General features: G+C 32.8%; 16 protein-coding genes and 4 long non-coding RNA genes across 51 annotated transcripts; 12 read left to right on the top strand and 8 right to left on the bottom strand.

The window, feature by feature from the left end:
* Positions 1-414: 414 nt before the first annotated feature.
* Positions 415-1,752, top strand: LOC117213723. The gene is made up of 2 exons (XR_004488717.1): positions 415-629; positions 1,635-1,752. It is a non-coding gene; the product is annotated as an uncharacterized LOC117213723 (long non-coding RNA).
* Positions 1,753-3,419: 1,667 nt separating this feature from the next.
* Positions 3,420-43,156, bottom strand: LOC117213711 (alpha,alpha-trehalose-phosphate synthase [UDP-forming]). Of its 3 annotated transcripts, none has more exons than XM_033459279.1 (11): positions 43,132-43,156; positions 38,777-38,882; positions 28,482-28,638; positions 12,897-13,061; positions 12,099-12,327; positions 11,535-11,851; positions 10,577-10,950; positions 9,988-10,179; positions 8,632-8,968; positions 7,718-8,011; positions 3,420-7,215 (listed from the first exon to the last, which is right to left on the bottom strand). In XM_033459279.1, the coding sequence occupies exons 1-11, from the start codon at positions 43,139-43,141 to the stop codon at positions 6,976-6,978; spliced, it is 2,421 nt and encodes an 806-aa protein (XP_033315170.1). In that variant the 5' UTR covers positions 43,142-43,156; the 3' UTR covers positions 3,420-6,975. The 3 variants fall into 3 exon arrangements, with proteins under 3 accessions (XP_033315170.1, XP_033315168.1, XP_033315169.1); XM_033459277.1 differs by lacking the exon at positions 43,132-43,156 and adding an exon at positions 40,733-41,057; XM_033459278.1 differs by lacking the exon at positions 43,132-43,156 and adding an exon at positions 40,733-40,837 and having other exon boundaries at positions 8,632-8,959.
* On the top strand, positions 27,043-27,758 carry LOC117213722. The gene is made up of 2 exons (XR_004488716.1): positions 27,043-27,372; positions 27,535-27,758. It is a non-coding gene; the product is annotated as an uncharacterized LOC117213722 (long non-coding RNA).
* Positions 28,638-30,642, top strand: LOC117213721. 2 transcript variants are annotated; one of them, XR_004488715.1, is made up of 2 exons: positions 28,638-28,966; positions 29,223-30,642. It is a non-coding gene; the product is annotated as an uncharacterized LOC117213721 (long non-coding RNA). The 2 variants fall into 2 exon arrangements; XR_004488714.1 differs by having other exon boundaries at positions 28,638-28,970.
* Positions 31,086-37,410, top strand: LOC117213720. 4 transcript variants are annotated; one of them, XR_004488711.1, is made up of 3 exons: positions 31,086-31,604; positions 32,148-36,890; positions 37,176-37,410. It is a non-coding gene; the product is annotated as an uncharacterized LOC117213720 (long non-coding RNA). The 4 variants fall into 4 exon arrangements; XR_004488712.1 differs by having other exon boundaries at positions 37,136-37,410; XR_004488713.1 differs by lacking the exon at positions 37,176-37,410 and having other exon boundaries at positions 32,148-36,345; positions 36,629-37,090.
* LOC117213713 (E3 ubiquitin-protein ligase TRAIP-like) lies at positions 38,881-47,316 on the top strand. Of its 16 annotated transcripts, none has more exons than XM_033459286.1 (9): positions 38,881-39,588; positions 40,345-40,449; positions 40,556-40,678; positions 45,229-45,380; positions 45,504-45,881; positions 45,955-46,056; positions 46,122-46,241; positions 46,319-46,562; positions 46,644-46,922. In XM_033459286.1, the coding sequence occupies exons 4-9, from the start codon at positions 45,268-45,270 to the stop codon at positions 46,920-46,922; spliced, it is 1,236 nt and encodes a 411-aa protein (XP_033315177.1). In that variant the 5' UTR covers positions 38,881-39,588; positions 40,345-40,449; positions 40,556-40,678; positions 45,229-45,267. The 16 variants fall into 16 exon arrangements, with proteins under 16 accessions (XP_033315177.1, XP_033315180.1, XP_033315179.1 ...); XM_033459289.1 differs by lacking the exons at positions 40,345-40,449; positions 40,556-40,678 and adding exons at positions 40,155-40,186; positions 42,205-42,539; XM_033459288.1 differs by lacking the exons at positions 40,345-40,449; positions 40,556-40,678 and adding exons at positions 40,130-40,186; positions 42,205-42,539.
* Positions 46,908-48,364, bottom strand: LOC117213714 (poly(U)-specific endoribonuclease homolog). Of its 3 annotated transcripts, XM_033459300.1 has the most exons (4): positions 48,128-48,362; positions 47,884-48,046; positions 47,384-47,816; positions 46,908-47,321 (listed from the first exon to the last, which is right to left on the bottom strand). In XM_033459300.1, exons 1-4 carry the CDS (start codon positions 48,216-48,218, stop codon positions 47,064-47,066), a joined length of 945 nt encoding a protein of 314 aa, XP_033315191.1. In that variant the 5' UTR covers positions 48,219-48,362; the 3' UTR covers positions 46,908-47,063. The 3 variants fall into 3 exon arrangements, with proteins under 3 accessions (XP_033315191.1, XP_033315190.1, XP_033315192.1); XM_033459299.1 differs by having other exon boundaries at positions 47,884-48,363; XM_033459301.1 differs by having other exon boundaries at positions 47,071-47,305; positions 47,884-48,364.
* Positions 48,365-48,616: 252 nt separating this feature from the next.
* On the top strand, positions 48,617-50,649 carry LOC117213712 (zinc finger MYND domain-containing protein 10). The gene is made up of 8 exons (XM_033459280.1): positions 48,617-48,873; positions 48,942-49,050; positions 49,133-49,419; positions 49,513-49,715; positions 49,777-49,946; positions 50,029-50,166; positions 50,244-50,476; positions 50,550-50,649. The coding sequence occupies exons 1-8, from the start codon at positions 48,776-48,778 to the stop codon at positions 50,629-50,631; spliced, it is 1,320 nt and encodes a 439-aa protein (XP_033315171.1). The 5' UTR covers positions 48,617-48,775; the 3' UTR covers positions 50,632-50,649.
* Positions 50,650-50,786: 137 nt separating this feature from the next.
* LOC117213715 (40S ribosomal protein S12) lies at positions 50,787-52,116 on the bottom strand. The gene is made up of 4 exons (XM_033459302.1): positions 51,956-52,116; positions 51,564-51,698; positions 51,118-51,322; positions 50,787-50,882 (listed from the first exon to the last, which is right to left on the bottom strand). The coding sequence occupies exons 1-4, from the start codon at positions 51,970-51,972 to the stop codon at positions 50,814-50,816; spliced, it is 426 nt and encodes a 141-aa protein (XP_033315193.1). The 5' UTR covers positions 51,973-52,116; the 3' UTR covers positions 50,787-50,813.
* Positions 52,117-53,105: 989 nt separating this feature from the next.
* On the bottom strand, positions 53,106-61,629 carry LOC117213719 (DNA-binding protein D-ETS-6-like). Its single transcript, XM_033459304.1, has 4 exons — positions 61,478-61,629; positions 61,019-61,264; positions 55,173-55,437; positions 53,106-53,965 (listed from the first exon to the last, which is right to left on the bottom strand). Exons 1-4 carry the CDS (start codon positions 61,626-61,628, stop codon positions 53,647-53,649), a joined length of 981 nt encoding a protein of 326 aa, XP_033315195.1. The 5' UTR covers position 61,629; the 3' UTR covers positions 53,106-53,646.
* A 5,045-nt stretch (positions 61,630-66,674) lies between these two features.
* LOC117213716 lies at positions 66,675-68,833 on the bottom strand. The gene is made up of 6 exons (XM_033459303.1): positions 68,340-68,833; positions 67,862-68,268; positions 67,688-67,787; positions 67,521-67,622; positions 67,276-67,431; positions 66,675-66,918 (listed from the first exon to the last, which is right to left on the bottom strand). Exons 1-6 carry the CDS (start codon positions 68,631-68,633, stop codon positions 66,853-66,855), a joined length of 1,125 nt encoding a protein of 374 aa, XP_033315194.1. The 5' UTR covers positions 68,634-68,833; the 3' UTR covers positions 66,675-66,852.
* A 3,642-nt stretch (positions 68,834-72,475) lies between these two features.
* LOC117213667 (male-enhanced antigen 1) lies at positions 72,476-73,602 on the top strand. Its single transcript, XM_033459208.1, has 4 exons — positions 72,476-72,604; positions 72,747-72,937; positions 73,014-73,085; positions 73,171-73,602. The coding sequence occupies exons 2-4, from the start codon at positions 72,764-72,766 to the stop codon at positions 73,384-73,386; spliced, it is 462 nt and encodes a 153-aa protein (XP_033315099.1). The 5' UTR covers positions 72,476-72,604; positions 72,747-72,763; the 3' UTR covers positions 73,387-73,602.
* An 87-nt stretch (positions 73,603-73,689) lies between these two features.
* LOC117213666 (sodium- and chloride-dependent GABA transporter 1-like) lies at positions 73,690-78,481 on the bottom strand. 4 transcript variants are annotated; one of them, XM_033459203.1, is made up of 14 exons: positions 78,138-78,325; positions 76,576-76,872; positions 76,225-76,444; positions 76,053-76,154; positions 75,804-75,972; positions 75,591-75,723; positions 75,387-75,521; positions 75,223-75,326; positions 74,976-75,100; positions 74,775-74,887; positions 74,585-74,716; positions 74,302-74,505; positions 74,043-74,210; positions 73,690-73,938 (listed from the first exon to the last, which is right to left on the bottom strand). In XM_033459203.1, the coding sequence occupies exons 2-14, from the start codon at positions 76,807-76,809 to the stop codon at positions 73,837-73,839; spliced, it is 1,941 nt and encodes a 646-aa protein (XP_033315094.1). In that variant the 5' UTR covers positions 76,810-76,872; positions 78,138-78,325; the 3' UTR covers positions 73,690-73,836. The 4 variants fall into 4 exon arrangements, with proteins under 4 accessions (XP_033315094.1, XP_033315095.1, XP_033315098.1 ...); XM_033459204.1 differs by lacking the exon at positions 78,138-78,325 and adding an exon at positions 78,363-78,481 and having other exon boundaries at positions 73,805-73,938; XM_033459207.1 differs by lacking the exon at positions 78,138-78,325 and adding an exon at positions 77,153-77,768 and having other exon boundaries at positions 73,805-73,938.
* A 1,125-nt stretch (positions 78,482-79,606) lies between these two features.
* LOC117213680 (ribonucleoside-diphosphate reductase large subunit) lies at positions 79,607-83,186 on the top strand. Its single transcript, XM_033459225.1, has 11 exons — positions 79,607-79,764; positions 79,869-79,957; positions 80,030-80,207; positions 80,301-80,664; positions 80,738-81,042; positions 81,138-81,300; positions 81,394-81,782; positions 81,869-82,056; positions 82,158-82,466; positions 82,678-82,866; positions 82,956-83,186. Exons 1-11 carry the CDS (start codon positions 79,728-79,730, stop codon positions 83,169-83,171), a joined length of 2,427 nt encoding a protein of 808 aa, XP_033315116.1. The 5' UTR covers positions 79,607-79,727; the 3' UTR covers positions 83,172-83,186.
* A 666-nt stretch (positions 83,187-83,852) lies between these two features.
* LOC117213634 (protein zer-1 homolog) lies at positions 83,853-88,197 on the top strand. The gene is made up of 9 exons (XM_033459133.1): positions 83,853-84,312; positions 84,732-84,999; positions 85,080-85,389; positions 85,484-85,689; positions 85,781-85,952; positions 86,051-86,374; positions 86,454-86,603; positions 86,682-86,934; positions 87,074-88,197. The coding sequence occupies exons 1-9, from the start codon at positions 83,853-83,855 to the stop codon at positions 87,274-87,276; spliced, it is 2,346 nt and encodes a 781-aa protein (XP_033315024.1). The 3' UTR covers positions 87,277-88,197.
* A 583-nt stretch (positions 88,198-88,780) lies between these two features.
* Positions 88,781-96,031, top strand: LOC117213742 (glutamic acid-rich protein-like). 6 transcript variants are annotated; one of them, XM_033459363.1, is made up of 12 exons: positions 88,783-88,937; positions 89,522-89,596; positions 89,913-90,115; positions 90,243-90,310; positions 90,397-90,474; positions 92,132-92,598; positions 93,271-93,427; positions 93,529-93,690; positions 93,767-94,261; positions 94,330-94,465; positions 94,551-94,776; positions 94,858-96,031. In XM_033459363.1, exons 2-12 carry the CDS (start codon positions 89,571-89,573, stop codon positions 95,408-95,410), a joined length of 2,571 nt encoding a protein of 856 aa, XP_033315254.1. In that variant the 5' UTR covers positions 88,783-88,937; positions 89,522-89,570; the 3' UTR covers positions 95,411-96,031. The 6 variants fall into 6 exon arrangements, with proteins under 6 accessions (XP_033315256.1, XP_033315254.1, XP_033315251.1 ...); XM_033459360.1 differs by having other exon boundaries at positions 93,268-93,427; positions 94,858-95,410; XM_033459362.1 differs by having other exon boundaries at positions 88,785-88,937; positions 93,268-93,427; positions 94,554-94,776.
* A 370-nt stretch (positions 96,032-96,401) lies between these two features.
* LOC117213746 lies at positions 96,402-97,957 on the top strand. Its single transcript, XM_033459368.1, has 4 exons — positions 96,402-96,753; positions 96,849-97,345; positions 97,427-97,618; positions 97,683-97,957. The coding sequence occupies exons 1-4, from the start codon at positions 96,500-96,502 to the stop codon at positions 97,922-97,924; spliced, it is 1,185 nt and encodes a 394-aa protein (XP_033315259.1). The 5' UTR covers positions 96,402-96,499; the 3' UTR covers positions 97,925-97,957.
* Positions 97,914-100,737, bottom strand: LOC117213745 (uncharacterized protein PFB0145c-like). Its single transcript, XM_033459367.1, has 3 exons — positions 100,067-100,737; positions 99,827-99,871; positions 97,914-99,485 (listed from the first exon to the last, which is right to left on the bottom strand). The coding sequence occupies exons 1-3, from the start codon at positions 100,178-100,180 to the stop codon at positions 98,451-98,453; spliced, it is 1,194 nt and encodes a 397-aa protein (XP_033315258.1). The 5' UTR covers positions 100,181-100,737; the 3' UTR covers positions 97,914-98,450.
* Positions 99,712-102,516, top strand: LOC117213747. The gene is made up of 6 exons (XM_033459370.1): positions 99,712-99,963; positions 100,033-100,101; positions 100,744-101,048; positions 101,378-101,599; positions 101,673-101,879; positions 101,965-102,516. Exons 3-6 carry the CDS (start codon positions 100,910-100,912, stop codon positions 102,102-102,104), a joined length of 708 nt encoding a protein of 235 aa, XP_033315261.1. The 5' UTR covers positions 99,712-99,963; positions 100,033-100,101; positions 100,744-100,909; the 3' UTR covers positions 102,105-102,516.
* A 1,622-nt stretch (positions 102,517-104,138) lies between these two features.
* LOC117213744 (insulin-like growth factor-binding protein complex acid labile subunit) lies at positions 104,139-117,579 on the bottom strand. Its single transcript, XM_033459366.1, has 8 exons — positions 116,771-117,579; positions 113,521-113,689; positions 111,328-111,461; positions 110,627-110,888; positions 109,670-109,948; positions 108,886-109,131; positions 108,023-108,224; positions 104,139-105,090 (listed from the first exon to the last, which is right to left on the bottom strand). The coding sequence occupies exons 1-8, from the start codon at positions 117,166-117,168 to the stop codon at positions 104,873-104,875; spliced, it is 1,908 nt and encodes a 635-aa protein (XP_033315257.1). The 5' UTR covers positions 117,169-117,579; the 3' UTR covers positions 104,139-104,872.
* Positions 117,580-121,896: the final 4,317 nt, after the last annotated feature.

Here is a 121,896-nt window from a genome sequence, read left to right as displayed (position 1 = left end):
AAAGCGATCCAAGTGAATCGACGAGAGGGAACAGAGTAAGATGGGAGAAAAAAAGGAGAGAGAGAGAGGATAAACGTTGAAGAACAAGGACGAGGAAAACCGACGACCCCGCTGTTTGCCTTTTATTAAACTCTTGTTAAACGCCGCCTTTCTTCGCACACACAATTGAATCGGCAAAACAGCGAAGATAATGCTTCGACCGAGTTGTACACGGCCGAGGGCCAGGCTCTTCTACGTGGAAGACTTACCGCAAACACCAGCTTCTTGTACACCCTGAAATGGACACCGTGTAATCCGGCTTTTTATACGGCAGTGCCGCATTGACCGGCTCCTCCAAGGCATGCACATCGGCTACTAGTGGCTAATAAATACTGTCGTCATCTCTCTCTCTCTCTCTCTCTCTCTCTCTCTCTCTCTCTCTCTCTCTCTCTCTCCCTATATGTTTCCGTTTGTTCGTGAAAAAGAACCCTGAAAACGATTCTTCAACGACCGTGAAAATCGCACGGCCCACCCTCTTCCTGCCGGCATCGTTCACCTCTAATGAAAATATTTGGATATTTCGAGCAAGATTGGCGTGACCCACGTTTCAAAGCGTGCCATTGTACGCCGTTGCTTCGAGAAGCTTGTAAGTAAGTACGTTTTTCATTCGAGCATGACTGGATTGGACACTATGAGGTATTTGATGCTTTCTGTGATTTTATTTGCAAGTTATGTGTATAACTATTATATTATATATTTGATGAATAGTATCGGATGCACGCGTTTATTATGCGTACTATTTGTCTATTTATATTTTGTATGTTTTATGTTTGATATTTCTTGTTTTATTTTCATTTAATCCATATACGTCTACCATCCTTTCGAAAAGATGATTGAACGATAAGTTCGTTATATAATATTTTGTGTTTTTCATGATACTATATACTATCTGGTAGTCTTTGAAATTATGCTCGTGTCATTGATAATTCTCTTCTAGTGGTCTTGGTAGTTTTTTCATTTGTACTGGTCCTTAAATAATTCACAATTTCGTCCAATTCCGATAGCATCGTATCGGTATGGTTTATCAAATCTTTCAAAATTATTTATGATAAATATGAATACATGAATGTATAATAATCGTCGAATTAAATTGTTTGCATTTCTCGAGACTATATACGATATGTAGTAAATATTATCATAATATCTTATCTTCTAATACCTTATGACAATAATTGCCTCAAACGTTTCATCAAACCTCGGTAAAATTTATTATTCAGCAATAGTATCCTCAGTTAATTGGTCCAATGAAAAATCTATAGATCATATCAATAAATTAAGCAATCAACATTATCGTACTGATACGACATCCGATTTTTTATTTAAACCATTTGGATCACGGAGTACAAAATATTATGATAGAAACGTTATAATTGTAACTTGAAATCAATTGAAAAAATCACTGATTTTAAGAAGCTTGTATCAAAGGAAAGTTCTAAAGCTCAAAGTATATTTTGTCTATTTTTGGCATCGACATGAATTTCACCAGATTTCCAAGTGCATCTAGCCTCCAGTAACGGCCGATTTAATTATCGTTATCCGTAACCCCTTCGATCTATTCGCATTTGTCATGTTCTTCAAAACAGTTTTAATTGCAGCTCGATAAGACCGGAAATCAAAGGTTATAAACAGCAAAATACCGACACAAAGTGGCACGAGATATCGTGGAATGCGTGTTGCAATTCATAGAATTGCAATGGGAGTCCGAGTTACGTATAGAATAAGCGCGTAATACATTTAATAACCCTTGCGCAGTTCGTCAACAATTTTTCTACCCATTCTTATTCCTTTCCTCTTTCAAATAAACTTTCCAATTTTATAGAGAAACCATCGATAACAAATTTCCGTACATTAAATTTGTTTTGAAATTGAAAAAAGGGGAATACGATTCAAGAACCATCGTTGAATTTATTATTAAACGATACCGGTAACGTCGATTATTATATTTGTAAGTTCGTTGAAAAATAAGTTACGGCACAGTCAATTTCTCGTTACGATTTTTCTTTTTTTTTTTTTTTTTACAATTACCACGATCGACAAAAGAAAGGACGGGAGAGACGGAAGCGTGGAAATCAAATGGAAGGAAGAAAGAAAAAAGAGAATATAGTTGTGCACAGTTTATAAACAATGTTTATTTTCTGCAATTTTACTTCTGTTCCATATCGTTTCGTTCTTTTTTCTTTCCCTGTTTTAATTCTCTTTTACAATCATAGGAGCAGCCTACATTTAACGTGATTGAAAAATCTTGCGCCATTGCGAATGTGAATGTTGAATATGTATACAGCACATATACATGTACATAACACACACATATATATATACACATACCTTTTCATTTCATTCTTATTTTACTTTACATAATGTATATCGAGGTAAAAACTAAGTACTCATAAAAAACGTAGATCAACATTTTTCTCTTTATTTTTATCAATTTTTTCTCTCTCGTTCTGGTGGGATATCGTTTATAAGGGCACATTATAGAACTCTCTATGTGTACATACATATACATATGCATGTGTTCTCTATACATATATTATATATACACATACATTTTACATACTTTCAAAGAGATATGACATCCGGATATCGCTTTCTTCGTTCAACTCAACTCAACAAAATTCCACAATATACCTGCGTGATTCTCTTCGTTCCCCTTCTTCTTGTCTTTCTTTCTTCTATTTTTCCTTTTCCTTCTTTCGCCCCCTATTGACTAGTGACACTGATAATTGACTAATAAATACTGAGCTGCTACGAGATTAAGGTATACAATGGATTGGAGGAGACAGCTAAGCTTCTTTTACACGAATCAAGCCACTACATTTTACGTAACTCAAATTCGTTTTGTATAGTCTTAATGTTATTTACTAGGAGACGATGGCACGTTGAATTGACGTAAGGAAAAAGAAGTAAAAAAGAACACGAGATAGGAAAAACCGTATGAAAGAAGAGGGAGTGTGTAATTAGGAATAATCGAAATAATCGTTGGAAATAGCAGCGAACTCGTACAGCGACTTAACGTACGTACCGAAGTTTAATCTGCAATGACAAATTTCAAGATATATATATATATATACATACGTAAATCTTTTTTTGGCATCGACGAGAAACAGAAGAACCAAAAGACTCGTAAACATCTCTAATCACTTCGACCTGTTTTCACATTATTTACACATATACATGTATGTATGTATACGTATATGTTTATATTTCTATATGGCATGAGTATAGTCGTTGAGATAGACGTCCGGGATATAAACAGGTCATCAAGTAATTAGAATCATTTTCACGTAGTATCATTGCTATTTTGTTTGTCAGCTTGGAAAACCTTTCGTTTCTGTTTCTTTTGCCATTTGTTTCTTTTTTATTTGTTTCTGGGGTATTTCCTCTGTCAATAATCTCATCTATCGAATTTCACGAATTCTTCTACATATAAAAATATACATATGTATATACGTAATAAATACTCGCTTCATACAATTTTGTTTCTTTTTTTTTTGAAGCGAATCTTCGTGTACGTTTATATAGCATTTTCTGAACTCTATGCGATAAAGGGAATATATTAACAGTACAATATATGCGTGTGAAGTTGAACACACGTGAGATTTAAATATACTGTTGGTGGAAGGGATATTGTGAAGTCATAAAGTAATGCTTAAATAGGGACGCGCCATAGCCATATTTTCTGGACGCTCATTCTAAGATGGAGCCATCTTAAATTCCAGATTGCAAACATTATTTATATATTTGTATTTAAAAGCTCTGCTTACAATCGTTCATTAAACCTACATGATTCGTTTATTAACTCTTATTGGTTTCTATTTTATAATAATTATTGTATTGATAAAAATTAAGCTACAACTACTTACACAGAAAGAACTAGTTACAACTTGCAACTTATCTATTCTTAAATCCCTTAGATCTTCTCAGATTTCTACATCGATGTTAAAAATTCGTATACTTTCAGGCATGATGAATTTTACGATCTCACCATATCTCTTCCACCCAGACTACCTATCGTTTCGACCATGAAATTCGAAGGAAATCCAATGACGATATATGAATGTAAACACGTGAAGGTACAGAAATTTAGAACTACATCTACAATCTCTTGAAAACGTCCTAATACCATGATCATTTCGCTGCTTGGCATCGATAGTGACACAACTCTAAAATTATACATTTTAAAGCATATTTTCAAATCATTTCAATGACATTGTAAAACTGACTTAACGCAAGATACGTCGGTATTCACGAAAGCGGTACAACCTTCCACTTGTAGCGTCATGAAACAACTGAAAATAGGCCAGTGTTATAAAACTAAGGGTTAGGTTGATAGCAACATACATAAATAACGATTTTGTCCTCTGACACAAAACTGAATTATAGAATTACAAATCTACCATTTTTTATGATAAAGCTAGAAACGTAACGCAGACCTTTTATTCGATAAAAGAAAATCTGAAACTTCTTGAGTTGTGTCACCGTTAGTGTGAAGCAGCGATTTGTTCCCCTTCGAATGAAATATAATTATGACGCGTACAAAAACTCACGTTCACTCTTTTGTATAGATGGAGTTCGTAGATGGAAAATGTAATACATTCAACAAAGTCTAGCTACTTATAAATCTGTGGTAATGAATCTGTTATTCATCCATGGATGAAAAAAGTAAGGTAGATCTTTGTTATATACATCAGTTCCTGATAAAAGGAGACGAGCTAATATTTTGTAGAAAAATTCACTATTGAATCTCTGTTTCAAAAATTCCATTTCATATTCTTTCAGCACTTTTCTTCTCTTGTGTCTGGCTTCGATTTAAACAAGGCCTATTATCGAAAACAATGTTTTGCATAAACTTTCGTTAGGTCAGTACCCACTGTATAATAATTACTTTATATGCATAGTAATTTTTATGATACTCTTTATAAAAAAATTCTTTCAGAACCCATCGATGTCTCATGCAAAACGCATTGAATTAATTAAGTGCTAAATGTTTTCTTTCTCATTATTGTAACACCTTTAATGAACATCTAGAAAGGATCGATCAGTTTTGAAAACATTCCACTAATATTAAAGAACGATTTTTCGATTTTCTTTTATCCCTTTTTCATGCCGTTCTTATTCCGTTCAGTCGAGTTCAATTTTCTTTCCTTAGTTTCACGTAGAAAACAGATAAACGCGTGGAATTAAAAATTCTGAATTTTTCTATTATTCTACTTAAAAACGTGTAAAAGTTGTCCATGTTTACTTTGATTCGTTTATCTTTAAGTGTATCGTTTCTCCCAATAATTTGTTTAACAGTATACGTTTGTATGTGTTGGTACATAATGTGTATATACATGCTGTGTTGTATGTTAATATGCGTCTAACATGTATGCGTACGTACAAAGTATGTACATTTCGTAAACCCCTTATCGCTAAGTTGTCGTACTTTATGTAGTTTATTATTGTTTATTGTGTATTACCCTTTCTCTTGTATGTGGACTTAAATTGGCACTGTTTCATCGTTTGATTTATAAAAGAAAAGAAGGAAAGATAAAATAATATTATTAGTCGATTAACCGTTAAACTTAAGAATTCCTTTTTTACAAGCGATATGCATACTAAAAGCGTATTCTCGCCTGTATTCATTCGTTCTCGAGTCGTCTTACCTATATCGATTGCATTTAATTTAACAGCTTGTAAACGTTATTGATATTCTCATTTTAAAAAAGTACATATTTGCATCAAAGAAGAAAAGAAAGATAGCTTTTATAAAAAAAAGGACAGATGTTTCATGATTCTATTTCAAAGAGAATTCTTTATAATCTTAACAAAATGAATGCGTTTCGCATAATTTCAATGGTATACAAAATACATGCCCAATATACATACAGCGAAATCGGCCACATCGACCTGATTTAAAAAACAGCAACATCCAACAAATCGATTTAAAATCTACAAATGGAAAACTGAAACCTATTATATTAGTCAATTATGATATTTTGAGCAGGCTACATATTCGAATACAATTTTTTGTATCCTCTCTTATCTCCTAATATGCTGACATACGTGGAACCATTTCTCCGTTACAATCATCTGTTTCGTGTCTCGGAAATTGGTAGCAAATATACAAATATTTAATAAAATCAGTTTTCGTTAAGTTATTACGATAATATTAAAATATATATCGAATATTTCCTGTGATACTTTTTGAGCGACGCGAACTTAGAAACTATGCATAGCTAAGTACCTATTATACGACTTTTGGTAAAACACGCTTTATCGAATCTACATTCAGGCTGATTATATCGCACAGCGTAATAATTGTTATGGTGAACATTAAATAAAAAAAGAAGAAGCCATCTTCACTCTTGAAACGAAGATTTAGCGACTGCACACGTAACATTCATCTTTTTTAAATTCTTTTTTTATAATGCAATTTGTTATGTTTTATCGGGGTAAAGCCATTTAACCGGTCACCGGAGAGATACATCGATTAAACATCGAAAACAGTCAATATAGAATGATTTGTTGGTTCCACATCAAAAAAGATCAGTTCTTCCATTTTTTTGGCTTGTATACATGCGTAAGTACGATAAGTTCTATTAAGTTAACTTGATACAATCGAATATGTTAAATAGAAGATCTCGAATACAATTTATCCAAGGGAAAAATTATTCATGTGACGCTTGACTTGTTTGATACATGACAATGATGCTTTCCACCATATTCTCGCAGCCGATACAACTTACGCGATGATTTTTTTTTTTATTTTAATTTTTTATTTTATTTTATTTTATCCACCTAGAGATTCCCTTTTTTCCTTCGCTCTTATTCTTCCCTCTCGCTTTTATTTGATCTTACTCTACGAGTACATCATATTAAGCCTGTGACATACAAAGTATGTATTTCTTGTCGAGGATACAGTCGATGTGATAACGAAGATTATTAGGGCGTCACCTAGGATTCTAACACTGTATTCGTCGGCATATACGACATTTCCATGGTAATTCCAGCGCTGCTACGTCGGTATCTAGAAGGAATCTCGGTGCTGTTGCGAGGCTTGCGTCTGCTCAAGTGTCTCTCTACCCACTTCAACATGGTCAACACGGAATCCGTACTCGGCAAACGTCTTTCTGCCGACGTACGGATTATATGCGACGACGCTACGCGGAAGGTAGCTGCCATACCTTTTAGCGCCTGCAGAGAATACATAATTATATAGATTATATAAGATATGACAATAGATCAAAATCAAAGAAAAAATGAACTTAATAGATGGATAAAAGTTTCAGGAAATGTAATATTGACCATATTAACTGTATAGAATTTATAAGTTTCAGGATATTTAATATTAACTATATAACTATATATAATTTTTATGTTTCAGGAAATCTAATATTGGCTGTATAACTATGTATAATTATGATATCTAGTATTATCTTTTTGTGGTAATCTGAAATCTTTTATTAACACGTTGATTGTTGATGACGTTACATTATCGTGGTGTGGTTACTTTCAAGTGCAAATGACACCACCACATCAGCGTCAAGCGCAACGGTTTTCGAATGACGTAGCAAATGTTGACGATTGCCATGGAAGGCCATGCGACTTCAACTTAACGATGAACGTGTTAAAGTATTAGATATAGTATATGTCCATTCTTCCTTTACTGTAGATTCGGTTATTGGGGAGTTCATACCTTCATTGCATCTTCATCTGTAACATCATCACCGGCATAAATAATCCTGATACGTTCGCTCCAATCTAAACCAAATGCCGTACGCAGGATGTAAATGGAAGCACGACCCTTATTCCATTCAACTGGTGGTCTAGCTTCAATGGCACAGTGCGCTGAACAGGCTTTGAAACCTGCTTGCTCGATGATTTTCTTTGCCTGATCAACCATCTGAGAACGTCCTTCCATTGGCGTTTCACGATAATGGAACGTCAGTAACGCTCCTTTGTTTTCTACCCAAGCTCCATCCTTGCAAAGCTAGATTCAATACACCAAATTAGTCGTTTAAAGTCGTAAGTAATTAGTTGTAATTAGTTGCAATTACAATTGTTGAAGATGTTACACGATACGTCCCTAGTACCTAATACTCAAAACTCTTAGAAATATTTTTTCTACTTTGCTTTTGTTACTATAATACAGAGATGTTATTGAAAAAGATACTTAATTGAAAGAACTGCTACAAGAATGCTAAGAAGGCAGCTCTATCTTTGACTAATTTGAATAAATCAAGAAAAATTAAATCAAAGTCAATCAAAATCAAATTACATCTTGAAACGTGCTGTAAGTGCACAGCCAAGAAGACATTCGTAATAATAAATTACGTTTTTGAATATAGAATCGTCTTCTTTCTTCTTCTTTCAATAAAGACAATCTAAGTATTGGAATTATCCCTTTATTGTCGTAAACTCTTCAATTATAATTATTACATTCTAATATAACTTCCTTTTTACATTTCTCATTATAATTCATTGCTCGCTTAAAAACAATATTATAATATCAGAAAATATTAAAATGCTCCAACAATTTTAATTGCAAGACGAATAACAAATATCTCAAAATACTATCGCTTTGGAAAAAATAATGAAAATCATACTCACTTGGTCTTGCAACGTTTGCATCAAGTTTGCCACCTTATCTTCCAACTCAGCAGGCATCGGATGAACAAACTTGCTACCGTCCGGATGCAAAATTTCCAATCCGTGATTTCCGGCGTACGTAATACCTTCTATACCAACCATCGACTTCACATTGTTCACGTTTCTGCCTGATATAATTGCTATATATACATCGGACATGTTCGATAGCCTTTGGAGAACGTTCTTCGTTTCCAAAGGTAAAATGGCAAGATCCGGATGAGTCGCAATAGGAGCTAAAGTACCATCGTAGTCCAGCAAGAGGGCCAATTTATGATTATCGCCGATATACCTAGGGGACATGTGTTATCACTGGAACGTTACCCGGCTTTCATCATGAGTCAGGTCGCATTCGCACGCGCGGGCCCGCCGTGTTCCAAAAGCATTCTCTGACTGAGCATAAACCTCTTCAAACAGTGTCGAACATAGACACACGTAATCCGCAGACTTGGAATTTTATTCAAGAACATTTTCATACTTCGTTCACAATGCATTAAATACATCACGATAACTTAATTAATTTTACAATAGGATAGATTTTTCAAGAACATTAATACAGATGGATACGGTTAATTAGGAAAATTGTTGCAAATGCTCTTGATTTTGAATAGTTGGAAGGTTGCATATGTATTTGTAATATATCATTGGTAATATCAAAGCACCTGGTGGTCAGCGTTCCCTACGCTGCGATGTACCCAAACTCATGCTCAATTTAATAAACAATTCAATCGACCGGATTTTTAATCAGTTTTTGTCGAAAGATGCATTCCATTGGGACCGTTCTGTTAACATAGCAAACTTGTGGTTTGTACTAGCATGCTCATCAGCAATCTGCACTCGTACATGAGATAAGCAAACTCTACCTATACACTTTGATGTATACAGTTTTTGTGTAGAAGATTTTTAGTAGAATATTGTGTATTTAAAGTGAGCTAAATTACGATATTTGTCATTAAAGTGCAGCAATCTTTTTAAATTTTGGTTTTAGTTTTTCTGCCCCCTTATTTATTCTTGTCTCGTGACTCAACAAATTAGGTTTTAATAAGTAACTACGAATCTACTTAATTTTGTGAGTAGCCATCAGTAAGTTTGTTTTGTAATAGTTTGCCCACACACATACATTAAAGTGCGATTAATTCATTTGGTATTCTCAATGTAATCAACAATTAATTCGATAGGAAATTTACATACATAGTGTTAATAATTTTAACACCTTAGAATAACTGGATTTTAATCGTACATTGGTTGATTGATTTTCGTATAAGCACATGCTCTGGTCGGGCCCAGTCATGCATGTCGTTGATCTCTAACAATACCTACTTGCTCAAGTAATCATCGAAATCATCCATGGTCACTGGTTGCATCGTGGTTGCACCTACAGAATCATGTTCCTCCAGCGATCCCATTACTTGCAGGAAGGACTTCATCCAATAATTGACATCGTTTATCCTTTCACGGCGTCTTAAGTGATTCATTCTTAATGTGCGTTCGTCTTCTGGCATGGTAAGCGCTCTGGAATGTATACAAAAATTAATTAAGAAGTTTAAAATCGAGCTCACAAATCATATTTATATGTTTGAAACTGTTTTGTTCTTTTTATTTGAACGTTTCTTGGACAAGAATTAAATACTTAAAGTCATTGAAAGCAGTAATATTTTTGCTTAAATGGTTAATTAATTTAAAAAAGTAACAATTAGTTGATTTGATGTAATAACATAATAATACAATATTAAAGCTTTAATGTTAACAGGAATATACAAAAATAGATTTATTATAGAAATATTAAATAGATTTGTTAGAATATACATACTTAAAAGAAAGACGATTTGCAATCAAAAACTTCAGAGTTACAATAGTAAATATTTAAATGATACTCCAAATTCAATTTGTATAAACATATTAATCGTACCTATGGATAACTTCAGCAGCTTCGTCTAATTCATAAGGATTACAGATCAAGGCTTCGTGCATCATCTCCCCAGCTCCAGCGAATGGAGAAACGATCAACACACCAGGTGGTGTGTTAATTTGACAAGCGACGAATTCCTTGGCGACCAAATTCATACCATCTCTAAGTGGTGTAACCAGAGCAACCGCAGCATCCCTATAAAATGCTGCCAATTCGTCCTGACTCACGCAACCATAAATGTAACGGATAGGAGACCAATTCGGTGTCGTAAATCGACCGTTTATGCGACCGATAAGTTGATCCATCTCAAGTTTCAAATCCTGATATTCACGTACGTCAGTTCGCGATGGTACAGCAATTTGAAGCATAGTAACCTAAACAGATATATCATTTCGTCGAGTAATTTGATAGGAAACTCATATATCTTTTTTTGCAATTTTCTTTTAGTATCTGATTAATTGAATAAGACAATTTAATAGCTATGTTTTAAACTAAATCTAGAATTATTTGATTTATAGTATTTTATCCTATCATTGAACACTGTTTGTGACCAATAAATTCTTATGTAAGTTTCTTCGTCACTATTTTTCTAAAAGACGGATAGGTCATAACAGATTAACCGTGTGACCTCTTTGGTAACTAGATCTAGCTGAGTTTTATTGACATTTTGCAATACACTCTACTTCAATTAAAACATATTTCAATAATTACAAAATGAATAAATAATACACCTTGAATATTTATTATGAAACATTGCAATAATCCAAAGTAGCTTTACTTAAATAAACGAAACATTTAGACATTAATCTTTCCGTTTTATTTTATTTCATGTGTAAGTACTTTGACCTCATATATGTACCTCCATAAATTACCATATATTAAAATGTAAATATAAGGGAAATGCGAATCTTGTATAATTTTATTATCGCGTTAATATAAATTATAATAATATCGTTACCTGTTCACGATGTTCTGGATGTTTTTCTAGCAACAGCTCAAAAGCCTTCAATCTGTTGACCAGACCCTTGGTATAATCAAGACGATCAACGCCCAATACAATTTTCTGATTGGTCAACATGACCTTGTTAGCACTCTCGGCTAACGAGACGAATCTATCGAATGGAATGCCAATGGGAAGTGGTCTCACACGAACAGTTCTTCCACCGTGCTCCACTAACAGATTCTTACGATCAACCCTGCACCCAAGACTTCTCTGGCAGCAGTCGACGAAGTTCAGACAATAGTCTTGAATGTGAAAACCAACCATGTCGCAACCTAAAACAGATACAAATAAATTTACATTCTTTGATTCGTAACAGTCAGTTTTCAAGATTTTGGCAAATACTTTATTATAACGTATAATCTAATTAAAATTCGTGAAATTTATATATTTGTATTCGGCTTTTAAGAAATAGAATTTAGTACTTTCAATTCACGTTAAATATCACTTCTGGATTAAATTTGCAAATTTTAATCGGGAACTTAAAAATTTTTAGCGATATAAGAATCGGTGAAAGCTCACCAAGCATTCCTTGAAGGATTTCATCAGCCCATGGGAACAATCTGAAGATGTCCCATGGTGGGAAAGGGATGTGGAGGAAGAAGCCTAATTTACATCTGAGACGTTTCTCGTCGGCTCGTTGCCGAATCCAATTCGCTGCTAACATTAGGTGATAGTCGTGCACCCAGACCAAAGGCGTGCCATTCGGTTGATTCTTCTGCTCCTTGTAAATTTGTTCCAGTGCACTGACCTAAGTCGATACAAAAACTGAATATTTAGTACTAGAAATATCTGCCTAATATAATGTCTATAATCTCGTTTTTATCTCAATAAAACTCAACGTTAATTTTTACTAAAGGCATATTTTCGATACTTTGAAAACAATAATTCTTTTTCTCCGATACAATTCTATTACGAATAACTTACTAAGTAACAAAATATTCCACGCATGCGGAACTTTTCAGTTCTCATTACTATTATGACAACATAATATCTCGCATGTAAAGGTACATATCGCTCTGTTTAAGTCGCAGCAAATATTTGTTACCTTGATACCATTTTTAACAATTTCAACGTAACACTTATTTGTAGAGTGCACAAGAGTATAAGAGTATATAGATAACAGTGTACTTCCTGTGTTTCATATCTTATATACATTTTTCTTTATCTGACAATTTTATCCACATAATCGCTGCCTGACATAGCATCATATACATATATCCTTTCGTCGAATTGAATTACTACTCTCTTGCTGTTTCAAGTAGCTGACGTCCTATTGTAATTTCAATCGATACTCCATTCGACGGCGATTATACTCACCGTTTTAACAGCGAATTCCTCGTTGACCGCGGAGTACGCTCGCCAATGTTCCGCGATAAAGGTCGCTCGATCAGGCATAGAATGGAACAATGGCCAAAAGGTTCCATTGCAACATCCATTGTAGTACGCATCGAAGATGACCGGGTCGAAGTGTACTGCCATAACCTGGGGAACAAATATTACGACCTCTTTAATCCGGCTGTAGAATATAACATGCACATAGATATTAATTAGCGTTCGCTGAGATGTCCCAAGGCGATTCTTTGTATAGAACTAAAGAAGCAACTTCGTAGTTTTCCTTTCTTAGCAACTGTGCACATTATTGTTAGAAAAGTAGAGAATAATACGAATCGCGTAGAAAGTAATGATATTTGTTGATGTTATATGTATTTTTATTTTTATTTAACTTCTGCATCTTAATTTTTATATCTTTTAATTCATAAGAAGAATGTACGTAAAATGACATGGTCACATTGCTAATTTCGTTTCTTTTTCTCTATTTATTTAACTTCCAAATCTTTATTTTTATACATTCTGTGTATTCTTAAGGAAATCTCTCTCCCCTTTTTATGCTTTCACGTGCTTTTAGAGGATGAGTTAATTTCAAAAGCGCGATTTTTCAAGATACTGCAATTACTAGCGTATTTATTTTTTAAAGATACGATCCTGATATAGAAAAATATATTTAGAAAAGAACGGAGCACAACAGCATATCGATATGTGTAGATTCTATATTTTAAAGATAACCAGTTAACGTTAATTTTCTATATTATTTTGAATGCGAAGGAATATTTCAATTTTTATAGAATCAAGTGGAAATTTTAATTCACCCATGTAACATCCTGCCATTAGGCTGAATTAATTATTCAACTTCTTCATTCTATCTTCTGCCATTTCAATAACGTATCAAATGTACGTGAAAGATATAACAAAATCATACGAGGAAAGGTGATTGGCGACGACTTTTATAATGAAAGAAACTCCCTTTGAGATACATAAAGGCTATAGAAACCGTTACTTGGAAAAGACAGTATTATTACAAATAGAAATATGTACTCATTTGTATTTTTAAATTTTTACAATAGAAAACAATGAGATCAACGGACCTCTTTTTTAACATAACAATGGGTCGTTAAGCTACCTATTTTCTTCCTCAGCACAATGTTTTCTTCTCGGAAAGAGACTCCACAAGATGCAAAATGATTAAGGAAAAGCTATCTCCTGTTTCTTTCGTTCGAGAATATCAAACACGGTTAAATGTATATAGAACATAATGGCTCGCGAAAATATTTGAACACATACTATAGACAATTTTATATATATATGTCTATAATAAATAAATAAATAAATAAATAAAATAATAAATAAATATTTAGATATTGTGTGTGTTACATAAGACATTTTCAAATTTCATTGGCCCTGTAACGAGACACAGATATCGTCAAATTATATCAGACATATTTGAAAACAATCTAAAAATTTATATAGAAATTATGAGATATTTGCTGCAAACATATATTTGATAAAAAATTAGTATACTACATGAATACACATTTTAACCGTACGGTAAATGTCAAAGATGGTCCCATTAAATATTGAAGTTTATCAATATAATAATTGATTCAATTTCTAATTTTGTTTCGTATAATCCAATTTCATGGATTCGTTATCGTCCTTTCAAAATTCCATTATGTCCATCGTACCTAGTTTTATATTCGTGATCTTCTTTTAAAATTCCTTACGATCAATTCCACATTGGGAATTATAAGCAAGTTTGATGACACTGCTTAATGGTGTGAAAGCAATTCTACACTCGATTGCCACAAATAGTCACAGCGTCGATCGAATGCAGCAAATAACTCGACAAATGTTAAATCAACGACGTTACACGTTCTGTCGATCGTCATACGCGTTTGCAGATTGATCGTCGCCATTGCAGGAAGCATATAATAACAATAGACGCAAATTCCTAAGCCGTGGTATACAATTTTCTTTATCAAAAGCAACGATCAAAGATTCAGACATCGTCGCTTCGTAACACGAAATTACATCGACATTAATCTGATAATAAAAAACAAACTGTGTACTTGAGAATGAACAAGAGATAAACATAATATCATTTAAAAATTGTGGGACGCCTGAGTGTCTACAATTTTAAGAATGTACCCAGTATAGTATACCAGAACACTGCAATTTCAAAGAAAGTCTATTTTAGATTATATAATTTTATTATGCAACTATTTTCGTTGGTAGAAGTACAATAGGATTTAACAAGCTCGCCAATTTCTTCAGTTTTTAAATGTGTCAAGTTCGATAAAAAATATTAAAATTGCGATGCATTAAATATTAATGTATCGAGCCAATATTTCTTATATCCCTGAGATTTAGTGCGTCCAGGAAACTCGAATAAGAGCTAGAGATTTTACTTGGAGCCATTTGTAGTGTCTATATAACTCCAAACGAGTCTACCATATAAGTATCGATTTTAATTAGCAGTGAGAAATTTCTTTGGCTATCACGAAAAATAGATCATAAAATTCCGTCATAAATTCCAGCAACGTATAAAACGAAACAATGTTCCAACGAACGGAGACATGGTTGAGTTTTATGATGATGAAGGAGATTTAGTTGACTCGTACTACTTGACGAAGTTTCGAGTCTGCTCTAGTTACGACGAGGTGGTATGTTTCCAGAATTTTTTCATTTATCTGCTTTAGAAGTAAGTATCTACCTAAAGATACTACCCACTTTTAATTTTGTCAAACATTAAAAAATTTCTTAAAATTCCCTACATATTCTCAGGGAAAGATTTCTATTACCAAAAACCATTCCCTATCGATTCTACGCCAAATATTACAAATAAAATCGTAAGTTTTCGCTTGAAGTGAATAATTTCGTGTAACTCATTAAACGAAAAAAATGCGAACTCTTCTTCGGTAATGTAGGTCGATTCGAACAAACAACAAATTGTACGAAAGTCTAAGAAACTTTCGGTATTTTCCAACGAAATCGCGAGAAAGTGTAGAAACGAGACTCGCGTAAATAGCAATCGGAAGTGCATAAAGTCCGGCGTAGGAGTCGATAACACGATAACGCTTAGTTGGCAATACGTGACGAAGTCCCAGAACATCTTTTGTTAATTGCTCGTTATCCTCCTCGACGTTCTTTTGTTTTGCCCGTAGCACGGCCTCCTTTATTTTCTGAACATTGTGAAAACACGTCCACTCTCTGGTTAACGATTGACGCAAGCGGTCAAACAATCGCTAATGAGATAATTATTAATGTTCTCAGCAGGTCTAGACACAACCATCAGAGGACGAATCTGATTGGTGCTTTAATTATCATTATTTTTTAAATATATTGATAAAGATAATGTATAATAGAGTATTATCTAATTTATTATTTAATTTCATACAAATAAAATAACATTCTTCCAAAATATATTACGTGAAAATACAAATATTCCAAGCATACTCTGTTCTAATCATTCTAAAATAAAATTATTCCACGAAAAAATGATATCAATTCACCAGGAAACAGAAAGCTTCCTTCGTTGTGTTACATTTATTTATCAGTTGCTGACATTACCTAACCAGCACAGAAAAACCTCGTTAACATCTAAATGCTATCGACTGACGCAAATGAAAGTCCAAATGAATCAAGAAAATGAAACTGACTAGCAGTATTAACTGTTTCTTTGTGTGGTGCTTTTACCGTCCCTATTATTTGACTTGGACATAATGTGGAAAACGAAAAAAATTATATAAGCCACGATAGATTGGTCCCTGGCCGACGAAGTTCAAAAGAACTTATCGATACAACGATTGCATTATAACGTTCTCGTATCACGCCACTCCTTTGTTTCCCTTTGATATTCATTAATGGTGAATGGGATGTATTGAAGAAAGAAGAAAAATAATATTGACGAGATACTGTAAACTTGCTGCAGCTTTTTTCGTATTAGCATTAAGAATTATTATTCCACGATATTACTAAAAGAACAGGCTAAAATAAAACAGAATAGCAGGAATTTATGGAAATATCTTTTACAACATAACTAGGTCATTATTACGTAATTTTCAAATATATTCTAGATGGTTAATATATTAATGTGAAGTATTGATATGAAAACATAATGGTTACTGCTACCACGAATAAATCATTATCATCGAATTCGTTGAATTTTGAAATTTACCGAATTAATAATATTAAAATTAACAAGTCGCTATAGCTGTTTTAAAATAAAATAAAAGATTCTAAATAGAGTACTTATTGTTAGTAAATATTATGATGAGCACCTCCTTTAAACGTCTGACATATCTTTAACGTATGTGTTATGATCATAATGTGTTGTTCTGATTTGAAAACTAGAAATCAATAACTGATACAGATAGTATCTAATTATCGATGCAATAATATAATGATACAGTAATAAATACAGTAATAAATAAAATAAAATTAAAAGGATATACATACATAGATACACAGGTAGCTTATGTTAGATATATTGTAAAGAATATATTACAAGGAAGTATCATCATGATAAAAATAGTTATTTAAGTGGTTTCACCCGTATCATTCACTATATTTAACATTGCAACAATAAGAAGTATAGACGTCAATGATTGCAAAAATATCTACGATTTCTTGGCGGTCGTTCATTTAATGTCAAGTATCAAGATTACAATGTATATAATGTATATGCAATAATATACATGCAAACAGCTGCTCGGTTTAGCGTGAAGCGCGCTATTTGTCTTGGCAAGCCTGAGTTTGTCCTTTCGTAACGACATCATGATGATTTTATTGCATAAAAATACGTTTTTCAAGTATCTTTAAATTCTTCTAGCTACACATCTTTTGTATATTGCATCGCTATAGTTTAATGTAGATATATGTATAAGTACACGACATTTTCGTTGTATTTTGCATAGAAATGCATGAAAACGTGTTTTATAATGATTTCAAATGAAAACGCAATCAATCTCGTGATGTAAGCGGAAGCATGCAATATGTGTAATTTCATTTACATATCATAATATAAATAATAAAAAACAAATGAATAAACGACACGTGCTCGTCTTGTAAAACCTACAACGTTACATATCTATGCTTTCAAAATAAACAAAGGTGGATATAGCGATTCACGAGATTACCTATAGTTAATCCAGAGATTTAGGTATTAAATAAAATTGTCCCTATTATAATCTACAACTATTGATTCTTTTTCATAACTTCATCCGTTAGTTTAAAAAAATTTATCTCCAAGCTCGATATACAGTCTTAACAATTCATAAAAGTTTCTAACGCTTCAATAGTAGATCAAAACTGGAAAAGTACAGAAGGCACATACACGTTGTACATCTTTTTCTGTTCAAAATATCTGTTGACTATTCTGAAAGATTAAACTGTGTTATCTGTTTGCATATGTTTTTCTTATTATTTTTCATGTAACAAATGCGCAAAATTTTATGTCATAAAACAAGATAAACATTTCTTAAGTCTACAGTCAAATGGAATTTAATTGTTTAGAAGAAATAATTAGAAAAGTCAAAACACATAATTAAATAAAGATTCTTCAATACTCCAATATTTTAATACCGAAATAGAAGAAATCTCAGGAATCTTCAATACTCGACAAGAACAAAATTTACTCCCAAATTTCAACGAATAAAATCAATCCAAACCAAACAAACATGAAAACAGAATTCCAAATAAATCTATCCGGACACAACGATATGAATTCTAGTGCGATATGTATGTACAAAGATTTCCTAACATTCTACCAAGTTCGACTAATGTTTCACACTTCGTAGACGTCGTATGAGGCATTAATCAACGCTGGATCATGATATTTACGCATGGTCCCAGAAGCAGACGAAAAAAAGGAAGGACTGAATCTTCCTCAAAACAATTTAAGTATTACGAGGTCACGCAAACGTATCAGACGTAACAAAATTATGTTGCGTCACGTTAACGAATCTCGTCTGTCCCGCCAAGCTGACTGACGATGATCTGATCGGCTTATACTCGCTTATCGACTGTGAGTCCAGGGAAAATTTCCGAGATCGCGTAAAACACGTGATTAGCGAAAGACACGCCGCGTGGGCGTGCATGTCACAAAATTTGACGTAAGAACGTGTGAATCGAAAAAGCGTTATCGAAGTCTGTAGCGAAATTGAACGCGGCTGATAAACGTCGTCGGATTCGCGAGCGTCACGCCACTGATAACCCCTCTGATGATTTGACCTCTCGACACGATTATCGTGACACCAGATCCTTGCCTCAGATCCATTCGTATACGAGCTGATCGACGCTTTGTAAAAATCATTTAAGGAGCTCGGAGGTGATTTTTCACCAGTGATTTCCGAATAAGGTCGCCGAGGATTGGCTCGATGACTGATTAAAAACAACTCAAGGTCCGGCTACGTTTCGGAGATTGGAAAACATTTCGGGGAAACGTAATCGAGGAGAGCTGATACGAGATGATAATTGAAGGTCTCTATGGGAGAGACTGTGGGCTCATTTGTTGGAATTAGAGGATAACATCATTCAATTTAACCTGTTAACCGGGTCATTTATTCAGCAAAGATTATAAGAATTATATCTAAACTCTTCGAATTAGATACGTAATTGATTTGATCAGGCAGTAAATCAAATTTTGGCAAATGAAGTTCGGATAGACAGAGAAGGGGAAGAGATTTATGACAAGAATTAGTTTAATAGAAAGGGAATCAAGAAAATTACAGTTCGTAGTTGAAAAATTAGCTTAATTAAGAATCAGATGCTCTATAGAACTTGATGCCCAAAGCAAGCAATTTTTGAATTGATTTTACAATTCATTACATCTCAATGTGCAATCAAAATTTGTCTCGGAAACATTTTACGTATTTTCTCATCCAAACGAATCAAGCATCCTCTACCGATTATATAATAACTACTTCGTCATACTAATGCAAAATTGATGAATCCTAACATTTCACCAATATTTCTGTTTTATTCGATGAATTTACCAATAATCCATTTTTCTCTTTTCCGCGGTTAACCCTTTCAACACGGTAGAAAAATTCTTTTCATCAGTTCTTAATAACAGGAGCATAATAATACGATAGAAACGGAAACAGAATTACTAAAAAATTAATTTTTGTAGAGGGGATAGAAAACGTTAAAATAATTCAAAATCAGTTTTACTGAGAGAAGATACATTTATCGTGTTCAGTTAATAAGCTGTTAAACTACAGTGTTGCGTATGCACAACATCGAACATGAAAGGGTTAAATGCATATCTGCTATTCCATAACTCAACTCCGATAAAACAAAAGAATCATACATGAAACTCATATACATATATATATACATATGTATATGTATGTATGTATACATATATATAGTTCTTCCTAAACGTTATTTAGGACAAAAACAAGATATTCTATCTATGCTTGAGAAAAACCCCCGCAACACTGTTATCACAGATACGTAAACACCACCCCCACTATACGATCTTCGTTTGTTCGTTTTTCTCTCAATATTTCCCTTAAAGACGTGGATATAATGATGTATTCATATCAACACGAGACATCGTATTTCCTCGGGAAAATAATGAAGAGGAGTATGATACAACGTTGAGAATAGGAACTCAGCCTCGCAAGTCGGTACACAGGCTACTTTCAAAGTAGAAAGAGACAGACTCTTATGAAAGGCCAGGAAGCTTCGTGCAAATTCCTTGAAAGTCTCTTGCTTTCGATCGTTATAAGTGATAATATATATTTATCGACAAATAAATAAACGTCTACATGAATTTTATATTATTATGTAATTGGTAAACTGTGGATGTTCATGCATTTATTAAAAATTGACAGATGCAAAAATATACAAAGTATTTGTGATGTAAATAAAATATGTGAAACATTCATATTCTTTTTTATATAAAAAAGTTACATATATTCTATAAACATATAAATATTTAAATATTATTTATGTACCTAATTTGGTAGAGTTACTTTAGTTAGTACAATTAATTAGCAAATAATTGGTTAACAAAACATTCACAGTAAGTAGAGGGGACACAGTATATATATTAGAAACGATTAATTAAATATATGCAGTAAGTGAAAAAAATTTCTATTCAGATTCCCTTTCTTTAATCGTGATCATAAAAATATAAATTCGCATCAACATTCGCAATCTAGTAATTCTATCATAAATTGTAAAATTTGTTTCACAATTTCTTTGGACTTAAGAGAGTTTTAGGCAAAAAGCTTCTTATTTTCAATTTAAAATTTCGTACAAACAACTTTATGAAAAGTCACATACAAATAAAAATATATATCGCGCTTATATCGGATATTTACCATTTCTCCATTTCGCTGTTGTACATTTAAAAATTCTGCTATCGCTCCAGTATCTCTTTCTCAAAGCTTAACGTAACTTTTGTATGTCACTTCATATCTATTTCCCCTCTATATTATCTTCCAGGAATATCTGATCTCCTTTTACGAAGATCTTTTCCTTGTAGCCACAAGCTACGCCACCGTTAACCAGGGACAATTGGCTCGTTCCGCAACAGATCAAATTCGTTCCCTGTGGATCGCGATTTGATTAACTCGATACCGAACAATTCCCTTTATTTGCTCGTTTCAAAGTTCAAAGGTAAATCTGTATAACCAAGACACAGTTACAGCTGACGCGGTTCTAAATTATGCTGTCTGATATCCGGTTCGTTATTGATGACGTTTTCCCATCTTTCTTTCCATCGATGTTTACTCCTATGGTTATTCGAAACGCGAAGCTTTATAATTGAAACGATTGAAGGATTTCGTCGACTCGATATCACAGGGATTACATTGATTTAGTCGATGTAGAGCAATTTTATTTAGTCGATATAGAGAATCGGTAGCATAAGCGTTTATTGCAATTATGACGAAAATAATCCTTGGACATAATGATCTGTCTAATGTAAACGGTAACCGGTGACGTAGATTACTGTAGAGATACAAATTGTTACAAAGAGGACACGAAAATTTGTTAGATACGGTTAATTCAGCTGGTAATTTTGAATAGAAATTGTTATATTAAATATAGTTTCCAGAGAAAATATTTAGAGAATTCTTCTATCGCAGTAAAGAAGAATTTTATTTGCAAGGTTAGTAATTTAAAATGTAAAAATTTACCTGATAATAATACAATTTTTCTGATAAAAACGTAGTATATTCTTTTTTTGTATACAGTTTTTCTAGTTTTTAAATCTAAAATTAACAATATCCAAGACCTCGTTTGCATTTTTCTGATGTAATACACTTCATATGTAAATTATTCATATGTAAGATATTACAAGACTGAAATATTACATAAAAAGTCCACAGACATTTTGTTAAAAAATTGTAACGGAATAATACAAAACGTGAAAGATATGATAATGTTTTTTCCCCATAGTTCGATACAAGCAAGGAGAAATATTTCATGCTTATATTGTTCGTTAATATAATCTGTCTAATTTGCATAATGCATAATTGTGTACTGATGATACTATTTTACAAAGATCTTGGTAGAGATTATTTAAGCGCTAATTCAAATACAACGTTTGGCATAATCAAATGCATAAATAGCTAATTCCAAGGCTAGAAACAATCGTAAGACAAATGGATAATTCTTATTGTAAGTTCGTCAAATTCTTTCTGTTAGTCTTTAAAGAACCGATTTTTTATTGAATTTATCATCGGTTTTCTAAAGTTTTTGTAATTCTTCTTGCATCTATAGCTACATAAAGCGTGAGAAGATTAACTAAAGGAAGTCCATGTTACAGAAATTCATACATTTTAAACACTTTCCAGCATCCAACGAATGCCAGTTAGATTAAATCGAAATCTAATTAGGTCGATCATTTTCCTTCTCAATACAAGTGAAACAGTGTTTAGCTCGGATCAAACTCATTTCCTAGTAAGAATGACGATGTTTGCTGAGCGAGTGACATTAGTAAGGTTCAGTGAATTTTATTCCAATCGAATAAATGGCTCTTTTTGATTCGAATTGCTTCTGCTTGAGTATAGTTCAATCCCAAAGTACGTAATTCCTATCAGTTTATTAACTTCGGAACAAATAGCGTAGATACGTATAAGGAGCAATAGTAAATACTACCGTCCGTATTAAGGCATCCTTATAAAAGAATCGAAGAAGTATGAATGTGATTAATTATCAAGTTTTCAATGACTTTACTATTTTTAAATTCGCTATGACATAATACGTGTCGTCTCCGACATAACTGCTACCTATTTCTGTTTTATATATGGAACACGGTCGCTTAATTGCACACATTTATTAAGTACAATTTAGCAATGTTGTTAACAAGAATTGCGGTCAATTTTCTCAAGAGCAGTAACAAAAGAATGATGGAAAATTTCCAATAAGAATTAAATTTGTAATGCTAATAATATGGTGCTCTATTTTGAACTTCTTCCTCTGGAAGTAATAATAATTCTATAAATATAATTCGTTGAATTCTACGTTATGCAATAATTTATGTAATAAATTACGTAATTCTAAGTTATAGAAAAGTAAACTGATTTCAAAAAGGGTAGTTTCTCATCAATATTCTATCATATTATTGCCCAATTATATTTATTGGATATATATTATAATTAAATATTCCTAACACGATGTGAACGAAATAAATTACAAATTTGCGTGAAAATAGTTGATAGATATCAAAGCTGGTAGAAAAGAACAATTCCATCGATTTGTTAAAAAACTAGTTACACGGTGTTGGAATCGAAGACTCTTTTCAAAATTCGAATGATTCTTACATCCGTAGTAAAAACTTAAACAATCTTTCTAAACAGATACAAAGGGCAGACAAACAAAGATCATCGCTTATCAGTAGGCATGGCCAGGCACAAAAAATATTTATGTATATAGCGTCAGTGGTCATCGTGAACAAGTCTAATCAAAATTAATTCTCACGATAATACTTTTTGTTGGACTTTTTTTGGAATACTTTTGTTGTTATTGGACGCTGGCTGCCGAGGCTTGTTCAAATTGATAAGTAAAAACTGAGGAAGATGCGTATCAGGAGAAAAATACCAGTCATTACGGAAGAGGAGTGTTTGAGTAAACTACAAATTATTCCAATCATCTTCTTGATGAGTAATTTCACTAGTCTGGCAATAATTTGATATGATAAAACTTGTTAGTTACTCGTTGTTTCTTTTAATTCTATTATAGAATGATTCCGAGTATTTAAACAGAGACTATGTTGAATTATTTAATTTGCTATTTCAAGAATCTAAAGAAATTTCAAGAGTCTAAAGGAAATTTAAAGTAAACTGTTTAAACTAAATTGGAAATTTGGAACAGTCGATTCTAAAATATTTTGAAATTAAATTGAAATAAATTTGAATGAAATTGTAATGAACATTAGTGTCATAATAACAATGTTTGAAATTGAAGATTGCACGATTCTGCAGATTAATCACGTCTAAAATTATATTCCAGAATTATAATTCCAGCGGAAAACGTTACATAAACGCGAGTTTATTACAGGGAAGAACATTTATTTTACAAGAAGCCTCTTTATTCACAGGCGCAGTTCAAGATAACAGTGAAACTTTCGGAAGTTACCACTAAAAGCTACAAATCGATGGAATATTTTTTTGGTAATTCTTATTTTACTTAGATCTTACAAATACCGAACACGAATAAATCAGACGTGGCAGCAAGAATAAACTATCAATGCCAAGGTCAACGCGCACACTATGATATCAGAACGTGTATAGGCAAACACATTGCGTGGGTGTTAAATGAGGAAGAAGATCGTTGTCACATAATAAAATCGTGACAATATATTTGAATCATAGCTCGTTATGTGCCTTCGTCATGTTAACGGCAAATTTCAATATCCACATAAAACTGATTTCTACGAAATATCCTTGAAACGTTTCTTTCCCTGAATGAATCATTCGTGCAGAGTGTAAGTTTAAAGACCGGGCCAGATTGTTGACATGTATTTCTATTGCAAATGAATCGAGAAAAAAAATTATAAGAAAAAATGTTGCACTGTCTATTTAATTGCAACATGCAAGAACAGTTATAAGACTATTCTTCGTTTTTAATACTCGAATATTTGTAACAAAATATATTTCATTTATTTAGTAAAATGTTAACTAGAAAATTGTTTGAAATCAGTATTTTAACAAATGTAGAATTCTCCAAGTTACATAAACTGAGAAAGAAGTGCAGAAAAAAAAGAACATTTTCAATATTTACATTTAATTTTAGTCTATCTAGCTTCAATGTCCTTTGGAAATGATAAACGAACAAAAATACACACTACAGGAACGAACGATAAGTAGATATGCACACTTTTGTTTCGTTCTGACATTTGCAATGTAAACTATGAATCCTCAGAACGGTATAGACTCATTTTTTATAATTAGGTTGAAATCAGTAGTCAGAAATTATTCCATAAGAGAAATTTTAAAAAATTATAGGTTCATTTGCGATTAACACAGAATCAATAAGTCATCCAAGAGAAATTATTAATTCTATGCTAAATACACAGTCATATTCATATAAATATCGACCAATACTTTATTATCTGATAACGCAAATAATGATAATGGATCTTTACCGAGAAATGCAATAATTACAGCCCAACATTCACTCGATATTTACAACAAGCACTTATTTTCATAATACTCATGTATTAACTAATCATCTCTAAACAAACTACTCTAGCAACCTAAATAAGCACCTAAGTAAGATTACCGAAATATACGACTTCCGATAAAACTCGTAGAATCCCTTTGTTTAAAATCCATAAATATTAGGTCGTCCGATAAGTTTCTTTCTTTTCATAAGGTGATAATAGATGAACAATAATTTCTATTTTATATTATTTTATTGAATTAAGTATGATCCATTTCGTTACGTTTCTATTATTATGTTCGTGCATAATTCAACAAACTAATATAAAACAAAAAACATCGTGCGTCTATTATTTCCTTATAAAACGAAAGAAATTTTTCGAACAACCTAATACATACGAAAACGTTTTATTGACAATGTATCATCAAATTCAATAATATTTTCTACGAAAACCTTTAACCATTTTTCACGAAGATTGCAAAAAATTTTCAGAAAATCTCTACAAAAGATACGATCTTCCGGAAAATATTTATAAAAAACGATAAAAGCGAATGGAAAACTAGGTTAACACGGAGGAGAGATGGTCTCGTGACAATTTCACCACAATCGGAATTCGATATTAGAATTGACCGATGCACCGGAATCTATATTATACCTATGAGCTAGGGCGAGCTTAATTATAAAATACTTTAGCCGGTGTCAATCGTGATAAAATCTAAAAAGCGTGGGCGAGGGAGAACGATAAATTATATTTAACGTATTTCCTGGCTAGGCTAGGAAATAAATGAGTTTCCCGTAGAGAGTCGCAAACCATCCTCTTCAAATCTTCTCGAACTTTGACTTTCTCACCGAATCCTTTAGAAGGAAAGTTTAGCAATTATATAATTAAAAAAAAAAAAAATGAAAAAAGAAATTTTAATTACTTCTTTGCAAATATGCATAAAGTGAATGAAATGCATAATAAAAGAATATTTATGAAAACAAAGAATTCATAAACTAATTAAATTATATCTAAGATAAATATAGAAATAAGTGGCAAGTAACAAATTAACCCGCCTTTGAAATTGAATAAAATTAATAATAGTGATATTTATCGGTAAATTTAATTTATTCGTAAAAAATAATGGAATCTATTACATTCTATATTTTCGAATTGAAAATTAAACGTCGACATAACGAAGCATAACAATAGATAGTATATAACCACATAAATCACAAAAACAAGACTTCATATGTATGGGAAAATATTATTCTTTATTTTTAATCGCTGTCGAATACCCATCGGACAAATTGCAAGGAATTTATAGGGGTTCATAAAAAAAAAAAAAAATATTTTCAATTTATCTTTCATGTAAAATCTGGATTGTTCTATTATTTCGATTATATCATTTGTTCGTATATTATGATTACGACTGTATTGCATTATATTGCGTCTCATAATTACACGCTACCGACACGCGAGATAGTTCCTATAATTATCGATTGGCACGAGTGCGACACGCGGAGAGATTGAAGAAAACATGCGTTCCCTTAAAAGAATCATATTTTATTTTAGTTCATAGCTTTACGTATCAGCCAATTCGAATAATGTATCGAACTGCATCGAGTTTCCGCGGTTAGAATAGGATTACTAACTTCGCAAAATGAACGTATAATGTAAAATTCAAGCAGCTGAACGGATATACTTATTCAAATATATTTAACCTCGTTGCATTGTAATGAATTCGCGACAATGAATTCGCGACAATGAATTCGCGCAGTAGTCATTTAACGGAAGTCATCATAGTTCTCCGAGACTGACATCTCAATCACTCGATAAAACCCATAAAAAATTCAAGTAAAATTTCTATCGATGATATTCATAGCGTGGAATTATCTTTTACTAATTTCCATTTCATTTTACTATTTTTATTAGATAGTAATTAAATAACAAAAAAGACAAAATTAATTTTTTGGCTAACCACAATTTCTAACAGATTGATTTTCTTTCTCTTTTTAGATTCTACAGGATGAGAACGAACTATAGTTGTGCTGCGCTATAATTTACACAAATTGGACTACGTACTTGTTCTCTAAGTGATAACATACAAGATGAATTTTTACACTTGTTTTTTTCTTAATAAAGTGAAAGTGATCAAAACATGATATATAGATAATACAAAAGGAAAATATTTGCTTAAAACTACGTGATTCTTGAAAACATATAAATCTTACTTCATCCAATTTTCCATCCAACGAATAACTTTATATCATTAGATATTAAAACCTTCTATCTCTTCCACAGCTTTTTACATCAAAATTCAGGCCGGAGCTATTATAAATTTCCCCAATGACGTAAATAGTATCTCAAGCAAAATTGCTCGACCTTGATATTTGCTATGCGCGTTATCCTCATTTTTTCATCAGAAATTCGTTAACAATGTAATCAACACATGACAAAAGACATTTTCGCAGCGATCTGTTATAGATATTCATTCGACAATGTGCAACCGTGTTCGTCGTAACAATTACTGTCGATTAATAGCAACGTTTCTCCATAATATCGTTCCCATCCGACGAAAATATCTTGACGCGCACGTTATCGTCGTGTATTATTGAAGGCGTAAAAGATCGACGTAACTTGCAAAAATGAAGATTCGTAAACAGACGATGTTATGTCTTTTGGTATCTTTTGTTTCAAACGTTTGCTAACGTCTCGTAATATACAATTTAACTTCGAAACTTTTAAGTAAATACTTTTAACTACACCATTCGAAAATTAAAAGTTTACGATCTATTGCTAATAATAATGAAATAACGATGAAAATGAATGGTGTTAAAAAACATTCTCTAGCAAATTTCACCTCGAAATATATTACATTTAAATGTCAAATTTTCGGGTGACCTATTATTTCGTCCACTCGATGAAAATTGTGTAAGAAGAAAAGTGTAAAAAAAAGCACCTACCTTGCTGGATAGAAGACCAGCAGTCGGTGTACGATCGTTAGGATCGGACTCCGGGATCGGTTCATTCGGGTTCTCCATGTGCATACCTGGCCATCCAACCCACACTCCATTTCCGCTTATAACCACCGGTGCTACCGCTGTTACAAGACCTCCAGCACTAAAATGAGGAAAACGTACCAACGTTATCAGAAGAAGGTGTCACCAGGGAGAGAGCAAATAGAAAAAGGTGGCGTGCGTACAATGGTATGCATACAATAATGTGCGTACATGACAAATATCAGTATATATAAAAGTAGAAAACTCAGTCTTCACGAGCAGCTCATAGAACACAGACGATCTGTTTGGATCTCACTTGGATCTATTTACTTCCTGAGACCATTTGAATGGTTTTGAAATACAAAAAAAATGTTAATGGCGTTGGAAAAAGTATAATTTTAACAAGGTGGAAGAACGTGTTATGTTTTGAATAAACTTGAGTACAAAGAGTAGGTAAACATATTTTTTTATAACATGTGTTTTAGTCACAGATCTATGTTTCATTTCTATTATATTAATTGCAATCGGATTGAAGTACTTTTAAATAGTAGAAGATTTAGTATGTCTGAGTATAACTACATAAGTCCATATAAGCACCTAAGTCACGAAACACATGCCAATCTTGATTAAAATATTTGTACAGCTGCATTCTGGTTAAACTCATAAAAAAGACAATGTAATTTACATTTCTGCTATGTGTTCCAGAGTTATAAACCAACAAAATGAAGAGCGGATAGAAAAGAGGACGTACAAATGCTGATTTTGGACATCTTTCAACAAGGAACCCGAACATTTCGGTGAAATTTTAGAGTAAGACTATCTAATAGGAAAACTACGTTATTTCAACATATAATTAGTAGATAGAAAATATTTTTTTCTCACTTTTTACCACTTGATACTGAAGCACTTATGTAATATAAACCTGATCAAATTAGACCTATTCCATAATAATAACATTTTATAATAAATAATATGATTTCGTTCTTATTCTAAATTCACAAATATCTAGTGGTCCATAGATGAAAGTGTAAATGATAAAGGAAAAAAGATAATGTACAAATATTTTTCTTTGATTACGCGTATTTTCTATCAATTTTTAACAGAATACCAACAATTTCCGCCTTTAACCAACCGTCTATCGTCTATGTAATAACAATATAGATAGCGACAAAATCTATGAAAAAAATAATCCCATACGTAAATATAAAAGATCACCGAGTGGTCGTCATCGGCGTATCAGGCGATAAGACGAGAATAATATTGAAAGACATCTTCGATCAATTCTGTAACGGTTTGCCAGGGAACACACACACACAAAAGTCACATACAATCATATTTACATAATGACAAATACACGACGATTGTATCAATCTCACGAACGTATATTCTCGGCTTTATATAATCGAACGTATCCAACCACTTTTAACCATTTTATCATCGTTATTAAAATTAATCTAGATTAGTGAAAACAATTGCAAATGTGGCGTCATTAAATTAGAAACATGGAAGGACGGTAATGTTGTGATATTTTGAAATCACTTGCATAATGCCGCATCTTTTAATGAGATGCACCTGTGAAACTTTCATAAAATTGTTAAAGACTTTGAGGAAAATATTCCGCGATTACCGACGTTAATTTATATTCTCTTATGTAGGATTATCCATTTAACACGTTGGTCGCCACGTCACCCATATCTATGTGACGGGTATACCTCGGTGGGGGGTGTCACCCAAGTATGGGTGACGCTCTTCTTGTTCGAGTTAATTAACACGGAACCCGCGCTCGCGAGAACATTGAGAATGTCAAAAGTATAACATGTACGCTTACTACTACAAACAACTGTTGTGAAATTCATCTATGAACTATGTCGAATACTGATTACTCGTGTTAAGTCTGTGGTTTAGTTTTGAGATAAGTTCGGCTTCTTATCATTCTAAGACAAAAAAGCTTGTCGGCTAGTCCGAATAGATCCAGGCACTGCAAAGGATTAAATTAATTTCTATTTTTATAAACTGGTCTGTCTAGATATGAATTTCTGTGAGGTGCCTTGTTGTATCTTGATTGCTTTTCTTATTCCTTATTCTTGCATTCAACGTATTCATAGCGGTGCGAACCAGAATCAGGTAACAGCGACAATCAACTTAATCAAATCAAATAGAAAGCGATCGATGACAAATTTTAAAGTACGACGTGAAAGAAAATGTTTAATACGCTAAAAATAATAATTACCGAACGAAATAGAAAAAGGGCCTTGAAATTTATAACAATTTGAACAGTTTCGTTGTAATTCGCTAATAACTCCAACAGTTAAATACGATTTTAAATAAAAAAAAAAAGAAAAAATTACATTGTAATTAAATTTCAGATAAGCATAATCCAGGATATCAGTTATTAAAAAAAACATTGAGCTACATGTAAGAACAGAACCGAGGGCGCTTGCTTACTTCGAAGCTTCGGAAGCGTACAAGCACATGAAATCATCGAGCGAAAAGTCGCCAAGCTCGCTGTCTTAACGATCATCTTCTTCTTATTGTGACGCCAAATTTGAAGTCCTTTGCCTAATTATATTTCTAGCAGCAGTTCATAAATGGCTTGTGACATTTGATTGTAGTAGTGAACGTACATGTTTCACTGTTACCGGACTCAATGTTCTCGCTACCGCGCAGGTCCCAAGTTAAGTGAATAACCCTGTACTACTAGAACATATATACTACTATGCTAACTATCAATAGTCCTGTCCTCGTGTTTATCCCAACTAATTCTCCATACATAGCAGCTTGTTTTCAAAATGAAAACGATTCATATATCGATTCATTTCTCATTTCCTACGCATGTGTATGTTTGGATTGATTCTTAATTACGCGGCTGTTCCGGGTTGGCCGTAATTCAATATGCCCCTCTGCGACCTCAACCTACATATCTACCCCAAACTCAATCCACTCGAAGATCTGTGATTGGACTCGAACGTGTGCCGACTACATTGACACTGGCACGCCATAATTATAAATTTGTAATAAAACTTGGCTATCATTCAGCACGCCCAACAAAAAGGCTGAGCGAACATCTGAATGGCCTTTCACCGAAAAGTAGGTCAAATCAAACAACTTCATTCCCTTATAACTTTTGTCATTTGTGTACTTGTGTTTTTATCTTAATTCGTTGGAAGTTGCTACTTGGTTATTTAGAATTTATATTCTTTTGTAATAGTAACGCAAAAGTTTTAATTTGACACTTGTAATTTGATATAGGTTTCCAGGGACGATAAATTTTTAAAATTTGTATCAAATAAGGGAAATTGAATGTTAAAACTGTATTCTCTATTACAGAAGAATTTCATTTATTAGAACGAAATTTAGTTTTATCATTAAATGAATTCCTAGTACCAATGAAGTAGAAATATTCTATTTCATAAGTAACAATTCTTCGAAGACTCCAATTGTATGAAACATTTGTCTTCTAACAGATTTTTTAATTTCCACAAACTATATTGTTTGAACTATATTGTTTGGAAAAAACTGTAATCTTCTATTTTTTTCTTTTTTTCAATTTCATGATTCTGAAAATTATTTCTCTAACGTAGAGATAAAATACTTCAGATATTATTACACTGATACATTTAAACCTTTCAGTTCTTTCTTTCTCTCGATGACTTTTAATGATAAATAGACAATACGTAACTAGACGTAAGAATTTTGTTGACCAGGCGCATTAATGGTACAGCACCAACACAAAAGCCATTGGTATATGCTATTATTACCATTGGATTACTCAAATATGATCTATTTTGAGAATGCCACAATTTCAGACGCGTAAGTGTTTCAGCTCGAGTGAAGCACTCTCGAATATCATTACTTGCGCTCTTCAGTATGTAACGATCGCGTTTGAAAAAGTGACCTCCTACGTTCTTGTTTACCACACATCGAGATTTTCATACAGGACGAAGAAGAGAAAATACACTCGATTGACACGGATGTTGACGGCTGTTATTTTTAAACGTGCCAGATTAACATGGAAAATGATTGATATCGATAACATATTGTACTTTATTTGTGTTTAATTGGATTAATACACGGTGATAAAATATTCAAAATAATTCGGAAATTGTGATGTTGAGCTGTGGTGTTGTTGAAGAATTCGAACAAAATTTTTTAATTGATTCAACCAATTAATTCTGTTTTATTTTATCGCTGATTTGTTATTCCTTTTAATGAAAGAGTGCTTCGTTTTTCTTCCAATTTGAGAACGATATTTACGATAGGTGTAACGATATTTGTAATTATTAAAAGTTTGATCTAGAGATGAAAATACAACGTTCAATGCGAATGTTACGTAATATTGTTAGACGTGGAGATTTCAATATCAGTCCCTGACTTTCAAATGAAACTAAGTGCTTATATATATTATACGTACGTGTATATATTTCAAGACGGATTAGCCAGAGATGGATGACGTACATCTTTCATTAAACGCTATAAATAACTATTGTAAGCCAGAAACAAATACTATATTTTATCTGCTTCGTAGCCAACATTTGATGTGAATATGTGACAAATGGCTAATTATAGACTCTATTTAATCACTTATTTAATTATTTAAGAAATTAACAAAAATTGATTCATGATCTGCTTAACAGTAGGTGTAAAATCTTTAAAGAGATTTCTCCTAACTAATCTGTTTTACCAGACCTCAGTCCACTAGCTCTTTGAAACATAAAAAGAAAAATATGCAAATTTATTAAGAATTCTAAGGAACACAATGAAAATCTTCACAAATAATTTTACCAAGAATTCAAACATTAATCTAAATGTACAATCCTCTTGTTTCAAATTGTTTGAACATCTGCTTTACATCTTAAAACCCACGTCATAAACTACTACCAATAGGTTCCTATGTAATTGTCTAATGTATCTAAGTTGTCTATAATTAAACAAAATTTATCAGAGGTAGTATTACTATTTACAGAACGATGCACCCAACCACTCGCACGAAGGTGTGTACGAAATATAACTTTGTAGTATAGTGCAAATTAAATTGCAAATAAGAATACAACTTGACATCCGATGTGACAATGAGAAAAACATGCATACGCAATCTTCCTTTCTTTGAAAAGGAAGAAAAAGAAAAAATTCACAATAAATATGTACTTAGTTATTAGTTAATCTTATTATCCAAAAATCTAAAAATCATTATTATTAAGAAAGGAAGATGGAACATATCAAGGAACGTATAAAAATGTCGAATACACTGACAAAACAATCCCCTATCAATCAAAAAAGAAAAAGGAATGTATTTGATGCGTAGAGACGCGCGTACGTCGCATCCAGTTTCAAACAGTAATCAATTCCACCAGTGACGAAGTTCGTGTTTTTCCATAACATTTATCACGACTGTGCCATGCAAATCGGGCACGTAACTACCGCAACAATCGCGATAATATATGTATATTACACAGCGCACGTAACACGCGCAGCGGACACGCGGAAAGCACGTGGCGAATATCTTGTGAATGACTGCGCGCGCGTCTACTTATGTTGTCACTACGGTTTTTATCGTAAGCCACCTAAAAGATGATTGACTCTTATCGTTATTTGAGGATTTCTAGTCGACGAATATATTCAGTCTCGTCGAAGAATAAGTGCAATTAACAAATGTTAAAAATACCAGGTGATTTTAAAGATCAAAGATACTCTTGAACAGATATCATTATCAGATGAATAATATCACGTAACAACGTAGAAAAAGAATCGTGAAGAAAGAAGGAATACCTGTAGATAAGAATGTTTAACAAGCGCAACATGATCGTTTTTCATATAACGTACTATACGTGATTCGAAAAACTTCCATGGAATTTTTGCTTCCCGCCATAACGATTACGCTATCGTTCGTGTAATTCGTTTTTTTCGTCGATTCTGCCTTTTGTTTCATGTTTACTCAGAATCTTTGTAAGGAGGATTGTATAGCTAATTTACAGAGATAAATCTTAATTTCTTTTTACTTTTTTAAATTGTGATAACACGAGAATTGGCATTTTGGACGTCGACGTTGAAATATTCATCGTAATGTATAATGATATGCCTGTCCAATTTGACTTCTGTGCAACGATGACACATCCTACTTATGCTATTATGTCCGTCGACCTATCCATTACGAACGTTGTTTGTATTTAGTTCTACGGGTCCAGTTACACGACTAAACGACACACTTAAATATTATTTACGGCATATTGAATATGATCAACATCCATCTTTACGGGAAGTAATGAATAATTTTTGCGATTTTTGTTAACAATGAAATTTCGTTTCAGTTTTGTATTCCCGATAATGGGATTTCATGCTAGTATATATTGCATCATCAGGAATATAAAGTTAAAATTGGAACGCACTGTGTCTGGTACATTACAACAATGCGTATCTATATTCAATACAGTCTATTGATCTTAAAGTCAAATGCGGTGCAAAATTGCGTCGTTTGTCTGCAACCGTTTGTCAGCAAACTGCCGGTGTTTATGCAAATTCATATCCTCCAAAGCACAGTTAAAAAAATGGAACCTAATAGAAATACATTTCATCCCAAAAATATTATAACGAGTACTTGACATGTTTTATATATCGTTGCATATTATAAACATTTTATTAATATATTTTTGTACATTTGTATTTCCCACAAATGCATAAACATCTGCAGTTCATTCAACAGAAATAGTTTAACAAATGAATCGTATAGTAATAAATTGATCGCGCAAAATGAAGAGGAAAGCGTATGATTATGTTCCATCGCTCTTTTTGCTGTCAAGTCTACAATTTTTACTGTTTGTTTACAGTTGACAGTCTCTTAATCTCGACTCTGAACAATCTCAACCGAGTCGATAACGGTGTACATATTCATTCCCACATAAAACCACCACAGTGAAGAAACAGTGAAGAGAAACGACAAAAACTCGCACAATATTCCTATATTTTGCAATGGATTATTTCTTTTCTATATTTTACGAATGTGGTTAGATTAGATGCCTGAAAAGAAGTTTATTTTCCTAAGAGGGTGAAACGACTGGGTGGAGAACGACTACTATTATCTCCTTGATTAATTATTTCAATTACTGGCAGTCACGCACGCTTGTCTATTTTTTGCCTGTTGTTTATTAACAAATCAGACCGTGATTCATGCAAATAACCAGATAAGATACTCGACTTATGTCACTGAAACAAGATAACGGTTGTCTTTGCAGACTGTCATGTGTTTTGAAATATACAAAGACACAACAAACACCTTCTATGTAGTCAGTTTCGTACCGTGAAACAGGGGTATGTTCGTGCGAATCGGCATATGAAAACAAAGATGACGATTTATAATGTTTGAAACCGTAAATCACGAAAGCTATTAAATTGTCGCGAAATGATTTTTCGATGGTAGATAGGACGGAATTGAAACACGAAAGCAGCTCTATTTTGTAGTACATTTTTATTCATATGTACTACATATATCCTATTTAATATAACGAAAAACGATAGTTAGCACGATTTAATAATAGACGAAACATTATAAAACTATTGCGAAGAAGAAAGAGGCAACTGCTTCAATATTCAATGGAAAAGCTTGTTCAAATATCCAAAAACTGAAGTTGAATCCATATAATGAAATACACTTCGATTTATGAATTTTATTCCATTATTCTGCATCATTTCGAATGAAATTAACCAATTTTGCTTCATCATTCTGAATGTTTGTAAAATCTCTTTCAAGTGTTTGTCACCGAGTTAATAAAAAATTTATCTTGTTGACTACATATGTACACTGGTCGCCCAATTTACGCGGCATTTTTTTTACGGGGTAAGTCATAACACAATTTACGCGATAATTTTTATGCGGTCAATCGTATCAGTGGTGTATGAGATAAGGACAAAAATACATTACGTTTTGCTAGTCATCATATGTGTACATATTTTTTCTTTAAAAACGAATAAAACGAATCCACGCGGGTGTATATATATGCTCCGAAGATGACATCTATAGATTCCGAAAAAATGTCGGTATTTTTTACGTTGTATCGAAGAAAGCAAAGGAATTGACGAAGGTTATTGCATGTACACGCGACATATTTTTATAATCACAGGTTTCCGTCGTCACGAAGTCGGAGCAAATTCGAAAACTATTGAAAACAAAGTAATTCAACGAATGGGGAAAATACATCGATCCGGAGAATAAAAAAGTTCCGCAGGATGTGTTCTTACGAAAAATTTCGTCAGCGGTTTTGCCCTATATAGAAGCGAGCTTTCCGACGTAGATCACTGCGCGTGATGTGTAATCGTATACTATTTTTTCTCCGACCATAAATAAACGCTGCAACCGAGAGCAACATGCATCGATTACTAATTGTAAGTCACAATTGGTAATTTTACTTAAGAGAAGTTCATAAAACATCCGACGACGTTATAAAAAGAAACATGTTACATAAAAAATGATCTGATGCTGTGGGAAATTATAACTAATCAGATGATGAATGGGAATCTATACGATTGAATACATTAGTATTTTTAGCCCTTTGTAGTCGATTATAATATATATTTAAAACATATTCTCTTGCGTTATAATTTAACTTGATAAAAATATTTCAACGTAGGGATACTATTAATTGAAATATGAACATTAAAATTAAACAGTTTCTGATGACTTATCGAGTGTACCAGTTGGAATAGAATGTCACACTCTACTGAAACTGCGAAGGGCTGACTTGTGACGATGTAATCTACTAACCTACATACAGTATTGGGACATGCTCCGACAGCGAAGGACTTAATAGTAATGGTCTAATCTACTGATGTCTATGCACAAGCACTTATCTGAGCAAACGTTTGGAATTATTTCTGTAATATTGTCATATTTTTGAAAATATGATGTGCAATAAATATTATATTATATTACTTTCAATATATCTTTTTAGTAATTTCACTATATTTGAATATAACTGACAGAGAAAATATATCAAATAATTAGCAATATAAACACAAATTGCCTATATTGGTTTATAATTAAATGAATTTATATTATTCATTTAATTCATACTTGTAATCTTGTACTAACAATAAGAACATCTTGTACTTGAGCAAAGTCCATCAATGAAATAAAAGGCACACTAACTGCTCTTAACAGTATACAAACATGACAATTTATTGAACCCTATCGATTACGTCCAATTAGCATGTTAACAGTACCACTGCTAAAATCGACCGAAGGAAACTTCACTTATGATATAAAGATTCAATGTGATAAATAGATTTAATAACTGATTACATTAAATGATCTATCGTCTTCGATCAATTCAATTAATCAATTTTCTTCAATTTAATCTTTTCGTGATTCGCTAATCGTTTCGAACAATTAGAGTAAAAGAAAGTGATAGAAACGGTCCAACAGTATCTTCCATCAGATATTTGACCGTAAAATATGAAAAAATATTTTTAGTAGCTATATTGAAATTGATACAAATAGGGAATCTACGAGTCCCTGTTTTGCCCTTGCTTTGCGTCAACAGTCCTCCGTCGATATTTCTATTGGCTTGTTTACGCAACGGAATAAATTACCGCACTATTGCATATTCATTTAGAGGAATACTATAGACTTTGTTGATCCTGCAAATCTGTCAATAACACAACGCTCTGCAATCGACGCTTCTACATCGCAAATCAATGTCTTAATCGCGATCGACTCTTTCACATTTTCCATCCTTTACGAATTGAAATTAAATATTTATTACACAAATACAGCGGTAAGTTGGAATGTTAAACGTTAAAATATTATATTTTGTAAATAAAAATTGAAATTGTATGTGAATTTGGGAATTAAAAATCTGATTAAAAATACAAATTTGTAACTATCACACTGGCAACTCGATATCCATAATAAAGCAAAGGGTTACAAATGCGAAATAAAACGAGAAAAATCGAAGAAATGTATGAAAATAAGAAATGACAATAAAAGATCAGGGTAATCGAGGAAACGTTAAATAACGATGAGGTAATATCACGCTCCATCCGCGGTCAGGTCGCATTGCAACGACCGCGAGTAACATGCACCCACGCGTGTACCTATCGTGCAACGACGAAGCGCGTTCGCGCGTGCATGACAGGTAAATAGTGGGAAAACGAAACAATAAGTGAGGCGTGACTAATGAAGTGCATAGACAAAGAAAAAAGGAAGGTAACAGAAAGATAATAAGAGAATAAAATGAGAAAGAGAAAAGCTTCTCTGGCATACTACTAACCTGGCCTTGCGTTCCAGCTGACCGGTCACCTCATTCCTCTTCAGCACGAACGGCAACCTGTTGCTCACGACGATCATGCTCCCGTTGGAGGAGAAGCTACCGGGTTCTGTAGACATTTTGATGTTCTCTGATCAACTGTTGCAAACCGTGTGTTCCGTAGAAGAAGGGAAAAAATGACACCGCGAGTAAGTAATAAGTGTCGCGCGACTCCACACACGAGGATCTCTCCTCTTTCTCTTCGGTTCGTGTTCTATACGCACGGTCACCGGTTCGACAGCGCTGTTCTGCTATACCAAGTGTCGCGTGTCACGTGCGATCACGTGTGCATGCGAAACCGAAGTCGAAGGAGAACCGCGCCAGTTAGACGGTCGATCTGGCTAGTAGTCTGTCTCTCCTCGTCGTCGAGCGCCGCGCGAGATGACACTTTTCACTGTTCCTCGTGTCGTTCCTTTTACAGCTGCGCTTTAAAAGCGACTGGATGGCGCGTGCCCGCGTGCAGAACCGTGTCTTTCGGTTTCGTTTGATATCTCGCTTGCTCTTTGCCCTTTTTGTCTTCTCCTTTGTTTCTTTTTCGCTCTGCGTTTAAGTAGTGGTGAGCAAGCGTTTCTTTTTGGTTCTTTCGTGAACTCTGATTATCCGTGAGATACGTGATTAACTCACAGTGACTGATTCTCTTTATCTTGTCCTTAAGGGCGGTTCGGATGCACAGCGACAACAAAGAATAATACAAGACAGAAATAATACAGAGGGCGAGTAAGAAGGGGGAGACTATAATGGAGGGAGTAACGCAAATCGATTTACACCGGGTAAAGGTACAATAGGAATAAGTGAAAGCTTAAGAGAAAGAGAGGAAGAAAAATCCTCTAGCGGTTGATTGGTCCGTATGACTGTGCCGCGGTGCGTGGCCAAAGTAACACTGAAGTAATAACGCCGCGTTCCCCTGAGTTTATTCGTGTTAGCCGTCGCGAGGAATTGGTCCAAAGTCTCTTTCTACGATAGTATCAATGATGGGGCCGCGACCTTTTGACTATACCGCGGTTTCCCCTCGTGCAATCAACCACCACCACCATCATCATCAGTGTCGTCGTCGTCACTACCACCGTTACCATCTCTGCATTCAAAAACACTACCCCAGCGTAATCATATGTAAACATACAGATACAGTGCCTCCCTCTTCACTCTACTCTTTCCCTCTTTTTTCCTACCCCTCTTTTCTTCCTCTCTTTCTATGACGACGCAGCGTGTCGTCGCGTGTCGTGACAGACGATCAGGGTTATCTCCTCTTATCTTTTAATTCTCGGATAACACTCGCTAATGGGACATCATGTACGTCGTCGGCGACGTCGTGACCAGCTGTACACGTTGTACCGGCATCCAGTTGTCAACATGTACATACGTGACAAATAACCGGTATTACTATATTATTGTTGTGTCGCGTTAAACACAGCCTATGTTATACCGAAACGGGACCGACCAATGCCAATTCAAGCGGAACTCGACGACAAGCAGACTGTCTGTGAACCAGATCAATCGCTATTCTTTTTCGTTCTTTTTTTTTTTTCGTTTAGATCGTATGAAAAAAAAATGTATATATCTCTGTTACCGACCGATGAAAACGGCCGATGTAACGCGGATGCTGATTACGTTTTTGCAGGATAAATAATGATATTTAGGTAACACAATTATTACATGTGTTACAATTGTTACATTATATTTTTTATCGAATTTCTAATCGGTCCTCGTATAAGTACTTAGCAAGTTGTTTTCCTTTGACTAAAGTCGAATCAAGCAGCGATTAAAGGGGCAATTACGTAACTAGCAGAATGACTGTAAGCAGAAAGGCGTTGAAATCTATAGTGGGTAAAATTGGGAAGCTTTGACATTCTGACCTATGCCGTTAAGGCACGTATCTCTCATGTAGATAAGTACCAATCGAATTGTTTCAATGTGACGTACCTTCCTGGTAAATATTTGAGGTCAGCTTGGACAAAGTTGCATGCATTTCTCGTTTACCCGAAATAAACGAGATAAAAAGATTATGTCTACATGCTGGCAATATGTTTCGTACAGTTTTATTCAGTGTTTGGAGAAGCATGACTAGTAACAGAGAATTCCAACGGCATGGAAAAAATTAAATAATAAAAATTAATACTATGGAACTATTATCTTCATATTCTTCTTCGTTTACTCATGCAGTTTCTATTCTCCAATAAGAAAATTTGTAATGGAATAAGATTTCATACTACAACGTACTCGTCCAATAATCTGGAGAACCAACGTATAATAAGTAATAATATAAATTCACTGTTTACGAAGAAAAATATTTACTTTTGCGAACATAATTTCATATTATCTCTGAGCACGGCGATAATACAAATTCGAGTAAGCTGCTCGAAAAATCACTATTTAAAAAATCCGTAATCGTTGTCACTATTTAAATAATGGAAATTAAACCTCATAGATAATTTGTCACGACAAAGGAACCTTGAGAACAGATATTTATAACTATAATCAGTAGCTAAATTCTAGTAACGTAAATTAAAATTACCGCTACTATAACTTGACAAATCGAACAAAGAAAAGGATAGTGAACATTTTTACAGATATTTTTTCTCTCATTTTGCTCAACCGATATTAATGTTGTAATTGCAGGACTCATAATGAAAACAAAAAATGATCTAGTATATCTTGACTTATTTTCATATAAAAAGCAACCGAAAATGTTTACAGTATTTTATAATACTATAAAAATCTTTATCATGGGATCCACAATTTCATAATTTAATTAGATATATTTTTTCTATTATGTAATTGAGATCGTACCGATTGTAAGATCGCTTCTAGTATAAGTCATTTAAATGTCGCTAATTAAATAACGTAATTAAATAATTAAGTCGTTTAAGAATCATTTTTGCTAGCGAAATGTACTGTGGCTCAAGAAAGTATTAGAACACTTATGCGAACTTTTAATGAATACATTGCATGTATTATACATTTCGGGATTTTATTAACAATGTTACGGAACACGACTAGCATGATTATATTAGTAAAATTTAAAATGAATTTAAAAATGTAAACATGTAGAAGTTAGAAAATACTTATTGCACGCAGAACTTACCAAAGTATTTGAACAAATAATTATTCATTATATTAGTACATCACAATATTTACTGAGATCATCTTTATCACTAATTAATAATTATACATTTAAGACTATTATTCATATCGTATACTAATTTGTTACTAAATATATATTTCCAATAAACGTCTTGTAACATACTAATATATTTTCATACCGGTTTCAAATTTTATCGATATAATCATGATAATATAAATGTTCCATAAACGATAAGTGTTCAAGTGCTATCGTGAACCGCTATAAATTGAACTAATTTGCCTGACTGTACAGAGAATCCCGAACTTTTCAGTTGAAATACTGTCTTGACGTTTCTCGAAGGAGCAAGGGATAAAAAAGACGTTATCATCACGTTATCGTCACGTGCTGGTGTTAGCTAATAAGAAGCTAGAGTTAGAGGATAATGAAGAAAATTGGCACGCGTCGCGCACGCGGTCCAAGTTTTACTCCATTCTAAAAAAATCGTTCCGTTGGAATTTAACTAGTTGAGAGACAAGTGTCGCGTTGCGAACAATACACAACTGATCGTATTGTATGCCCGGCTCGACCATGAGGAACTGGTAAAAATCAATGACGCATGGTTGGAAATTAGACGCTGCATCATCGTCTAAACTTACTCTATTTAAAGTATGTACATATACCAACATAAATCTATATTTTTCGCACACTTTTGCGCACCGGGATACGTATTACGCAACATACTTCAATATCAGGTAACCAAGAAAGTCCGTGCCGTTTCTAGGTTTATTTCTATAAATTTAAAACGGCATAACCTTTCTTGATTACCTAATATTTCCCATACTTACAATTAAATGATACACGACAATAGTCTCACTGATTTCAATAATCACTTCCAATATTTTTGTCGATTTATTTAGAGTACTATACTGAAAAAGCAAAATCAAACAAATAATGTTGTATGTAGACTATTCAGAACAATCATATAACTTTCATTTCATTTATCTGTTTAAAAGAAATAAATATACATTAATAAATTTTGGATGCAAACTGTTCTTATTATTCAAAATAATGTATTGTACAATTAATTAAATTTTTGTTATGTTTTGAGGTGTATAATATGTTTTATAACGTTCTACATTACATATTATTACTTCATAACAATGTACCGAAGTAATAATGTGGTAAAAAAGCAATGTCAGAAATGTCAAGTTTGCAAAAACACGTGGATAGGGCAAAAGCGACATTAACATTTTATTACCTTCCTCCATAGATGGAGTTACTCACACAACATATTTACGTAAAGTTATAAATAAGGAAGAAAACTGTAGTTATTAATGCAATTATATTTTTTACAAGAAATAGTAATTCCTTCTGATTCCATAAGATTTCTATCAAGAATTTCGGGTCCCGTCGTAATAGTTCGTAAAAATCCGGCAAAATTCGACAAGTTTCGGTGTAATTCGGTAGACATAGCATGTGCGTCGAATATAAGCGCGAAACCGGTATGTATATTTTTTGCTACTATACAAAGTAGGTTAAAAATATATGCAAACAATAAACGTATAGCACAAAAATATTTAACTTTTTACAAGTCACTGACTTCATTGTATATATGAAGCAGCGTAAAATTCTTAATATTATTAAATCCACAATATTTAATATCTTTTAAATTTACGCAAAGATGATAACTTAATATAATTAAAAAATCAAAGAAATTTGAATTTGAATATGAATATCAATTATAGATGTTTGTTTCATGTATTTATTTTATAATTGCAAACAGTTCTTCTAATAATAAATATTAAAAATAGATTTTTTGCGAAAAAGAATTAATGTAATAAGCAATGAAAATATAATCCAAAGATTCAACTGCGTTTATGTTAAAAATATAATATACAAAAAATTAATACAAGCTATGCTGGTAATCATTGAAAAATTGCATTAATATAATTCAATTTTTCAAATAAAGCAATTGCCATAAATTACGAAAAATATTCTTTTTCAGAGCATTTTTACTGTATTTTTATTGCATTTTCGACAATATACATACAGAGAACGTAGATCCTTCAAATAGAATAGTTATTTAAATCTGTATCATAAATGCGGTTGCCGTTGAATTTACGCTCACGAAAGAATCGTTTAACCAACAAATGGCTGACATCTAGCACGCTGAATATTTCAAAGTAAAAAGCGATGACAATTACACCGAATGATTAATATACATACAAATGATCACAAAAACAATAGAACATATAGAATGACAGAATCGTGAAACTCGAGATGTGTACCTAATTCAAATCGATCTGCTATTGTCAACTTAGTACATACACCTTTATCCGAGTTAAGACGACATTGGCACCCACCTCAAAAAGACAAGCTTCCTCGTTTTATTATATATAAACGGCAATGTTAAATAGACTATTAATTATACACTACAAGTTGACAATATTTTGTTAAAGAGTTCAATGCTAATTCGCGCACTCACATGTATACCGGCAATCCTCCGGTACTGGCTAGTGTTTTTACGAGAGACGTTCTTTCGAGAAGGTACCACTGGTAACTGGTTCCTTCTTCGCGAAGTTTCGGATAGCTGAAATTGCAAGCCGAATCGATTGTTATGGCCTACAATATGACTGGCAACTAAACAAGAAACCATAGAAAATTCCCTAGGAAACGTTGCAAATTTTTCTATCTCTAGTCAAATTTCTATTTACAAATATAGGATCTTCATATTGCTTTGTGACATAAATGACACAATAAAACTAATATTAATTGCATGTACAGATATTAAAAGAAGTTGTTACATTTGCATCTTTATTTACATTATATTTTTCAGTAAGGAACAAGAGATCGAATTTATCTTTAACAATAATAACGATTATTATATAAAAGTAATAGTTTACTTAGATTGAAATTTAAATTACTTAGATCTTGTAAATGCAATGTTGATATTGTACAGAAAATCATATATCTCATTTTTAAAAACTAAGTTAATATATTAATATATTAATTTCCATTATATTTCTACTATATAATTACTTTCATATTCAATACACAACATGTATTCAGTTAATTTAAGCGTCGTTCTATAAGCAAAGTTACATATGTGATAAATTCATTTGCAAAAATAGTAAATTTAAACTTCATAAAAGTATCTGTGGGGTAAACGGACATCCTACTAATGATGTTTCGGGCTATATAGTTTGATGGCACATGTATAACCCTTTTGAAACTTAAGTCATCTCGAATAAGAACATAACAAATGTATTTATGCTAGATTGATATTTTAAATTAGATTAACATTAAAACTTTGTAAACAGTAATAATAAACTAAACGTAAACTGATCTTTGACAGGTATTTCTATGATCATTGTTTATGAAATTTTGATGTAAAATGAATGTCATTTGCTCTATATGTAGCGATCAATTAATACAGTCTGATGATATTTTCTATACGAGATGTGGACACGTATTTCATCTGCATTGTTTAACGTCATGGCTTGAAAGGTGAACAAATATTAAAAAATAATAGAACAGGAAACACCTTGTTAGAGAGTGTAAAAGTGTATAAACTTTCAAATTTATTTTTTTGCCATGACAATATTCATAATTGTAAGTTGTTACTTTCAGATCAAAAAGCTGTCCACAATGTAGGGAGAAAGTTACACAGAGTAAAATTCATAGGCTTTATTTTACATTTTCAAGCAATGACCTGATAGTTGAGACTCAAGGCTCGACATTGCAAGAAAAAGTAGACAGATTGAAATTTCAAATTTTGTTAAAGGAAAAGGACATCCAATATTATTCCTCAAAAAATGTCACTTTAGAAAAACAAAACGCTGGCTTAAAGCAAGAAGTTCGAAAAGTAGAGAGTGAGATTAACAAAAAAAATGCAGCCATACATGCTTTGAAGGAGCAAATAAATTATTTCAAAAAACAGAGTTCTCACTGTGATAATCTAAAGAGAGAAATTAGTCAGTTAAAAAATAAGATTGAAGACCTTAGGCCGTATGTAATTATTACATGTACATATATCATATACTTTATATTATTACCTATATCAATTTTTTGCATGTTTCAGAATACAAGTATTATTACATGCTCCTATCAGTGATGTTAGTAAAATGGTTGGAAAAACTAAAGATCCTCAAACACTTACTATGTATATTTCTATCATGAAAAAGTTAGTAATGTTCGAGAATATGTTTTAAAAATTATTATACTATTATTAACATATTATATTTGCAGAGAATTAATTGGAAGATTTAATAAATGTAAACAATTACGCATGAGTGTTAAAAAGCTGCAAGAAGAACTTTCTAAAGTTAATACAAAATCTAATACCTCATTAGAACAGTCAAAACGAATGTAAGATTTTAAAAAATCTATTCAATGTGGTAATTTATGTGAACGGATATTATATACCAATATTATTATCACCTCAGGGACTTAGAAGAAAAGCTAGCATTTTCAGAGAGCAAAAATATAGCATTACAAAGACGAGTTAATGAATTAGAAGAGATACTTGACATCAATGAGCAGAGTAATAGTAAATTAGAAATCCAAATAGCAGAAGATGTAAACAATATTTCTATAAAAAATCCAATTGAAACATCAAAAAAACACAGTCAAGACATCTCAAATAAAAATTCTATATCAAATTGCACTACTAAACAAAAAACTGAAAAGGTTTGAAATTGAATAGAATAATACTAATGAAAGAAATCAAAATCAATGGTTAATTACATTTATCATGTATTTCTTTTATAGATATGCAATGCTAAAACCATACAACAAAAAATACAGGATTGTCAGACAGATAATGATACAAGTGATTTAGAACTAGATTTAATAGATTGTAACTCCTCCAAGAATTATTCGGTAGAGTCTAAGAGATTTAAATTGTCAGAAGATGATATAAACGTTTCACATACAAGTCATAACAATAAATCCTCAAATAGTTCTATATCAAAGAAAAGAAAAAAAAATAATACCAAAAAAAAGATATCTGACATTGAAGACAATAGTAGTGTGATTGATCTTACCTAAGGAGTTCCTATAACTACTGCATATTTTTTTATATAAATCATTATTTATATTTTAAAAGTATATATAGTATTTTATCATTGTAATTAATGGACCTTTTCTGAGTTTTAGAAAAATAAAATATTCTACTTTTATATTTTTTGGTCACTTATTTGATTTATGTTTAATATAGGAAAACATAGGGAAAGCAGTTCCAATAAACTTTGTACCATTATTTTGTAATATGTATGTCTGAACATAAAATTTAAATCCTCCAAAAGACAATTGACACCTTTTATTTGGTCTTGTAAAAAAACAAAGTGTATAAAGGGCTATTTCTAATTCTGGAGTGGTTCCAATGAACATGGATGACCTTTTACGTTTTCCAATATAAGTGAAATATATTTCTAAAATGACAGCTTTCTAAAATTGTTTTAAAATGATTTAATGAATATTATTAGTTTATAATTTGCATTTCTACTTACATTAACAAATTCCTTACTATGGCCAAATCCAAAATAATTAATTTTCTTTAATAATTCTCCATGGGAAAAGAAAATCCAATTATGCAACCCTATAATACCTTTACGTGGTTTTCTTTCTCCTATAAATACATGTTCAAATCCAGAAGTACCATTTATATTTTTACTCCGAGAATATAAATGAAACCAAATTTGTTTTAAAATATCTTTATAAACTCGCATGTCATTTTTAAAGAACCCTTTGACTGACAAAAAGTACATAACATGTGAAATTATATCTGTTTCCATTAAATTATCAATAAATTCATTCTCTTCTAGATCTTCTTCCCTTGTTATGACTTCTGGCTCATAAGTATCCAATTCATAATTATCAAATAACTTTACAAGAGATCTTATTGTTGGTATTAAAAATATTTTGGTCGATATATTTAACAACCTAAAGTTATAAAAACTAATTATGTTTGAAATTATTAACAAAAAATACCTTTAGAAATAGAAAATACCTTTGTGGAGCATTATCAGTAAAGTTTTTAAAGCTCATATTTCCTTGATAATTTATATACACATGGTTGAATAATTCATCAGAAGACTTGTTAAATAATTCTTCTGATACCATCATTAATTCTACATCACTTGTTAAAGACACGTTTGCAGCAGTACAAAAATCAATGAGACGAACAAATATACATAAAGATATATAAGATGAATAAATAATTAAATGTTGTTTTATTTCTGTTTTGTAATTACCGCCTATTTGATAAGTTGTGAAAGGACTTATGCCTGAAATATTTAATATAGCTAGGATGTAAACAGAAATTTGAAACATCTTATTTAACATTTTTCTAAAATAACATATTTTAGTTTTAAATAGTAAACAATATAGGTTATGTCAAATGTTTCCTCGTTATTTGAAAATCTTATATTTATTATACATATTTCAATGTAAAATAAAGATCATATATACTGATAATTAAGATTTAAAAAATAAAAAGTGGAAGTTTCCACTTAATTTTAAATTGAATAATTGATAATTTTTATAATGTGTAATGACTATTATGTAATTTATTATACAAGAAAGTTGTACGAAAATTAAAAAATTTGTGTAAAAAACCTTAAATAAATAAAGGTATCTATTTTTAAGGTGTAAATCTTATAGTTCAAAGGTAAGTAAAACATAAGTAGAATATGATTAATATTAAAAAGAAAATTATTTTAAAATATTGATATAACATTAAAATTCAGTTAAAACCATTTGTATTGTAATTTTCTAACGTTATACTTAAAAACTATATATATATATGCAATAATCACTGCAGGGTATCGAATATACGGAATACGAATTTTGTTTACAAATGGTTGACATTCATTTATGATAGTGCGTTTTTAATCATAAAAATGTCAAATCGAATGGAATATATAATTTCGCCGTGGGAAATTGAATTATATATACAACATCTACAAATTTCGGAACTTGAAGATATTGGAACGAAAGGGTTAATTTTTCTTAAACATTACAAATATTTCTTACACAATATAGCTATAACTTGAGCATTATTTTCAGCTGGTTTGAATTTCATAAAAAGTTGATGTTATTAAATCAACAAAGCGTATTAGAAATTAGCGGTTTGCGAGAAGAAAGTACTAAGGAATGGTTTGTTTCTTTTAAAAAGGTATATTAAGGCTTTTAATAAGATATATTTTAATAAAACATGCAACTATCTGTTATGTTAATATTACTTTCTTCCCGTATAGATTCCTGTCCTTATATACGAAGCTATACAAATTGATATATGGAAGCATAAAGTATTTCCACTTTTGATCGAAATAAATGAAGAACCAAAAAATACTTTTATGCTTTACACTGTATTTTATCACGAAGATATTGCCGTTTCACTATTAGAAAACGTGTTGTTTCATTGTGAAAGTGCAGAAACTATAAATGATTCTGCTCTTGACCTCGTCGATTATGCTGTTAAATCTGTATCTTTACTCCTCGATATGCCTGTCATCGAAATTTATGAAAATGTAAGAGACCCAAAGTAAGTGAACAGACACTCGAATTTTTATGTCATTTTAGTAAGAAAGTAATATTCCACATGCTGGGTAGTAATGGTAGTAATTGTTGCAATTAGCTCATGTCTTGAAGAAATATTTGAGAAAAAGAAAGAATTTGAATTTGATATTGGTATACGTTGCATTTCGATTCTCCGTTACTTGGCCGAATACGTAGATAGTTTACCATTGTGTGTATTATCGCGATTGTTAGCTACTCATGATGTGCCCTATTTACTTGCTCAACTCATTGAAAGACATCCGTGGAAAAAGGAAAGTAAAGGTAACTATCATTACATAAGTATAAGAAAATTCAGAGTATAATAAAACTGTTTACTCTTCAGGTGAAAATATGATATATAACAGTGGTTGGAAAAAAGTAAAATCAAGTGAAGAAGGAAAAATTTCTAAAATAGAAGGACAAGTTTGGCTTGGTTTAAGGGAATTATTGCTTAATACAAAAAGTGCACCTTATTATGAAATTACTGATCATAGGTTTTCTCAGTTATTAAAAGTATTTTAACATTATACATTGCATTATATGTTTAACATTATATGTGTTGTGTTCAAAGGAAAGAAATTATGTTTCGCATTAGTTACAGAAATATTTACACGAATGTGTACTGGATCAAATTTCACCTTTAATAGATCTAAAAAGATGGTTAAATTATTTAAGTGTATCATCACCTAATGGTAATGCATTGCGAGCAATAAATGTGGAACTTATACCACAGGTTGAAAGTTATCCAATAAAATATTTGTTTAAATTTTTTAAAATATTAAGCAAATAACCAAATTGATATTTTACTAGATAAAATCGTCAATAATAGAGAAATATCATAAGAAGTGGAAAAAATTAGCAAAACATCAATCAAAATTTATATACACTACAGATGTTGATTATATTAAAAATGCTGCTCAAATTTTAAGCGATGCATATGATTTGGACAAACTGGATTGCATTGATGTTAAAGAATGCTCTTTATGTCATGAAGAAGCAAAAAAACGTTGTTCTAAATGTAAAGAAGTTTGGTACTGTGGAAGGTAAAGATTTTTTTCATATGTTTATAAAACAGTACTACTTTTTACTAAAACAATATCGGATCTATTATTCCAGGGAGTGTCAAGTAAAAGATTGGGTGAAGCATAAAAATATTTGTGACAAGATAACAAAAAACATAGAATGTGAGAAAGACTAATTTCGAAATTTTTGTCTGGAAAAAGAATATTTGATTACATTTTCAGTATTTCTTCCTAGAAATAAAAAAATTAAAAATATAAAAGTATTGAAATTAATTCCCCTATTATACGAATATTAGAAATACTTAGGATTAAATAAATAATACGTACGAACTTATATTAAATATTTAATTAAAAGATCTTAATGTACAGAGCTTTGTTTCACATATTCCATTACCACATCTTTTGCAGGAGTGTCTTCTCCAAAGTCCTAAAAGTAAAAAAGAATCATTTAATAGAAAAAATTTTTAAAAAACAATTAAGTTACTAATATTACATTATTAAAATCAGGCAATTATTAGGCATTATTACATCATAATTTGTTAATTAAATGGGTTCTCTCAGTAGAGGGAGCCTTTGCTCTCATCACATAGTACCATTAAATTTGCAAATTGCATTTAATATTAAAAAGGTAGTTATATTTTTATATATAGTACAATTTATACCTTTACGACAACACAGGAGCACCCAACAACTTTTCGGGCTTTACCAGCGCAGTCAATTTTACATAAACCAGCCCATTCACCTAGTTTCTTATTATTGTCTACCCTGATAAAGGGAATCTGATGTTCATTGCACAATGCTTGTACTAGTTTCTTATACATAGGTTCGTCACAATTTTCTGCTAATATGCAAAGCATGGCTTGTCTCCTAGAATATAATAAAGGAAATGTAAACAAATATAATTTTAATATTACACAGGCTATAGAATAGAGTAATTTTTTAATATATCAAATAGGGTTATAGACAGCATTATTAAATTTTGTAACGGATTGCTTCTCAGTAGAAGGATCCTAATATATAGTCATATAATGATATATAAAGGTTTGCAAATTTGTTACTTCACGAAAATATATATAACTTATTTAAGTAAATCATTCAATAAACTCACTTGTCTAGTGCTTTGGCAGCTTCATGGAGACCATGTACGACACCATCATGAATAAGTGCATTTTTAAGAACTTCTTGAAGGGCTGTGTTTATATCCATTGCACCTCCTGCTGCCATTGCAGAAGGTACATCGTCACTAAGAACAAAAATATAATTACAGTCTATTTACTTAACTCTCCACACAAAATTTTTGACATAGGATTTTGTGGTTATATGATAACTTTATGCAAACAATTAATTTCAATAAACATCAATATTCAAAAAAAGTTTATGAAATAAGGGTAATAAATGTTTACTATCGTAACTTGATACTTTTACAATTTTAAATTAAGGTTTTAAATAAAAAAAAACCTTCATATCAATATCTTTGTAACAAATATACAAAACACTTACTTCTCAACGTCTGACATATTTTTCAAGGACTAAGGAGCTGAAATAATAAAATCAAATTAATGATTCTGATTCTAGCTTCACGTTTTAAGATATTTCCACGTAAAAATTATGTTGATGGTATTATAATAAATTGATTTCTAAGTCATCGCCTTCCAGCGTGCTTCAACCTACCTTTTCTTACGAAGAAAGAGAAATGGAGTTTGAGTACGTTATATTCAGGTTACGTCTACGTTAGCTCTGATTGGCTGAGAAGGAAATATAAGTGACATCTATAGAATGTTTCCAAAAGTTCATAATTCGACATTTTGCACTTTCGGTTGGAGAGAAAATAAATGTTCATACTTATGGTTCTAGTTGTAGATAAGTATGAGAATGGCAAAATCGTGCAATAATGAAATTAATTGTAATTTTTTATGTCAGACAGAAAAATAGATATAAACTTTTCCGTAGAATCGTATAATTAAATAGGGTCTTGTAGCGTGGAACTCAGTAGATTCTTATCTATACTAGTGTGCAACTAAACTCCATCCTTCCGGACCGCAATAATCCTAGGGAACTGTCATAAAACTAAGGATTTGTACTTTATTGTTAGGGCTCTTAATCGTTATTAAATATATTGTCTGTCTATGTCTACAAAGTTATTGGAATAAAGTATATATTGTAACCTGTTAATCCAGTGTTTTAATCAGTTCAACCATCTCTATTATCCTAAATGAAATAGGGGATCGATAAGTTCGTGGCATCGATGATCTAATCGTAACGGGAATTTACGACTTCCATTGACGTGATCTATCACGAACGCGACTCCGCGCGAACACATAGGTTCTTGTATATACTAAATAGCAACCACACAGGGTATATCCCCAATTTTATAAATTCTTGTATATGCTAACGTTTGTTCCCTTCAGTACTTCTCCGCATGGTGTAGCACTAGTCCAGGAACAACCAAAACCATGACTGCGTGGGCACTGTCATTTCCTCTTTGTGTCGGTAATTCACGTTCCATTAAAGGTTTCATTTATTTTATTGTAGATGCCGTCCTATATCTCACCTATAATATAGAATGAAACTTGAATGCATTTTTTAAAAAAATGAGATGGATTATAGAAAAGAATGAACAATTAAAATGTTTAGTTTTGTAGGGCTTTATTTTCCTAAGCTAACCGTTAAGCATCTTAACATTCATTAAATAAAAAATTATGCTTATAAACTGTACATTCCAACATTAAAGAAGTGCATATAAATACAATTCCTATCCAAAACTTCAGCAGAGACATCACTATTGCTTTATGTATACTTATCTAAATATCTTAATATATTTATATATACAGTAATTTTATTCTTCTCTACCAACAACTATACCTACAATAGTTTGATACTTAATTTATCTGTTGTACATACTTATTTTATAGTTAACATTTATCTTATATATTACACTTAAAAAGAACCATTAATTACACGCGTATAATAGATCTATTAATAATTAATTATCGTTGAATGCTTAACAAAAAGTTTATATAACCTTTCCAAATTACGTTGGAAATTATCTATTCCTTTAAAATCTTTAAAATAGCAGTATAATTTACAATTGCTTTTATGCACTGGTATGCCTATTGCATATCCTACCCATGATCTAACTTAACAAAAAATTGTTCACGTTGTCACAAATGAAAAACAATGAATTCTTTATGCTACGTTGGTGGAGAGTATCTGTGGTAAGGCCAACAATAATGTGGCGGAGGTGGCGGTGGTGGTGGAGGCGGTGGTGGTGGAGGCGGTGGTGGAGGTGCCGATGGATGTTGCGAACTCGATGGTCCTGTCGGATACAGATGATGAGTATGATGTGTATGATGAGGATGACAATTCGCGCCTGTACCTCGACTCGATTGAGATGCCTCCAACGTGACACCAGCTTGAGTCTGACAAGCCATCATCAATCCATGGAAGTCGAACTTGTACGCGTATCGTTTCCCGTGCACTTTCGTCATGATATTTTTGTCGTAGTAATATCTGCGAATCAAATACTTTTGAAATATAATACAGTAATAAAATAACGAATCATATAGATAGGTAATAGTGAATAATAGTAATAGCGATAAAAACTGTAAGGTAAGTTAATTCTTTTTCATGTAATCATGGGACACACCTTCCCTTCAATAGGGAAGGTAGGACACACGAATTCTTTTCATTGAACGAACTTAAGTACCTATCATATTTCAAATTATATATGTAGATTGCTGTAGGTATTGTAGGTTGACCAACAATAAGCGAGATACGAGCTATGTAAATAGAATAGGGTGTTATAGTATTAACACCATTACTACATGATTTATTGGTTAACGGCTTATAACTCTAACTATAACGGATTATAACTCTAAAAGTAAAATAAAAAATACTAAAGATGAAGTAATGGAGAGCAAATGGAGTAGCTATCTTGCTCCGCTAAATGTATAGGCAGCTTTTCATATCTACTGCGTAAATGTAAATATATTTAATACTTTATCTACCGGAAGCCTACTAATAGGCTTTTCGATGCTAACGCTTATCGGCCGATAACCTATTCATCGGTTTTCCGATGCCAACACTTACCGACTGGAAGTTTTTATATTTTATATTCGCTTGTTAGTAACTGTATAATAACTCGTTCATATCCTTGCAAATTTAAAAAATTTTTATCGTTTACCATGGTTCAAGATAAATGAAGATGAAGAGTTTTGCTTAGATAATCTGTCAGATTGTGGCGTAGTTATTTGAAAGTATTATACATATATTAGTTTATAAATAGTTATATTACATAAGATAAATATAATAATGCTATCATGACAATTATAAACGATAATAAAATTACACTGCTTTGAAACAAAAGAAATTAGAATGACATAACGAGTAATCCCTCACGTTTTGATTTTAATGTTATAGAGTTTTACAAATAGGCACGTATATGCTTCGCGAAAGCTAAGGCCTGGCCGGTACTAGCGACGTGTCCATGCCCAACTAAGTTGATCGTTAGTAAATGGCAACTTCAATGGTAAGCGATAGGTAAAGTGTTAATATCTACACCGTAGTAAGTACTTATATAAACATTTAATAAACTTCAAACATACATATGAACATACTTGTAACAAAAAAAAATAAGAAATCAGAAAACTCGTGAATAAAATTTCCATTTGATTTAAGAAAGTCACGAAGGTAAGTGAAACTTCAGATTTCTGTTTACCTGAGTGCTCGCGATAATTTGTCGTAGTTCATGTTCGGTTTGCTCTTCCGTTCGCCCCATCGACGCGCGACTTCGTCCGGATCGGTAAGTTTGAACTCGCCGTTCGAACCCTCCCACGCGATACAGGATGAATTGGACGAATCCGAAAGCAGCTCCAGCAGGAATTGCCAGAGTTGAACCTGTCCGCCTCCGACCGCCCCGGAACCCACAGCTCCAGCTGTCGATCCAATCAGGGAGCAAGTTCGTTGGAGGAGGCTGAACCTCTCTGCGGGCAAGAAGCAGAAACACGCATGCACCAACTGGCCGTGATTTCCTCGAGGTCGATTCGTCGAAACCTTGAGAGTATAGCGATGGTTGCGATCATCCACTGCCTGTTATCTCTCCTCTCTTCTTTTATGTATTTAATTTATTTCATGTTTGTTTCAACAGTGCTTTTCTTTGTGAATCTAACCGAAGTTGGGATTTGAAATTATAGTGCACGAAAAAGAAGGAATCTTGGTAGCTACGGAGGGTTAAAGGGATTTGACGGCATCAGGATCATCTTAAGAAAAAATTTATCTATTAATGATATTAGTGAGGTGATAAGTTACGGATTATAGGATGTAAACTTCTTTTTCACAATTTTATGTTATACGGTGCAATCAAATGAGTTGTAATTTATCAAGTACATTTATAAAGTTTTATTTTCGTTCTTCGTTTTATTATCAATCTTATTGTGTTGTATCTGTTACCGTCAGAATTTTTGTTTTAATAATGTAATTTGAAAAAATTACTATCTTGTGTCTTAAAAAATCACGTTGGGTTCAGGTGCCTAAATTTTCTCCCTCGAAAACATTTTTGGCAGTTATCCACAACTAAATCAATTTTTTTAATCCGAGAAAATTTGTATAATTACCTTGGAAACTTAGTGACGAAGATCCGTAATCAATGTTTCATAAAAGTTCATACGAACAAAGTAAAAAATATATATGTAACAGTATGCATTTTCCAGTTGTTAAGGAAAATGTTCTTAATCTCGCTCTCTTACTTTTAGCAAAAAAATGTTTATATCATTAAAACCACGACATAGTCAAGTGCATGCGTGCTCTAGAGGAAATTCAAAGCGGATTTTCTCAAAAACAAAGCCTCGAATGAAACAAATTCGTTCCATATCTTCGACTTATTTCCTCATGTACGATCACCTCCTTCAGGTTCTACCATCAATATTAGGGACACCCTGTATATATATGAGACAAATGATGGATTTATACAAAGATTATAAAATGTGCATAGCTTGTAGCACCGTTCGAAGCACCCGGTGCATCTAACCCACATTTCTGCCCTCATGTCGTTCGAAAATTGATTATCACATATAAAACAGACCACATTTTCATTTTCCTCGCTTTCGCTTGGTGACTCTACTTCAAAATTCTTCCTGAAACACGCGTTCATAATGTCGTCCTGAGGTATCTCTGCAGAGCAATGAAATTAGACACAAAGCCATTTTTTAATATAATTGTCAGCTCTAATCGATAGGTGATAGAACGAGATCGCCAGTTCGGAATATAAAAATACTACTATACTACACACTGCCAAAAATAAATACTAGAGTTACATACTTTGAATGTTGGAATACGACTTGAAATATTAAGAAATAATATAGTGCACTAGTGTCGCGAAAAGAAAAAGCGTTACAGCAGACTCTGAAACGACGAATTCCTTTGTTTTTCCGTGACTTAAGCAGCGGCATTTCTATTTTCTATTCCAAGCGATTTACAAGCTGGAACACCTAACAACAAGGATCGATCAGGGGACGAAATTAGGCACGCGGACAAAATTTTCGCCCCTTACCCTATTTCAATTTAATTTCAATCGCCACGAAAATATCTATAAAAATTACTTACATGCAGTAAATTGTTATAATATTAGCACACAAAACAAAATTTGATAGATTAACTCAATAGAGTAACTTAAATTTTCTCTCGTGAACTCTTCCTCTACAAAGTTTTGTGAATGTGAAAAAGGTATTTTCGTAAATTTTTAATTCGCGAGAAAGTTAACGCTATATAGTAACAGATACCGTTGTAAAGAATGGCAGCTGCCGAAGGATGGAATCTGGTGTCCTGCTGAAGATGCAACGGATGTGTTTGAATCCTCCACATTACGCGCCGAACTATGTCGTCTAATCCTTCACCGCGTGAGCAACGGTGATCGGCTGGCACGTTATCAATCTCATTACGGCGGTACGTAATACGAAAATCATCTTTCCTTGTTATTTAATTTTCCAATTGTTTCGATATTAACTCAGATTTAACATTTATTTTCAAGATAATCTGCCATAAATTTGGAGATCGATGAGCATAAACGATTGTTCTAATAACAAATTTTATTATAACGATACGTGATCTATGCGAAAGAAAGTTCCATTTTTAAATTAAAATACCATAACATCTGACTCACAAACGTATCGCATGAATCAAAAAGAATATAAATATTCGATTTCCCTGGATCCGAATCATTTTTCTTCTTTTTTTGTTATTTTATCTAACCACTTTTAACTTCTTTAACGTTCCATTAAAATTGAAAAAAACGGTACCTATTATGTATCTATACACTACATCACAATATTGTGTATTTAAAGGATCAGTGATAATTTAAAGTTTTCCCGCGTTAATGAGTACGATTTTAAATATTTACGGAGTAAAGACGGTCCTAATTGAAAATAATAAAAATAATATAATAAAAAATAAACCACGTGACGTATTCGTTGACGTTTCTTTATACGCACAAATTTGTGTACATATATGGACGTATCGTACGAAATTTTGATCCGCGATAACGATAAAGCGCGAATTCGCACAGAATAAAACGCACCAGACGGAGGACAGAGAGTAACTGAGCGACCTTTGCCCCCGGTGATTTCAGCCCTTATCGCCCCCACTCTGACTCCCGTGAACGGAATGCTTTTACACGTCTGTACAATACTGACTCCAACCACTTTCTCATTATCCTAAAGATACAGCTATTAAAATTAATAATCAAGTTCAAATTTAAAGAATTTGACATTTTCAAATTTTTTCTGATTATATCTTTGTATCGATAGATACTTACATTTTTGGATACATCTTTAATCTAATTCTTTAAAAAAAAAAAGAGAGAAAAATTTGTAAAAATTTTTTGATTCAAATAATTGCCTACTTTCGTTCTTTTCCGACAGTTGTAACTGACTTTTTCATGAATTTATTACTTATTCGGAGTTTGATTGACTGTTCGATATCCTTTCCTTCCTTTCTCTTTCTTCTTGTCTTTATCAAATGTAATTTTACGAAACCTGTGTCACTTGAACAAAATGATAAAAAAAGGAAATAGCATACCTGTATCTATCGTACAACGAAATGAATAATTGAAACCACCGACAGCTTTCGCAATGTAAATTCAGAAGTATGCGCGAAATCTGGTTTCCAAAATTATATAAGCCTATTAATTTATATTTTCTCCAAGCATAAATGTTACCTATACCGTACAATACAAATTCAGGATTCCAAAAGCGTCGTTTAAAACGTCGTTTCAAATAACTTCCAATCGGTTTCCAAAAATTTATGGAAGAATTTTATAGACCGAAAAAAAGAAGTCCAGACCACGTTATTCTTTGTAAGCAAACATTTTAAATCTTATTCAAATAAAGATCATTTTCGATCGATTACCGCAAATATATACCGTATAAATGATTCTCTTCACCTTTTCAGATAACCCAGTAACCTTTCCAGAAAAAGAAACGAAAGAAAGAATATATGTATATATATACACATATATATACCTAATGATGTACAATATGGAAGGCGATGATTTCGCTTGACGCAGGTTTCAAGGCGTTTTCAGTTTCGCGGCGCACGACGATGACGCCTGAAATTATCCCGTATACGCTGGGAGATTCGGGGGATGTTTCGCGCTCATCAAGAAAACAATATAGCCGCACCCCGTGGCGAGCTTACCATCCCTAGCACCGTTAGAGTTTGCTCTCCCCTCCCTAGACAGTGTAGATGGCAAAGGAGAAGGGTGGCAGCGGTTACTGCGAGGCCGTAACCCCAGGGTGGCGGTGCCACCACCTTCCCGCCGCCCTAAACACTCGATGGTTTATTCATGAGAGCTCTCTCACCACGATAACACTGATTCGTTTAATAAACGGCCGCTGCCGGGCGCGGAGTATGCCCCAAGAGCACCTACAACGTTATTCAAACGGACGATATATCTCGGAGGCTTACACTGCCAAGACTCTTGCCTCTTCTCGCTTTTCATCCGTCGTCGACCAAAAGGCGGATCGCTCTTTTTCTCTTACACCAACTCCGTATCACCTCTAGTTACAGCTCCTTGCTCGCGCGCGCAAAACGCTTTAACGCGACGCTTTAACTTCGAGCAAAGTCAGAGAGGTAAGTACTTTTTGTCCCGAGTTCTGTCTCCATGTTTTCATGTGTGTTTATTCCTTTTTATTCTTTCTCTGGTGTTTCCCAAGTTCGTGTGCTGCAATTGAATCTTTCGCGTTTAGGACTGTGAAATCTGATTGAATTGATCATATGGCCGGCGCGATAAAATTACAGAGGCAACGAAGTTGAATTTATTATTTGTATGAACGTATTTTTCTATTTTCGTGGTTGATGGAATTTGGATTTTATGGTTTTGAAACTAGTTACGAAGTTTGAACGAATTTGATCGACACTGTGAAATGAATTTCGAGGTAAGGATTTTTTGCTGTCAGATCTGCTTCCACGTTTTCAAGTGTCTTTATGCTTCTCATCTTTTCTTCCCTTTTTTATATTTTTAAAGTTCGTTTCCAAGCTTAAGGATCGAAGCTTGATTTTTTTAAGATCGAAATTAGCTATACGTACAAAATTTAATTGCGCTTCGATTATTTGGTATTTGAATTTCTTATTTTCGATTTGATAGAATTACGCAAAAAACAAAATTAATTATATTGTTCGTGATCAAGGTAAAATAAAGAATTGATAATACAAATGATGAAAATCTAGTTTTCGTTAAGTCGGAAGTCCGTGGTGGATAAAAATAAACGAAGGGAGCAACGAGACTATTATCGTCTACGATATTTATTTTTCTGCCGGACCTTTCTTATCTCTAATAGATCGCGCCCTCGTTAAAACCTAAGATAAGGTTGAAGTGTTCGCCAGTGGACTAGGACCTACCCTAGGGAACGGTTAGCCTCTTCCGGTCACTTTCAATCCAACCTGGACCCCTATTAACCTTCCCTAAGCTCCATGAATCGCGCGTCATTTGGATTTACTGCAGGAATTCAATCCGTATTGCTCAGTTACACCGACTTTTACGAATTATAATAAATGACGTCGATATGTTAATTTCTAACTTTGAAAAAACACAAGAACTTATATCGAACACCGCTTTATATATTCTACTTATGAGCACAACTAATAAATCATTTACTAAATGGGATATGTTACTAATTGCATAAATATTATGTAACAGGTATTATATCGAAAGCCTATTATAAAATTCGCAATTTATATAATGACGATACTTGAATACTTACGTGTATGACAATATTTTTATAGCAGTAAATAATATTTCAGCAAATCTTTATCAGGGTACTATAGCTAAATACTTAGAAATAAAAATAATAGAGAATAATATTATATAGTTCGTTTTATGAATCAAGATAATACTTATGCTCTTTTTACCTTGATACGGTATAATAACACTTGTTGATTCATATGTCGATAACTCGAATATTGAAATTTATTACAATCGTTAAAATCTTTGTTTTAAAAACAGCATGTTATATGAGTGGAAAAGATGGAACATTTATACGCTTTACGTATATTACGATTCTGGTTACTTACCATCAATTTTCTCCTCTTGCAACAAATCCGGCGTTTGTACACCAGTTGCCTGGAATTGAAGGTAACCAAGGTGTCGTGCCAAAATTTTTCCACCAGGAATAGCTTGCCAATAATCAGACGATAATTTTAATAGCTCTTTGCCAGTTGATGGAAATTTAGTCGTACTCGGTGGTGGTTTTATGGAAAACACCTGGCTGCACCATGAAATCCAGGATGCGATGTGGTTCGAGTTCCATTCCGACGGATCTAAATGCGTAATAATATTAATTCTTTCGATTAATTTTTTTTTCAGTAAGGATATCTTCCTTATCTGATAAAAAAAATCTGATAATTTCGATTTCAAATATATGTTGTATTTTTATAGTAGATAACAATAATCATTTAAATCCTATAATTATCATCGAAATACTCTCTTTGTCTATTCCAACGAATAATACATTTGAAAATAAAAATAGTTACCAGATGGAACCATCACGGGCTCTGATTCCATATCGTTTTCTTCGATTGTTTCTCCTTTTACGGCATTTAATTTGCTGCCACATCCGTATTGGTTCTTAACCGATGGCATAAATCTCAAACTTGCTCGCCAACATATCGTCAAATCGCGCATTTTTTTCAGATTCGTACATTCGTCGATAATAAACAAGAAAGTTTGATCTCTTAATAACTATATATTTGTATTTTGTATGTTAAAATATCTGATCTTCCTCGAGTGTTTTTTCTGCATGTTTTTCGTAATAGGAAAATTATTTCCTTGCCGATCCGCTTTTCATCTGCCTTCGATTCGACTGCTTGATACAATCTTTCGGTTCGTCCGCGAGAAATTGTCATACAGTTTCATTTCCCACGACCAGCTTATATGACTCGTGATCTCCACAAACTGTCCATGATTCATCGAATACATATGCAATATGTAGGTGTAAGAGTGTAGGTATATACATAAGCTGATCGTTTATTTTTACGATTCACTCCATATTTTAGGATCGATATTCTTCTTTGAAGTACTTAACAATGTACATAGATAACACTTTAGAGTATGCCCTCTTAATCTAATCTTCAACTTGTATCTGTCATTCTTAGCTTGACACTTTGGATTAAGAGATATAAGTAATACATCTCGATCAATAAGATTGATCACATTTGTTTATTTTTGCTCGAACATGAATACGTATATATAAATATTCTTTTAAAAAAAAATTTCATTTATCTTTTTTTGATATTAGATTTTATTTTCTTTTTATAATATCAAACTTGAGTTATGCTACTTTTCAGAATTGCTCTCAAATTATTTTCGTCGAATTCCAATCATCCAAAAATACTCTTATGTGTAGCAAAGCAGCAGGTAAGTCACTGTTGAAATCGTTGTGACTCGCGCATCGGTCGATTCATGCGTTTCCTTGAAACGAGCCACGTGCGTCATCGGAGCTCGCCGATTTCTCCGATGAATCCTTGCAGCACCACTGACCCTGCGTTGTATCAGTTTCGAACGAGAAACCGGATGGTCTACGTTTCCCGTTTCCCCGGATATAGACACTTGAATAATACGGTCAACGAATCGAATGTTCCAAGTGTTAGTTAACAATTCGCAATAGCTGTCGATTTTGAGAAAGGTGTTCTGGTGCAATGAGTTAGGGACGCACTAGTTAAGTTGAGATAATTAGGAGTATTTTATGTTATTTATAACATAAGGTTTACCCAACATAACCCAACATAAAGGGTTGTTAAAATTTCAAGTACATATAAGTATTATTAATATCTACGTTTGTGTTGATAATAACTGTGTGATAATGTTTATTTTGAGATAATATGCAAGTGTTGTTTATTTTAAAATGGTAGATTATGAAAAAGATTTTTCTCTTCTTCGCCTGTCTTACTTTTAAAATTTTTACGGATATTACGCAATATGACGAAATACATAATTTTATTTGACGTAAGTAAAGTCGAAAGCATTAAAACATGTATAGTTTACGTACGTCTCTATGATAGTTGTTTCAAAGTGGTCATATTTATATTTACGTTACAACAATTCAGATATTACATGTGTTTAAGTCTTCGCACAAGCAAGATGAAACGTAACACCGAACACAAACAGGATAATTATGTATATAACACCATACACTTATGACTAATTTCTACGAAAATTGAACATAAAATGTGTATAATTAATTCATCCGTAGATGAACAAAAAATGCTCAAAAATGTTAGAAATCAGCGATGGTAACCAAACAATAAACGAATTCAATTACCACCAGTCACATGTGTTTCTCTGTCATAAAACATCACATGTCACACAACACGTCTGGCATGAAAAATTCTCACACTGTTCTCCACTGATTGTCACTTAAATTCCTCTTCTCACGGATGACTACGCGCCAAAGTTGATGTAGAATTGCCGGTAAATTTTCCAGATTGTATCAACACGTTCCAGATGAACACACTGTCCGTGAATGGAGCTGGTGCTGAAGGTCCGATTGGCGGAGTACGGATTCCCGGAACCAAGAAGGAGACCGGTCGGTTTCGGGGCGTACATCGCCAACCGCTGAATCACGTTCAATCGGCCATGTTTACCTATTTTTTCTTCTCCTTTTTCTTCTTGTTTTAGGCGATCAGACGAGTCAGCCTAACCGTTCGCGATGTAACCTTTCGAACGGGTTGCCCAACGTATTTTTTTGCCCATTATGATGGAGTTTCGTTTGCGGTTTTGCGATTCTATTGGCCCTGAAATGGAATGGACGCGGTGCATTTCTCGTGATTCGCAAAGCTTTTAGTGGCAACGAGCAAACCGCCTTCGAAAGAACATCTGCTCGTTAAAAAAAGAATCGAAATTCCGTCGGTGTATCATTTATCTCTTTCATTTTCAAGGATGTTGTAGATTTAGACAGTCATTAATACGAGTAGAAATAGTTCGAATTACATATAAGGAACTTTTAATCTATAAATTTGTTAGAGCACAGCGACGTTATTTCATATTACTAAAAAAACTGAGAAAATTAATTTATATTAATATATTTATATGCCATATTTTGATAGTGCCGGCAGGATTTATTTCGAAATATTCATATGTTTATTTATAAGAAAAGATGATTTCATATGATAAAGAATTATTATTTTCTTATCTGCATATTTACAATTTAAACAATCAGTCTGACGTAATATTCATTGCGTTCTAATTACTGTTAGGTATTTTATTTTATTTACTATACATAGTCTTCGCTTATCGATTTAGGGCGGACTTCCGGTTTTACATTTTTCTCTTATTTCTTATATGAAAGTAACTCTCACACTCTCCCTCTCTTCGCTTATACCATATGCATTCACTCTACAGACTATTGTTATACTTAATTGTAATAACAAATATACAAATACTTTGTGAGACATGTCCTACACAGAATGTTCGGCTACAGGTGTCAGGAAAATTAAAGGTAACTCTTAAAGTCTAAATAAGATGAAAATCAAGAATAAAAAAATTGTGTTTTCGGCTTTGTTTTTTAGTTATTGACAATTAAAAATCGGCTACAATATCCCTGCACGCGAGCAAACCTCCTTACACGAACGAAAGGAAATCAGCCTAAGCAGTGGGGCACATAGGCAGCAGCTTACCTCGTACAAGTCATAGTGAAGAAGACTACGATATCCAGAGACGTAAACGACCCTGTGCGACGTTTTGCAAAAGAAATGGTAAATTGAACATTAAACTTGCTTATTCGAATCCAATTACAGAAGTTGGCAAAGTTAATATTGAAATTAAAAGATTTTTTCTGGTATGTTAGAGATTTAATAACTAGTATATACCTTTATATTATATATGAAATAATTATAACAGCTATAAGATAACTGTGACAACTATACGAGTCATGACAAAGAAATTATGCATTACATAACTGAAATATCATTTAGATCACATTTCTATCGATTTATCTTCTACCACGACTTGAAAAGCGGTTAAGGTGGAGAAGACATTGGAGAGATACTGAACTAGTATGAACTTACTATTCGTATAGTATCCTCGATTAGTCGCATTTGATATTCAAACATAGACATGGCTTACCGAACAATAATAACCCAAAGAAAGCTCTTGTAATACACAGGTGACCGAAAGAACTACTGGTTTTTGATTATATCGATATATCAATACAGTCAGTGGGTACTTTTGCATTTGCAATCACTTTTCACACCATTTTTCATCATGTGCACTTTGTGAAATGTTTATACTGTAGAAATTATGAAGAGGAAAAATTAAAAAGACTATGCTTAACCAAATGTGATTTATAAGTTTAGTATGATGTATCATATCCTCCATGAGATCAGCTGGCCACGCGTACATGTAAATTTGCATGAGCACAGAGTGTATGTAATTGGAAGCTGTACTCTCTCTATGTTATACACAAACTTACCGCAATCATTGTAATTCCACATATAGTCAGAACTAACGTGCCTATCGTAATAGCATATAATATCAAATAGCGTAAATAACTAATCACTTCTTTTGCGTATCTAAGAAAAAGAAAAATCATTTATAAACTATTAAATGTCATTAATTCATACGTTCATCTAAAAAATAAAAAACCATATATACTATTTAATTCATATATTATAAAATATTGCCTTTACCTTCTTAACAGTAACCTCTTAACAGTATTTACTTTTTCATACGCACACGATATCTATGTATATTAGAACAGTTCTGGAATTTCACGGCGAAACATTCAAATCTCGCCGCGGTAAACCAAAGTAAAAACGCTGTAAATAAACTTAATGCACATTAGTACTTCGTCGACTACACGCTACGATCCGTTGCTGAAACGTACATCTTTTGATATCAAACAATAAAAACAAATGAATAAGCTTGAAAAATACTTAAAATACAAATTAAAGACACGAATTTAATAACTCACTTTTTGATCAATTTGCGACATTTAGTTAGTCAAATAAATTAAAGCAACGTTATTAAAAAATAATATGGAGACAAAGAGAAGAGAAGGTATGTCATTTAAATAATTATTTCTCAAATATTTTATTTAAATAATACCCAAGCTTTGATTATTAGTAGGAACTTGGTATTAGTAGGAAAACCCGTAGAATATAAAAGGTAACATATGCGTTATAGTATATAGAATATCATACATACCTTTATTCGTGATTTAATTCTTAATCACAGTAAAAATATAAATCCGCAAAAATCATGGTATACCCACGATCATAATTATTGGTTGCATTACATAACTGGAGCGTGCGACATTAGACAGATACAATAGAAAATTATTACGAACCGATGTCAATATTCATATAGCAAAACTAAAAGTTCTTTGAAAAACTAAAATTGCATATGTGCAATAAATTACATATTCGGTTTCTCTGACAACGACTGTTATTCGCAATACGAAAAACTATTCGAACGAAGAACGAACCGTTACTCTAAACATCCAGGAAATCTGTCAATACGAGTTTCCTTTGAGACAAGCCTACATTTGTCGCGATATTATCGTTGTAGGGGATGGATATTTCATGGAATAAGCGTATTTAGCAGCATTCCTCCGTCTATTAATTATAACCGATACAACAAAAGAAAAGAACAGTAATCAAACGTAAAGAAACTATAAACAGAACAATTCGTACGATACCCAGATTTCCCTACCCTACCCTAAGAGGTTCCACTTTAGAGGTATAAATATTGTCATCGATACAACTAGTTATGGAACTCCACACAACTATCATTTTGTGATTTCTAATCTCGACTATTAGCCATTTATGACACATATTTCCACAGTTATCTATCTCCAGACAACTATCATTTTGTGATTTCTAATCTCGACTATCAGCTATTTCTGACACATTTATTCTGGCTCGTCTTGTACCATAGCACGCAAACCGGTACAGAAGGACAGGGCGTTGGACATAAACTGCAATCATATCAATTCGTTATTTACTTATATATTATTCTTAATTAAGCTGTTAACCAGGAAAAGCGTGCTAACTTGTTACAACTTGAGGATAGCAGTCTTTTTACTTAAAAGTCCTCTATATTCTTACGAATCATTTTATTTATGTTATTAATGAATTGCAAGCACTAAAGTCGACCAAAATGATTTTTTTGTGCTAACCTAAATTTCCATGGACACAGAAGTTGCTCATTAAAAGGTTAACAGATTAATTCATTCGTTGTTTGACTACCGACGTTTATATACTTGTACCAGGTACAAGAATGCAAATGATATATAAAAAAGAATGTAAAATCATATATACCAAAAATGTCTTACCGAACAAAAAAAACGCAAGGTAAGCTCTGGCATTAAACAACCGACACTAAGTGTTACTGGCTTCTGATAAACCAATACGTTCAGTATATACTTCCGCATTTCTAAAGACTGTTCATACCATTTCATATCATATGCACTTCTCGAAGCGTTTTCGCTCTAGAAATTATATAGTATTAATCATACGTAATTAATTATGCTTAAGATAATTTTATCTATGTAAACAATTACGCATAAACACGACTCACTATATCCTGTACTAAATCAGCTGGCCACGCATACATGTAGACGTGCATGAGAGAGAATGAACTGTGACTCACGAATTCCATCCTCGTAATTGTTGGAGTATCCTGTTCACAAATTGCATCATCGATTCATTATGTACTGTCCGCAAAACACCACATATTATACTTACTATAACTAATATAATTCCCAATCCTGTCACGAAAAATGTTGCTAATGACAAAAAATAAAATACCATGAAGCGAAAACAGCCGACCACCTCTTCTGCGTATCTAGAAATACAATCACTTATAATAAATACAAATACATACAATTTAAATCGTACATTGTAATATGTTATCTGTACCTCCTTAAATATAATTGTTTTTTAATACAATAGATCAACATAGAAATATTTGTAGTCGCCTCGAATTCCACAGCCAAACATTCGAACCTTGCGGCTGTGAACCACAGTAAAAGCGCACCAAATACGCACATGCATACATGTGCAGCGCATGTGATAAAAAGGATAATGTAATGTAGGTTGATGACAAGGCTTACTGCCGTATAATTAATTGGAAACGGATATTCTATACTCAATGGAAGTGCAGACGACAGGAATAAAGTTCCAAGCATAAAACAGAGTGCAGCTATATATAGAATGACTACATAACTGCCGTAAAGAATGTTGCATTTCGCAATATACGCGTCGAAAATCTTTCTTTCGTACTGCTTTGCCTCGTTAATACATTTCATCATTTCCCGAATTATACGCTGTAATAGATGTTACAGAGTAATGTTCGTTACAGGAATTAAATTCATAGAGAACGCGAGGAGAGACTTACTTGCAAAGAGTCGCGCTTCTTCCAGCATATGAAAGTCTGAAGAATAAGTTGCGCGGTATATATCACCTGGAAGATACATCTAAAAAGAGCAGTCATATTATCGAGGTTTAAGAAAAACGAATATATCGAAGTCACGAGCATCAGAAAGGCGTTGACAACGGCACTGATTTGTAAAATTCTAAAACCAAGGACTCGACTTCTGCTACTGTCATCGGAAAGCGGCCAACAAAAGCTCAAAGCTACGCTGAACCAAGTAAAGCGAATTACCCCCTCAGGTGTTATTTGTTTCGACATAATCTCAACAAAACCATTCGCCTTGTGAATCGAACTAAACACATTTTAATTCGCGCAATAGGGAGAAACGTCCAGGTTCTTGGGAGCCAGGAAATTATTACTTTCCCTTGAACATAACTACGTAATTACAGTTTTACCGTTATAAAATTGTCTTGTATGCAACAGCAAATCAATAAATGATATGTATAATACGTAGGAATAACACGTGGGATAGAGAGACCCATCGGGACGTATTTCTTCTACTGCTAAATGACTCGACAGTAATAATTATCGATTCCATTATACATTGGCGCGATATGCGTTATTAGACAGCTGCAGAAGGAAGCTATTTCGCAACAAGTTTAGTATTCATAAAACTAAGTTGTAGTAATATGTGCTTTTACGAAATATCGGCACGTTACAGATTATTAGACAAGTGCAAAGGGAAGTTCTAACACGCAAGGTGCAATAGCGAATTCTTATAGAAAAACCTCTTTGAACGTGCAAAACTGCATATGTGCATTAAGTTCAGTATCTCACGCGACAGTTTACTTGTGATATAAAATGGTACGAGTAAAACGAAAACCGTAGCGTTGATCTAAGATCCTAGAAGCTGTATCGATCTGTGTTCGTTTAATAATAAGTCTGAATTAATTTCTGTAATATCGTTGAGAAAAATCCATGTTTTCGGATGACGGTTATATCCTACACGAGAAAATATAGATTCTATCTGTTAATCAGCATCGGTGACAAAAAATAATTGATAATCAATAACCATAGCAGGGGCAATTGTTACTTCACCAAAATCCATAACGTAACATACATTCATACATTCTAAAAAATACATTTATTACAAATTTATTACAAATGTACATACATTCTAAAAAAATTAAAGTTGTAATATATACCTGTTTTCATTGAAGTAACAAGTTACGAACTTCATTCGTGATTATTTATCATGTCTAATCTCGACTATTGTGTCTTCGGAACACATTTATTGTGGCTCATTTTGCATCATGGCATATAATCCTTACGCTTCATGAATCGAACTAAATACGTTTTTATTTGCGCAATAGGGAAGTATATCCGGATTCTAAGGAACTAAGAAGTTATTACTTTCTTTTGAACGGAATTACTTAATCACCGTGTTATATTGCTGCTTGCGACCTAAATCGCTCCAGCTTTGTTGGTGTTTGCACGTATCATGCAAGTCGAAGGACCATCCTCGTCCGAGAAAAAGAAAGCACTGTATGCGGTTGACTATTTAATAGAACTATTTACAGAATACTGGGAGCTGTCCAGCAATCCTGCCTAATATTGCGCGTAACTATTTTGTATAATCTATCTTTTCTATCTATATAGAATATCTAACAAAGTTCAACCGTCCGAGTCGTTCTAACTGCTTTGAATGTTCCATAGGTCTTAACGACAAAAAGACGGGAAAAATGACCTTTGGCTTCTACTCCACAGCCAATTTCAGGGCTGTATTTGCTCACTGAGCATCGTTACGACTACATGTACGTTTACAGCGGAAACAACCCTTGGCCATGAGGGCTGAGTTGCTGCAAACGCACGTGAATCGCGGGTACTCGGAGACTCGATGACTAAAGGTCGAGAGTCTATAACATTAATAAAGAAATCTCGACGATAACCTTGCTGACTTCTACCTACAGTTCATGCTTGCCATAACTCACAGTTTCATCGTTGTACAATTTTCCTATATGCAAGAGTAAATCAATAAATTATACTACGCATAATACGTGGAAATAACACATGGCATAGAGACTTCTTGAAACGTATTTCTTTCGCTGCTAAATGACTCGACGGTAACAATTATTAGCTTCATCATGCACGAACGCGTAACACGCTATTAGACTGCACTAAAAGGAAGCATTTACGCTCAATATTTATGTAGCAAGACCCTTGAAAATGTAAGATTGCATATATGCACGAAGTCACTTATTCGAGGTCTCATGCAACAAGAGACTCACAACAAAAAAAGGGATAAATAGAACAAAAAACCAAGTGTTAATATGAATCCCTAGAACGTGTGTCAGCCCGTGTTTCTTTGACGATCGGACTAAATGAGTTTCTATGATATGATTGTGAAAATTGTTTATTTTGTAATTATGATTGCGACTAATACGAAAATATTTGAAGCGTTCATCTGTGTGATCCTTATTACCTATGAAACAGATAGTTGATAACCGACAGCCATGCCACAAGTAATTACTACTGCCAACAAAAACTATACCATAAGTAACATAACTGTTGTAGTATCCAAAATTATACCATACCGACGATGTATACTCGTTCGCCCACGTTCTATAACGTAAAAAAGTTTACAGATTTAATTCACATTTATTTTCATTTCTACACCTAGTTATGAACTTCACAGAAGGAAAGTGCGTTAGATATAAACTGAAATGATATTAACTCGTTATTTATGTATTATTCTTAATTAACCTGTTAATCAGGGAAGGCTAGTTAGTGTGTCACTCAAATTGATAATCCCGTGACATAATATTTTCATTTGGGAATTTTCGAACTTTCCTTTCCGTTAGATTTTAATTAATTATCCCGCAATTACATTTTCAAGGTACAAAACTGAACGAAATGAAATAAATTTGACTATGGTATTTTCCAATTCCATACTCATAGAAGATTTTTGTTCAGACATGTCCTGGTTATCAGGTTAATTCTTCGTCGTCTAACTGCGGATGTCTAGTAGTCGTTTGTATATTTGAAATACATATATGTATGAGTTATATCTTTATAAACTTTGTCAGCCAGATACAACGAAGCAGAAACCTTCTGACAAATTTAATTATGCCCATATTTCGTGCGCGTTCTAGTTTTTGTCCGTCTGACTACCAATTTTCGTAGAAGCAGAAGAGATCACATTTTGTTTATTCATCGTTAAATTTTATCCTTCTCTTCATTGGTTCTACCTTTATTTCGTTTCTTTCTTTCGTTCATATAAATCAGACTGAAGATTCTATTAGCTAATAATAAGTATCAACATCCACGTGGCAGGACTGAAAAAAGAACTAAGGAAAGGACAAGCTGGGGGCATAGTGGTAGGAGAAAGAAAGGTATGATCACTGACATATGCAGGCGATATTGTGCTGATGGCGGATAGAGAAGAGGAACTAAAGGAAATGCTAAAGAGATTCAAAAAATTTTTTAAACCGAATTGAAACTGAGCACGGAAGAAACCAAGATAGTAGTTTTCGAAAAAAGAAGGAACAAAAGGAGACAAAGAAAATGGAAATGGGGAGAGCAAGAATTAGAAAAAGTGGACGAGATAAGATACCTAAGGTACATACTGCAGAAAAACGACAGTGATAAGAAACACATACAATAATAATACATAATAATACATAATAATACATAATAACTAAATTCGTAGTACCCGTTGTGGGATGTCGTGCCAATATCGAAGCCTTTCAATAGTATTTGATATACATTATAGATAATGTAATTTTCCTGTAATCAATTATGTAAATAATGTGTATAATATAATAAATAATATTATTTATCAATTATAAAGTGCGCAAGGGCGGTCATAAAAGTTAGTTTCAATTATTTATCTCATATAATGCATATATTTCTTAAATATTATTTAATGGGAACATTCAATAATATTCATTACATAATATTTATTGATATAAATTATATATTTCTTCATGAGTTTGAATATATGCGTTGCTTAAATCAAATAACTGTCGATATTTAAATAAAAATTTTAATAAATATAACAAATGAAAATATATATTATACTTTTTAAATATAGGAATTCATTTAACACGTAGTAAAATATATTAAAGAAAATTAATGTGTAATTATTTTCTTTATATCAGTAGCTCGTTTGAATAGTCTGTACTGAAACAGTAAACTACAAAGAACACGAATCAGCTGCGAACTGTCAAATTTTTGTATTGTTACACATTCGTTAACATTTATAACTTGTTTAACTTGAAAATATTAGGGTAAGGAATGGAATCATATGGTTCCTACTTTTATCTTTTAGCATGAAAAGTATTGATAGGTTTTAATATAGAAAATAACGATATACACACAAAAGTAAGGTTAGAAACGCTTGTTTTTGAAAGAACGTTTTTGTAAATATAGGAAACAGGTGATGCACAATGTCTCCTGACCCTACACAAGAACCCATCGAGGAATCATTAAATATACCAAATTTACCTCTTGATAGAGGAATGAATGCATCGGATAGTGAAGATGATGATATAGGAATGGCAGGATATATACCACTATCTCAGGTTCCTACTGACAGTGATCCAATGTTGTATGATGACGAAGTATGTTTATTATTTAATGAAATATTTCATTTATATATAATGAGTACTTATATTACACAATTTCTTAATTTCTTAGGATGATGAATGGATAACTAACGCAGCTGAAACTAATCAAACATTGATATCCCCAATATTGGAATCACAGAATGTATGAATTCTTTTAGATTTAAGGAACAATGTTACTGTATTTGTCTTTTAATATTTTTATTGATAATGTTGTACATTCCTTATAGGACTGTATGTCAGAAACAATAGAAGTTTGGTCATCTCCTCACAATCGATCTAACATAGATATGGATGCAGATAAAATCAATCAAGTGAAATCTATGATGGCATCTTTTACTTTACCAGTTACAGCAATTCCAGAATGGGCAAAAGCTATATCAGAAGAACAATGGAAGGAACAACTTATTGGACGTATTAAAAAAATGCAAAATAGAGAAAAATAAATTTAAATATTTCTTAATTAATTCTTTTATATAAAATTATGTATATAGATTAATACAAATTAAAGCAATCTTCTTTTTCAAGTTATAAACTTGTAATCCATTAATAAATGTTAAATTTCCAAATAAGCAAAGTTAGTGTATACATTTAATTGTATACAGTAGACAAATCTGATATCATGTAAACTGTAACAAATAAAAATATTTATTTTATCTTAATTAAACTTTCACTTAATATATGTTGATATATGTCCTATATAAGAATATTTTGTATTTTATTATAGTCAATGCACTTCACTTTATACCAGCACTAAGTTTTTATTTGTTTGTGATAAATGATTACATGAATATATGGTATGATACTGTTCAACATATGAAATCATGCTTCTGCCCAGTCATACACTGCAAAGAACACACTTGCATTAATGATATCAAATAAAGGTACAATGACACTTATAGTTCGAGATCTACACCGATACTGGCAGCTTTTTTGGGATTTAATTTCAATCGTAAAGTGGCAACATCGTCTTCTATTCTTACCAATTTTCGGAATTTCTGAAAGAAAAATATAATTTAAATTTTGTAAAATTGAGAAATTTTAGAAAAAATTGTATTGTTTAGTTAATAAGATGATTGAAAAAAATGTTTAGTTAATGTACCTCAGAGACAGTTCCAGATGTTGTAAACCAAATATAAATCATATATCCAGGAATACATAACATTGAAGAAAGACCACAAAGCCATCCTAACACGTGACTCCACCATGGATATTCATACGTAAGATATTTTACGGGAACGAATTTAATTATGTTAAAAGCAAAAACGCCCTAATTTGAAAGTTTATTTTAATTAGACATGATCAGAAATGTAAATTAACAATTATATGTATATGTATAACAATGGAAGTTGTTATTTTACCACACAAACAGCAGGAGTAGTGAAGGTCCAACATATTTTCCACCAGTAACATGGATAATAACCAATCATATCACGAATTCCATCGTAGAAACGATTTACACCGAATGCCCACGAGACGGCAATGCATTCAAAGAATATTAAAAACAGGAGGCAAAATCCACTAATGGCATACGAATCCAAGAGTTGAAAGACATACATTCCTCCCTGAAAGGATTATGAAAATACTCTTTTCTGTGATTGATTTATATACAATGATAAAATTTAATTTTTGTTAATTACTCACTTCAGTAACGCAAGAAAGACCAATAAGATACGAGATAAAACAGACGATTGCTATGAATAATTCTTTTCTTTTTCTGAGAAGACGCGGCCATTCATCTACCGCGGCTGTTATAAAGCCTTCAACTGTACAAAACTGTAAAACGTGATAATCGATTATTTCATTTTCGTCACATTAAAATATTTTAAATTACCTGACTGTCCAAGCCAATAAGGATAAGCATAAAAAAGAATAAACAAGACCAAATTGATGATCCTGGTAATTCTAGAACTGCGGAAGGATAAACCAGAAAAGCTAAACCTGGGCCTAATTAAAACATTTAAAAAATATAAGATATTAGCACCAACAACAGATATTAAAAACAGTTTAATTTAATATTAATTATCATAATTACCAGAAGCTGCCACGTCCGCCACAGGTTTTTGTTGTTCGTGAGCCATGAAACCAACAACAGAAAATATAACAATACCACTAAGCATACTAGTACATGAATTCACTGTACAAACAATTAACGCATCCCTAAAATAAATGCAATATTTTATGTGACAACACATAAACAAACGCGATATTAGTTGAATTAAATGTAATTAAAATTATTTGAAAGAAATATATTACGTTTAAATAAAACGTAAGTTACTCACTTATAAACATTATTATTAAATTTATTGTAACTTCCAAGAGCAACCAATGCACCTAGACCCAACGCATAAGAAAAAAATATTTGAGTCACCGCATCTATCCATACCTATAAACATTTATTAAATTACTGACAGAAAAGGAAATAAAAGTAACAAGATTCTAATACCTCGGGATCACTGAGTTTTGAAAGATTTGGCGTTGCATAATATTTTAAGCCTTCTATTGCCCCTGGTAGGCTTAATCCCCTGACCAATAAAACTGCTAACAATGCATATGGAAATAATGATGTAAAGTACACAACCTATACAAAAATTAATATCGATTATAAGTCAATTTTACTTATAAATGATAAATAATTATGGAATCTTACTTTTCCAGTCCACTTCACACCTTTCCAAATACAAAAATAACACATGATCCACACGATAGCCAATGTACCTGCTAGTTCCCATCTTATTGAACCTATGTTTTCTATACCATCAGAAATTTGAAGAGTACGCCTCCTTTTTAGAATAAAAATGATATATACGAGTATAGAACAAGAACTACAGTAGGTAGTTCTTCTTGTGTCATACAAACTTACTCCCAAAATTCTTTCACTGGATCGTTCAGTAAAGTGTGGCTTAAATTACCAATCGAAGTAGAACATATCGTATCTTCTTCTTCGGGCCAACATAACGCCTCTAAACGTTCTGAAGATGTGAGACAGTAACGTGTATTCCAAGGATTGCCGCATGTTCTCCATGGCACATCTATGTACATATTTAACTAATATTTAAAAAATTCTATTTGTTGTGCAACCGTATTAACATTATGTATGTTATTTTCGTACCAATTCGTAAAGAAACCAAAAAGTAAAAAAGTGCCCATGCCAATATAATGATATAGTATACGTTAGTCCAACAGGAAAGTACACAAGTGGCGTATCCAATGCCTGTTTGTAAAAATATTTAACGGTGAAGTAGTAGCGAAATGTTTAAGCGGGTATAATTAGAAATATAAACCTTTGAAAATCGGAGCTATCTTAAAGACACCTAATCCTCCTATAGTCATCATCTGTCCTAATGATAACTCCATTAGGAACATGGGTACTCCGGCAAGTGCAAGAGCGATAAAATAGGGAACCATAAAAGCACCACCGCCATTTTTATAGCAGAGGTAAGGAAATCGCCATAAATTTCCTAATCCTATGGCCAATCCTACTACGGATAGGATAAATTCGATCTTAAAACAAACAGACAAAAACAATTCCACATTAATAATTGATTGTCAGCCATGATATAGATATCTGCATGTCTTTTTTGTTATACAAGTTTTGCTGTTATAATTCATATAAATGCTTTTTATATGTTCACCTTACTGTTCCACATTCCTCGATCCGGCAATATTTTGGTTTCTTTAAAAGCCGAAGATTGCAAGCATTGAATCGCCTCAAAACGAAAATCTTGCTCTTTACCGCCATTTGAGACTCTTAAGGGTGGTTCAGCAAACAGAGCTTTTAATTCTTGAACAGGATTCACTGGCCTACATGGCAGAGGACTAGTGGACCTATCTACCTTGGGTACCTTAGAAGACCCGCTCGAAGGCATTATTTTCTGTCCGAAATACTAAATCGATCGAATTCACCTCATCCTATTAATTCTTGTTTTAACCTGTAAACAAATATGAATTTCTAAAGAAACCTCTGATAATTGGCCTTCTGAAATTCTTGAATATTTAGAACACTGAATGTCCAATCTACAGCCATTTAAACGTTCAGATCTTGGGTTTTTCTTTAAAATTCGAAAGATTAATGTCGTTTAATTTATGTACACTTTTCATATGTCTAATTAAAAAGAACGTGAACGCTAAATAAATTGTAATATGCAGCAAGTGAAAGATAACGCGATCATTTCTGAAGAACTTTGAATATTCAGCAGTCATCGTAGTTACGTGAGATACTTCTACACAAGGGTCTTGATGATGATGGATGACAGACAACGAGCCACTTCCGGGAATCACGTTTGTCAAACGTTGTTCCCATCGAACAACCTTGTCCTATTTTAGATTAATCATCGGTGAAAGAAACGATGTCATCGGAGATCATCACGTGGAACAACGAACTATGCGATCGGCGGACGTCTCGTCACAATAAAATTCATCCCGATTTAAACTTTCAATTTGCCATGTAGGAGGTAGAAAATTATTCATTAGCAATTCTGTCGTTCCATTTCAAGTACCTACTCAATCCACACTTGGTGAATTATCATAGTTACAACTGAGAAACATATAAGATTCGTCCAACTTCCAGTTGTAAACAAACTGCTGTATCGACAATCATTAACGAATTATTCATGGGTGCAATGTCCTTTTAATGATACCATCCTCGGTATAAAACAATTTACAACTTCTACACTTCAATTGTGTAATAAGCTCAATTGTATAGTGACTGACTTGAATGAATGAAGATAAATTAATCTTTAGGATATTTTCAGCCAATGTTACTGTCACCCTCAACGATTATGTCAATATACAAATAAACCAATAAACGTTAACGTAATACAATTTACGATATAAACAAAAATAGCAAAAATAATATTTAAAAAATGTGAAATATGAAATAAATTATTTTTATTAGAAGATAAAATCCTGCTGATCATATTTTTTTATTGAGGCATCTCTTATACTCTTCCAATAACTATATAAACTACGTTTTACGTATAATAATGAGAAAGAAGATACAACAAGAAGAATCAAAATATGAGAAAATCACTCAAATCGAGAAACACATAACGTAATGTCAAATAGACATAATACACATAAAATGTTATGGACATAACCACTGACTACTTAAGTAGTATCTGACAGTCTATCGACAGTCATGTCTCACGGGAAAGGATACTCCTCTTTTGCAATACCGTTTAAACAATGTACGTACGTGCACAATTTCACGAGTAGATATGAACTGAGATTTTCACTGGACTTATATATCGATAACAGCCGTGAAACGTCGTAGGCGAAAGAAAATTGATGAAGCGTGTCGTATGTCGGCCCGTGTCGTTACGTTCACAAATCGCGCTTACGTACGATGAGTGTTGAGATTTCTACTGTGCCCTACAGATCTACCCCACAATGGCGTTCAGTCCCCCAAGCACCAACACACCTTCGTTTCATTCAACAAATTAGTGCCACAGTGTCACTCTATATTTAGGTGCACTATGTGAATGGTGAGAGAGCCCCGGAGTTCGCTAATAACTGATTGACCACACCGATGGCCGCGAATTGCTCCCTTCTTTCAAGAGTACATTTAGAATGCACTGAACTACACTTGATCTTGACTTCATAGTACATACATCATCAACTTATTCTAAAGTAAAATACAGTTGGGTACCGATTTCATTAGTAAACGATCTATTATAGATCTGTTCATATATGATCCAATAGATTTGTCGATAAGCATTAGAATATCTGCAGTTAAAAAAAAAGAGAAATAGTCGATATATCATACTGTTTTAAGGCATGAAGGAAAAACAGGTAAAAATGAAAGCATGATAAAGGTAAAGAATAAATTAAAGTATTATAAAAAAAATAATACAATGGTGGTTTAATAAGAATGATATCAAGGAGTACTAGGAATTATATCGAAATATTAGAATAATGGAAAACGGAAATGAGTTGTGAAAGAATAATAGCCGGAAACATTTTGTAAACTCTCTCTTCCGGTTAATTGCTACAATTTCACGAGTACAAAATAAATGTTTGTTTAGTTAAAATTGAAGGAGACAAAGATTGTACAAATAACATTCAAGATAATAGCAATACAATGTGTTCAACGCGAAAATTATTTTATTAAACAAATTTTCGGATACTTTTTACCTAGGTATAGTATTTATTTTTTTATATATACAACAATGTTTTTATCTTATAAAAGTATTATAGATATAACTCATTAGTATATGGAATATAGAACAGTATAATTAACTCATATATAATCATTTCATTAAATAATAAAATTTTAATTATCTGTCATCCATCGTATGTCTACATAAATAACATATTATTTTGTGTCTACTATTCTCAAATTGTTTTATTAATTATAAAAGATATATTACATATATACTTGTAAATTTTACCTGCAGAAAATATCTACAATTTCAATACATAAAGACTAAAATAATTTCTTATTAAAATTCTTATTAATTATTATTTGAATTCCTATTAGTTACTTATTCCTTTAAAATAATAATTAAAAAGGATAATTTAATGGTTTTTATATATAATAATAGAAAAACGCATATTCGTTTAAATATTATGTAAAATTTAATTGATTTATAGCAGCCTAAGAACCTTTAAATTTTCATACTTAAACTGCCAAACTACGATGTTATGTCACGTGACGACAATCTTTACTTCCGATTCGCGCCAAAAGCCGGTAGGACGACAGCATAAACTAATCCAACTACTTTACAGGACAAGTAGTTTAATAATTATTTCCATCTCTTAATCGTAAACTAATTGTGATCTTAAAATGGTTGGAAAAGGAAAGATGTATGTGATAAAACGCGGTATGTTATAAACTTTATTATTCTGATATTATGTCGAGTAATCTTAATGTAATCCTATTACGAATCTTATTATTATAACACTAATCAGTTTTTGTAATTATTAGATGGACGTAAAGAAGATGTTCATTTTGACAAAATAACATCCAGGATTCAAAAGTTATGCTACAATTTAGATATGGATTATGTGGATCCTGTAAGTTTACTTATTTTCAGATTATTTATTACTTAATTATTTATTTTTTAATATTCTATATCTTTTTCATAGTCTGCAATTACTTTCCGTGTTATCAGTGGTTTATATTCAGGTGTAACCACCGTTGAATTAGACAATCTTGCAGCTGAAACTGCTGCAACTATGACTACTAAACATCCAGATTATGCGATATTAGCTGCAAGAATTGCAATATCTAATCTTCATAAAGAAACAAAGAAAAGTTTTAGTGGTAAGATAAGAAATATGTTCAATTCAGTTCTTTATTTCTAATTTAGAAATTCAATGTTTCGTTTTTATTTGAATCTTCCCTTTCCATTTATAGAAGTAATACATAACTTATATAATGTAAAGGAACATTATACAAATGAAGTTAGGCCTGTTATTAGTGAGAAATATTACAATATCATACAAAATAATGCAAATAAGTTAAATTCTGCAATAATTTATGATAGAGACTTTAGTTATAATTACTTTGGTTTTAAGACACTTGAAAGAAGTTATTTATTAAAAATACAAGGGAAAGTTGTTGAAAGACCACAACACATGTTAATGAGAGTTGCAGTTGCCATTCATGGTGAAGATATTGATAAAGCTATAGAAACTTACAATTTTTTATCAGAACGTTATTTTACACATGCATCTCCATCGCTTTTTTTTGCCTGTACTAGGCAACAGCAAATGTCTAGGTATGTTTATCAAGATTAAAATAAAATGTACTTATCCATTCCAATGTAATAATCTAGTGATTATATTTTTCAGTTGTTTTTTACTAACAATGAGTGATGATAGCATAGATGGAATTTATGATACATTAAAAAGATGTGCACTTATTAGCAAATCAGCTGGTGGTATTGGACTTAATGTACATTGTATTCGAGCAAGAGGCACACCAATAGCTGGTACACTTGGTGTATCTAATGGTTTAATTCCAATGCTCAGAGTATACAATAATACAGCTCGATATGTTGATCAAGGAGGAAATAAAAGACCAGGAGCATTTGCTATATATTTAGAACCATGGCATGCAGATATCTTTGAATTTTTAGATCTTAAAAAGAATATTGGTAAGCTACATGTTTGTCTCTGTATTTTGGAATATTTTGATTACCTATTTTAATATTCTTATACTTAACATTTTATATCTAATAATAATTGACAGGTAAAGAAGAAAATAGAGCAAGAGAATTATTCTATGCTTTATGGATACCTGATCTTTTTATGAAACGAGTTTTGGATAATGGTGTATGGTCTTTAATGTGTCCACATGAATCTCCTGGTCTACCTGATGTTTGGGGCGATGAATTTGAAGCTCTCTATACACGGTAAATTAAATTAAATTATATATATTGATGATACATAGTAAAATATATCGACAGTGTTGAACATTTTTTTAAATAAATACATATTATTTTTAGATATGAGAATGAGAAAAGATATAAACGTCAGATTCAAGCGAGAAATTTATGGACAGCTATTCTTGTTTCTCAAGTTGAAACAGGAACTCCTTACATGCTTTATAAAGATCATTGTAATCGTAAATCAAATCATCAAAATTTAGGGACAATCAAAAGCAGTAATTTGTGTACAGAAATCGTACAATATTCCAGTCCAGATGAAATCGCTGTATGCAATTTAGCTTCAATCGCAGTGAACATGTTTGTAAACTCCAGTAATCAGACATTTGATTTTGAAAAACTGCGAAAAGTAACAAAAATTGTTACTTGTAATTTAGACAAAATTATCGATGTGAATTATTATCCGGTTCATGAAGCAAAAACATCAAATTTTAAACATAGGCCTATAGGTATATAGATATTTTTATGTGAAATATCAAGTATACAATATTCATATAGTTTTAATATTTTTTAATATTTGTCATATTTATTTTAGGGATTGGAATTCAGGGTCTTGCAGACGCATTCCTTTTAATGCGATATCCGTTTGAAAGTGAGGAAGCACAAAAACTTAATATCCAAATATTTGAGACACTATATTATGGTGCATTAGAGGCTAGTTGCGAACTTGCTGCAGAGAAAGGTACATATGAAACCTATGAAGGTAGTCCAGTTAGCAAAGGAGTAAGTAAATCATACGTAAAAATATTTTACTTTAATGATTAATTTATCATAATAGCATTAGTATATCACAATATATATGCTAATTATTTAGGTACTTTCAGATTTTACAATATGATATGTGGAATGTTACTCCAACTAATTTATGGAACTGGACAATTCTGAAAGAAAAAATTGCTAAACATGGAGTTAGAAATTCTTTATTAATCGCCCCTATGCCAACGGCATCTACTGCACAAATCTTAGGAAATAATGAATCTATAGAACCATATACCAGTAATATTTATGCAAGAAGAGTTTTGTCTGGAGAGTTTCAAGTCGTAAATCCTCATTTATTACGAGATCTGACTGAAAGAGATCTTTGGGATGAGGATATGAAAAATGAAATTATAGCAAATAATGGTTCTGTACAGGTAGGTTTATATAAATAACCTCAATAATCAGGATCTGACGTCCTGATTAACTAGAATTTTAATTATCCGAATCTCGGTGTTCCAGCACAGATGCCATACGCGATACAGTAGTGCTATACCTTTAATTTAACTAAATTCAGAATCAAATAGTTCCTTCTTTCGAACAGACCCTTCTTTACAATATTATTATAATAGATTTGTTTTGTTATAGAATATCGAACGTATACCAAATGATTTAAAAATGCTTTATAAAACCGTTTGGGAAATACCACAGAAGGTAATATTAAAAATGGCAGCAGATCGTGGTGCATTTATAGATCAGTCACAGTCAATGAATGTTCATATGGCTAAACCAACAACAGAAAAACTGACTTCAATGCATTTTTATGGCTGGAAGATGGCAAGTACTCTTAATTTAATCCTTATAATTCAAAATTTTATATAATTATTTTAATGAAACTTATTTAAATATACAAAAACACCTTGCAGGGTTTAAAGACTGGTATGTATTATTTAAGAACGAAACCAGCAGTAAATGCCCTACAATTCACGGTTGATAAGTCAAAATTACGAAATACAATCAGTGCTACTTCTAATCAATCTGTTAATTCTGAAAGTAGCAATGAAAGTAACAATGAGGAACTCATAGAAGTATTCGCATGCTCTCGTGAAAATGGAGATGCGTGCATGGCCTGTGGATCATAGAAATAAATGTTTACAATTTTTCAAGTTTTGTATACGGTTATGAGTATTATATATATTTAAGCATATTTTTTGTAATACTATATACTATATAGTTAATACCATATAATTTTGAAAAATTCTAAAATAAAACTATTTGCCCTTGATTTCATGTATTATTCCTTTACATTGTAACATTTAATATTTATTATTTGCACTAAAGGTTTCGAATAAATTAAGATATAAAGATTATAATTTAAAATTCCGCGCGAAACAGGGTAGTCAACTAAATCTAAATAAATGTGGATCACTGTTGTGTTCTTTATATGCTGCTACAGTCAAGTGTTCGAGAACAGCGTCACTACGGTAGTCAAGTGAAATGTCAAAATTGCAAGCGTGAAGACGTACATAGTTGCGCATTAGTTAACTGTTGTGTAAATTTCGTTAAAGATCTAGAGTGAATATATTCATTTTGGACTCATTTGTGAGTGATTCGGCATTTGAGCCGATTAAGTATGTAATGATCTTATTTTCTGATCAAAGGAAAATAAAGAAACGTTAATAAAAAAGGATTTTTCTGTAACGAATTTTGGCACTGATATCCAGCTGATGCATTTTAACATATTTGACAGTTGAAATTGCGTAATTGTTGCCAGGATTTTCTTATGAGTCTTTTTACGCAATTTATCTAAATTGCCGTATAGAATGGCGGATTTGGATGACTTATTTCATTTAGATCAATACATAGGTCCAGAATCTCTTGCAGAATTATGTTTCCAAGTAATCTGCAAAAATTTAGACATTATCTCAGTAAAGGATAAGTGTGAATATCGAAATCTTTTAAAAGGAGTGGTTTTCCCAAGCGAAATATGCGATAAACTTATTGAATACGTTTTACGAAACGATATAAACGAAGATCATGACTGTTTCTTTACGATTTTCAAAAATGTATGGATAACCAAACTTAAACGTGTCAAAGTTGTAGGATCCAATATAACCGATGATTCAGTACAGATCCTTGCAAATCACAAACTTGTAAGATTAGAACTTACAGATTGTCCCAATTTAACAGACCGATCTATTGATTACATAAATGCAAATGCAGAAAATTTGCATACTTTAGTATGCCGTGGTAGTTCTGGAATTATTCCGGAAAAACTTACAGGTAAGAACTCTTTACTACTAGAATAACTTATAAAAATCTATAGTTCCACTGTCAGGATACTATTATGTTTTATTATACTTTTCTTTATTGATATCTATTAATAATTAAAATTATGTTCAATTTATGTCTTATAAAAAACATAGATATGCTATTATTCAAATTAATAACTAATAATAAATAGTTACTAATAAAATATTTATTTCGCATTAAGGTATGAGTTATTTTATATTATGAATAAAGCATTTATATTATTATTTTGCAGTTTAATTATTAATATATTTAGAATATCTTATTATTAATATTATTTGCATTTAGTTGTATCATAAAGAAAAAAAAATATAAGAGATATTAAGTTAATGACATATAGTATATTTATTTAATAATATATAAAATTAATGTATATACTTTTTAATTATTAGCATACCAGAAACAAGGACATGTATTTAAAATACCAAATCTACGGACCTTGGCTATAGAATATGTTCAAATTTGTGCCTTGGATTATAACATACTCTTGGGTGGATTAACAAATTTAACAAATTTAGATTTGTCCAATAGTTCTGATATGGGCACCTTTGATTATTTTCATTTGGTTCCTAATTTAGTATCCTTAGTTTTATATAATGTTAGAATTATTTCTCAAGCACAAGCCTTTGTTACCAATATCTGTCACTTGAAACATTTAAGGTAATTGTTTATTTATATTTGACTTATGGTATAATAAAATATTGTATTCAAAATTTTTAATTCAATGTTTTTAATATTAGGCATTTGGATATCTCTCAAATCCATCCAGAAGATGGAATATTTGCAAATCCTAATACAATCTTATCTGATATAGTAAATGGTTTGCCTCAACTAACTTCTTTAGATATTAGTGGGACAAATTTAGCAGGAATAGAAATTGTAGATCGTAGAATACAAACAGTTGAAAATTCTTTCTATTCTGACATATATAATAATAATCTTTGTGATATACCAGGTCTTATTTCAAGAGTGGATAGACCTTTACAGTTTTTAGGACTTTATGGAGCAAATGATGCACCTTGCAGGCGACGTAATATTCCAGCAAAATTGGTAAATAGTAAAAGCAATATTTTATAACAAATACATAATAATATTGTATATTTTATCATTTATTTTTTAATTATTCTGCTTTTTGAAATTCTAGATTGCAGGAAATGCAAATGAAGATCAAATATTGGTTGCAGCTCACGTTTATATGAATAATAGAGAAGATCTAATGTTAAAAGTAATAAGTGATTTATATCATATGTACAGATATGAAAATTGTCATAGGATGGATCAAGCACTTTGCGCAGTATTAGAAGCAATGGAGAAATATCCTACTCTGAAAGATATACAAATATCTGGAAGGTATTTATATATTATATGATTTTTGTATACTGTTATATTTATCATATATTTCAAAAAATTGAGTACAGCTCGTATTGTTTATATTTAACAGTGCAGCACTGTTTTATATTGTAAAAATGAAAGAAAAAGGCGAACTTGAAGCAAGATTAAAAAGGAGAATTGTTCGCACACTTCTTGTTGGAATGAGTATTCATAAAAATGAAGAAACTATGATGCGTAATGGTTGCCTGACATTATACCAATTCCGATTGCCACAAGATGTGGTATGTATTGTTCTTGTTACTTGCAGTAATAGCATATGCAGTTATATTGTAAAATATATTTTAAAGAATGTTAATAATTCTTATTTACCTTTTATTAGATGTCACACTATGAAACATTGGTAAAACTACTTTTGCATTTAGCTAAACATGCACAACAGGAAAGTTATGTTCAACGTATTGGAATATTTCTTTTAAATACTTTGGCATGTCAAGTAACAGGCAGAGAAAAGCGTTTATTAGGCGATCTAGGTTGCATAAAAACAATGCTTGAACTAATTAAATACAGAGTTGAATCTAGAACATTTGATGATGTTATGGAAGTAGCTTGGTCAACTATGTGGAATGTAACTGATGAAACTCCTATAAATTGTCAACGATTTTTTGAAGAAAATGGCATGCTATTATTCTATAGATGTGTGATGGTATACAATATTAATCTTACTTATTAATAAATAGTTACTAAATAAAAACAATTACTTCATGAATGATTTATTTTTACAGCAATACTCTCGCAAAGAAGAATTATTAAAAAATATGATGGGTTTACTTGGTAATGTAGCCGAAGTACAAAGTCTTAGAGTGCATCTAATGCAACTACCATACATGGTAGTTTTCACAAATTTAATACGTACTGTCAGAGAAAGCATTGAGGTTTTTTATACTTATATATTGACAATATATTTAATAATTATATTTTTACAATACTTAATATATTTTCTTTGCTATTAGGTACCATATAATGCAGTCGGGATATTAGCTCACATAGCATCTGATGGTGTTGAAGCATGGACAATAGAAAAACCTAGTCGAAATGTAGTTCTTGAACTTATGGTTGAAGCTATTGAACGATGGGATATATCATCAGAACGTAATATTAATTACCGCTCATTTCTACCACTGTTACGTTTGGTAGATATTTATCATACACCACAATGTCAACATTGGGCGGTTTGGGCTCTTGCTAATCTTACAACTGTTTATCGTGAGTATATATATTGCAAAATTTAATTTTATTTTAAATACAATCATTTTTCCATTCTATATATTCATACATACAAATATTTTTTTGAAGTTTTATTACCTTGCAACTTTTATTAAAACTATAATTATTTCTTTAACAGCCCATAAATATTGCATATTAGTTATTCGAGAAGGAGGAATTGAGAAATTGAATACTTTAATCTCAGATCCAAGACCATATGAGCGTATAAAAGAACTTGCCCATATTGTAATTGAAAATTGTAGTCGTTATAGTAGCAACTCCAATGACATGAATGTTCATTCCCCTTTAGATGAAGACTATATATATAGCTCAGATGGTTGAAAGTCAATTTTCATTATTATAATTCAAACACCATAAAAAGTAGAATGTTTTATGTCTGTAACAAAAAGTCTCCTAAAGAAAAGAGTGTGAGTAAGATTATAAAACTTGCTAAAGCATTTGTATGTTGGTTTGCCAAACTGTAAATTTGAAATTGAGTGGTCAAACAATCTTACTCGCACTTTCATCACATAAACATTTCATTACATATTTTATTTATTACATGTTATGAAATATATTTGGATCATGGATGCAAATATATTAATATATTAATGATATTATTAACGAAAGAGTAGTTGGTTTAATAAAAATATTTTTGATGTTCATAATCAATCTCTATAAACAATATTCAAATTTAAACACTTTTGATTTATGTACATAACCATGTTGTATTATAAATAAGAACAAATTAAGATTAGACTGAAGTTATTTGTTTAAATAATAACAATAACAATATCATTATATATATAAATAGTAACAGATTGTGACACCTTTCAAACTTATACTAAGTTTCTTATACTTGTGTGAATTCTTTGTAGATATTTGTATCATAAATAACTTTATTAGTTGCCATTACATTTTATTTGACAAAAAAGATTTAAAATAAAAAGATACATTAGACTCTATTATGTAAATAAAACTAAAATGAAATAAGATGAATTAGATTTACAAATTTGTACATCTCTATTATTAAAACTAAAATTCTTTGCAATAATGATGCTATTGTCAAAATTAAACTGTAAAACAAACATTACAACATAAAGTATACATTTGTAGATTTTAATAATTAATTTACATAACTAGCAAAAAATCTGCGTGAATAATTATCTAAATGATTGTTATTGTAATCGTTACATAATATTAATGTATGCGTGTAATAAATTGCAAAAATTCTTGATTTGTTTAATGTATAACATAAAGTTACATAAGACTGATTTCCTCTTTATTTTTTTGTGCCCTACAATTCTCTTTATTTTTACTACTTATATGATTAACAAGATAATTTTATTTCTGATAAAATATTGATCACTTTAATCTTTATATGTGTGTATAGAACATATGCAAGCAGTAAGAGAATGACTTTTACGAAATTTATATTTTATTACTTAATACTTAAAGATTTGATAATAACTGATAGCTAAAAAATATTTATTTGTTCTCTTATATAAAAATATTATAAATTGTTTGGTTTTTATGTATATAAAAATATTTAATGTATCTACTGAATTTGCTAAAGTACGTAAATATTTTAATGCCATGTTAAGCAATTTAGTTTTTCAAACTACAATTCCTTCAGAATATACTATGTACAATGAACAAAAACTTAATTTTCAAAAAATATTAGAATAGCGTAAAATGATATATGTTTATTAAAAATTATGGATTTAGTGTTTATTAGTTGCATACGACAAGTAAGTCATTGAATATTATTAAAACGAGTGTATGAGTCAAGTTGATGCTAACTTCCGGTTCGATTCCTTCATTCCAAACGATCGTTAGAATTTGGAAGAAGAGTGACGCCACAGCCTTTAGGGAAGACGACATTTTACGTGAATCGCGCGTCCACGGCATGTCTGTGTAATTTCGTGCCAAATACTTAAAGTTTATTGTACAAATTGCGCTTACTGAAATCTCTTAAAGGAAAATTCACATACTTTAATAAAGTAAGTATTATCTTGTTTATATAAAGACGATTTCTTAGATAAAATGATGGTTCTAAAATTCTCGCAGAGTGTGGCCATTAATTTGGGGAATAAAGAAGGAAGTTATTGATTTTCACACTAGAAATACTATTAATTTTTGCAAAAGGTTGTATATTTTATCATTCAAATATAGATATATCGTTTCACGATTATAATATTTATTAAATGTAATAAGCGTTGAAGCACTTTGTTCAAAATCATGCACAATTACGAGCAGCATGAAATATATATTTTAATGATGGTATCGTGAGGAACTACATTTTACAATGTAGAAATGTTATCTATTAAAATATTTATGTATCTTATAGAAAAAATTTGTCACTGTTTTAATAATTTAAATAGATAATGATGTAAACCTTATTTTTATATATTATTGTCGATTTTGTGAAGACGATATATATAAAAACTTAAATATTTTGGTAATTTCGTGTCACATTGCATAAGAACAATAAATAAGTACAATTAATGTAACTGAAGGTTATAATACATATGAATGTATTTTAATGTTGTAATGCAATACATAAACATTCCTGTTTTGTCTATAGACTTTTGACACCATATCTGACATCTATAACCCATCTATAAGTCCTAATTATGAGTTATAGCTACCATAAATGCAGGTTGGTAATAGATTATGCACATGTAAATTTATATCCGCTTGGATTTTATATTTTGTTATTTTATATTATTCATAAATATATGTATATTTTCATTTAATATACCATTTTTGTTGTTGTAAATAATTTTTTACAAATTTTGATCTTAAATAAATTCTTTCTGTCACAAAGATATACTATGTATTAAATATCAATGTCATTTAAATATGGTGCTTATTTTTATACCTAATATCATTTAAAAAAATAATAAAGTTATATATATAAAGCTCAGTATTAATTATAAAAAATATTTTATATATTTCTTATCTTTTTTTTATAGCTCTAGTATGAGTTCTCGTGGCCGTGGATTTAATTCTCGAGGAGGCAGTTCTTATAGGGGAAGAGGAGGTGGTAGTGGAAATGAATGGAACAGTGGATCCACAGGAGGAAATATGTCTAGCAGAGGAGGTTATTCCTCATCTAGAGGAGGCAGATTTAAATATTCAACTACCAGTTACGATTCTCGGTCAAAGTATAATTCTGGTTAGTTAATATTTGTGTACATTTAATATAATTCTTATGACCATAATAACAAATTTATGTTACCTAATATTTTATGAAGAGCATTTATTTTATAAGTAATATTAAAAATTATTTATATTTATAACAGGAGGGTCTGAAAGATATTCTAGTAGAGGAGGAAGAGGTGAACATTCAAATAGTTATAAAAGACCAAGGGTAAGTATGTAAATAAATGAATTGTAACTTAAAGAATTGTGTGCATAGAGAGTGACATAAATTTGAAACATTATTATTTTATTTAGGAATCTTATTCTGGAAGAGATGAACATCGATCGTCGAGTGATTCAACTCGTAAAAGGATGAGAAGTGATTCATACCAGGTATATATTTTATACATATAAGCGTAGTGATATTTTTATTGCAAGACACCTCAAATAAGCGTTAGTCTATTTTGTTTCAATCTCCTGCCGTGCTGTGGTCAAGAATCATTTTTTCATCTTGAAAGCCCTGCTTCACAAATGTTTTCAAATTTTTAAATTACATAGCATGAACAAACGATGGTCCTGAAAGATTTTCACATAAAATTTAACTATGAAATTTTAAGTATTTTGTTCCATATAAAAAATATTTTCAGGACACTCGTCTAAACATTTACATTTAAAAAAAATGAAACAGTAGGCAAGGCATTCATAAGTCGTCATACTTTCCTTTCAAGCGACGAGCCAACGGCTACTTGAACACCCATTCTTTTTGCGTTGGGACACTACTGGTGGAACACTGCGAAAACATCACATAATTAAAAGATGAAATACACCTAGATGGTACTTAATTATTGCCTGCACACAGTTGCATTAAATATTGAGAACAACCTGAAAAGTATCTGAACCAACAAATGAATAGATATATATATATATATACATATACATATAGAAATATGAATTTTAAAATGCCAACATTACATCAGTATTGTTCTCTATGTAAAACAATATGTGCAACTAAACCAGTTTCCTGCACAGTGCAGATCAGTTATTGAAATGTTGAAAGCATCCCTGCATTGCCACACCGCAAAAATTTTTAACAAATACTGCTCTATACAATTTTCTAAATTACATCCATTAAAACTTACCATTGAGATAATGAAATAAATTGTTAATAACGTCAAATCGTAGATCTTTCCAATGTAAAGGACATACATCCTAAGTTATGTTCAATTGAAAATGACTGAGAAACATCAACCTTTTTTAAATATATATCTGTACCTTATATCTATGGGTTGAAGCTAGACTGTGCTGGAAAGCTTTACAAAAGCAGTGAAAGTACACAAATATATTTTTCACATATTTTATCCTTAAAGAAAATATACAAGGATATAACATTATATGCATATAACTACAATTTTATTAGTTTTATTTGATTTCTTGGTTCATATAAGTGTGCATGAGGCATTGAACATTGTATGAAAGAATGCTTTACAAATATGAATATATAAAAATACATCTATCTTTATTAAAATTGGAAAGGTCTATCAACAATTAATCCAGAATCATGCAGAATTCAGTTCATTTGATATCTTCAAGCAAACGAATGCTGATCAAAGCTACTATTCAGAGCTCGTACATATGAAATGAAATGACAAGACTCCTATTATATTTTTTGAAAACTAAAAATTGTTTCTAATATAATAAAAAAAGCGGTATGCAAAGTTACTTATATTTGAAATATGAAAGATAAAATATAATTTAGGTGCTTTTCAAGCTTAGGCGAGGTAAATAATATTTTGGTGATCCAACGGGAATGGGTGTAGTGACCGTAACAGTACAAGGTTGGATGATTTTGTACTAAACGATTGGCACTATAATGAGTGGTAAAATAAGGGAGTGCAAAAGAATCAACTTGGAATGGAATTAGAAAAAAAATATATGGAGAATATCTGATAGGAGGGAACAAAGGGGAGGAATGTATATAGATTAAAAGAAAGAAGGGCAGGAAAAGAGAAAGATACAATGGGAAGGAGCACAATTGAATTTGATTTGGCAGGGTGGAGGTAGCGGTAGCGGCTCTCAGAGGTATTCTTCGTCGTATGGTGGTTCATCTGCATCAGCTCCTTATGACGATAATAAGGGATCGTCGTCTTCGGCCGTGTATGAGGACAAGAGACAAAGCGAACGCGCTTCGTCATATCATCGCTCAGAGGACCGTCATTCAGCATCGCGGAGCTATGCACCTCCACCACCCCCTCGAATTAGTGAAATGGCACCTCCAACTCAGAGATATACCTCGAGCCGAGGGCGAATATCGCATCAAAGCTCAAACTACAGAGGTCGCATTTCAACTCGTGGAAGCGGTAGAGGGGGTGGATTCCATCGTATGAGCTCTCGATCGGACGTCATCATGGCTCGCAAGCGTACTCTACACTCGCTCGACTATCGACGCAAGCTGCTAGGATCGCGATCGCGAGACTACATCCAGCGTGTGCGCATGACCACAACCAAATTGCGCAGGAGGTAATTAATTAATAAATCACTTACCAACCGCAATACCGTCCTAGTAGCCTGCTTGCTTATTTGTCAGTAAACGAACTGACTATATCTGAGTATAATGACCTGAAAGTCAAGACGATGATAGATATATAAATGGTAAAAGAAAACACAAAAAATGACACAAATGATCGCACGAAACCAATATTGTACTGCCGAGAGGCAAACTTTTCGCAGGGTTCTAAATAAAAAAGGGAATTGATTCTCACATGCATAAATACAATGTGTATATCATCAAAATACAATGTAATTACTTTTGATATGAGAACTACTATAATACTTGTACTTTACGAGATCATTATTTATCATTCTTACACATAGCGGTGATTAAAACCAGTATAAGAACGTTGTTTCTTATATATATATATATATGTATATATATATATTTTAAAACGCGAAAATGCGGAGACATAAGAGCACAATGCAGAGCAAAAAGGCCGAATAGTTAAGACCTTTATTGCAATACGAAATGCATTCATTATGGGGGATAAAAGAAAAACGAATACTATCGCGATATTTGCTGTATATCAACTATAAGAAAACAAAATTTTGGTTGATGATATAATGAAAGACAAAGGAACCAGAACAAGACGAAGGGAAATAATGTAAGTCAAAACAAAATTGCTGTGTCGTTAGTAGCGGTACTACTAGGCTATCCGGAAGTAAAAAGGAGTCAGGATCAGGAACGAGCATGAAGGACAAGGATAGAGAGATGACCAAAGCTATTAACGCTGAATTTTCCGATGACGATGAAGAGGATGATGATAATAAAAGTAATTGGGATGATGATGATAAGGTAACTTCATAGGGCTGATAATATTTGCTCTTATTATCTATATGCATATTGTGTGCTAATAATGGCAATACTTACTGTAATATTTACCGACATTAATTCAGCCGCATGAACGCGACGATGAAGAAGAAGAGGAAGAGGAAGAGAAAAAGAAAAAAGATGAAAAAAGAAAGAAAGAAAAACAAGATCGGGAAAGACAAAACACCGAAGATGAGGAAGAGAAAGAAGACGAAGTAAAAGAAGATGAAGATGATCGAAAACATGAGGTGAGACCAATTAAAATAAATTTTGTTAATTGAATTAACCCGTTACGGTGAACATTTGTCATGCGTATATTTTTAGGATGATGAGGACGATGGGGATGATGAAGAAAGAGATGAAAATGATAAAACAGATCATGGTAGAACTACTGGTTCAGAAGAGTTACCTAGTAGAAGAGATGGGAGAAAATTTATTAAATTAACTTGTCCACATTGTGCTCATCGTAGTGTTACTTTCAAAGAATACTCGCTACATTTATATTCGGGCCGTCACAGTGCAGCAATGAGACGAATCGCATCACGGCACAAAGCAACTTTGACTCGTATGCGTGTCTTGCAACGACAAGAACAACGACGTGTCGAGGCCCGAGATGCTGCGCGTGGTACTTTGCCTTCTCGTACCATGTTCTGTCCGATCTGTAAACTTAATTATCGTTCTCTTAAAGCAATACATCAGCTATCAGATTCCCATCGTCAAATGAAACGATTTCTCACACCATTTTGCCGCACCTGTCGTATTCAATTTCGATCACCAATGCTATTTGAAACTCATATGTGTTCTTTGGATCACATTAAGGTACTATTCCTATTGCGATATTAAAGTTTTTGGAGTTTTAATATATTTTATGTCTGTGTATCTTTCAGAGGAAAAGTGCATTGAAAGAAAGAATGAACGCTGGCAATGGTGAAGCGGAAGCGAATTCAAGTGGACCTGAAGAAGATGACAAGGAAGTTAATCTTGATAACTTTATGACTCTGGATTCTGTAGGTGATGTTGACGGTACGTACGATTATTGAACGTTACATTTTTCTTTCTCTAATAAATATTACTTCGATAACAATTACTAGATAAACATAATTTACAGCAGAAGATGAAGAGTCTCCCGAGAAAAAAAAAGAAAAACCAGAAAATGAAGGCACAAACGACACAGAAAAGAAACCTAAAAGTAAACAAATGATTAAAGTGGGAGCAGAATACATAAAACGTGTCGAAGTGCAATTTTGTGAATTGTGTAAGACATATCTACCACGTAGTGAAAATAGTGAAAGAGCAATAGCGCTCCATTGTTCAACCAGAAGTCATCTTAAACGGTATACTTTTAAAATAATGATTTCATAAAATTTTTGCTTTTATGTATACAATTGTTGATCTAAATGTAATATATTATGCAGATATGTGCGCGATAATGATGATAAAGCATTGCGAAGACAAGCAGAAAGAATCCATCTGCAATCATCGTCATCTACCAATAATACTTCTACTCCAAATGCTGTAAATAGTACAGAAAATGCTAAATCTCCAACTAATTCTGAACCACCATCTACAAATAACACATTGCCAGTAACTACAACTGATGGGACTAATACTGCTGAGTCAGGTAAAATAATTGAGCAAAAAGGGGTTGTTGAATCTGAGAAAAATACGAAAGAGAATAAAAATGGACAAGCGGAAGAAGATGATGATGATGATTACCCCGGCGATAGTGGCGATAAGTTATGGGATGATGTTGATAAAGACTTGGGCGATATTTTAAGAGAAACAGAAGTAGGAGGTAAATCTAGCGATGATGAAGATTCTCGTTATGATCGTTTCCGTAATTCAGATAAGAAACAACAACATTCTGGCAAGGATAAAGAAAGGGACAATGAAAAGAACGAAATAGATGAAAAAGAAAATACAAAAAAGCAAGAGCTGAAAGTAAAAATTGAAAAAATAGATATGTAAAGTTCAAGAATTATTAGTACGTTTCAACCATATCCTAATGTGACTTTAACATTTTTTCTACAAAACTGTGTAAAACTTTACAAACTATAGAAAATATACATATGTCTGAATTTCATATAAAAGTTATTTTTATAAGATTAAACAGTTATTTTCTGGATCAAATTGATAAAAACCCATGTACAATACTATATTTTGTTCTGTATAAGTTTATTGTATAAAAAGTTGTAAAAATGCGTGACATTAACGATGTTTATTTTATATGAAGTAATGAACATAAAACTTTGTTTAGATCTTATTTACCAAATACTGGACATGCTTGAAATGTACACACCGATATAAACTTCATAATGTTCAATTCCTTTGTAATTCAAGAAAGTCACTATGTACGCACATTTAGTGACATAAATGTTAGCAAGAACTGTAAAGGAAATTATTCGTATAAGCATGTTAAGTATAGATGTGTAAAAGTAGCGGTTATTTGTGCATTGAAAATTTGGTGGAAATTACAGAAAACAACAAAAATATTCGATTAATTTTTAATTATTAATTGTAAATGAGCATATAACAAAATCAATGAACTTGTCACTTATAGATAAGTGTAATAAATATTATACATCTTAATGTTTTGTTTTCTATATTTATCTTGTAATTCAATAAAATAAACAAATTTTCCTATTAATATTCATGATAAATTTTGTTGCATTAGTTTTATTATAATATTTTATGTATATATATGTAACTTATATTTATTACTCCTTGGTGGTAATGTATATGATATAGGTGTTTGAGTTGTGTGTATTTTCATCAATCTTCACAAGATGGCATAAGATCTATTCAAGTTAACATCATTTTGAACTATAACAGATTTGTGTAAAAGATATATTACATTCATTGATACGTTATTTTTATCATAGTATTATAAAAATGGAAAAGAAAAGTACAGTGTAATATAACACAAAATTATAGATTTTTTTATTTCGTATTATTTTCTTACAGTTATCTTACATTTATCTTTGTTATTATCTTACATTTCCTATTTTGTATTCTAACCTTGATTCCGATTACAAAATAATTATTTTCATTAGTCCAATGGCAAATATATCTTCGATGTTGTCAATAGGACAACAACATGACATTTGTTCTGAAGATATTACCAACAATTGTACAGACGTAACCGTTTGCAATACTGATAATGAATGTAATATTTCAAGAACCTTGGAAGATATACAATGTTTTGTATGTGATGCAAAAATTCAAGGGCGTCATTATGCTTTGGCTACATGTAGAACGCAGATATCAAGAACTAGAGTAATAGAAAAGCTTGGAGAATTAGTTGGTGAAAGGTAGTATCTTATTATAACATTTATATGAATATAATATGCATTTCAGGCACTGTTTTAAAATACAAGTGCAATTTTGTCCTTTTCATATAATATAGATATTTGGTAGTAATATCAGAAGATGATGTAATTTGTCGCAGTTGTGCTAATCTTATTAATACACTTGATAGACTTGATGTTGAGATGTGCAATATACGTGATAATGTTTTGAGATTCTTAGAACAAAAGTATTCTTTGGAGAAAGGAGAACTTCTTGGTAATAATGATAAACAAAAGCGTTCTCAACCACCACAAATTACAAAGTGTAACACTCAAGCTACAACTAATTATCAAAGTAGGAAAGATGTTATCTTATCTTCAAATATTACTGAAAAATCCAAGCATAAAAAGAGTAATATTTGGTTGCAATGTGATAAATGTCAATATACTACTCTTCATAATTCATTTATGGTGCATCATATTAGAGACCATGTTAAGCAAAAAACATTTTGTGATAAATGTGGTGTACAATTTTATGAAAGTCAACAAGAATCACATAATTGTAATATGAAAGAACATATAAGTGATCAGACTAGAGTCCAAGATAATCAAACAGGTTTTTCATACTATTCATTTTTGATATGATAGAAATGAACTTTTTCTATTCTCAGAAAATTGTATTCCAAATGCCTTTCAGAATCGCCTTTAAAAGATATTGATGAAGCTATGTTGGATATCCCAATTTTGGAAAAAAGTGTGCAGCAAAATGTACCAATTATGACTATTGAAACATATTCAGAATCACACATTCCAAATCATAATGAAAATATTCCTATAATAAGATTATCAAATTCTGAAAATTTATCAATTCAGAATATTTTAACTGCTGGTAAGAATTTAAGATATATTTCTAATTGAAAAACATTTCATTACAAAATGTCTATAAATTATAGACAATACTACTGTAAATCAACCAATATATGTACGTATTTTACAACCTGTGGAAATTAATGAAGCTCCAACACATCCTGCAGTGATGGTATCACATTCTGATACAGATTTAGCTTTGAAACTTAAAGACAATTCAGAAAAACAAATCTTAACATTGACAGAAGATGGTAATTTGGAAATGACAGAAATAGCTTGTTGGAATGACATGCAATCATCAGAAACACAATCTAACATGATGTTTTAATAAGTTGATTTATTAAATTAGACACAGTTTTTATTTATCTATTTTTATCGACACTACAAATAACAGTTATTTACATTTGCAACAACATAAATGTTTTTTTGACTTAAACAATCAGCGTGCATTTTCAATATGTTGATTTCTTCTTTCGTTTCTTTACTACTGCTGCTTGTTTATAAATTGAAAACTACTTTATTTGTTTAGTAATTTCCAATCATCGGTTTCCTAATTCCATTTAAGATGCAGTAGCCTATATTTGTTACTTAGATACCAAATGGGAACTAAACATAAATATAAAGAATAATTACAGAAGTAAAAATGAAATATTTTGTAACATAAGATATAGAAATACATAATACATTGAACGTTTTGATATTAAAAATGTATTAAATTTACCTTAAAACCATGGGATGCTCTATCCTTTGAGTCATCTACAACAAAATTATTTAATATTCATTTAATTTTTTTAATATAATACGACAATAATTGTTTAATAATTCTTTGTAAAATGTTTATGTTACTTATAATGTTAGCAATAGTGTCTTGAACATTGCCATGGATATGGTGTGCAACGTTGAATGCCTTTTTTTATATTATCCCTCATATTATCTATTCCAAATTTTACGACATAATGGACATCATGGAAAATGCCAGAAGCAATACTTTTAACATTATTAACTGTTTGTTCAACAACATCGTTAGTGTTATTAATGATGGCACCGACAATATTTTGAGCATTATTCATTACAGTGCCTAACAGAGATCTAGAATCTTCCGAAATATCGTAAATTATATCGCACAGATCTTCCGCAATGCGAGCATTCATATGTATAGCATTTTTCAACGTTTGTCTTGTGGTATTTCCAATATTATTGAGGACATCGTAAATTTGGTTTTCAGTTTCATTAATTGTATCATGAACAAATTCTTTGATATTGTTCAAAAGATTGTGAGCCTCTTTCCTTAACTCGGACAATGTTTTGTTCAAAATCTCAGTAGTCTTTTCTTCAATATCTTCAGCAGTATGTCTCGCTTGTGCCACAGCTTGGGCTGTTTTATTTATGAATTCCTGTACTCTTTCTTCTGTAACATTCCTCACGTGGTTTACGATTTCGGAAGTCTTTTCGTTAACGTGTTTCAAGGTATTATTTATTTTATTCTCCAGGTTGTCAAGCGCATTGGTAACGTTCTTGATGATGTCCTCTACTTTGTGTTTAATGATATTCTTTGCCTTCGAGGCATCTTCTTCCAGTTTATCGAGTTTGCTATAGAGATGTTGAAAATGTTCTTGTGTTTTGTTCCTAACATCGGTAATGATTTTAGCGATCTGTTGTTCTATTCGTTCCAAAAGATGTACGGAGCCGTTTGTTACTTTTTTCAATTGATCCTCCAGCATATGTTCCACAGATCCTACAAACTTGTGCAAATCATCGACAATTTTAGAGCTCTCGTCCACAACATGGGACAAATCTTGGCTGCCACTTTTGTCATTATTACTGTGATTTTCGTCACTGCCATTATTGCTATTATTTCCTTGTGAGTTTGCTTGAGACTTGTCATTAGGCTGTAACAGTTTTTTCTAATTGTTATTAGATATTTTTTACTTACTTATTTCGTTTTTTACAAGAGGTTTCTAGAAAACTGTAATCATATTTGGATATTTAAAAAAATTCTTGTTTAACAAACAATTTTTTATTACATTTCATACGATACTAGAGTAATTATAAAGAATTATATTGTTAGATAAAATGAAAATAATATATAATACTTTTAAATGTAATTAATATGAATTTTAAGTGAAATTACTACTTTAAATATTATCTAACTTCAAATTTTCTTAATATTGTTAAGCGTTATAAATCTATTCCAATTCATTATGTATAAAAATCATTAATTGATACTTACCTTAAGAGCATTTTGTACTTGGTTTAATTGATCAAGCGGAAGAGCCTGTATTAAAAGATCAAGAAAAATGTAATGGTCAGTTAACAGATAGAAGAGAGAAAATGTTCTATATAGAAATGAGTAAATGAAGAACATACGTAAGTATAATTAGAAATCATAAATTCGCATAATTATTAAGATAATCAGACACAATGATTTATTTTCAGTGTAGAATGTTATAGAACGAAATATCATACGTACAAGAACAGCAGCAATGCCGAGAATGGCGAAAATTGGTAAGAACTTAAACATGATTTTCAATGATGATGCTTGTAGCAACAAACTTATCGAAAATGTATACTGTAATTTGAACATGACCGCGATTTATATATCCATCTGTATTTCTGATTAACATATGTGTCAATAAAAAATGAATTCACTGTATGAAAGCACTAACAAAGCTTGAATAGCGTCATAATATTTACTTGTTATTACAATTCATAAATTAAACACTGTGTTATCTAATTCAAACAACTCATTAACTTCCTTTTATTTGAAAATTAAGTAAACAAGATGAATATTCAACAGAAATGAATGGTCGTATGTTGATAAAAATAAAATAAAATAAAATAAAAGTAGTTTTTAAACTTTAATAAGCAGTATCGATTAAATTTTTGCATTTTCTCCTAATGCTTAACTAATATTGGATTTCAAATTTACCGCGTTATGGTTTAAATTTTCTTGCTATAGTAAATAATTCGTTCAATTTAGATTGGTCATTATCGGTTAACTTCAGTCAAGATGTATTTCGATATCTATTTTTGTAAGATTTTATGAAATTAGAATTTTGTACAGATTTTAAAAAGATGTAACTGTTTTTCTTATAGATGTGGAATAAAGTGAACTTAAAATGTAAGTGTTGTATATTAACATTACAGCAAATTATAGATGTAAATATTGGCTAGTAATATTTGTCCAGCTCAGTGGTAACATTGTTATTTCAAATCTTAAATGGCTACACTAGTAAACACTGTACGTTAAAACCGTTGTACCTTGATCAGGAAAGTAATAATGTAATTATGACATAAAAATAATACAATAACGATGGAAGAATTTAATATTGATATTGTGCATGTTCTTCAGAATAGAGATTTTAGTGTGTTGCAGAAGTTAGTATCACATTGTTATGATTTTCGAGCAAAAATTGCTGCTAAAATTGAAGATACAACTGCATATGAATCTGGTATGTATATAATATATTTCTCAGCTTGATAGATCTAAATTATATTGTATTTTATTATAGATGTTTGTTCACGTATTGTATGAAATTTTAATGAATTCATAATAACTCCTCCTTTTAAACCTTTGAGTACTCATTAAAATAATCAAATGTGATAAAGAAATATCCACTATTTTATGACTTTTAATTATTGACTTATTAATAATTTTTAACACGTATATTAATAAAACTGATTAAACAATTTGACATTGAATGGCATATATATTTTTGTACAATTTTTCATTCAAGTAAGTGTTCTTAATGTTAATAATATATTTATATTGTGTTTTTAGAATGTATAGAGAAAATAGCACAAAGCGGTAACAAAATATTAGAGTTAGAGCAAGAAGTTGAAAGTTTAAAATCTGATATAGATACAACAAAATTGCAACAAAAAATTATAGATAAAAAGATTACTAATGCAATTAAACAGCAAGAAAAATTAGAAGACGAAGTTAATAATGCCAAAGTAAAAAGAGACAGCTTGTCTGTTGAAATTGTTGATTTACATGAAGGTATTTATTATAAATATATAAACATATTATAAATATAATTTTTTATCAGAAATCTATAGAACATTATTTTTAGAATCAGAACAAAGAAAAGAACAGAAATTATTAACTTGGAAAAGTATTAAACTTGCTTGTCACACATATAAACAGCATTTGGGCTTTCATATAGAATTAATCAATAACAAAGAACAAGAACAAATTAAAGTTTCCTTTTTTATAAATAACACTAATGCAAAGGATAAATACTTCGTACAGTTACTTAATTGTAATAATCAGTGGAGAGGTATGTGTAGTATCCATTTGTAAGTATTCCAAATATATTATTTGAAATGATATGACATGAATGTATGAATAACTATGCCTTCTAGTGGAACAGATTCAACCTACTCTTAAAGCAGAACATTTGAGTAACTTTGAAGGAATTATTGACTTTTCTAAACAATCAGAAGTTTCGGATGTAACTGCACTTCTTTGTAAGCTCAGAGAAACATTTGTTAAGTATTACTAAAAACAAAATAAAATTGAAACCTTATATATATATATATACATAGGTACGGATAAATTTATAACATTGATGCTATTTATTATAAGATTAAAGCCTTTATTAATAAAAATTAATAACTGAATTGTCTTATTACATATGAAAAATTTGCAACACTATACATAGCAAAACTTAACATTGGTATAATTTTATTAAAATATATTCATTATTAGTATAAGTATCTGTGGTATTGTTACATACATATGTTGTGACACGTATCTTAATGTACTATTTGCCTACAGCTCAGATTGGAAACAGTAAACTGCTAATCACAGTGTAGATAAATTATTTAGATACTAAAATTATAAAGAAGTTTCCACTTGATTTCTATTTATATATGGCACTTATATATATGATACATTTGAAATTATCTATTCCATGAGTGGTTAAGTTTATTTAAAATTGTTAATTTTACTAAATTGTAAATATATATTTATTTATCTAGTTATCAACGATCTGTTATAAATATTATCTAATACTCGATCATTTAATTTTTACCTCTTGCCGTCTCTAAAATTCTCTTATTTAAAAAATATTTTATTATTAAATTATTTCGATTTCAAGTCCTAGCTATTGAAGCTAGCAGTCGATATTAACAACTGTTTTCTTGTCGATATGTTAAAAACTCGTTTCTATGCAACAGACAAAATCAAATTATATTTCGTATAAAACCTATTGATCATTTCAAAACAAAAGAGACGAACATATGACATTATGAATAAACCTTTAACGATATTATTGTTTTGTTTATACTGGAAAAAATTCTGAAATTTTCAATTTTTCATGATTTTGTTTTTATTTGAATATACAATTATGCGTTGGACCGTTAAATCGCATCAGAATTAGTGTTCAAACGATTTAGATCGATTGAAATTTGTTGAATTCAATTTTTTCACCACTCGTCCGGAAAATTAAATTTTAATTAATGTATTTAATTTAATGTATTTTACATTCAATTTTGATGTTAACATAGCTACTTACGGGATATTTACGCGTCTTACTCGTACATGGAAAGGGCCAATTTATTATGTATGCGTAGAAGCACGTTGATAACAATTCATCCCTATTGGCAAGAGTTAACGAGAGAGTCAATTGATCGCCCACTGCCAATCAGCCCATATCGCGTACACAACGTCAGTTAACAGATTTCACTTACACTATTGACCCGCCCGATCGTTCATTTACTCGGTCATTCAGGAATTTAATTAAAGATCGAAACGTTGACGATGGGAATCGATGCATTACTATGATGTACACTAGCCGTATTCACGTTGTCTGTGTTCGATCGGGTTCGATACGATTAATGCCTAGCAAATCTCTGTTTATTATATTTAATTAAAAATTTCATATTTTTGCTTAACAGAAAATAAATATTCAATTATTATACTGAATGCGTCAACGAAGAATCTACGTATTATCTTACACAATGTAATGGCATACTAGATATTACTCGTATCAACCGATGTTATTAATGAATAATCTAAGGCAATGGGAGCACGAAAAATCATGATACACGATACATCGCATAAGCGTTACGGATAATACTTTGAAGTATGAATGATTAAATGATGATGGTTTCGAGCTCGATTAAAAGGTAATTTAATTAATCGATCCCGAAAGCTTGGTGTGTGTGTGTGTGTGTGTATATATATATATATATACACACATGTATATAATATATTATATATATATATAAATTATATATATATATAATTATTTCAAGATATTAATACAATAAAAGAAGTAGACGAAAATCCTAAATAATACGACGCAAATTGGAATTTGAAATGGACGCTCGAAGAATCGCCTAACTCTACCGCAAACAAGGTGCATGGTATTAAAGAAGTAACGGAATTAATGACTATTTACAGCGTAATAATGTCACCTATTATAAAACAGAAACTTAAACAAGTTGTTTCTGGACCTCGACTTAGACAAAGGTGATATTCATCAACTCTTTCAGCTTACGCTCGCGTGAGTATATAACATCTTTTTTTTTTCTTTTCTTTTTTGCTTTTCTTGGACACGTTGGAGTTCGTTTTCGAGTCTTCGTGCTCCACTGTTCCACGTAGCCAACACTAAAATGTGGCAAATCGTTCCGTTCTGATAAAAGGAAACATACCTCTCATGATATGTGTTGGAAACTCGCTAAAATAAATATATATCTCTCGTTACGTAATAATTACTACAGCAAATGCAGTACACATCTATCGATTAGACCGACGTCTGATCGTGAACGGTTGTCAGCTGTCGATTATGGGATTAGTCGCGTACGACGTATAAGATGTCTCGTCAGTGTTCGTGATTTCCTTGAATGTGTGTGAGTATGTATGCGTGTATATTTATATATGTGTGTGTGTGTGTGTTATCCTATTATTATTATACAATGCTTTTTTTTATTTGGATGCTTCCAAGAAATACACGCAAGCGGATTAGATTAAACGAACTAAAACGCCCGTGTCGAACTTGAAAGCGAGGCTATACCAAGATTCACACCGCCCGTTTCTTTACACTTCTGTTTTATCACAATGATCAATAGAACGGGCTTTTCAACGTCACCGTGTCCATCTCACGTATGTCTATCATCGTTTGCATTACATGTGTAAACGGGCGACCACGAATCGAATAAATTCTTCCTCTCGACCGTTTCTTCTTCCTTCTTCTTCTTCGTTTCCGTTCGAACTTTCTTTTGCCCATCGATTGCGTCCTACGATTCTCATTCTACTTCTAATGGACTACTCGAGGGTCGCGGCGAAAGAAACATTTCCTCCGGAAGCAGCCGCGGCGGCGGCCAATAACAGCGTCGGTGGTAACGGCGGAAGCGGCGACGTTTGCTCGGTGGGAGTTGCAACGGTCGTTGGACAATTATTGGCCACACCATAGACTTTCGCGTGATTGACTTCGAAAGCCACGGTCAAGTCTGCTAGTCCAGGATCGCACAACACCGGATTATCTGCAAGCAAAAAAACATCGGAAGATCGCAAAGGGGAAACTCTTCTCTTTTTTATTCTGTGACGTGTATCAAAGGCAGATAAGCAAGAAGTTAGATAGGCGTCTGGCTGGCATGCGTGAGTGAACACACTTTCCAAGCAGTAAAAGTCGTACAACTATGACATCACGATTAGCGATGTGCTCTAAGACACATCGTAACTGGCGAATTACACGTACGATTACATGAAAAATTCTTATAACTTAATTCTTAAATAGGTAGATTTGGTAGGTCTACAGTCTTGGAAACGCTGAAAGTCGTTGAAAGGGTGTTGTTCGATATCCTATTTTTTACAACTTTTATATTTTTAATATTTCATATGGGATATCGTAATAAATGAAGATTATGAAAGTTATCGAAACTTTGAAGACATTCGAGACCTATAGGATTTTCAAGAAAATCAAATATCGAATCGCATTCGAAGTAATTTGAAAAACATCGAATCTCTCTTAAGTTAACACTATCACGTTCGGTGGCACCAACGTGTTGACAAGTGCAGGCCAAATGTTAGTGTCCGGTGACATCACGTTCGTGTCACGTGCAAGTCGACCCTTTACGTAAAGTTTACGACAGTTTAGTATGCTTTTACCAAAAAATGCCGGTTACTTGTTAAAGTTACTAGTAAATTTACGTGGACGGCAAAGTGTTATGATTTAAATACCCATCGCTGATCATCAGATCAGTTTCTCGAAGTCTACCAAAAAAACTTTTGCAGACGGATTGTTGACTAAGATATAGAAAATGTTTGCTTGCATCTCGATGACCGAGTTCGTATCGGTCGCGAAAGGCTTCGTAAACATATGATCGTGTGTCGCGAATCCGATAATAATGACAGGGGGCAACGGAATTGTCGTTAATCGGAGATTTTCATATGTAGAGGGAATAGTCGTTCAATGAAAGCGTGAACGAAAAGAGAGACCGAGAAATAACGAAGCTAACCGAGATAACAGGATTGAACGACGATAACCGTACCATGAAAACCCACATATATTTAACAATAACAACAGCTAACAATCCGTCTTCGGTATACAATAAATAATACGAGATGGCGCCACGACGGAGGTTATCACGTGAAATGTAACTTATAACAAAATAATGTACAGCTCTGAAGCCGAACGGAGCCACGCTATTATCAAGTAATAATTTATTTTCTGCCGCCACCGGCCATTCTCATGACCCGTTCCCTCTTTCTGTCTCGTTTCATCTTCCATAACGCTTGGCCTCGCGACACTTAACGATGTATTTATTAATTACGCACTGGCGCCCATTCAACGCGTCTGCGTTCCACAAAGACGTTATCCTTTTGCGAGGGTGGAAAGCAAAATCGAATGACCGTTCGTATCGTACGATCGGATGACTCGTCGTTGCACGAACCAGACGATTACGCGTATTTGCGCATAACGGTTATTAATAAGAAATTCATGTTATATTACATTATATTGTTTCTTTTTTTTTGGTTTCGAGCTTTTAACTAGATCACGAGGGTTTATACGAATTTGCTTATATTTTTGAGATAGCTAAATCGGGATTTGTCTCATCCTCAAGGAGATGTTATAAAATTCAACTATATACGAAGACAACCGAAGAAACGAAAGAAGGAATTGTTTCATCTGTTAAATATTATAACGAATACTCTACTTTAGATATCTTTTGCATATTTTATGTGCATTCTGTAAATTCCTACATCTCCAACTTTTCCACGAATACATAAAAATCTGCAGTCTAGTTATAAGTTATAACATAGTATTACATCTTGTTATAACATTTACCGGATACTATATCTTAAGTATATTATTTGCACTCTATATGTTTTCATGCAATAAAATTTTCCATAAGTGCATAAACATCCATAATCTTCTCATGATATGTCTATAATTTTTCGAATTTTACAGATTATACCATCTTTGTTGATCTGTCGGCGGAATTATGTATTTTGTATCTTTGCCTCAGAGATTAAAATAGAATGAAAATCTTCAACTTTGTTCAATGAGATCTTCATTTTAATCGGAACTAGAAATATTTTATTAGACATATTTCACGAAGAATGATCATTAACAGATACATCATTCTTTTCATCAAAGTTCATATCCCTAAATGGTGCGTTTGTAAAATCAAAAATACCTGTGTTTATCCATTTTGCTCTTTGCGCAATCTAGAAAATTCTGGTCTTTTATCTACTGTTGTTCGCGCTTCATTAAAGAAACGGCGCACTGATCTTTCATTAAATGAAGTTTCGCCTTTAACCTTATCATCGATTGGAAATATTAGATTAAGTAGGAAATAGTTCGCGTGGTTTTGTGTTACAAATAAATTCTGATCGAAGTCATAATATTTCGCAAAGAAGAAAAAAAGTATGACAATTGCGGTGTCATTACAATCCCCATGTAATCGGAATACATTAGTTTAAGGCTTAAACTCAAATATTCATTGATAATTACAATTTTCTCTTAAGTTGTCCAAACTGTTGATGCAAATATTTTTTACAGGCAAGGACAATATACTTTCTTTACTCGTCAGAAAAGCTCTTCCGCATTCTCCTTACAGTTAAAATTTCCTTGTGACTATTACTCGTTTTTATCTGTGATAAATTATTTTGTAAATAAGTATTGGTTACAAATAAATCGTATTGTTAATCGAAACTATTAAATGCCAAATTAGATGCAACTAAAACGCTTTTATATTAACTGGATGTGTAAGATTATAGAATTTTCAAGAAAAATTCACACTACTTGAATTTTTTTCTATTAATCTGTACAAATATTTTTGTACCTATTTAGTAATTTGTTTGAATTAAGCATATCGAGGCAATAGATCGATGAAATTAGTGCAAATTTGCTCAAGCTTGAACGATGGCATAATATTCGATAACACTGATAACGGATACGTTTAATCTTACCTTGAAGATATATGCGAAGCACGTCAGGCACACCGTGAACGGTGCAACGTGTGTTCGCCACGAGTTCCGGCATCAGAGTACGTATCCGATTCGCGCTCACATCTGCCCAGCAGAGAACAGGAAATCCACGGAAGTCTCTCTCGGACAATGTTACCAGACGATTGTGCGATGCGTTTAATTCCTCCAGGGAAGGAAGCCACGTCTATAAAAAAATCATCATCGAAAGATATTGTGATGAACAAAGATTTTTCCCGAGGTATTATTACAAGATAAGTTTAATTTGTTTGGAATACATATATAAAAAATTGAAGATATAAATAAATTATTTTTGTGCAGAGATTGTTTGATCGAAAGAGAAAAATCATGTTCTAAATAACATCCTTATAAAATAAAAATAAAATAAAATAAAATATAAATAATCTTTATAAACGAACATTGAAAAGAAAGAATATTATACTTTTTTCATTATAACATGACAATATTGATGGAAGTGATTTTAGTGTTCGTTGTAAAAGGAAAAATGATATCGGAACTAGAGATATTTTATATCTTTAATAATAACCTTTTGAAGGTTCCTAATAAATATAGATTCAAAAATATTTGGGAAGATTTTTTTAAATAGAATTTGATATTTTCTTAATTATAGTGTGATATTATTGATGGAGGTGATTTCCATAGCTTTTAATTAAAGATCATTCGCGAGTTTTATTTTACCATAAATTTTATGGAAAATACTTTCTTACGTCTTTAATGGCTCGATATTCTCGTATCTAAACGAATCAGATAGACGTAAAATCTTCACGGTAGAATGATCATTCGATTAAACACGACATACGTTTGAATAAATTTCACGCATATTATACCTCTGACGTATCTTCGAGTGTAGTAAGCTCGTTGTGAGAGAGATCGAGGACTTTGAGACCATCGAGGCCTCGTAGATCACGCTGTCCAATCGTCGGTCCTAAAGCGTTGTAACTGAGATTCAGCTTCTGTAATTCCTTCATTCCAAGGAATAACGAGCCGTCCAAGCTTCGAAGCTCGTTGTGCTGCAGTTGCATATCTTGAATATTTCCGCCCGCCGTTTCTTCCCCTTCCTCTTCTACTAAATTCTGTAAATATAAGAGGAACGAACTTCTTCTACTAAGTTCTGTAAATATAAGAGAAACGATCTTCTTCTACTAAATTCTGTAAATATAAGAGGAACAAACTTCTCTTACATATTCAAATGATCGAATACTTTGAAATACGACTTTAAAAATACTCATTTGAATTTAAAAATATGTATTATTTGCGATGTAATCTTATATAAGAGTACCTTTTTTTATTCATTTGAGCATGACGTATTTGCATACATGATCAATGAGAACTATCAATGTAGTTATCGAATGTACACTTGAACAAATTAAAATATTTATGTAAAATTATAATTTCCTTGGAAGGAATAAAATATTTAACTAGCGATATAACGTGTAAACATCTTCATAAGCAAAAAATTAATTCTATAATATAAACAATTTTTCATCTTAATGTAGAATATCAAAAATCGTTGAATGTTCCTCTATATAAAAATGTACATATACTTTAGGTTTTGCAATAGTTCATTGCGTATGTGGTAGAAGTAAATTAGTCCGGATATTAGGTGCGTACCTCTGACGGCGTTCTTCCTCTGTGGAGTCGCGCGATTCTGTTGTTCGAGAGATCGAGCAATCGTAGCTCGCGCAGGCCACGAAGTGACGCGAATGAGAACTCGCGAAGCTCGTTGTGCGTCAAGTTTAAACACTTGAGAGACCTGAGAGGGTAAAGGACACTGTTGCCCCCGTTTCCGTCGCCATTACCATTACCCGCGCTACCCAACGATTTTAAGGAATTGTGTCCGAGCTCTAGATCTTCTAACATCTCTGCTTCTAGGAAATCTTCTTCCGTTAACTAAGAACAAAGGTTTTGATGATATTTCATATTATCTGTCTATTAAAAGTATCGTTAATTACAACATTCTCTTTGTTGGATATAATATTAATTATTTCACTGTATCAGTTTAATAGACGAAACAGGTTTCTTCTAAAATAACATGGTCGGCTTTAATTCGTGAAATAACAAGTAACAGCTAAGAGTGAAACCTTTGCGGACGATTCAAGAAGTCGATCAAATCGTCCAATTACGACTAAGACCATCGCATGCTAACCGTCCATCGTAATAAAAATTTAATCCGCGAAACGGAAGCGTACGACATAATAATCACATTAGGATGTAGTAATCGACTTAATGTACGGAACATTGAACGAACGCCTCCACGCGTTATCATACATCGTGATCATGCACTTGCACTTCATACGAGTATCTGAATGTTGTACAGGCCACCGTTACGTAGATATCAGCACATCATATTTGCAGATGATATTTAATAAAGTATTTTGAATCGTTTCAATAAACGGAAATAAAACTAACTATTACACGATGTTCTAGGTCGGATCAAAACGTGCATTCTTTACATTTTTAGAAGGGAGGACAATCTAAAGTATTGGTAATCTTGTATATTTAATAATTCTCTTCTATCGAGTAAGAAAGTTAGTTATTTGTTATTTGTTATATTCGATCATCGATTACCTCTTGCAGATCGTTGTACGAAAGTTCGAGAAACTTCAATCTACGAGCCTTTTGCAGCGTGCCATCGAGACTGCGAATCTTATTGTGCTGAAGATACAGACTTTCTAAACGATGTAAGTAGCGAAATTCTGCTGGCAAGTGAGTTAATTTATTGTCCACGGCGTAGAGCATCTTCAGGTTATGGCCAGAAGACGGTAGCTCGCCATCTAAAGACGTGAGCTCGTTGGCGTTAATTAGCAACCACTCCAACTGATTCAAATCTCTGAAACAAGATTAAGTCATGTGGATGGCGACGATGCTCTCGTTCCGATAAAATCCAAAAAGAACAAATCTTTGCTTGTTTCATCGAATGAACGAACCAAAAATTTCTTCGTTTTTCTTCTATACTTCTGTTTCCTCTTTTATTTTCTCTTTCTTTTTTATGGACCCAATTTAAATTTCACAAAAGAGAAAAGAAAAGGAAAGAAACGGTTCTCGAACACGTGACTAGATCGCAAGCTTAATTGTTCTCTCCTTTGCATATAATCTGCGTGCACGTTTGCTTAATCATTCGGCCGAGTCCGAGGAGCTGCTCGTTGCATCAACGATGAATAGAGCCAATTAAGTAAGAGCCACTGTTGGAATGGTAAACAGGATGTCCGATACGTTCTAGGAGGTTCGTGAATGGACGTATATTTTCGGTAATCAAGAAAGTGTCTTACCGTAACGTTCGATTCAGGCTTTGTAACTGATTGCGGCCAACGTGTAGGTGCTTCACTAATGGTGGCAACGAGCCTGGCACCATTTCTGAAATCGCATTTCCGGCCAACAGGAGATGCTGTAATGTCGGGTTGTACTGAAAATGATAAGGTAAAATGTGCATTTTAAGAATACATGTGTTAAAACGATAGAAATTATGTAGGTTTAAGCTATATTTACATGTGCATTATCTTATATAAAATAAATTCATCGTTTAGTTTAGATAAAAAAAAAAAGAAAAAAAAGAAACAAGAAAATAAAAGAGAAAGAAAAATGTAAAAGGAAGAAGGAAATAGAAATGAAACGGCGATTTAAAGAGATTGTATTCAGCAGCGTCGACAAACGTGATTAAATACGAGAACGCGCAACGTTTAATCAAGAGTGACGGCTACACGATAAGTATTCGCGGATTACATACTGAAGCAACATTGTTAAACAGCAAGAATTTTTTGAATCATGCTAGACGTTCATGTTCCAATGAGAATCCGAGATGTTTGCGATCCGCGTTTACTGAAACCAATTGATCCGAATCAACAGCTGTTTACAACAGTCACGCGATAAACATTTTTCTCCGATAATTCATCACATAGACGGTATTGTTACATCAAACTTGCCCGTTTTTCCCTTGTTTACATATATACGATATAATATTACAATATTTAATTTACTAGAAAGCGTATGAGTAAGCGTCGTTTCAAACGTATTTTATTTCTAGTTACTTCGGAATAGACACTTGCAATTAGTACATATTAATTCGTTTCTTAACCATGCAATTAAAACTTTACGATACGAGCGTTAACCCTGCTGTGATCTTCGAACTTAAGATTCGATCGAAAATGAATCAAAGAGCGCCGGAGGGTTAATCTCTCGTAGAGTTAGTTAATCTACTATTTAAATATACATAACTGATTCTGTTTTATCAACGAGTATCTCGTCTAAGCAACTGAAACTGTCTCTTTGACATGGGATATTTGCAATTATCGACCTATTTCATAAAATCGCGAAATAGAGTGAGATTGAAAAAAAAGTACGTGTACAAGATTTTTGCATATTTCTATCGTTCTTTAACTCGCAAATCGTGTGATAAGTAACACGAGGCAGTGGTAAAAAAAAAAAAAGAAAAATATATATTCCCATAAGTAGCACGAATCGTTTGAGGAACGATTGGCGGACAATTCTCTGCACGTGGCCGGTCACGTGCGCGACAAGCGCCAGGGGAACCCCACCAAGCTCTCTACTAGCTGTCTTCCTCTCTTCGAGATGAATTGTTCGTTCATACGTCGCGCCGGCTACAAATACATCGTGAAGTCACGCGTAATATGCAAAACGTGCTTAGAATATATTGTCCTTACGATGTATTGATTTAATAGACATGATTGATATAGCAGTAAAAAGAAAAAGAAAACAAAGTAGTATAGAAAAATAAGCGAACGAAACTGTAAAATAGATGTTTAATTGGATGCTTTACGTATAACTTCACGTAAATAATCCACGCGCCAGTCTCAAACGATTTCCACATAATTTATTTATTCGTTTCATTGAATCACATTAGAGTACTATGTAACAGTATACGTAAAAGTTTCATTGTAAACAGGAATCGTAAGAGATGAATATGCAAAACATTGGATACTATTCGTTGCAAATAAGATCAGATTTATCCAGTTCGATAAATGAAATATCTGAACAGAATTCGGTGTTAACACGGTCAACAGAGGTTACATCGAATCTTGTAAACTGTTCGTCATTTAATGATGCGCTTATGTTCTTCCTGTTTATAAACTGCTTCATACAATCGATGCTAAATACCATTGCTGATGAACCCGTTTTCTTTTTTTCGTTTACTTTTTCTTATGCACGTGGCAGTATATTTGCATAAAACACTGGGAAAATAAGAGATGCATATAAACGAAGCTTCGTGTTTACGCACTACGATCGATATGTTAGGGGATCGTATCCACGTGTTTAGTATTCTCGCGTAAATCGTTAGAAGACACTTTGCGATAAATGATTCAAACTTCTCGCGCATTCGTGAGTTGCACAAGAAATACAAGCTTCGATTCCTGAACACGTGTCTCGACATAGTATGTACATATTCACTCGCGAGGAAGAAAACTAATAAATGATGCAAACAGATTCTTATGTGTACGCATGCATACCTTAAAGTCATCCGAGTCTATACGGCTTATCCGATTTCTGCTGAGATCTAGGGTCCTCAGCAATGAGAGATGCGACAGAATATGTCTCGGTATAGATGGTACTTCGTTATCCGCGAGACTAAGATATTGCGTTCTTCCCAACCCCGCGAAAACTTCGCCGTCTACGAACCTACAAAATATGAAGTCGCTTTTTAATTCTATTATTCGAGCATAGGTCCATTACAAATTAAGATCTTTACTTTTATAATTAAGATGTCGAAGATATTTCGCGACGATAAGATATACAGATTTTTCGTGAGATGCAAATAAGAAAATTAAACAATTTAAGAAATACACATCACTTTGGAATTAAATCGAGCGAAATGAAAATTCGATCAATTTGCAGATTATTTATTTAAGAAAAAAAAATATTCATTGTTTTCGTTCAATAGTACAAACATTTGCTTGACATGTCTCATATGACATGTCACATATCTAAAGATAATTAAGATCGCTCGGGACGATGTTTGAATATGAAAAAGAGGTGATACATCTTGTTGCCCTCGAGAAATTTGGAATGTCATCTCACGATAGTGCGTTATCTCCGTACGAAGACGACCAAAAACTGAGTAACTTGTGGCCCTTGTAAACACATGGCTAGCAAGCGATACACAATCAATCTTCAATTATCTCGAGTGAAACGAAGTTATCGCTTATTGTCCTAGTCACGGACCAACGAAGTGGGTCTAAATCTTCCCGTGATAGTCGGGTTAAGGGCAGGAAGAATTAACTTACGACTTATATCAAGTACAAAGTATAAAAGTTTTTATAACTGGAACCGTTTCGTCGTTCTTATTTCCATTAATTTCTATTATAAGTGACGTAGAACTGAAACTTACATTTTCCTCGTGTTATACAATTTTTCCACGTTACGTATCATCACTTTCATGAAACTCCGATAACATAAATTAGAATTAAAATTGTTTGTAATATTAATTTCATTTTTCACTCATATTTCGAAAATATCATTTATATGATAAAAAGAAATACATCAGTTCATTTAAAAACCTATTGTAGGGAAAATTTTGTCAATTAAAGCTAAAGATGGACTGTCTCTCGGTTGCCTCCATTTTATAGAAGTTCCTTTTTCTTCTTTCTCTTTTCTCATGCAACTTGTATAGTCGTGTCTCTAGAGTTGCGCAAATCTTTATCGAAGTAGGCGAGTTTACAAAGAGTGGACCAATGAAATTGTTCAATTGTAAAACATAGGCGAAACACGGTCATTATCGTTTAATTATTCACATAATGTTGGCTCACAGCATTTCGTTATTTAATTATTCCGAGACGATAAGCGGAGGGCTTCTTGTTGATAACTCGTTCGAAAAGGTCGGGCACGATTAAGATTTCATTCTCGTGCCCGTAGCTCTGCCTCTTTTTCTATCTTTCGCGGGTAACGACGACGCATTCTCGATGATTGTTCGTCCGTCAAGGACTTTTCGTTTTCTCTCATCTGGCAAGTATCACCGTGTATCAGGATAATCAAGGAAGACCAGTGTCCGTCCTTTGTGCCCGTTCGAGAAAACAAAACGACGACATTTATCTAGAAACGAGGAAATTCTCGCGATTCTTGATACGTTTATACTTAATCGGTAAATTTGTAATTAACGATCGATCAAGCTTCATCTACCATATTAACGCATGAATTCATATCTTTTTTTTCCCCGATAAAGCAATTATTTTTTCAAGGATCTTCAACAAAGGCTCGAATGTTACCTTCGCCTTTTATAGTCGTTTTATTATTTCGTCGTTTTGTCGATCGTAATAAAAGTTGTTGCATTCGTTCCGCACAATGTAGCACTTTCTAGATGTTCAAAATTTTGTCTCTCGTTCCACTATCGTCGTATTATTTAATATTCTATCTGAGCAGCCGTGTAAAAATATATAAAAGCAACTAATATCTTCCGAAGATAAACGAGGACAAAGATTATAGTAATTACTCCAGATACATTCCAGCAATGTACACGTACATTAGAATCAATGTATTATAAATTGAAGGACACTGCTGTTACTCTACACGTTTATCTGGAAACGCATCATTTTCCACAACACACTTTGTATCCGTTTCTTTAAACGGCTCGAAAAGGTTTTTGCCATCGAACATTACGGTATAATTGTCAGTTTGAAAAATAATTTTATCAATTAGAATTTCTTCTTTGTTACGTATAAATGTCTTTACTCAATACTTGCAACATCAGACGATGACCTTTTGCCAAGATATTGTTATTCGTATCGACAATGTATACGATGTATTCACACGCATGCTTTTCTACAAGTTCTGAATGACAATCATTTGCGTACAAATACTTGTCATAAATTTCTTTTCGTCTTTTCTATTACACATGCTGCTCCAAATTTCTTCTTCTACAGTCTGTTTGTATTTCATATCTTACGAAAGTTCTGACAACATTTCGTCAGTGATTGAGGAACTTTATGGTCAGACAAGCGAAGTATAGTCAGACAACGCATAGTTAAACATGAATGCGTAAAGCCTGCATTATAATAACGATTCGAATCTTCTTATTAATTAATTTCGTTAAATAAAGTTTTCTTCTCAAAAATCAGTAATAATTAAATATTATAATACTTTGAATGTATGTCATTCTGTCAGCTAGAACCTCCACTGTGAATTTTTAGAAAAATCGATTTTTCACGGAAGAAATAAATTGGGCAGATAAATAAATTGGTTTAAATAATGTCCAGAAGAAATAGTGGAAAAATTCAGAAACTCGATCGTAGCTCGATCACTGTACCCGCGTAGTTAGAGTAAACGTGGCTGATATCACTTATCCACAAGTCATTATCGTCGTCACACGATTTTCTTCATCAACATTTTGGTGAAAGCCCGTGGAATTTTCATGAGATGTGGGAGGAAAATTTCTTGAAACCGGAAACTCGATACCGAGTTCATTCTTATCACAAACATCGGTACTTTGTTTCAAACTGAGCAAACCAAGCTATGCTTGCTTCTGAAAGGAAAATCCCTAAAGTCCTGCACGGATAAAAGAAACACAAACGCGCGATTCCTGACCTAACTAATAGACCAAGAAAAGATAATCGAATAATTATGAATAATTAAAAAGAGACACATTACACGCACGATATTTATATACACATCAAGATAACGATTTCTTTGCAAAGAAAGAAGAAATTAAACTAAACATCTACGATATTAAACAATCCCGATTTTATGCACGTAAACTTACACACTCACCCTAGACGATCGTGATTCAGCTCGAGCTTCGTAATGGACATCCGCAGCTCTTTGAAATCATGCCGCGATATATCCCTGAGATTTGAATGAGAAACACGCAAAGTAATCTGTTGCTCGGTGGTGAATTTGCCCCTTAATGCCCCTGCCACTTGTTCGAAAGAGTCCATCCGTTCGCATACGACCTCGATCCGTTCCCCGTGTCCATGGTGACCGGCATTGTTACCGGTCGTAGCAGCAGCCGCGGCGGCTACAGCAGCGACAGCAGCCTGCGCCGGGTTGATAACGGTGCTGGAGAACGCTTCCTGTCGGCAGGTGCATGGGCTTATCTCGCGGCGAACAGCGCAATGAAGGCTCGAGCTAGCCGCCAACCCTAAAAGCGTGTAAAGCAGCCCCGACATGGTTGTTTGAACGTTAAAACGCTTCCGTGCTGATCACCATCCAAACGGGCCAGTAGAAAGGTCCGTGCTCGTCGACAGAGGTGATCTTCCCCGGTCCGGACGGACCATGCGTATCCCCTGGATATCAATCACCTTCCACTGCTTCTCGGTTCACTGTTCCCTCTCTGTCTTTGTCACTACTCTCTATGTCTGACACTTGCACCGATTTCTATTACTATCGAATAATAGAATACGCGAATCACAGGACACAAGTAATTTTACAATCACTTGGTGATAAAAGGATTATCCACTTGAAGTAGAAGCAAAGAGTACGTTTGTGAGAGGATTAAAAAATTGTTTCGACCATAAACCTCGATTCGGTGGTGATACGAATTTAAATGGAATTAAAAAAAAAACATGGATAACTTATCTAGAATAGCAAGTGAGAAAGAACATACGAAGCAGATCTCATCGAGTTCCGAATGATAACGTTTAAGGGTTGAAAGTTTATCTTTCCGATAGGTGTTATTGAGTGGCTCGCGAACGACACTCGGTCACTCTGTTCGCCGACACTAACTCTAGACTGACACTGGCCGGATACGACTGACAGCTACGTATTATCTACACTGTTCCGATCCACACCCCGACGGGGTATATATATTCACTGCTGAAACGCGGGTGAAAGCTGACTGCTGTGTATCTATCTCCGTTTTTTCTCTCTTTCTTTTTCTCGTTCGTGCCGGACACGAAGGAGGCTTATCGTCGCCAATGGGCCCTCCTCTTGGCGCCACGAACGCGGCAACGGCATTAAGCCGCGGCGCGCCGCGCGAGACTTACTTATAGTCACAACGTCGTGCCGTGGCGCGGCGCGGCGCCGCGCCTCCGGGAGGGACTCCGACTCCTCTCAGGACTCGTACATTATGTGTGTACACCGACTCGAGTCTCTCCTCTTTTGCCCCTTCTCTCGCTTTCCATCCGTTTCTATCTTTTTATCGGCAATCGTCAATCTATTTGTCGCTTGTGTGTGTTCGCACGGATCAGCAACCGGAAGTTCCGCACGTGAAACAACCATGCGTGCTCCCTTAATTTCGTCGTGCGGTTTCTATCGAGCACGAGTCTCGAGGGTACACAAGATCCTCGCAATAAGTCTTCTCGTTCGTGATACATCTTTAACGATTCTAATAATCGGGTGCTTCGTATAACCTGCTCTATGATTCACGAGTATCTCGATATCGTTCTCTTCTCTGGACGATTCACTGAAAGTAATTCGTCGATATAACAGTAAAGCCTCTCGAAAGTGTCACGGCAAAGCGGAAATCAGGGAGAAAAATTGGTGCGGCACGCGATCAAGATTTTCTTCGACAATGGCACCAGCGTGACTAGCGTGAACGTTTTCACGCGAGAAGGCAAGAAGTGCCGCCAATCTCTCGATGCTTGCGCACTGCATATGCGAAGGCGGTGTTTGCATCGATAAGGATAGCATTGCTCAACTTTTGACCTTTGCTTAGCCGTCCGCAGGCTGAAAGAAAATACCAGATAATTCGCTCGTAGATCCCTCTCTTTCTTTTATTCTTACTCTCCTTGTCTTCTGCTTGTTTATCTCTTTTCCTCTCTCTCTTTTCCTTGTCATCTTTCTTCCTCTGTTGTAGCAGCTAGTAGACGACACGTACGACCGACACTCGGACTTCATAAACGGTTGATACCTTGAAAGCAAAGTCACATCATACTGTATCTTGATGATTATTTAACAATCGAGTCAAATATATGGTACATGTTAAACGATGTAAACGTGCTATCGCAACACGAATTTTATACATATATTCGAGTTTCCTTTTGCATTTCTTTTGGTCCATGACCGGACCGACCGTTCTCTCATCCATGCAGACGCTCGGACACATTTTTAATCCCGGCTACTGCCTCGCGCGCGATAACATTAATTCCAGGTGCTTATTACGTTCTGTGTGCCTATGCAAATTTATACATACCGTAACGCGTACTTATTAAAATTACATGTAAGCGAGGGGGGTTAATTGCGACGCATTATGTGCGAGTTATGCCACTCCTCTCTTATTATTGCATATCTTCGTTTTTTTATTTTCTCACTTTCTTCTTTTACCTGTGATACTGTCAACGCGGTAAGATCGCACCCTTTCCTTCGAATCACGCTTTGGAGATCGTGGCTAAGCGCCATAGGTATCTCAGGAGAGAGGGAGAATGGATTTTGAGGTAGGTGAACTGCCAAGAACGCTCTTGGAATGTTGGTTCGATGAAACTTGTAGATCTTCACCGTTCTTTTTCTTTATGCTTCTTCTCATTCTTATTATTACCGTGCTATTGTCGCGTTGAAGCTTGATATATGAAAATCGTGGGACGACGTAGCTGAAATCTTCGTGCTACTCATTTTAGTTGTCGCAACGTATTTCCAGGTAGATGAATTAATAAGAATGTTCTTGGAACGTTGATTCGGTGAAACTTACATTTTTTTATTATCATCCTATACGTATACTGCCTCTGCGCGTCAAACGTTCACGAACAAACCATCAAAAAACGCATCTAGAATACACATTTAATAAAGTCAGTGATACTCGTCATTTTTTACCATTGTTAACATTGTTGTATCTCTTATCGTGTTTGGTGACAAGGTAGACTTCGAGCTGATCAAAAACCATTAAAAAGCTTCGCCTGATTCTTCTTATAGATTCTTCTTATCGTTCGCGTTGTCACGATGAATTTCGAAGTGGTTAGGAACGTTGCTGGAATGTTAATCCGTTGAAATTCTCCATCCTCTCTTCGTCGTTTTCGTCATTCTCCGTTATCGTTTTCACTGTCAAGCTACAGATCTTTGTAAACGTAGACACGGCAAGAAATCGATACGGCTAACAATATATATATCAACTTGGTACACGCCTCTCACCTTTTACACGATGTTTAACGCGGTCCACGGTCCTGCCACTGGTTCCCTGCAATAGCATCTCAGGTACAATAGCCGTCACTAATTCGTGCGATAACGTTCGATTCTTTTATCGTCTCTCGAAGCTCCTTATCCGCTGCGCTATAAAATTACGCAATACTTTAATTGATGTTTTAATTTGTCATCAACTTATTCATTTTTATGCCATTAAATCAACAATTTTTACTAAACGGGAAAAATTCCTCAATTCGTGATTCACTTCGCTTATTGATTAGTAATTAATATTGATTACAAGCGATCTTTCAACGCTCTCTTTCGTTCATTGTAAACTGATACAGATTAATTACCGACCTCGACGGTCGTCTCTCCGTGGATCATTGAAGCGACAGTAAATACAATCTCACGATCCGCGCGGCTCGCGTTTTCACCGACCGGTTTCTATGAATTCCATTGACACGATGCATCATCGCGCTTTTCCTCGATGAGAGAAGAAAGGAACTTCTGGGCACGACTCCGTGTCCCCGCTTCGTATCGTTAATGTCCCATGAATATCTGTCGAAGAAGCTTTTTTAAATGGAACTCGCCTTGACCACAAAGATAAACGAGAAAATACTTGAAGAAGTGGAAGAAGTTGCGCATAAAATATACAACGAATAAGCGAGGCAGTTGGCGTTTTATTGTTTAATATACTCTACCGTAACTCCGTCTTCGGAGTCGATCAACGTGCGTCATCGGGTTTCAAGGATGAAACGATATCACGATTGATAATCATCCGAGACAATAAGTTTCGATAGCTGGACACGGATGTAGTCTCCTCTGGAGAACCACTTTGTTCCGAAACACGATTGGCGACCGATGTACACCAGTAGAAACCGGTCATCTTACCACGTACCGGTGGCGTGCAAACGGGACGAGGACAAATCGGTGTCCCGCCTCTCTACGGATGGCAAATTTGGGATCCGTGACCGCTCTTAATATCGCGAAGGGTTCCCGGGACGGGGTAGAGGGTTGGTGAGGAGGAGGTGGAGATGATGGAGGTAGGGGAAGGCGAGGGAGAACAAGGCACGAGCTGCGGAGGGACTTAACTCGATGTGTTAGTTAACGAATGCGAGAATGCGGCCTGGCGCCAACACACACAGTACACACGGTTCAACGTGTCACGCACTGCTCGCTACCGGCCTCGGTATTGGTTTATCTCTCGTACCAGCTTCCCTGGATCTCTCCCTGTTGCATAGCTTCAAGACACGCACGCGAACTCCTCGTTTTCTTGTCGTGAAAGAGGAACGACTGGAAGGAAGAAAGAGGATGAGAAAGAAGGCAGTAGCCAGTAGCAGTTTAGAGGATATAAAAGCATTAAGGTAGCGCGAGATAGTCAATGCTAAGTTGGTATTTTGAATTCTTTGTAGGATTCGTTTCAAACCAGTATCTATGTGGAGCATGCCAGTTCTATCTGCGTATACGTGTCCAGATACGTGCATAGATGATGATACGTGTGCATGTGTGCATGTATATACTCTTGACTTGATGAATCGCCGTAACTATTAATCAAACAGATATGTACTCTAATATCGCTCGTGTCGAGTGCTAGCGAAATCGGTACATATCGAACAGCAACAACATGATTTGAATGACAATCTTGGTACTTGATGAGTTTCAAGTATTAGTCCTAAAGATCAGTTCGTTTTATTTCGATTTTATATATCATAAGAACTCTTGTTTCGTTGACAATACCCTCTTTTTCTGTATTCTTCGTTTCCTTCCTGTATTTCCTCTCACTTGGACAATGTTCCTTTTCGTTTCTTCGTCGCCTCTCGTTTCATTCTATCATTATTATTAGC

The sequence above is a fragment of the Bombus bifarius genome, unplaced genomic scaffold (genome assembly GCF_011952205.1).
Source record: "Bombus bifarius isolate JDL3187 unplaced genomic scaffold, Bbif_JDL3187 scf7180000009125, whole genome shotgun sequence".
Taxonomy (NCBI): Eukaryota; Metazoa; Arthropoda; class Insecta; order Hymenoptera; family Apidae; genus Bombus; species Bombus bifarius.
The sequence above is the reverse complement of the archived record's forward strand: the minus strand, read 5'-3'. Positions and strand labels throughout refer to the sequence as shown.

Excerpts from the sequence above, each read along its gene's own strand:
- LOC117213746 (XM_033459368.1), top strand. The coding sequence starts at position 96,500 with ATGGCAAATATATCTTCGATGTTGTCAATAGGACAACAACATGACATT. Across the intron at positions 96,754-96,848 it reads GGAGAATTAGTTGGTGAAAG|ATATTTGGTAGTAATATCAG; the intron begins GTAGTATCTTAT and ends CATATAATATAG. Across the intron at positions 97,346-97,426 it reads AGTCCAAGATAATCAAACAG|AATCGCCTTTAAAAGATATT; the intron begins GTTTTTCATACT and ends AATGCCTTTCAG.
- LOC117213747 (XM_033459370.1), top strand. The coding sequence starts at position 100,910 with ATGGAAGAATTTAATATTGATATTGTGCATGTTCTTCAGAATAGAGAT. Across the intron at positions 101,049-101,377 it reads TACAACTGCATATGAATCTG|AATGTATAGAGAAAATAGCA; the intron begins GTATGTATATAA and ends TTGTGTTTTTAG. Across the intron at positions 101,600-101,672 it reads AATTGTTGATTTACATGAAG|AATCAGAACAAAGAAAAGAA; the intron begins GTATTTATTATA and ends CATTATTTTTAG.
- LOC117213712 (XM_033459280.1), top strand. The coding sequence starts at position 48,776 with ATGTCAAATCGAATGGAATATATAATTTCGCCGTGGGAAATTGAATTA. Across the intron at positions 49,051-49,132 it reads GGTTTGTTTCTTTTAAAAAG|ATTCCTGTCCTTATATACGA; the intron begins GTATATTAAGGC and ends CTTCCCGTATAG. Across the intron at positions 50,477-50,549 it reads GAAGTTTGGTACTGTGGAAG|GGAGTGTCAAGTAAAAGATT; the intron begins GTAAAGATTTTT and ends CTATTATTCCAG.
- LOC117213680 (XM_033459225.1), top strand. The coding sequence starts at position 79,728 with ATGGTTGGAAAAGGAAAGATGTATGTGATAAAACGCG. Across the intron at positions 79,765-79,868 it reads GATGTATGTGATAAAACGCG|ATGGACGTAAAGAAGATGTT; the intron begins GTATGTTATAAA and ends TGTAATTATTAG. Across the intron at positions 81,783-81,868 it reads TTTTAAACATAGGCCTATAG|GGATTGGAATTCAGGGTCTT; the intron begins GTATATAGATAT and ends TATTTATTTTAG.
- LOC117213666 (XM_033459204.1), bottom strand. The coding sequence starts at position 76,809 with ATGCCTTCGAGCGGGTCTTCTAAGGTACCCAAGGTAGATAGGTCCACT. Across the intron at positions 76,445-76,575 it reads GAGGAATGTGGAACAGTAAG|ATCGAATTTATCCTATCCGT; the intron begins GTGAACATATAA and ends GTTTGTTTTAAG. Across the intron at positions 75,101-75,222 it reads TTTAATAATAATGTTTATAA|GGATGCGTTAATTGTTTGTA; the intron begins GTGAGTAACTTA and ends CATTTATTTTAG.
- LOC117213742 (XM_033459361.1), top strand. The coding sequence starts at position 89,571 with ATGAGTTATAGCTACCATAAATGCAG. Across the intron at positions 90,116-90,242 it reads TCGGTCAAAGTATAATTCTG|GAGGGTCTGAAAGATATTCT; the intron begins GTTAGTTAATAT and ends TATTTATAACAG. Across the intron at positions 94,777-94,857 it reads ACCAGAAGTCATCTTAAACG|ATATGTGCGCGATAATGATG; the intron begins GTATACTTTTAA and ends TATATTATGCAG.
- LOC117213744 (XM_033459366.1), bottom strand. The coding sequence starts at position 117,168 with ATGTCGGGGCTGCTTTACACGCTTTTAGGGTTGGCGGCTAGCTCGAGC. Across the intron at positions 113,690-116,770 it reads CTGAATCACGATCGTCTAGG|GTTCGTAGACGGCGAAGTTT; the intron begins GTGAGTGTGTAA and ends CATATTTTGTAG. Across the intron at positions 109,949-110,626 it reads CGTACAACGATCTGCAAGAG|TTAACGGAAGAAGATTTCCT; the intron begins GTAATCGATGAT and ends CTTTGTTCTTAG.
- LOC117213719 (XM_033459304.1), bottom strand. The coding sequence starts at position 61,628 with ATGCGCGATTTGACGATATGTTGGCGAGCAAGTTTGAGATTTATGCCA. Across the intron at positions 61,265-61,477 it reads GCCCGTGATGGTTCCATCTG|ATCCGTCGGAATGGAACTCG; the intron begins GTAACTATTTTT and ends TTACGCATTTAG. Across the intron at positions 55,438-61,018 it reads GCAAGAGGAGAAAATTGATG|AGAGGTTCAGCCTCCTCCAA; the intron begins GTAAGTAACCAG and ends TCTTGCCCGCAG.
- LOC117213667 (XM_033459208.1), top strand. The coding sequence starts at position 72,764 with ATGTCTCCTGACCCTACACAAGAACCCATCGAGGAATCATTAAATATA. Across the intron at positions 72,938-73,013 it reads CAATGTTGTATGATGACGAA|GATGATGAATGGATAACTAA; the intron begins GTATGTTTATTA and ends TTAATTTCTTAG. Across the intron at positions 73,086-73,170 it reads CAATATTGGAATCACAGAAT|GACTGTATGTCAGAAACAAT; the intron begins GTATGAATTCTT and ends CATTCCTTATAG.
- LOC117213716 (XM_033459303.1), bottom strand. The coding sequence starts at position 68,633 with ATGTCGAAACAAATAACACCTGAGGGGGTAATTCGCTTTACTTGGTTC. Across the intron at positions 68,269-68,339 it reads AGAAGCGCGACTCTTTGCAA|CGTATAATTCGGGAAATGAT; the intron begins GTAAGTCTCTCC and ends CATCTATTACAG. Across the intron at positions 67,788-67,861 it reads AAACAATTATATTTAAGGAG|ATACGCAGAAGAGGTGGTCG; the intron begins GTACAGATAACA and ends TTGTATTTCTAG.
- LOC117213714 (XM_033459299.1), bottom strand. The coding sequence starts at position 48,218 with ATGTTAAATAAGATGTTTCAAATTTCTGTTTACATCCTAGCTATATTA. Across the intron at positions 47,817-47,883 it reads ACTGATAATGCTCCACAAAG|GTTGTTAAATATATCGACCA; the intron begins GTATTTTCTATT and ends TTATAACTTTAG. Across the intron at positions 47,322-47,383 it reads ATAGTAAGGAATTTGTTAAT|AAAGCTGTCATTTTAGAAAT; the intron begins GTAAGTAGAAAT and ends AAACAATTTTAG.
- LOC117213715 (XM_033459302.1), bottom strand. Across the intron at positions 51,323-51,563 it reads GCTGCCAAAGCACTAGACAA|GAGACAAGCCATGCTTTGCA; the intron begins GTGAGTTTATTG and ends ATTATATTCTAG. Across the intron at positions 50,883-51,117 it reads GCTCCTGTGTTGTCGTAAAG|GACTTTGGAGAAGACACTCC; the intron begins GTATAAATTGTA and ends TTTTACTTTTAG.
- LOC117213634 (XM_033459133.1), top strand. The coding sequence starts at position 83,853 with ATGGCGGATTTGGATGACTTATTTCATTTAGATCAATACATAGGTCCA. Across the intron at positions 85,000-85,079 it reads TGTCACTTGAAACATTTAAG|GCATTTGGATATCTCTCAAA; the intron begins GTAATTGTTTAT and ends TTTTAATATTAG. Across the intron at positions 85,390-85,483 it reads GTAATATTCCAGCAAAATTG|ATTGCAGGAAATGCAAATGA; the intron begins GTAAATAGTAAA and ends TTGAAATTCTAG.
- LOC117213713 (XM_033459281.1), top strand. The coding sequence starts at position 45,268 with ATGAATGTCATTTGCTCTATATGTAGCGATCAATTAATACAGTCTGAT. Across the intron at positions 46,057-46,121 it reads TATATTTCTATCATGAAAAA|AGAATTAATTGGAAGATTTA; the intron begins GTTAGTAATGTT and ends TTATATTTGCAG. Across the intron at positions 46,563-46,643 it reads CTAAACAAAAAACTGAAAAG|ATATGCAATGCTAAAACCAT; the intron begins GTTTGAAATTGA and ends TTTCTTTTATAG.
- LOC117213745 (XM_033459367.1), bottom strand. The coding sequence starts at position 100,180 with ATGTTCAAATTACAGTATACATTTTCGATAAGTTTGTTGCTACAAGCA. Across the intron at positions 99,872-100,066 it reads TCGGCATTGCTGCTGTTCTT|GCTCTTCCGCTTGATCAATT; the intron begins GTACGTATGATA and ends CTTTTAATACAG. Across the intron at positions 99,486-99,826 it reads AAGTACAAAATGCTCTTAAG|CCTAATGACAAGTCTCAAGC; the intron begins GTAAGTATCAAT and ends AAACTGTTACAG.
- LOC117213711 (XM_033459277.1), bottom strand. The coding sequence starts at position 40,871 with ATGCTTCTCCAAACACTGAATAAAACTGTACGAAACATATTGCCAGCA. Across the intron at positions 28,639-38,776 it reads CAGCTGGAACGCAAGGCCAG|TGCTGGAGGTCTTGTAACAG; the intron begins GTTAGTAGTATG and ends TCCTCATTTTAG. Across the intron at positions 7,216-7,717 it reads CAGATGAAGATGCAATGAAG|GCGCTAAAAGGTATGGCAGC; the intron begins GTATGAACTCCC and ends TATTCTCTGCAG.